The 144,179-nt window shown below is 39.8% G+C and overlaps 7 protein-coding genes across 8 annotated transcripts in view; 6 read left to right on the top strand and 1 right to left on the bottom strand.

The window, feature by feature from the left end:
• LOC310947961 (neuronal acetylcholine receptor subunit alpha-3-like) overlaps nucleotides 1-1,904 on the top strand; it is a gene marked incomplete at both ends in the record, with an annotated part of 19,311 nt that extends 17,407 nt beyond the window's left edge. The window contains 2 exons of the mRNA XM_083914950.1: nucleotides 1-344; nucleotides 1,779-1,904. The exon at nucleotides 1-344 is cut by the window's left edge and continues 676 nt beyond it. Coding sequence (XP_083771076.1) covers nucleotides 1-344; nucleotides 1,779-1,904 — 470 coding nt within the window. The remainder of the gene's footprint in view (nucleotides 345-1,778) is intronic.
• A 13,411-nt stretch (nucleotides 1,905-15,315) lies between these two features.
• Nucleotides 15,316-22,096, top strand: LOC310948519 (neuronal acetylcholine receptor subunit non-alpha-2-like; the record flags this gene model as incomplete). Its single annotated transcript, XM_083915675.1, has 6 exons — nucleotides 15,316-15,376; nucleotides 17,007-17,158; nucleotides 19,949-19,993; nucleotides 20,463-20,572; nucleotides 20,906-21,821; nucleotides 21,932-22,096. The coding sequence occupies 6 exons, from the start codon at nucleotides 15,316-15,318 to the stop codon at nucleotides 22,094-22,096; spliced, it is 1,449 nt and encodes a 482-aa protein (XP_083771801.1).
• An 8,928-nt stretch (nucleotides 22,097-31,024) lies between these two features.
• Nucleotides 31,025-69,577, top strand: LOC310948635 (neuronal acetylcholine receptor subunit alpha-7-like; the record flags this gene model as incomplete). The annotated part of the gene is made up of 9 exons (XM_083915830.1): nucleotides 31,025-31,099; nucleotides 48,080-48,219; nucleotides 54,289-54,333; nucleotides 55,825-55,934; nucleotides 64,720-64,967; nucleotides 65,698-65,892; nucleotides 66,514-66,600; nucleotides 68,734-68,843; nucleotides 68,957-69,577. Exons 1-9 carry the CDS (start codon nucleotides 31,039-31,041, stop codon nucleotides 69,575-69,577), a joined length of 1,617 nt encoding a protein of 538 aa, XP_083771956.1. The 5' UTR covers nucleotides 31,025-31,038.
• A 12,299-nt stretch (nucleotides 69,578-81,876) lies between these two features.
• On the bottom strand, nucleotides 81,877-86,351 carry LOC310948218 (uncharacterized protein). Its single transcript, XM_083915264.1, has 5 exons — nucleotides 86,106-86,351; nucleotides 85,852-86,028; nucleotides 85,403-85,502; nucleotides 83,701-83,831; nucleotides 81,877-83,493 (listed from the first exon to the last, which is right to left on the bottom strand). Exons 1-5 carry the CDS (start codon nucleotides 86,157-86,159, stop codon nucleotides 83,215-83,217), a joined length of 741 nt encoding a protein of 246 aa, XP_083771390.1. The 5' UTR covers nucleotides 86,160-86,351; the 3' UTR covers nucleotides 81,877-83,214.
• Nucleotides 86,352-86,742: 391 nt separating this feature from the next.
• Nucleotides 86,743-92,012, top strand: polr2g (RNA polymerase II subunit G). Its single transcript, XM_083915702.1, has 8 exons — nucleotides 86,743-86,858; nucleotides 87,554-87,663; nucleotides 88,631-88,790; nucleotides 90,682-90,732; nucleotides 90,822-90,887; nucleotides 91,224-91,295; nucleotides 91,433-91,466; nucleotides 91,764-92,012. The coding sequence occupies exons 1-8, from the start codon at nucleotides 86,847-86,849 to the stop codon at nucleotides 91,775-91,777; spliced, it is 519 nt and encodes a 172-aa protein (XP_083771828.1). The 5' UTR covers nucleotides 86,743-86,846; the 3' UTR covers nucleotides 91,778-92,012.
• A 188-nt stretch (nucleotides 92,013-92,200) lies between these two features.
• eef1g (eukaryotic translation elongation factor 1 gamma) lies at nucleotides 92,201-98,999 on the top strand. The gene is made up of 10 exons (XM_083914805.1): nucleotides 92,201-92,275; nucleotides 93,102-93,260; nucleotides 93,768-93,831; nucleotides 93,960-94,102; nucleotides 94,235-94,378; nucleotides 94,522-94,651; nucleotides 95,495-95,699; nucleotides 96,217-96,389; nucleotides 97,249-97,373; nucleotides 98,633-98,999. Exons 1-10 carry the CDS (start codon nucleotides 92,264-92,266, stop codon nucleotides 98,789-98,791), a joined length of 1,314 nt encoding a protein of 437 aa, XP_083770931.1. The 5' UTR covers nucleotides 92,201-92,263; the 3' UTR covers nucleotides 98,792-98,999.
• Nucleotides 99,000-111,665: 12,666 nt separating this feature from the next.
• Nucleotides 111,666-143,819, top strand: ahnak (AHNAK nucleoprotein). 2 transcript variants are annotated; one of them, XM_083915368.1, is made up of 6 exons: nucleotides 111,666-111,899; nucleotides 118,916-118,979; nucleotides 123,954-124,012; nucleotides 124,143-124,299; nucleotides 124,402-124,628; nucleotides 124,734-143,819. In XM_083915368.1, the coding sequence occupies exons 4-6, from the start codon at nucleotides 124,143-124,145 to the stop codon at nucleotides 142,962-142,964; spliced, it is 18,615 nt and encodes a 6,204-aa protein (XP_083771494.1). In that variant the 5' UTR covers nucleotides 111,666-111,899; nucleotides 118,916-118,979; nucleotides 123,954-124,012; the 3' UTR covers nucleotides 142,965-143,819. The 2 variants fall into 2 exon arrangements, with proteins under 2 accessions (XP_083771494.1, XP_083771495.1); XM_083915369.1 differs by lacking the exon at nucleotides 123,954-124,012.
• The last annotated feature ends 360 nt before the right edge of the window (nucleotides 143,820-144,179 follow it).

The following is a 144,179-nucleotide window of genomic DNA, read 5'->3' as shown; positions in this document are numbered from 1 at the left end:
GAGGAGGGGCCGCCTCAGCTGGCGGCTCCATGAACTGCGTGGAGTACGGTGAGATAAACCGTGACGTGAAGAGGGAAATGAACAGGAGGTGCCCCTACAGGGGCAAGGAGGTACCGACTCCTGTTCCTCCCCCAATGGTGCCACCTCCTCCTCCTCCCCCGCAGGCATCCCCGACTCAGGGGCCCCAGGAGTCAGAGTTGCCCAAGGTGCCGAGGCCGCTGAATGCTCCTTCACCTGTCAACGCTGTTGTTGCCTTCTCTGTCGTGTCACCGGAGATCAAGCAGGCCATAGAGAGTGTGAAGTACATCGCAGAGAACATGAGGACTCGCAACAAAGCCAAAGAGGTACAAAAGCAAGTTTCAGTTGTCTGTTTTGAAACCATAGCCTGTATAGTATCAAGATTGATAAAGTGTCTGCACTTCCTCCAGCTGTAGAAAAATGAGGCCAAAATATCCCATATACTGGTGCTGCTCTCTTGCTTATTTGGAGTCTTCACAATAGTGATCTGGTGGTGTACCAGATCTTAAACATGAAAATAAAGTTATTAATATCACCTTTTAGTATTTTCTGCCATAAAAAGCAGTCCTAAATGCAACTACAAACATTTGCATAAACATACTGTATACAAAGCAGTAAGACACACACAATCTTACAATACTCATGGGGACTTGTGACTTACAGGTTCAGGTGTCATAACCCGGCTCTTAGGCAAAAAAGGAAATAAATGCAAACAATTTAACAATAGTTGGGAAATCTAATCAAATTTATTTACAAAAGCAGTAAAATATTCGAATTGTGTGAAATGATAATCAGTAGATCAGTAGTATTTGTGAATGAATGTATGGTGTTGTGTGAGCTAAATTTAAAGATAATCAAAACAGAACAAAACAAAAAGAAGTTGTGGTGCAGAGAAGTAAAAGGAATGAGAGAAAGAATGTATGTATGTTTGAATACACCCAGTCGCACCTGTAAATACTCTGAGTCTGAGACAAAGGCACGAAAAGAGGGACAGAAATAACATCTAGGACATGGCGGAGCTAGAGGGCCATCATAGGCTTAGATGACCAACCCCCTTACCTTAAACTTAACTGGTCCTAATGTCCTAAGATAAATGATTGACCTTGGGACGAGATATAGTACGCACAATGTACACAGCCCACAAAAACAGAAACAAACACAACCACAAAGCTACACACTATGTGTGTTATGTCTGCAGCATGTGGATTTCTACCAAGCACATTAAAGGTGTAGAAACCGTTTACACGGCACTATAAAGGGAGTGTAAAGCTTCTTGTTTGTTGCAGATGGAGGGCTTTGCGTGCGCCGCCTGCACACTCTGGATGGCCCTGATATGTTTGTTGCCTCAGCTCCATCTTTTCTTAGCAAAGCTGGGATCTTTCTTTTATGCATTCAGAATAGGCTCCACTATAGGACACAATGACATTATGGCCAGTGCAGCTATGATCCTAAAATACACACTCACACACACATGCTGCACAAACTACTATAACAATAGCTAGATGCATGGTATGGGTGGTTTTCTCAGCCTCTCTTACACATAACAGGCACACGCACCCCTTATAGCCATTCAACTAGTGTTGACACTGTAACATCGAGTGATTATGATTCTACTCTTGCTAAAAAATAAATAAATCATAATTACCAATAAGCAAAGGTAGCTAGGATTATTTTGTGGATGAAAGTGCTATTACATATAAATTTGTGTGTCCTATTGTTTCTACTTACACACACACATCAAAATTTCCTCCTTTCCTCAGGTGGAGGATGACTGGAAGTACGTCGCCATGGTCATCGACAGGATCTTCCTGTGGGTTTTTGTGACAGTGTGTGTGCTGGGAACAGTGGGACTCTTCCTCCAGCCACTCATCAGCTTCTTAAAATGAGGAACTCGTCTTTGTCCTGTCTCTTTTTCCCTTTTTTGTCTACTTTTGTCTGTCTCTGTACCCCACTCAGATTACTGTGGGAATTATCCCTCCTGCAGCTCTTTCACATCAAACATTGAACCGTCTTCTTTCCCCTATTCTGACATCCCCCTCTCCTCTTTCTATCTCATGCTCTTCTCTGGGAGTCCATCATCAGCCATCACTTCCAGCTCTCATCTGTCTGTTTCCTCACGGCTTACCCAAATTTCCCTATTTCATCTTCGTCCTGCCCGCTTAATGCGCACTGCAGTGTTGCTATTCAGTCTCCTCCTCCCTACTGATTACCACATCTGCTCATCTTCTTCTTTTCTCCTATTTCCTTTTCTCCTTCCATTTGCCATGCCTTGACCTGCCACTACCTACTGCTTATCTCTTCACAGCTGCCTCCGGTCTCCCATTGTGTCCGTTCTTCTATGCATTTACATTATGTGTGTTTTTTCATGAAAATGTCCACTTAATGTAAAGTCTTATACAATATGTTTAACAATGTCAGGTAATAAGTTAAGTAATTAATACTATAATTGCTATAAAAGAACCTATGAACTTACAAATCGTGGAGAAAGAAGAAGTGAATACCTTTGTGAGTTTGCAGTAGGACTTTGTCATTGTAAGCTGATGCAATAAAGACAACACATTTTTGACAGTATGTCCCTGTATGATTTCTAAGACCTTGTCCACAGGTACACAGGCGTTTTTTAAGACATAGCTTTTACTGTAGGTCACTAAAACATACGTTTTGGAAAAAAAAAGTTGTGAACATTTTTTGCGATAGCTGTTCCTAACTGGACTTTGTACATGTTAGCACATAGATGAGGAACGTGGTATCCGAATGCGCTAGGGAGCAATCGATGTACCAATGCAGCCAGGTAGCCTTCTTCTAGTCTGGCTTATTGGATGTGACCTGACTCTTCAGACGGTTTGTCAGACAGAATCATCTGAGAAGCCATTATTGGAAACTGATTGGGAAAAGGCAGCTCTCAAAATATACCTGGCAGCTGATTAAATTAACCATCTGTCTATCAAACTCTCGCCAAAGTCAATCAGGAGAAGCGAGAAAACATATTTTCAAAGCAAAGCCTTCACTGTCGTTCTCTTCTCTCTATGAAGAAAAACTGTAGGTCAGATAAAACTGATGCTATTTTAGCATCTAAGCTAACCTCTTTAGGAGCCGCCATTGTTGTTTTGAACAGTTGCCTCACGTGTCGTTGTCAAGCTGCTCCCACCTCCCCCCTCAGCTGCAAGTAGCTCCTCGCAAGACAGTGATTGGCCGGCTCACTTTTGGTCTGAACACAAACGCATTACCTGGAGTCTGACAAGATGGATTTTCGTGGTACATATGAACGTGACTCTTCATGATCTCTGTTATCATGAAAATTAAGCTGCCGTGCAAGATAATACTGGATGTACAGTCAGGCAGTCTCCTTCCCTTCCACTATCTTTGCTTTGTATTTTGCAAGGGCACCACAGGGCACTGAATGCAAACAAGCCAGAGTGTTTTTCCCAGAGCAGTGTAGCCAGACCAACTCCAGCCATGCAAGACTAGTCTTCCGGTAATAGCTTATATTCAGGCTTCCGATTACCTTCTTTGCGTGATTGGCTCACATGACTTTAGGGTTCAGGGTTAACACCGCCTGTTGGTTTGACATGCTCTTGACAGCGTTTCAAAGTGTTCTTGCTTTTTCCTTTTGTGGAGTTCTTTTTTAAAACAGTGCTTGTGTTGATTGATTTTTTATTTTTAGAACTACCACAAAAACCTTTGTACATGTGGATTAGGCCTTAGTTAAAGACAACTACTTACAGATGCTAATAATATGTATGATGTTGTGATGTGAAGGTCATTTGATGACCGCCACTTGTTCTTTCTTTGGAATGTTTTTTTTTCTGTTGTCGGACTTCTTTGCTTTCCTGTAGATACAACTGTAAAATAATAAAGAAAAAGGTGTGCATGGCTTCTTCAAAGGATGCTGGCTGTACACACAACACACGATGTGTTTTCCACGTGTGCTCACACAAAGTATATACGCATTACACATGAATACACAACTTCACTGCAAATGTACAATGTAAAGAAACACTTTGAATAGCACAATGTAGATTAAACTTGTAAAAAAGACTTAAAAAGGCAAACTGTCTCAAGTTATTTAATCACAAAGAAGGCCCTGAACTGTGTGTGGAGGTTGTGAACTTCTCCCTGTATCTGTGAGGCTTTCCTCTGATGCTCCAGCTTCTCATCTATATTGTAGTCGCAGATATACCCTGCCTCTTATCACCCGTAACAGAATGAGAGGGTGCAGAAAGTGGATGGATGGATGTGGACATGTCAAATGCCTAGATGAAGGGCAGGAGTGCACAGGAGAGGATCTATTTTTTATCTCGCTCAATTTTGAAGCACTTTTTTGTCTAAGCATTTTTTGAAAAGTGACAAAGGATAAATATTGTTATTTTCAAACAAATAAATACAAAATTACTGAATGATGGCAGGGGGGATCATGGGGTTGAGATGCCGACCCAGAGCCACAATGTACGCAGTTCCTCTCTGGGCTCCAATGTTTGCTACTTGTTGCACATCTCTCTTTCTCATCAGTCTAATTTAAGCTGAAAATTCCCCAAATTTATAGATTAAAATAGATTTTTTGATATGTATTATTATTTTTAGTTTTTGTTAATTAATGCTTTTTGAGGAAACAGTGCAGACACACAGTCACATACTGATACGTTGGGTGAAGTGGCCAAAACTGCGTCTCCAAGGCAAAAGCACAGTGAAGCGTATTTCCTTTGAAGCGCCTCTTTTTCTCTGACTTATCCTTCTTTCCCTCTATCAAAGGTCACGGGTGAGTCTGAATGTGCCTGTCAGCACTGACACACACACACACACACCCCCACACACACACACACACACACACACACACACACACACACACACACACACACACACACACACACACACAAACACACTGAAAGTGTCCTTTCCTACAGCCAAATTGGAGTCTGACTCTGCTCTTGCATTGGTTCACCCTGTGGCTCCCAACAACCACTCACACTTAATCCTTACTGAGTACAAAATGTGTGTGTGTGTGTGTGTGTGTGTGTGTGTGTGTGTGTGTGTGTGTGTGTGTGTGTGTGTGTGTGTGTGTGTGTGTGTGTGTGTGTGTGTGTGTGTGTGTGTGTGTGTGTGTGTGTGTGTGTGTGTGTGTGTGTGTGTGTGTGTGTGTGTGTGTGTGTGTGTTGTTATGTGTGTGGAGAGAGAGAGGAAGATTAAACATGTCACCTGAGGAGTGAGAAACAGAGTGTTGGGTAGTGGCAGCATGCGTCTATATGTGCACTCAGCAGCATGGATCTTACATGTGGATTATGGGATGGAAGGATGGAGTCTAGTTATAAATATGGAGATTCAGCTGCAGCAGCCATACAATAGCAGCATGTAGTATCCCATCAGTCTCAGTCTGCTGCCTGACAGGGTCACATCAGCGCCTGGCTGTCACAGAATGAAGAGATGAGCTACTCCAGTTATATTTGGCCACTATTTGTGTGTGATACGTGCAATTTTCCTCATTGGCTCTGCACCAACTTCCTTCAACCCTTCAAACAAGCCAATGATGATATCTTTTCAACAATGGTTTATTTTGTTACACCAACACCTCATGTAAAAAGGATATTTTTGGATGCCACAATATTTTGAGAGAGACACCAATCCACAGATACTAGAAAGCTTCAGCCACTTTAATCTGAATTTGTAATGGTGTGAGTTTGCTATTTTGATCTTTCTTGAATGATTGGACTTCAAGTACTTGGTGGACCAGAGCAAAGCAGAGTACAGCAAAGCTCTGGGTGCTAAATTGAGGGATAATACATTATTAAGCCAGCCACATGGATGAATATTTTACATGATTCTTCACTGTTGACACCGACTGCTAGCATCCAGCTCCTGGATAGAAGGACAACAGAATGACGGACTTGTCATTTAATTTGCTTTTGGTGGGGTTTTTTTTGTGATCAAACTTAAAAAAAAAAATGCTAGTTCAGTTTGAACTTTGAAACATTTTGTATTAAATAGAAAAGCTTATTCTTGCCCCTCTCCCGTCATCCTTTTCCTCTCTCCGTCTCTTTCTGTCTTTCTACAGTAGTTTTGGGGACCCTGTCTACCTATAGAAGAACGGCTGCAATGATGGGACTTCTGCAGTGGACCACTGGAGCATGCTGGGAAAAGATAGGGCCGGGTGGAAGGGTGACACAGGGGCATAACACAGAAGGGTGGATGGTGAATTAGGGTAGTCTCTTGTGCCGTCAGGAGCAGAACGTTACGTGCCGGCGGCCATTCGACCGTGGATAAGTAAAAGAGACTCTCCTCTAAATAATTCAGTCCAATGAGAGACTTCTGAACACACACACACAGACACGCACACACACGGATACACATAAATGGTTGCTTCTTGAAGTAGAAATCTGCAACACACACTCACACATGCTCACAAAGAGCTGGCTTCTAATTTTACTCTCTGATGAATATTTATAGATGGACGAACAAACATTGTCTTAGAATTACGAAAGAGCATTTTGGTGGAACAACAGAAAATGCTTCTTGTCGTTTTTGAGGAGGAGGGCTGCAGGGGACATTCAATTTTCATTTTATTTCAACCCCGACTGGGATAAGCGGTTACAGATAATGAATAGATGGATAACAGGAAGGAAGAAATGCAACTTAGACCAATGCGATGTAACCTATTACAACCTTTATTATGGCAGCACCATCAAGGAAGCATGATAGAGCTGATAGAGAATTAATATATAAGACAAGGTATTTGATACAAGGGAGGAGAAATAGAAGAAGAAAGTCAGGATGGAAGGACATGCGCTTGTATTGTCACACTGTATCACTAGGTTGTGCCAATTATTTTATACTTAAACAATGAATGAGAAATAAACTACAAAAAAGGCAAAAAAAGGAAAAAAAGGAAAAAGGAAATTGTTTAAAAGTCCATTGAAATTAGTTTATGTGGCACAAAAATGTACTATATCACAATAAAAAAAATGTTTTTTTTTAGCTTTTCATGATCTCATTTAAATGTGTGACACTATCTAGAAAGAGACAGACCCCCAGGATCAAGAGAGGATCAGCAGCTTGGACAGCTACAGCAGAGGATCAGCCCTGCCTGTGTCGTTTCAGCACCTCAAAACAGCAGCTGCAGCAGAACAGCACCCTGAAATCTCATTTCACCTGTAAGTGCTGTAACACAACTTCTGCCCATCGACAACTGCACCTTTAAAGATTAAAAAAGAAGCACTAAGAACTTCTCCTGCACAGCAAGAAAGCCTCCAATTTAGACCTTCTGCTGAATCACTAGAGAGACGGACCAAAGAGAAAACCATCACTTCTCAAACCTCTACTGCCATATAATGCATTCCTCCGCTGTCGATTTATTATCTTGCAACAGTTTCACCAAACTAACATACCTAAAGATACTACTTTTATTGTCATCATACTATGTTGATTATGTGCGTCATAAGAGCAGTCAATCTTGGCCCTGATCGTGTCGCTTCATAAAACAGGCTGTTTGTATTTACATATTACTCAAAACGGCCCCATTTGGTATATTTGCCCTTGAAAGTGTATGTGTATGTGTTTGTTACCCTTGCAAAATGTGATTCTGGAGACACCTACGGTAGCGCAAACTGACACAGAGGTGACTTTGAGTATTTTGCCAGGTGTTTGTATGTCTGTCTGCCTGCAGCTAGATTTAACATTGCAACTGTAAAATATGCAGTCACAAAACAATACAAGGCTGTAGTAGAGGTCAAAATGAAGGTCGAGTTCACAGACAGGTGTGGTCCAAGCAAGGGCCCTGGAAGTAGTCTGGGTAGAAAGCGGGAAGTGGGAAAGGGGCCATTGCCCCACCACTTTAGGCCTCTGGCTTAATTTGGTGTCGCGACTGGTGTGATCCCATCGCAAGATGGTCTTTAGTGTATTATTATTTCTATAAGGATATCTCAACCGTGTATTGCTAGATTTGTTGTTGTACATTTTTTTGACAAATATTGGGGCTCTCTTCTGTCTCATCATGTGCTAGGCTTAATCTCTGGCTACAGTAAATCCAACCCGTTTTTTGCTACTTTATATACCTAATGGTGTGTCTGTGTGTGTGTGTGTGTGTGTGTGTGTGTGTGTGCGTGTGTGTGTGTGTGTGTGTGTGTGTGTGTGTGTGTGTGTGTGTGTGTGTGTGTGTGTGTGTGTGTGTGTGTGTGTGGGGTGGAGTAAAAAGTAGTTATTCCAGATTAATGTGAAAGTTGTTAGAAAGCACAAACACTTCAGAAAATTAAAGACAGTTTTGGTAATAATCCAGTGATGTCATTGTCTGCTAAACCTCGTGATTAACAACGACAACGACAACAATTGGACGTATTTTTTTCGTCAAGAACAACTATTTATATTGCATCTGTTGTAACAATTTGGTGTCATTTAAAAATCCATTCTCTCATAACTATGTGTTAGAAACCACGGTGAGGATGTAAATACTATGTGAAATCATCTGCCAAGAGCTCAGTGGAGTCAAGATCTTTCTGATGGCATCACTGAGACTTTGCGTGAATGTGACACACTGCATATGTGGCAAGAAAATATGTGCATATGAGGTGCCTCATTATCTCTCTGTCTTGCCAAGAGGCAATTGAAGGTTGCACAACATCTCTGTTTCTCTATGAGAAATTATTTCTCCTGAGAAAGCAAGCACTGTGAACTCCTCATGGGCACTGACACACAGGGAAAGACAACGAGAAACGAAACGCACACCCAGCGATCCTCTTTGTTGACACCCTAGGGTGCAAAGCCTGAGAGGCAGAGAAGGAACCACATTACTGGAGCACATATACATACAGTACATGTCTACATACAGATATACATACCCTCAGGCAGACACATTGACAAGTACACAGTATGTGCAGGCTGAGAGCAAATGCAGACAAAAATATGCAAATGCAGATTTACATTCATACATATTTGCCCAAAAACCAACACAGGTGGACAATCACACTTTGCAGATGTGCAGAGCACACGCACAAACATATACACATACACATACACATACACATGCACATACACATACACATACACATACACATACACATACACATACACATACACATACACATACACATACACATACACATACACGTACACGTACACATACACATACACATACACATACACGTACACGTACACATACACACTCATGCATATATGCACAAATACAGATGAGACATCAGGCGCATAGCTGACTTACATCTGATGACAACATCTTTGGTGTGCCAGAGTACATTCACTCGCTCCCAACTGGCTGAATTCTACTGAGACACACACACACACACACACACACACACACACACACACACACACACACACACACACACACACACACACACACACACACACACATACACACACACACACACACACACACACACACACACACACACACACACACACACACACACACACACACAGTTGATACATACATTAGAGAGCCAGAGGCGACAATTCCATTGCATAGATCAACCCTGAGAGCTGTCAGAGGTCTTGATTGCTGCCTGAAATACACGTCATGTTAATTCAATAAGTAATTAGAAATCGTTGGACCAACCAAGTAAGTCAAGCTGACATTTGCTTTTTGTCCTAACAGGGATATTCTAATTGTATCCTTCAGTTTAGGCACCACTTGTAAAAAAAAAAAAAATAAAAGCTCTTTTTTCTTTAAATTCAAGAGATTCTGTCACTTTACTTGTGAGGCTACACTTTGGTGCTTTGAGCGAAATGTTAAGGTCAAAAATTTGCTCATAGTAATTGTGTTAACATGCTGATTTTATCAGGAATCATTTTAGCATTTCATCATTTCTTTAGCCCTAAACACAAGGCACCAGTGAGGCTGATGGGAATTGAATTTGTTTTTCAAGTATTTAGTAAGAAAGTAAAGTATTGGATGAAGCAAAACTTTGACCTGATTGGGTGACGTCTTTAGACCAAACAAAAACATGCCTCAGACATTACAATTCTGAACATTCTGAACCTCTCTCGTCACAAGGTCTCTAACACAGGGTACAGATGCACAAATATGCCAATATATCATCATGAGTTAGTTATTTGCGTTAATCCTTTAAGAAGGTGAGACAGAGGAGACACTGAATTGTGTCTGACCTGACAAAACTATGATTATGGATTACAAATGTCCAAAATTCCCACAACAGTGCTAAAATAAAATGTTTGGTAATTTCAACTTTTTGTGCCTGAGGATTCCCTTGAAAACGAGATGGTGCATGACCATTGCCATTTCATAACTGAAACATACACACACACACACACACACACACACACACACACACACACACACACACACACACACACACACACACACACACACACACACACACACACACACACACATACACACACACACAGCTGTTGCACATGATTAGCGCTCCTTAGTCATTCCTACCGTACGTTATCTGAAGGAGACAGTATTGTATCATTGTCTGGCCGGCTTCAGTTTCAGTCAGTGGCCTTTTCTTCTCATCGTGTCAGTCAGACGAAGACAAAAGGAGAATCAGTAAGAAGACTGCATCAAAGTATCATGTTAGAGTTCAATAAATATTTTGTGTGAGTGTGTGTCTGCTCAGTGAGAAAAATCACTGTTGCTGCTGACCAGCAGTGACCGACATTGAACTACAATATAATATTTATATATATATATATATATATATATATAATATATATGTATATATATATATATATATATATATATATATATATATATACATATATACTGTATAATTCTATAAATATCATTTGACACTGAAAGTCACTCATTCCAGAATGCACTTGTCTCATGCTGAGTAGCTTTTTTTATAACTCATCACCCACTGTTCTCCTGTCTTTTAGTGAATTTTTGACAAAATGTACAGTGACGTTTTCCCTTTCATCTTGTCAGTATTGTTCCATCTATTTAGCTTTGCAGTTCGTTGGTACTTCATGGTGATTAAAATATCAAATAATGGAACTCTTGCATTATTGATGAAAGTTGGGATTTTTGCATCAGATCACTTAAAAGTTTAGAAAAAGTTTGCATCCTCTAAAAGCCACTTTGGCTTTCATCGATACACCAAAGCTTACAAGGTTATCAGGGTTTTCGCTGGTGTTAGCATGAGAGGGCTAATAGCATTAGCATGTGTGAGACTGCTTATTTCATGTCTTGCTTTGAAGCTCGTTTGAAATTTGATTCCCCTTGCTGTATACGCCTCCTGCCTTTATCGCCAGTTTCTTAAAATCCTTAAAATAAACAGATTAAGATTTAAACTGCAGGCCTTAGGAGACAGGGCTGTTTCCTCAAATGTATTATATATTTCTGCACCAAGTACAATTATGTAGACTTTAATTATGAGCTAAATAGCTGGCTGAGAAAACAAAAACAACACTGACATACACAAACAAAGCTCTAACATGTGGCAAAAACGTACACACACACACACACACACACACACACACACACACACACACACACACACACACACACACACACACACACACACACACACACACACACACACACACACACACACACACACACACACACCACACCACACACATACACACATGCAGAAAATGTATTCTCCTTTCACTTTCTGTCTTCTCCCTCACACACATTGACTAACATATACACACTGTGCAGCTGCCCACAGTCGTCTGGGAAGGGACCGGCAGGTTTCCAGCCCGCGAGAATTTATGCTTCCGAATGATTAGAGGACGAGACGATCTCGGAGGCAGCAGCTGCCTGCCCCACGGCTCCAAGTGGAGCAGAAAATCAGGATAATTTCGTTGTGATAATCAGCCTCCCGTTATCCCCGTCACTTCACCCCATAGAGGAGGAGGAGAGGAGAGAGTGTGTGTAACATACAGAGAGAGAATAAAATACAAAATGTGTGCTTCATGCCTGGTTAGCTTTAGAATATATTCATGTGTGTGTGTGTGTGTGCGTATGTGTGTGTGTGTGTGTGTATTTCGCTTGTTCCGTATTAATCTTACATTACTTGTGAGTGACGAACTGGGGGAAAATAGGGGACTGAGTGGCCCTCATGTGGGGAGGGTCCACAAAGATAGTACAATAAATAGCTTTGGCGGATGAAGGGTAGGGGTGTCCAGAATTTTGTGCTATGTTTCAGCTTGTGAGGAACCACACATTTCCCATATCACTCACTCTATGTCTTTACTTTCATTTCACCCAAATCATAAGAAATAGCCACGCAGAGACTTTAGTTTTGCCTTTTTCTGATCAGGTTTTCATATATCATTTGCAGAACGTTTTTTTTCAGAAACTTGTTCCCAGATACGTCACTGTAACCTCACTGTCAACATTTTTCACGGGGAACTGGAACTAGAAAGTCCCAAGGTAAACTAGTCACAGTGATCTCTGTTTTGCTCCTTGTCAGGGTTTATAATATTTCCACTGCTTTTAGCAGCACAGACTAAATTCTGCTCACCTTCACTGGGTGGGTGTGAACTTTCAGAGGTGGATTCTCAAAACAATTAAAACGGAAACAATTTGCTTGGTTAGATATTAGTTTTTAAATCGTATGGGGACAATTTAAAACTAATCAACAACTCACTCAGTGCATCAATAAAGAAGCAAACAGCTTTTTTATAGTAAAGTTACAGTGGAGTCTTGAGCAGAGAATGAAGTCACTCTCCCTCTGTGTGTGTTGTAGTTTGTAAAAAAAGATAAAAGCCTTTCTAAAAATGAATAAACCAACCGTATCTTTATTGATTGAGTGCAAAAAAAAACAAACATGATTTATAAAAATAAAAATTGAGAGCTGTTATCAGAACCCAACATTGATTTGACTTGTATTTCCTAGTTTGTACACAAAAAAACATGAAGAGATATCTGTATTCACAAATGAACCCTTTGTGACACCAGCAACATGCAAAGTAGGACATGTACAAAGCAAGCAATCAATCTTGTATATCCATTTGTGTTTTTTTAATGAGATTTGGTTAAACTACAGCATTTCAGGTGGTAAAACTGCAAAAAAGCAACATGGTAATTCTTTGTGACACGTGCATATACTGTCATGTTAAATCTGACCATATGCTTTTGGACATGATGTGCCGACGTGTGAGGCACACAAGTGGAACGGTGCAGGTTTTTAGACACGGTTCTAAACCAGTTTGCTTTGTTTGTTGTGCCTCTTTGAGCAGGTGTGTGTGTGTGTGTGTGTGTTTGCTTGTTTGCTTGTTAAAACCAATATTTTGTACAGTTATTTATTTGACAGGAATAAGCCAAGCTCATAGACACAAAACTGTAAAACACATCTATTTCTATCAACAACTTGTTTCTCGCCTCAACTAAACATTTAGAAGTCAGTTGGTAGCACGCCGCAGATTTCTTAGTTCTTCATCAAAAGTGCTGTTGTTCTCAGCTGTGATTTATCGCCATCAGTGTGTGTTTGTGAGTGGGTGACGTTCATGAGTTTATGTTGCTCTCAGTATTTTCTGTCCTTCACGTTGTTTCTTTCTTTCTATCTCTCTTTCTTTGTGTATGACCAGACCTTCTGTTCTCTCTTTCTTGTCTTTCATTTGGATCATAGCAGCAGTGTCACTCATGTTTAGCCTGTGTGGGTTTTGTGCATTAAAAGGGAACATAAAACTAGAAAGGGAAGAAAAACATGTTCAATGGGTTACATAACTGTGATGAAGCATTTGGTCACTCCACCTGCTGCACTGACAACAACACCTCACAGATAGATGCGCTCTGGTCTTTGGTGATATTCCCATTCCCACGTTTGCTCTGTGGCTGCAATATATGAATACGCAGACAGAGAAATGTATCCTGGGATAGACGATGTCATTGTGGCTGACTAAGTGTCTGACACTGGAAACTTCTGAGTGTGACCGTGTGTTCTGCTGAGCTGGTTCACAGAAACTTCTACAGAAGTGTGTACAAGGTGAATTGTGTTTTATTTTCAACTAAAATGTTTGTTCTGTTCTGTGAAACTTTGAGCTGCATTTAAATGAAACAAATGTCCCATGGCCAGCTCTGACATTAATAGTTATGCACTGGAGCAACCTGATACTTAGTGTTTAGTACTCAGTATCCATTAGGCTGCTTGAATGAAATATTCAGACATTTATATGGTATGTGTCATGGAAAAATGTCTCTGAAGAAGTGTTTTGAAATAATGCACAACTGCATGTGTATGTAAAATGCTCACGGAAGATAAACTTCACTGCGCAGGTTTAATGGGCTATTGTATTCAGATGTTGTCAGGTAGAGGAAAGTGCAGTATCGCATTGTGACACAGTGATAACATGGTGAATTAATACACATAAACCATGATATTTCCACCTTAAACCTGATACTGTAGAACACAAACATGAGTTGGAATATGATTCTTCCATTACATGCCTGTTCTGTAATCTCTAAATCACAGACTCAAGAGTAGCTGGAGGTGATCTGTAAATAACAGAAAAAAACGTATCTCCTGTCATGTAGTATCTCATAACATGATGTTAGTGTTCCTATTAGCGCTCTCCAGTGGACGAGCAGTGACAGTGACATGAGATACACTGCTGATCGCACTGCATCTGCTAATTAAACTGAGGGCTATGACTCTATGACTGGGGGGCATACAGCCCTCTACAGTGGATATAATAACGTCGTCTATAAGTCAAATGGCATCCAGCCGTTCGCATGCCACACATCCTTATGTTATGTTTATAAAAACGTAAACAATATAATGTTAAAAATGCCATTATCCGAGAGCAAGTTCCTGCAGTACTTTGGTAAAATGTACGCACATTTTAAATTATGTTACAACTTAAAGTATCCTTTCATAGTCCCGATCAGGAAACGTATTACAATGTTTTTATACACATTGGATTCTGTATTAAAAACCCATTCTGAGCAGACCCACGCTTAAGAGATTCTTTTAAAAAACAATAAAAACAACTTGGTTTATGTTTCACAGCCGCTTTTTAAACTCCAAGCTTCATCCCCACTCGGGCATCACTCAGCCCTCCCCCTTCCGTCCTCCTCCACCACCACCACCACCACCTCCTCCTCCTCCTCCAGAGAGTCGCTCCGCTGCCCGCCGCTCCGTGACGCCTCCTCCGGAGTCACAGCACACGGACACCGGGGCACACATGCGCCCTCACACCGGGTCCCTGCTCTCTGTGTAACCGCATTAGAGTGCTTGTTTCCCGCATGGTACTGCAGCACAACTGATGGGAACCTCGCCGCGTTTGTCACCTGGGTGTGTGTGTGCGGTTGTCCTCTGGAGCTGAACAGCCGATAGTAGTAACGGGAGCGCGCGGTCGGACCGGGAGGACACCATCATGAAGTTGGCGGTCCTCCTCCTCCTCCTCCTCCTCCCGCTGTCCCTCGCCGACAGACCCGGTAAGAAAACTCGGATGGGTTTTTCTAAATGAGTATAGTTGTTACGGTATTGTTTCTGTTTGGAGAGACAGACCACCTGGTGTAATATTCATGATTGTTACAGCTTCAAATCAGCTCATCAATCTGACATCGTCAATCAAAAAGCAGCCTACTGCCTTGTTGTTATTTATCTTTAAGACAATCTATTACTTTCCTCATATATCATTTCACCTATGTTCTTTTTATTTCGCAGACTACTTCTAGTTGAAGAAAAAACATTTTTTCTCAGAATAACGAATGTTAATGACAATATTGAAACAGGAATATAAAATGTAAAACTCACAAAAGTAATAGATGTCAGCTTTATTCCCATTGCACTCCGGCATCAAACTGATAATATTTTAAACAGCATCTCAGGTTAAGGGTGAAGGCCCAGTCCCTTTTTTTGTGCTGAAGTTGTGAACACAGGTGTCAGATGTCAGTGTCCGGCTCTCATCACCTCTCCCTGAGTCCTTGAAAGCACAGACAGATGTGATCCAATGGGAAAAAAATGCCCTCTAACTATGTGGTTTCATGTTTGCTTTGTGGATGTTAAATGTTTTCACCCATGAGTCCAGTCAGATGATGTCAAGCAGTTGTGAAGTCAGAGGTGAAACCAGCAGCAGGTTAAAGGTCCGCACTCCTCCTCAACCAACACACACACACACACACACACACACACAGCTCTTGCACTTGACGCCCCCTGGGTCTGACATTAAATCTGTCTCTGGTCAATATTGCTGTCTCTGTCCCTCCAGAGACATCATATTGCCTCAGGGTGACTGGCTAGTTTCTCTTTCCCATCCCTCTCCATTTGTATCACTGTGCAGAGCTGCATTATTCACTTCTCATCCTCTGTTGTAGTTCGATGTACAGTAGCTATAATACCTGCCAAAGCTGGAGGAATGAAGTTAGGATCTATGATTTGCCATGGCGATTTTCCAGCATATGGCTTTTTAATTGCTTAAGATTAGCTTTATTTGGAAGGAAAGAACTTCTTTTTATACACCCTTGTTTGCACCTTGTGTTCACTTTGTGTTGTACAAAGTTGACACCATGGAACACAAGTGAGGATTTACTAATGAGTTGAATTATCTAAATGTGTCAATGTAAATTTCCACCCAACTAGTCACAGTCTGCAAGTTTGATCATGAATCCATTTCCATTTTAGCAGGGTTACTGTCCATGGTTCTAAAACATACAGTATTTTCAAAGTTTTAACCATGTTTTCTTTGTGCAGAGGTTCTCTCAAAGACAAAGTATTCACAGCGTTTGGATGTCAAGGTGCTGCTGCCACCCTCATTGTAGTCCACTCTCAGACTGTACCTTTTTACAGAAGTAGCCGAAAACACATCCAAAGACTACCGTACTATCCATTAGCTGACGTTTTTATGTTGTTTTAAAGAAAACTACATGAAAAATGTACTCAACCATAGATAGTTATTTGTTAGTGTCTTTTGTTCACTGCTGTCCTATGACGTGATGGTAAAAGTAGAAATAGCTTTTTATGTGTGTATGAGAAATCTTCTCTTTCCTCTATTCTACTTTAATCACCTGTTATTACAAATCATGTGTTAACTTTGTAAATCCACATTCCTCCTCTTTGTTGCAGCTCAGAGTGAGTTCATATCCTTGGCGGAGATGGAGGACGCACTGCTGAAGAACCTATTCCAAGGCTACCAGCGCTGGGTCCGGCCCATTCAGCACGCCAACGACACTGTTAGGGTACGCTTCGGACTCAAGATCTCCCAGCTGGTGGACGTGGTGAGAACACACCTGCAGTCACAAGCAAATATCCGTGCACTTCTGTAAGCATTAGGAGATTTGGAGTTTGGATCCCGTTAGCGCATTTCCACAAAACCCACCAACTTAACAATTTTTTCTTTAAGATCTAATCACGATCCTATGGTACAGCAGGTTTTTCAGACTTACTAAAGAGGTCAATCCTATACAAATAAATTCAGTTTTTTAAAAACATTAATCTTCATTCCATCTATGTCATCGTGTTTTAAATATTTCTGCTCGATACACTGTACCCATGTTACAGCTTCAGTTTTTCTCTAGTTTAAAATGCCACTTTAGGAGAAATGTAGTCAGAAGTTGAGGGTTAAACCTAACATTTTATACAAACAAACACCTTATTTTGAACCTTATATTGAACCCAATCATGACTCAGATCTTAAAGAATGAGTTATTCCATAACTTTCTAATTGGCAACAAATCACAGGAGAAGACCCAAGCCAACAATGAATCGATCTCAGTGGTAAGGATGGGAATCGAGAACTGGAATCAGAACCAGAATCGTATGCCTCCGAGCTTATCGATTGCTTTTATCAACACTTTTTATTGACAGTTGCACATTGCAAAACAATGATGTCAAACTCGGGGTCTTCACTGCTGGAAACTTACAACAACAAGGAATCATGTCGAAGAGGAAGAAACAGTCCAAAGTGTGATGTTGTGATAACATTAGCTCCTCGCCGACGGATATTTTCGTTGAAAAACCTGAAAACATAGATCAATTGTATTCCTAATATCTTCTTTATCCATTTTGAAATTTAGAGTGACATGTTTTATGAAAACAGCTGACCGGACCAGGTAACTGTTTTCATAAAACGTGTCATACCCGCAAGAAAACAGCAGCTCTTAGGCAGGCTGAAGTACAGCCGAAACTGTCAGCAATGCAAAGCTAAGGGGACATCCTTACCATATAACTAATTTGTCTGACTAGAAGAAACTCTAAATTTCAAAACCTGAAAAGCTAAATAAATAAGAAATCTGTAGAAATCTCTCTTTTTATCTACTCTGTGTTCAAAGTCAGTAGTTGTGTTTATGCTAAAAACCTGTGTAAGCCTATTTATTTTGTCACACAGTAAATTGATCAGGAATCAATAATGGTATTGATATAAATAAAGTCTTCTCCCATTACTACCTACTAGCCAGTACTGTTTGTGTAGTCAAAGCCTGTAGATTTTTCATCTAGACATCCATTCTTGTCCAAAAACACATCAATGATGGTCTTTTTATGGGATTCATTGACAACAACAAAATATATAATATATAATATATTTCCAGCTTTACACTTTAAAGGAAGAGAATGAATTAACAAAAGTGGAAATAATATATATTTATATATATATATATATATATATATATATATATATAATATAATGTTATTATATATACTGTATAATATAATATATACATAATAATAAAGATAAACAAATGTTCTTTTTGAACCGATGTGGTTGGCTCTCGCTTTATACTTTTGTTTTGTGTCGAGGAAAGTCGCTGTCCGTGGTGCTGAAACCAAACAGGCCACTGGCAGCATCTCAGTGTAGAGCTTTCCGTGGTCCTGAAATAGACCTGGAACACTCTTCATATCTACAACCACACAGTCCCTGTCTCTGGAGTATTCCTTAAATATTTTAGAGGCTGGCTGTGATAGGTTGAGATGGTTTAGGTGTCCAAGAGGAGAAAACAGAGGATGCTAATGGAAGAGCCGCTCTTTTCTGCTTGAAATATTCATCCCAACCTGTTTGGATTTAACTCTTTGTCTTCAGCCTAACACATGTGCTGCACAAAGACAGTAAGTGATGAATAAAATAAAACCCCCGTATGGCTCTGCAGAGAAGAAAGATTTAGGTTGATGATCTGTTGGATTTTGGTCACCAGAGACGGCAGCTTGGCTACACTGTTTACGTTCCCTGAGTGTCTCTGGGCTGCTTCTGTACAGGGTTTGTATTAGATTATAGTTCACCTCTGCTTTATGTGATCATCAAAACATCCAACTCAGTCTGACAGCTGAGGCCTGGTCTGGATACACTGAACAGCTACATCTTTGTGGATCTCTCTACCCTTTATTTCTCTCAAGTCTTCTGCTCCCGGTCTTGCCCTTATTTTTCAAATTCACCTCCAGCGATGTGGAAATAAACCTGTGTTAACCACTCTCAGTCTCTCTATTTCTGTCTTTATCTATTTACCTCTTGCTGCATTCATATATCGCTCCAGCTTCAGGGTTCACTGCACCCACCCCCAGGTTTCATGTTTCTTTTTCTTGTTTGCTAAGGAAGTGGCAGAGACAGGTAAATTAGATTCTGTCTCATTTCATCGTAAAAGAAGGTATGATTTAGTTTACTTTCAACCAAGCTTCTCATCTAGGCACTAATCAAATATAAAATCATGATGAAAGCACCCAGATCAGAAAGTATTTGTGCAAAATAACAAGTTACATCACATACAGCCTTAAAATGTGGTAGAATGTCTTTATTTTTTCATAGTAGAGATAAACATATTTAAAGTGTTTGATATCAGAGTCATTTTCTCAGACAATTTTACTTTTTTGTATTTCTTGGGTCCATGTATCAAAGACTTGACAATAACGTTAGTGATAGGTTTCAATCATGTGTTTTGAACTTTGGTGTTTTGCAAACCCTTTTGTTTGAATTTTGATTGTGAAATGTGCCTATGACGTACACACTTGTTTGATGCTTCTGGGTTCTTTGTCCCATTTCTAAATAGTATTCTTTCGTCTCTTGTCTTTGTCTGTTTTAGGATGAGAAGAACCAGCTAATGACAACTAATGTTTGGCTGCGTCAGGTGAGGGAGACACAAGATTCAACTGAGACAAAATGGTTACAATCGATCTTGACAATGATTATCCACAGGACAATAATATGATGCAAGCTGATAATTATACTGCAATAGTTTGATAAGAAGGAGCATGATAATATTGATATGGATTAGCTAGTGTCTTTTACAAAAACACAAATACCAGTCTAAATACTGTGAATTAATATCAGCACTAGTTCTCTAATGAATGTAAATACTTTTGATTCAATGATACATGTTTGTAAAATATTTTCGAATATTAACTTGACTGGACAGAATTGGACTAAAATACATTGCTTTTTCTTTGAGATTGAGACTAATTCAAAATGGTTGCAGTTTGCAACAGGGCAATATGCGGCTGTTTTTTCCATTTGAAGCCTATGAATGCAAAAAAAAAAGGTTGTTTAGTATTGTCTATAAGTCTAACGATACTGCACCCTGTGTTTGTGTTGAGCAGGAGTGGATTGATTTCAAGCTGCGATGGAATCCAGACAAATACGGAGGAATCACTTCCATCAGAGTTCCCTCTGAAAATATTTGGCTCCCAGACATCGTCCTCTATGAGAAGTAAGACTGCTCTAACTTGCTAGGAACCAACTGACAACAACCGTCGTGTGAAACTTAAATAACTAAAACACTTTGCCCCTTGAAGAGTACAGCAAAGAAAAAAATACATATAATCTTTATACAGAATCTAATATTCAAGATGTAGCCAAGTCTAATGCTCTGTTAGCTTGAATGTAATACTGAGTTATGCTGTTATGCTCAAGAGTGCTACTTTCATTTAAAATCATACCACAAAAGATACATAAAAATTATCAAAACAACTAGAAACATATTGATATGCTGTCAATGTAATTCTGAGATTTATTTTCTAAATTTTGTTCCATGTCTCTTCAGTGCTGATGGACGGTTCGAGGGCTCCCTGATGACCAAAGCTATTGTCAAGTTCAATGGTGCCATCACCTGGACACCACCTGCTAGTTACAAATCCGCCTGCACAATGGACGTCACCTTCTTCCCCTTTGATCGCCAGAACTGCACCATGAAGTTTGGCTCTTGGACATACGATGGCAACATGGTGGACCTTGTCCTGATAGACAACCAGGTAGATCGGAAGGACTTCTTTGATAATGGGGAGTGGGAGATCCTTAGTGCCACTGGTGCCAGAGGGAACAGGAAGGATGGCATGTATTCTTACCCCTTCATCACTTACTCCTTTATTCTGAAGAGGTTGCCGTTGTTCTACACACTATTCCTCATCATTCCTTGCTTGGGTTTGTCCTTTCTGACCGTCTTGGTGTTTTACCTTCCCTCCGATGAAGGAGAGAAGCTGTCACTCTCCACCTCTGTCCTTGTGTCACTCACTGTGTTCCTCCTGGTCATAGAAGAAATCATCCCCTCCTCCTCCAAGGTGATCCCGCTCATCGGAGAGTACCTGCTATTCATCATGATCTTTGTCACTCTCTCAATCATCGTCACTGTCTTTGTCATCAACGTGCACCACCGCTCCTCAGCCACCTACCACCCCATGTCGCCGTGGGTTCGTAATCTCTTCCTTCAGAAACTGCCGCGGTTGCTCTGCATGCGTGGACACACAGACCGCTACCACTATCCGGAGCTGGCTCCCGAAAGCCCTGAGCTGAAGCCTTGCTCTGGAGGTCGGAAAGGAGGCCAGAGGCCTAACAGCGGAGCCCACACACAGACAGCCTCTGAGGGGAAGGAGGACGAGGCCTGGGCGACCATGTTGGATAAGGCCATCTACTCAGTGCGCTACATCAGCAGACATATCCGCAAAGAACACTTCATCCGTGAGGTGGGTTTAACTGGATCAAGAAAGATTGAAGTAATCATTAGAATCATTCTAAGGGCTTCATGTATATATCTGACGCTGTCATACCATCTCCCATTTCTTCTGTTTCCCAGGTGGTACAAGACTGGAAGTTTGTGGCACAGGTGTTAGATAGGATATTCCTGTGGGCTTTCCTCACCGTCTCAGTTCTGGGAACTGTCCTCATCTTCACTCCAGCTGTGTACATGTTTTTGAAAATCCCTCCTCCAACTGCAAGTGAGGATCCACCTTCAAACTAGTAGCAATAACAATACGTTTTCACTGATGATCCACCTTCAAGAATCTATGTAACATTGCAAAGGAGAACTTCGACTGGTTAAGTTTCTGTTTCTGTCATTACTTTTTATGCACATTTTAGCATATTTAAAATTATTATGATAGCATAATGTTTTCTCAATTGATGAATAAGACAATCTCAATGACAGGTGTAGCCTGTTGCTTTTCTGCCAAAGTCATAACATTTCTAATCCAACACTTAGTGGCTTTAAGTAGCACACAGTTATAAGCACAATAGATTATACACAGTGGTCATTTCAGAAAGGTACGGAACATGAAAAAGGAGCTAAGGGAGAACTTAATTCAGCGTAAAATTAAACCATTCAAAAATTCATGACAAATTTTATGACTGACTTAATTGATGTACTCACCAACTTCCTCTTTTATGTTTCTAAATGACATCGCCTTTGATTTGGTGTGTGGCTGACCATCTAAACTTCCCAATGTCAAACTATCACTTCAACTTTATGTTCATTTTACACACAACTATTAAGTTACTTAGTAGAACGATTTTGTAAAGAAAAATTAATTATTTAATCTCTCAAGATACCAACAACACCTGAACTACCTTACACATTCATTGGAGATGCAATAACTTGTTAAATGTTTGCAAAATATTTTAAGATGTTAGCATACAGTAGGGCAATACAGACATGAAGAGCTCAGATTTGTCACATTATATTTGAACAGCTTGTACTGTTTTTTAGATACTGTGTCTTCATCTCTCTCACCCTCCTCAAATACGAACTTTATTATATTTTGGTCACTGCAGTTAGGAAAATCATATTCAGTAACATATATACTGTAGCGTAATGAATAAATGAAGACTTAATGGACCTTTATTCTTTACATTATACAGTCATCATTAGTACAGTACTTGTATTGTTCAGATTGTACTTTATTCCACTAATAAAGTTGTTTTAAATACACAGTAGTTTATTTTTCATGTTTGATTACATTCAATGAAAGTTAAAGTTGTCCATTATTAGACCAAGTCCAGTTGCTTTTTGACTGAAATTGCTTTGGGGGATAATGATGACCTGGACAAATGAGAACATTCACAGGCTCCATCATTAGAATTTATTCATTCAGGATAGCCCCTTGAGATGAATCATCTCCTTTTCAAGGGGGTCCTTCCATATAAGGGTATACGTAATACAAAGTCAAAAAGAAATACAGTGAAACACAATACAGGACTTATGCATGCACACAAACACAGTCACACAGACAAGACTCTCCTAACCCCAGCTAATACCCAGACGGCCATAATTAAACGTCGTAGTCAATTCAGTGATATCTATGCTTACAAAAAAAAAAGGTTACAGAGATACAGGTTTATGACATATATATATATATATATATTAAATACAAGAAGGATATAAATGAGAAAATAAATGAAAAATGTGAATAGAAATAAATAGATTAATACATAAATGAAACTAAAGACAAAAACAAAAAATAAAAAAGGAGCAAGAACAAGGGGTTTGCAAATGAATTAGTAGTAATGCTTTGAAACGATGAAGAGAAGTAGTAGACCTAAGCTGGCATGGAAGATGCCATGCCATAATGTCATACACAACATTCAATAACAAAAACTTAAACAGTCAAGCCCTAAGAAGTCAGAGTACTAATCATATATGAAATGGATGAAGTGACAGCATCACCTAGTGGTAAACCAGAGAGATGTAGAAAACGTCCCCTTCAATGAAACAACACAGAGTATAAACACTTTTTTTCCCTCCAGGAGACTTTGTGGAATAAATTTTCCATCCTTCCTCTTATTCATTCATTGAAATCAAACCTCATTTCAATAAGCACAACATGCACAATTTGCAAAGGATGGATCGTTTAATACTAATTCCAGTGTTCTACATATTTATTTAACTATAGAAAAAACACCATTTCATTTGCTTTGATTCTAACTTTAATTGAATAAAATCTTTGATTGCATTGCTATACAAGAATAGATAAACTCATGAACACAACTATGATTAACAAATGTTCAAAATGCCTATATAAGAACTCATCATCATAGGATGTAAGTTTTGGTTTATCGCATCTATTAAAATGGACTGCAGAAGTGTAGCCTATTTATTTAATACTTTAAATAAATACAGTGAGTCTAAAAAAACAAAACAATAACTAAGTGGTAGCCAAGATAAGAGGAAATTAAAGGGATCAAAAAATAGCAGAGGTATGAGATTTACGAGCAGTGAGTTTCTTTCACAGATTTTTACCAGGAACCAGAGAGAAGAGAAAAGATTCAAGCATCAGTTAGTCCTGTCTGGACTAACAGTCAGTCGGTAAACTATTAAGTTGCAAGATTTGTCAGTCAGCACCTTTCTAAGTTAGTCATGACATCAATCTGATGTGTCAATAAAACTTCATTCAGTAGGACTTATCTGAAGTAAATTAGCTTTAGTGCACATGTCCTCAAAGCAATTTCAGTCAAAAGCAACTGGACTGGTTGTTTGTCTAGGAAGACGTTTCACCTCTCATCCAAGAGGCTTCATCAGTTCATGTACGCATCTGACCAGGCTGGGACTAACATTCACAGGCCTATTAAATCAACTATCTTCACAACAGAATTCCCAAAATACAGATACTACTACTTGTGTTGCATTATACAGTATCTTCACCCTAACTCAATAGCAACACATCGCTGAATTATTCATGTTTCACTCATCATACACAGAAAAACGTTGCATTCAAGTACATTTCATTTGTATGACATATTTGTGGTCACTGAACAATTAGAATGTGTGTTTATTCATAAAGTGTTGTGCACATCATCATTTCCTCCACTGGGTGGGGTTCTAACAACGTTAATGGTTGGTAGACAATTCCTATTTCTGCTCCAGCAAGGCCTTTAACCAGTGTGTGACACACAAGGGGAAGACATGTTTTTGTTTTTCAGAATGTTTTGGAAGCTGTCAATTGATAAAAAAAAAAAGCAGACCTGTTTAAAAATAATCTTTAGCAAAAAAGATGTGAGCATGGTAAGTTGTGGACAATACCAGGACCAGAGGTGACAAAAACTAAAGAAATAAACTAAAACTGATATGATACATTTTAACCAAAGGGGAAAACACTCAAAAAATATGCATGTGCCTGTACAATTAAGAGTTATAAAGCCTGGTTTTCGAGTCAAGTAAAGTTTGACCTCAAAAATTTCAAAGCAGGTCCCAAGAGTATTAATTTGTGTTTCTACTTTAGAAAGTGCTGCATTAAAAGCTCACTGCAGGACGCTTCCTGTGAATTTATTTGTGTAATGTAATTTTTACACTCTCGCTCAAACACACATGCAGCACACGAAAATGACCACCTACCAGCTGATAACAGTTGAGAGAAAAGTCCAACAGAACCAAACTCAATAATTTAAGCTCCAATGTATGAATCTATGCACATTTAAGTATGTGTATAAAGGTGTTGATGCATTTTAGTGCATGTCATTGTATGAATCCTTCTTTGAAGACTTTTTTGATCATCGTCCACGGTATGTGTGTTTTGTTTGTGTTTTCCAGACTCTGTGTCTCTCCTTTACCCTTGTGTGCACTGCTTCCCTTTCCACAGTAAACTCTTAAGTGTGTGTGAGAGGTCTGACCTTTCTTTGACATCTCATAACTAGAGACCATCTTGCGATGGGATCACACAGCCAGGACGCCAAATCGATGAAAAGGGTCGTAAAATGGTTGGGCAACGGCCCCATCCCTACTTCCTACCCCTGACTTTCGGCGCTCTTGATCTGACCACACCCATCTTTTGAACTTGGCCTTTATTTACAATTTTAACTACATACCTGTAGTGTTTTGAGACTGCATCTTGCAAGGTTGCAACGCTATTGCAGTGCCAATATCTGGCCGCAGATAGACAGTCATACAAGCACTTGACAAAATATGTTGTACTCAAAACGGCCTCTGTGGTAGTTCCCACTACAGTACAGGTGTCTCACCACATTTTGCCATGATGGCACACACAAACAAACAAACACACAGAGATTCACAATGTGAAAGCAATACAGGTGTCGCTGTCACGGCTGGTGATAAACTGAGTCGCTACCTCGGCAGCCTAACAGAGACAAATGGCTGACTGGCAGTGGGACAACAAATGAGGAGGTCCAAGATGCACTTCATCATGTGGGCGGATATTCACAGATGACCTAACAACAACTTAGAGGGCAGAAAGAGCTTCATATGACTTAGATATTTTCTTTTACTTGTCACATGCACATATTACTGAAAATATCCCAAATGACAAGTATGAATGCGAAATTGCAGATGCACACACATTGCCCCCCCCCCACACACACACACACACTGAAATGCAGATTCCCAAAGCATGCACAAATACACACACCTCGTTTAGCTCTGGGACCCTTGTGCTCTCTGCCACAGAAAAAGCATTGCGTCTTCGACACATCAAAGATAGCGACTCAGACAAAACTAAAACTCATCTGACCTCATTCTATCACACACACACACACACACACACACACACGCACACACACACACACACACACACACACACACACAAACACACACACACACACACACACACACACGTTTGGCAAACATTTCAAATATTTGATTTGGGAAACAGGGTGAGAAGGGAGTTTAAGAAGATATAGAATTAAAAATTTCATAAACACTTGATTTTTTTTGTCGTCGTGACTTTATCCAATTTAACTTGGTGTGGTGTTCACATACGTTCACATATAAGCAAAACAACTCATCAACCACATGTTTGCTAGGTTTGTTTTACAGTTTTTCTCAATTGCTAAAACACTAAACCCTGTTGTCTGAACCAATTTCTCTGTTGCTTGAACACACTGATTGAATCAATCACTCTTTTGGCAAAAACATGAGCACTTTTCACCTGTTTAGACACAACTTCCCAACACATTTCATTGTGATGCACGTGTGCTGCATAATGATAAGCACAGCTGGCAAAAGTCAAACACAATTAAAGCACGGTTGTCACTACTTGAACACAACAACTCAAAATTGATCACACTTGTGGCCAATTATGTGTGGGAATATATAAATCCAGTTCAGAGAGCACTGATTTGTGAGGCACTACAATGGATAGAAATCTGAGAGGAAGAGTTCGTGTGAGAGGAGGTCGAGGAGGTCGAGGAGGTCGAGGTGGTCGAGGTGGTCAAGGTGGTCAAGGTGGTCAGCGAAGACAAAGAACAGTAATATCTGATGAAATCAGAGCTACTGTGATTGACCATGTTCTTGTCCATGGTATGAGCATGAGGAAGGCCGGACAAAGAGTACAACCAAACATCGGTAGATTCACTGTGTCCACCATAATCCGAAGATTTAGAGAAGAGAACAGGTAATTATCTTTTTTGACATTATAGTACAGTATGTAAATGTTGAGAGAAAATTACAGTATGACATATTACATTATATACTGTACCACAGTATACTGTAAGTAAATATATGTTTCAGTACATCACTGTGCCAATGTTCTGTAGTATTGTAATGGAGGGTTAGTCCAACTGTCTGTAGGCCTAGTTTTCCATGTATATGTTTTGTAACTGCATGTTCTCTTTTTGTAGAATTGAAAGACCGCCACATGGGGGTGGGAGGACATGTGGCACATGTACACAAGTGGCAAATGCATAGGATTTTTGTTTGTTTTGTACAAGTGCTGCGTGTAAATGCACAAGATTTCTGTTTTTTGTCTTTGTGTACAAGTGCTAAATGGACAGGTTTTTTGTTTTTCAAACATGCATTCAGCTTCATGTCCTGAGCATTGTGTTTTCTATTTTTCTATGTAGTGTTTAGTGACTGCTCAGTAGTGTTTTTAATTTTGATTGACTTGGGGCACATTTTGACAACAAAGTTCAGTTTTGGGCACAGATTGAACTGTTTTGAGGTGAAAGTTTGGTTTTGCAAGAAGAGTCTGAGGTTTTGTGAATGTAGCTTGAAAATTGGGGTTTGTGTTCACAGTTTAGAGAAAAGGAGAGAAGCTTTAAGAAATGTGTCTTAGCAATCGAGAAAAACTGTAAGTAGCAGAAGAAGACAAGAGGGATGCAAAGGAAAACAAAGGGACAGAGTGAAGAAAGAAGCAATGGTGGCTCCACAACATTTAAGTCCATTAGCAGAACACTTCTCATTTATAAAAGATAGAGAATTAACAGCTCCCTCTGGCCTTCCAGCTCTTCTCAGTGCTTGCCTTTCTGCTATTGTTCAATCAGTGAAATGGTGCATTTAAAAAAAGCCAAAATATGATATTCAGATTCTCTCTTTGTCCTTAATAAGAGAAAGGTGGATACATTGTTGGCACAAAATCTACACTGTGGATTCAGATTCATAGGGACAGAACTTTGGATTGGAGATCCAAACCTCTGAGGTCCTCCTGAGAAGTGTTTCTGCTTTGTTGTTTTACGTGGTAATTATTAAAAAGAAAGTTGAGATGCTTCAGTCAGTCTCTATCTGAAAGAGAGATAGTCTCACCAATCTCAACAGTTTGCTGATGGTGAAATCAATCACTTTTTTTGTGTTTTTTTTTTTATCTGTGTGTGTTTTTGTGCAATGTTTCTCTGGTGTGTTACAGTGCGTATATCATATAGGAGTAATAATGAAATGCAACAAACCTATGAATGTGATTCACTGTGAAATATTAAGTTTAAGTCTCTCATGGTTAAACAAAATAAGATTCGTTTTTTTCATGTACTGATGTTTGATTTTTACATCTTTACAAGCTGTATTTTTGCATGGCCTGTAAAGGTAAGTCATGTCAAATCTTGGATTTCTTCATGTTATTTTTCTTGTTTGATTTGAGTTATCATCATGTTACTGCTGTTGACACAGAACAGTGCTGCTGGTGATTTCAGCACTATGGACAGCTCTTCACGTTATTGGTAGTTATAACAAAACGTTTAGCTTTTTATTTCACAGTCGGCTCGATATGGTTACCTCCATAAAATGAGATTTTGAAATGAAGATGTTATCAGAGGTTTCACTGAGCTCATGGTGGCTGTCGGCCCACCAACAGCACAGACAGACGTGGGATTCTGTACCAACTCACATCTAGTGGCATATATCTCCTCTGATGGAGCTCCACGAGACGTAGACATGTGGGGTATGAAAAGTAGCTGGTCTAATACCACTGGCACAGGATTACGTCTAAGATGATACGCCCCTGTTCCATTGAGAGGGAGAGAAAGGGAGCAAGGCATGGAGACCATCGCACAAATGTGCAGCGTTCCCCCTCATCACCCGGATCCTATTTCTGACTGAAATTATTTATGGACTGGAATAAATAGGTCATTTGATTGTGAACCAGGCTGGCAAAAAATGTGAGAAATACAACATAAATTCAGTTTATGACACACGTATGTATTCATAAATGATTATCTTCAGCTTTTGGAGAAAGACGGTTGAGTAGCGGTCTGTGCCTACCTCAGGGGCCAGAGTTTCAGGCCTGGTTGTGACAAATGCTGAGAAAAAACAAGTTGAGTTGTGTCTATTTTAGAGTCCCACCAATATGGGATTTTTGAGACTCATTCTGATGTTAGAAGAGAAAAAAATGACAGATTATCGATATGGCGGTCAATATAGTGAATTTTGGAGCTGGAATGGAGGAACTCCGAAGGCTGCTTTCTTGAACAAAAAACTTGAAAGAATATTAACACTCTTATGAAATTAACGCTAAGGGAATAAAGGACTGCTTGTTCAATTGCTGAACATTTAAATGAGCTTTCATATCGGAAAAGCATACACACCAATACGATGATAGACCAAAATCGCCTCTGATAAAATAAAAACTAGCCTGGCACAAAAAATCCCCCGTTGTTGTCATGGAGATATGACCTAAACATACAGACTATAATGTATTTTTGTACTAGGCCTTAAATAGGTTTAATATATGCTTTGAAAAGGGCCTATATAACATGGGAGTCAATGAGAAACTGCTCTATTATCAAACCTGCCCCTAGTGAACACTCAGCGAACTGCAATTTTTGACACTTGTGTATTGGATCAACCAGGACATTGCTGTGGTTGGGGCTTGGTAATACACTGACTGCCGATAAGTACCTCATACAACACACTTCAAAAAGCCAAACTATGCCTTTAAATACACTATCACATGAAGCAGAACGCTTCCATGTGGCACCGTGGTCACACCCTCATTAGTGATGCCATGTTAGCTAAATTAAATTAACTAAGCATCTAATAATGCACTAAATATTCATTTCAAGTGATAAATTACTATCAATAAAAGTCACAATGCAGTTTGTGACCAAGTAAACAGAGTTAGGAGAGCCTAAATGTGAGCAACACGCACACTAAGATGCGCGCACTCTCTATGTCACACGCCACCCCTGCTGCACGCTCACTTTATGTAGGTGAGCACGGTTTGGAAACGATTGATGATGTCACGAGACACAAAACAACGGACTTTATAAAGTTAGTAGAGCTTAATTAGACACAAGTGTCACCTGTTCACGTAACTATTCAACTACACATCTTAGAAAAAAGCGAATTAAACAAACATATAAACTATTTAAGTATTGAAATATCACATCAGAAGTAAGATGGGGTATATTTCATTCACTAAGGAGGTAATTAAGAAGTGCACGCAGTCTGTAGGCTACGGAAACTTTACTATTGTCATCGCTTATTATACCTGTGAATTCACAGCCGCCATATTTCTGTTGAACTCAGAGGCGCGTCCCCGTGCAGCTCCTGTGTGAGGGAATGTGTTTGCGAAGCGGCGTGAACGCGCCACTCTCAACTCGCCACACTCATTGTGGTCTGTCAGTCTTTTTTATCTCACACACTCCGTCTCCCTCCCCTTCGTCTCTCTCCAGACTCATGTTCACACCACCGCCGAGCCGGAGCTGATTCCCTGTCTCGCCGACGCTGAGAGCCCGCAGAGCGGTGCCAGGATGAAGTTTTGGGGACCATGTTCGGTTGGATTTTATATTTGCGCGTTCATGCTTTTCAAAGGTAGGTTTGGGGGGAAAGTGATGAAGTCTTAAGTTTTATTTATTTCTTTTAAGACTCTTCTTTCAGTGAGCACATTAGCGTGTTTTGGTAAAAGAAGACTATGAGAAATGGATAAACGGATAATTAGTGTTAGTCATGCAGGGGTTTAGCATGTGTTTTGGATCATCAAGGGTCAGGGTCGCAAAAGGACTAATAAGCTTTGGTTTGCCATTGTTGGACGCATTTGCTACGATTAGACAACTTGGCCTTGCACATTAGAAATTATATAATGAAAAGATTGGAGGCACATTATGTTTCTTTATTTGTTTTGCTCACATCATGGTAAACAAAGTAGTTTGCATTTCATGTTGAGATTACAGAGATGGAACTTTTAAATATTTAATTTTAAGTTATGCCGTCCACAGAATCACTATGATTTGTTTTACAGAGTTATCAAATGTTATATTGATGACTGGCTTCTGTATCTTTCATTGACAAGTTTGAATTAGATTTTAAAAAGATCAACCTTCTGCACCTCCTGTACTTTTAGTTTCACTCATGTAAAAGGAGGGTTTGTTACACTGTGAGGTATTATTAAACATTGTGCGTGTGTGTGTGCATAATGTTTGATTATTCCTGTGAAATGAGATGTGCATGTGTGGCTCTAATTCTCTTCTAAGCCCCATTCCATCATCATGAGCATTGTCATGAGCATCATCATCTGTAACATCTGGGTTGTTTACTTACCGGTTTGTGACACAGCGGCTCTGCTTTCTGCCTTCAAACCCTCTATGTATGTATGTGTGAAGGTGTCCACCATGTGCAAACATCAAACCTGCCACCTTCCACTTCCCTCACGTATCTCACATTTTCATACCGATCCAGTCAGTGGTCATCTTGCTGAGAAGGAGAGCATAGGGATGGCCTTCATGAAAACCAATCAAGGGAGAGATAAAGAGGATAGATTACACGCTAACCCATGACAGGAGGCCTCATCCTTTCATTGACTGTGTCGCTGTCTCTGTCATTGTGGGACAATGTTGTGTTCAGTTTACTGTCAAAGTTGTGAAAGCAAAGTATAGATGTTAGTTTTTCTTAGAATAATCGCAAATTTGCCAACAAGGTGAGAAGGTTTTAGTCTTGTTAGGTTAAGGGGAGACAGTACAGGTAGATAGGGCACATTTTTAACTAATAGGTATCACCATAAACCCCAGTTGATTACTTACATAAAGACAAATACTATAAATAATTCTGTGTACTACAAGTTTTCTGAAAATGTATGTTTAAATATCCAAATTAGGAATTCTCTTATATATGAGCTTATTTGCATACATTTCCAGAATTTTGAAGCCAGGTTCAAAATTCTTGTTTCATACTGTTGACATATTGTTTTTAAAAAGGGGGTTTGGATATCACTTTTTATCACTTCATATATCAGAAAATAGCAAGGTGCAATCTGTACAAAAAATGCTGTGTAGGTTATGATGAACACAAACTCTGAAGAAACATTCAGAATATAGATAGCAATGAAACTAGAAAGTTTGGTGTATGCAAGAGGTACTGAAGTGGAGATTCAAAGCTCAGAGTATTGGAAAAATATTATTTTGAGAAAACAGGCTTTTAAGATACAAATTGTTAATTCCGTACATTTTGAAGAAACAGGTGAATAGTGTAAAAATGTGAACTTATAGACGTCACCATGAAACTTTCCCAGTTCTAAAATGTTCTAATGCAAACTTTTGGTGAGTTTAAAACATAGACACAGTGTAGTAAATTAAGCAACTAAATCTATTATTATTATTATTATTATTATATTATAAGTGTATTTTGTGTATTTGTATTGTACATTTCCACTAGTCCCAAAGAAGACATGTTAAGGAAGGAAAATAGCTTGAAATCTGAAAAACAATGGAAACGATGGATATGGAAACAATATAAATAGATAGATAGATAGATAGATAGATAGATAGGTAGATAGATAGATAGATAGATAGATAGGTAGAGCTCAACTTTAATTTCACTCTAGACGGCTACAAAAAAAACATGGACACCTACAACTGTATGTTTTTTTGAGCGGTGGATGTCATGGCGAGTCACGTTTGACTGTTGGCAGGAGATCATTCTTGCCTGGGGATTGTTTGCTTTTGTGCGTGGGGATTAAAGAACCAGCTAGCCGCTTGTAGGCCTATATGTTCACATTCAAGGCACCATTGATAAGCAGCTTTAGTCTATCAAGGGAAACACAAGACAATATCCAAAAGAGGCTAGATAGGACAATTTAGTTTCCTTGAAATAGAAACATGGTTTCCTGACAACTTGGGCTCCACACAGCTGTTTGGACAGATGATGCAGTGGTCATTTTTGTTTTGTATATATACAATTATACTAAATACGAAACAGGTACAGTGAAAATACAATATATATGAATGCATTTGTCCAATGACTTTATCTTCCTAACTCTCACTGGTAAGTTGCCTGGCACAGATGCTGTAATAATATCTGCTTGATTTCATTTCTCTCTTGATGTCTCTTTCATTTATTCTCTTTCTCTCTCGCAGACTCTTCCACAGTCTGCTTGCCTCTTATATTTTCCATGGTCAGCAATACTTACTGCTTCCCCAGACTCTACACTCTTTAATCACAAAGTTTATGTTAAATTTAACCTTTTATGCCCTTGTTCAGCATTTCAGTTGTCTATATTTTAAGTGCTGCTGTTCATTCACTGACAATGCTAAAATATTGCGCCTTCTAGTTATCTCAGAAGTGTATATGGATAGATGCCCTTAATTTGCACAAAGAACAATTTCCGGATAACTAGGGGAGCTTTCTTTAAACAGCTTTTTGTTCTAGTAATATATGAAATGCATGGATAGTGTTCAACATGGTGTAGCAGTATGTATGTGGCAGCCACACACTCAGCGTTGTAACACGACGAAGGTCTTAGCTCCTGGATTAGGATTAAACATCCAGGGGTCTAAGAGCCCTGAGCCCTCGACCATAGATTATAAATCTACTGTATGAATCCATCCATCCAAAACTCCATTAACACACAACTCCATACGCTCTGATCTCTGTGCACCGTTATAGATCATCACATGTTGCTGTAAAATATGTGCTAATGGATGGGTCTCTTCAGTGGCTTTAAGAATCACACACACAGTGGTAATGAGCATGTTTACAGTTCATGCACATGGAAACCTGTGTAAGTTAAAAACATTACCAGTAGGCTGTAGAGAGTGTAGTGGGTTGAAATAGTTTATGTAAAATTAATCTTTTCAGGATCTTTTCTATGGTCTCCTTTACTGTCCCTCATCTGTATCTGTTCACTCTCCCTTCCGTCTCTTCAATGTCCCCTTCATCCCTCATCATTACGGCTTTTGTTCATTACTTCTTGGCAATGACATGCTGCCCTTCTCTTTAGGGCTGATGCTTGATGAAACATCAATGCAAATTATTTGCAATAAAGCGTCATTGAATTAAATTACTTGTAAATTTACAGTGCAATGTGTTTTTTCACAGATGATTATTACAGTTGCACAATGGGTTTATGCTATTGACAACTTTCCATCCTTTTATCAACTCCCATCATCTCTTTCCCTCTCTCCCTATCTCTTTGTCTGTTTTTAAACAGATTAGGCAATCAGCTTGCCACATGCTTAAGATGTGGGTTTAAAGCTGCTGAGCATCTGGATACTTCACTGCTGACCTCCCCTGACTCTTTCCCCTACCAAATGATTCATAGTGAAATAATGAGGCGCTGGACCACTGCCAGTGTAGAAGTTAACTTAATTTAATTGGATGCACACTTGGTTAGATTTAGAGGCTGAGTGTAAGCCACACACGTCGGTGTTAGACAGTAATTGGCTTATGGATTTGTGACGTCCCAAATAAAGTTTTCCCGGAATACCTTTGCAATGTCAGATTGCAGAGAATTGCATAGACATCTCCTCCTTCAGGAGAGGAATGTGAAAACACAACTCTAGTGACAAACTTTACAAAGTCACAATAGTCAGACATTTTAGCGGATAGAAACGGAAGAAAAACTTTTTTTTTAGTGGAGGGGGACTTTAATCCAGAAATAATGTTCAGATTGTTATCCTCCATTGACCAGTTGATTGGTTGAAGAGTAGGTTGAATTTCCGTTGATGAAGATTTTCTTTACTGTAGCCCTAGAGTCCCATTATTTTGTCACCTTGGGGTGCTTTTCTTATATAGTCAGATAGTTAAATGACAGTTGTTAAGGTCTTTGCCATACTCTAAAGGAGAGATAGATGATCTCTGTAAAGGAGGACACCTATTTACAGGTTTAAGATAGTAAGTGTTGTAATATGCATTAGATACGTACCAGGGTGCGATAGTAACAGTGAGAAATTGGCAACCAATTATTGGCCTTCAGTTGCCATCAGTGACAACCATTTTTTATGATATACAAAATAGGGACAGCAAACAGCAACATTTCTACCCCAAAATAAATACTTAAAAAACATATTTTTATATATACTTTAAATATTGCTGTTACAGTATGTGACAAAGCTGGAAAATTGGCAACCAACTTTTCAGCCAACCAAAAGTTGATGCCTGGTTGCCAACCTGGTAACCACAAAGTTAGTGTTGAGCCCTGTATACTATATTCTAGAGTGACTACCGTCTGTATCAAGCACGCTTGATTTCTGCAAGATGCATTGACACTCTGGTCAGTGTGTGATGCACCTGAGCGTTTGTATTTTATCAGCTGCTCTTTGATTAAGTAAAAAAAATCCCAATGGAATGATGACCAAATCTAAGTTAAGTTGCAGTTTTGTTCTGTTTTCTCCTGCGCCCACTCCCTGGCTTTTTAAACAGAATTTACATACACGCATGCTTTTATGTAAATAATTATTGCAAACTAACAGCATGTTGCCATTCCCTACCGGGATTTCATAACACTTGTTCTAGTTTGTGTATTTTTCCAGTTTTAAGATGTGAATTATATTCAGCAGTTGTTACTGTTTTACACTCAATTTATTATGGGAGCTTGGCTTTAATTATATCGCTCCTTCACCATGAATCGTGTATTTGCAGAGGTTCTTATTTTTCTCTTTCTATTTCTCCCATACACTCTCACACATGCCCTTATTTGCATCACAATGGCTTTAGATGTGAAGCATTTGATGTGGTGTTGACCGTCCAGACCCTCAGGGAGTGGCGATCTGTCAGGAGTTTCTTTGTGCAGCCTTATTCTTCCTCCAGGTTCACAACTCTAGTCCCTCTGTCCCAGGGCATTCTGGGATCAGACCGGATAATAGACTTGGCTCTTTATGTACATTTTTGTGAGCAAGCAGGCATTACTTGTTTAACACCATATGAAACAAGATTACTCCAAATAATGAGGGGTTTTCTCACAATAGTGTGGTTTCTATGTTAGTATTCGGACAAGTCTCAAAAGAAAGTCAAGTCAAATTAACTTATATAGCACAGTATCAAAAATCTGTCTCAGGGGGCTCAACAATCTGTACAGTGTACAACACCCTCTGTCCTTTTCTACCCTCGCTTTAGAGGGAAGTATGAAGACAGAACTTGCTGTCAGCATGTAAATGAATGTTGAGTTAAACCAAAGTGAAATAAAGTCCTTTTTTTAAAGACGTTTACTTCCATTTGTATCATCCCGACCCTTTAATCACAACAGCTCTGTAGTGTTCTCACTGTTTATTTACTTTTCATGTTACATCATCTGGAACCTCAGGGGCCACTAGAGGCCCCATGTCTAACCCTGTCTACAGAGTCTGTCTAGCAGGCAAGATTACTAGTGTTGAAAAACAGTAGCTGACGTTACACTTAAAACATGGACAGAGCATCTGCAATGTCACCTTTTAAAAGCAACAAAAATCATTGCTTCTAAGCAGCAGTTGAGGGATGGTTACAAAAGAGAAGGAATGTAGACATTATAACATAAAATCATGATCATAGTATTTTTTAAATGTTTTTTTACGGCGACAGTATCATATGGAATGACAATGATGTCATAGGCCTGTATGTGTTTTGGAAGGACTCAACCAGTGGCGTTTTCAGGAAATTTGGACTGGGGTGGTCAAGGTGGGAGTCAGAGTGGGGTGGCCATGGCAAAGTGAACCTGAACCATTTGCATGTCATATGAGTTATTAACTAATGCAGAGATGCTTCATAATTGAAAAAAAAACATGTTAGCATCCATTGTAATATTTATAGATCTGGTTGGCACAACCTAGAACAGCACTAATATGCAGTTACCATACTATTCACTCTTTTCTATTCCACTTAAACCTAACACAGTCATCGAGAAGCCTTGATTATTTTGTTAATATGTTTAATCAGTAATTATTTTCAGGATAGGCTATACATCTGATCCATTTCCAGTTGAGTAAAGCCCTGATCACTTATTACTCATAACTTATGATACTTCGATACATCATATACTTTGATACATCATATGCAGGAGTGGTATTAATGTGCAAATAATAACTTTATATCCATGGTAATAGCCAAGGTGTGTCTTTGTTGTTACAGGTGTGTCCAGGGCTCCAGACTGTGACCAAATGGTCTCATTTTGTGACCAAAATTGAGAGTGTGCGACTGAGATTTAAATCTGGTCACACATGTTATTATCAGGCTACAAGTTATAATCACAGTGTCACACCTGACAGACCCGAAGCCTCCGTATGTGTGACGAGCTGCCAGAGTGACAGCAGAAATTTTCTTAACCTTAATAGTTTTCATGTGGGCTCTATGGGAAGAAATCAACAGCGTTTAACTGATTCATTTACGTTGTTTCTCCGCCCAGCGAGTGAGGCAGCCAGCAGTAGGTGACATACAGACTGATCTGATCAGTCAATGTAGATACGGTTCATATGTTTAAAACACATACAGCAGAAGAAAACGCAGTTGTGAGTCAATCGAAATTTATTGATTAAATGGAAACGTATCTGGTCTGTGAGATGAGCGAGCGACGGTCGTCACAACGCTTCTAATCTCACTCTCTGTGGAGCAGAGAGAGCAGAGAGCAATGTTGTCAGGCGCGGGCGGGGCCCTTTTAGATGGCAAGGCCCCCCCGCAGGGTCTCGTCACACCCCTAATTCTGAATGTATGGAATACTTTTTAATGATGCACCGTCATGACAGTGATATGTTGCATCTTCAAAAGTGCACAATAAAAATGTTACACTGAATTTCAAACAGCACATTGTAATTTCTGCATCTATTATGGATTTACCGTGTGTGCCCCTAAAATTTCTGGTTGTGCCCCTAAAACTTCAGTTGGGGGCCATAGTGCTACTAGTGAAAAAAGTTAGTCTGGAGCCCTTGGCTCTTAAAAAAACTGTAATACACTGTGGTAACAGTTCTTGTTAATGATTAAACATTTAGAGAGTCACTGTTCAGAGTCAAACAGCGAGATTTCCTACGGGCCAGCAAAGTAAACATGTTGACGTGATGCTGTGAAGCCTGTCAGCATGTCCACTTCCCATGGGAGTGAGCCCCAGGAGTAGGGCTGAAGCGATACACTAATCTCACTATACAATGCACGATATTCTGCCCACGATATGATATATATCACAATATTCAGCCAACAATACAATTTGATTTGATAAGATTCGATACGATACGATACACTCAAATCATTTTCTGAAAGATTTTAAAGGGACAGTGTGATTTGGTGACATCTTGTGAGTTTTCCATTGACTGGGATTGAATTAATAAAAACTAGAATCAATTACACAATATATGGCTCTGGACAGCAGAGATGGTAACAAGTCCAAGTCAAGTCTCAAGTCTCTGAGGAGAAGTCAGAGTCAAGTCTCAAGTCTCTGAGGACATCAGCAAGTCATAATCAAGTCTCTTATGATTTTAATAAATAAGAATATAAAAATGAAGTTCAACCGTATAGTGTATTTACACAAAGTCCCAACTAATGACACCTTATAATCTAGCGTAAATAAAGAAAGTCTGCTGCTCCCATTACCTGAACTCATTACAGACACACCTGCAACTCCAGGTCCTGCTCTCATTGGAGGATTTTAAGACATTTGATAATAACTCGCAGGCAGACACGTGACACGGCTGTAGATATTCTGCTTTATATATTCATGATTATGCTTGATTCGCCAAAACGCCAGTCTAAAAATGAATCTCTCACAAACGTTGATAGTTTATGCAGCTGAGCTTAACACAGACGTTGCATTCGGCGATTCTTTTGTTTCGGCTGTGCCTGAAGTTATTAAAGCTAAACAATATGACGGATGGTAAACTGCAGCAGCAGACCGTGCTGAAGTAAGATTGAAGTTGGATATTCGGATAGACTGGGACCAGAGTGGGTCTGTTGAATATTCAACTTAAAACTAACTTCACCGCGGTCATCAGCAGCAGCAGGTGACGTGCTCTCTGTGTCATCTGTGGAGTGTGGCTCTCTGATAAAACATAACTTAACATAGATAAAAAGATTGTGAAGTCTCAAATCTTGAGTCCCCATCTCTGCTAGACAGACAGCTAGAAATGCTCTACAACGACACCAGCGGCTCACGGACCTAATAGCTCTTCTTGCAAAGCGAACGGGGGAGGAAAAGGGCTTCGAGCAGAGTGCCAGGGGGATTTGAATGGGACTTATGCTGTGTCCCAAATCCCAAAGATCAGTACACTCAATTTCCCCAGTAATTGCTGTCTCAAATCACACACTGCTGCCCCACACTTACCGGAAATGATGATCGTATTTCTTCTTCTGTTTATTTTTCAAAAAGCTTTTCCAACAACGCTTCTGACTCAGCACACTGCCAAAAATCCCTGTGATCCTCTTTTTACAATTATAAAGTAAATTGCGCTGCTGGCAATTGAGGGCGTTGAGTGCTGGCAACGGTTTGGCTGTTTTTGGAGAAATGCAGTACATGGCATTTTACCGACTTCCGACATGAACGCACTTACACCCTCAAAAAAGTCAGTTTGAAGGTGGAAGTGTGTGATTTGGGACACAGCATTAAGGTATCTATACTTGGGGCCAAACAAAATATAATATACAAAATATCGATTTATATCGCAGAATCGATAAAATCCCACAGCCCTACGCGGGAGTATAACTGTAGTTGGCTGACAGCTAAGCTAATGCTAACTGCTCTTTGGTTTCTGGTTGGGCTAACAAGCGAGTAATGTGTAGTTCATCTACTTTAACTGCTTCTACAAAATAAAGTTTTCACACACAACAGAGAAGTCAACAAAACTTAAAGAAATAAATGACCATAACTCTCAAAGGATACATGTTATCTTTTCATTGCTGTTATGACCGGAGCCCTGAGTCCTGGGGATGTCATTGACAGGTTCAAGGATGCCGGTGCCGCGGTGGAGTGCACATGTAAGCCGTTTTCAAGACATTTGCTGACCAGAGATCAGATCTTACAGCCACAGTCCTACCATTACTGTAGTAGTTGGAAATTACAAACTGGTCCTGTATCAGAAGATTAGCTGTCATAATTGATTGAGCAGTGTTGGTCCCGGCTGTGTGTTGATGAACTTCACCAACAACCTATCACATCCGGGGTGGCCACTGGGGTGACCAGTGAGATTTCAAGGCTGGCCACGGCCACCCCAAAAAGCGCCATTGGAATCACCTGATCCATATTATCGGTTAATGTAAATGCAATGTGATTCATTGTTGTTGTGAGTGAACTGTATTGTTGAGCAACATGGATCTTGGGCGGGCCATCCAGGTATTTTAACCAAAGTACATTTAAATCTCTTTGTCCGTCAGAGAACAACTCGGTCCACAATAGATTTACTAGTTGACAATCTCACTCTTACTCTTCTTAACACAAAGCTTTACATGTACAATTACACTGGTAGTGTGCACGTTGCAGTAGATCTCCCTCGAGTGTGTGCCAAAACCGAAATATCTGTGTGCTCACGGTAATGACAGTATTGCAAAATCCATGTTGCGGCAGAACGTGACACCAGTCACCATTGTACTTCTCACCCCCAAAACCACCACCCAAATTTCCTCAAAGCCCATATTAACTTTGCTTCAACTTATACATGCACTTTGCAGGGAATGAGAATTGTGGAGTTGCACTATAAGTGATCTCTTCATGGCTGTAGTATGGATTGCGTTTGCAGCTTTTTTTTTTAATAAAATGTTTTCAGTATAATCACATCAAACATATGTCATCGTAACTGCCACTGATTCATTTTCTGTCAACTAATCCTTTCAGTAGTTTCATCAGTTATGCTAAATAAGACCTGTGTCTCTATAAGAAGTTTGATGACATAATTTCTGGGTTTCCCAAAAGCAAAATAGTGCTAAACCAGTCTTACATGATAATAGATTAACTAATCTATATAAGTATTTTAGAGTACCGTGCCAGAAAGACACTAAGAATTAAGGAACAAAGCCATGATCGTTCCTCTGCAGGCTTTTATCCTAACAGCTGAACGTGTGTTTATGTGTGTGTGTGTGTGTGTGTGTGTGTGTGTGTGTGTGTGTGTGTGTGTGTGTGTGTGTGTGTGTGTGTGTGTGTGTGTGTGTGTGTGTGTGTGTGTGTGAGTGTGTATGTGTGTGTTGGACAGCAGCTCAGGCTGGATGGGTAAAGCTGAGCCTGATGTAAGAGGTGGTCATTTAGTGCTTTGCCTAAAATAGCGTGCATGCGTGATATAGACAGAAAGAGGGAGAACAGGCCCCTTAGGTCGCCTGTGTTTGGGTAGCCTATGTCTGATGAGTGTGTTGGGTAGCCTCATCTGAATGCATTGACCCACAAAAAAATATTCAGATGGGACATAATCGCCTAGCTGAATTTCTCGGTGTGTGTTAATGTGTGTGTGTGACGGGAGAGTGTAAGAGAAAGAATAATTATGTGCATTTGCACAGCATTTTCAGAGGCTCAAACAAAAACCTATAATTTTTGCTTCACAGTTCAGTTGTGGAACATCTTCTACCTGTTTATTTGGCCTCACCTGCCCCTCTACCTTTAAATATGATGCTAACTAACTGGTGACATTACTGATTGTGACCATGAGTTAATTTCCAGACTTTTGTTCATTTCCTGATAACCTTATCGGCTCTAGAATGCTTCCATTCATTGCAAATACGGACACAAATGCAGAAAAGCAGAAAACAAGTAAATTCAGGACAAGGCAGAGAAACTGAAAAGGAGGAATAGAGGTAACGTGAGAGCTAATATACAGAAAGGGGGATATCACAAGATTTGGAAAGGCTTGTAAAGGGATAAAACAACTGATAGAAGGAGGGAGGTGCAGTCAAAACGGGGAAGAATAAAAACTGTTCAATAGAATAGCAAAGGAGTAGGATATTGCAGAGATTGGACTGGCTTTTACATAAAGTAGTGAAGCAAAGAAGGTGTAAAGAATAGGGATTAGAGGTGGAAAGCTTGAGCGGGAGGAAGGATGTGGAAAAATGTGCTTCAGATTTCCCCCTTTTTCTATATAGTTTGCATTTGCATATGACATTAAAAACTGTGTTGAATCCTACCATCTCACTGCATTGTATATGTGTGGATATACACAGCTCTCTCTTTCTCTTTGAGGAACAGCTTACAACACAAAAGGATATTAAGCTGTCAATAGTTTTTCAGGGAAAGGTTCCCTTGGAATCAAACGTTATATGTGCTAAAACAAATATATTTGCAAATTCAATTTCCAAAAGTTACCTTAAAAACTTTTTGGGGAACTTTCAAATTAACCTCACTGTCTTCATCTATGTCGTGAGTTCACATTGTTTTAGACTGAAGCATACATTTAATTGGAAACAGGAGTTGTAATGATAAGTGAATACAAATACTATTAAGTGAAATGTTACCCCCAACCACTAGGTGACTGCACCTACCTATTTGTATACTTACCATATCTACAGTATGAGATCCTGTGATCAAGAGAATGAAAAAGCCACGCTTGTATCACTAGCTCAAGGGAGTAATTAAATAAAGCCATCTGTTCTAAAAGACAAGTTTCTTATTAATGTAGTAACACCACAGTAGTCTTACTCTTTATCCTCCTCATCCCTGATGGAACATTAGGCTTTGACAATCTACCTCCATCAAGGCCTGTCTTTTGCTGTTTGCTGTGTCTTGCGCCATGTTAGGTCCATTTAACTCCACTGTCACAGTTCACCGCCAAGTTGTTTTGCTTTATCCTTTTCCCTGATGGATCCATCCTGTTGTATCTTTTGGGATTCTAAAGGCATGTCCTAGCCATTCTGCAGTATGTGACCTCTACCACCATTCAGAAGCAACCATTGTGAAAAGCATCAATCTTTTTAATGTCTCTTGTTGTCACTTGCTACCCTTCTGAGACTGACAACAGCATTGGTTTAACTTTGTTGTAGTGTAGTCAGACTTTTGTTTTTAGGCTGCACTGCTAGGCTGGGATCTATAAAGCACCGTGAGCCTTCGCATACCTTGGTTTGGAAACAATAGTTTGACAGCAACTCTTAATTGGATGTCTGCTTACTTAAGGTAGCTTTTTCCAGACTTTTTCCAGTCCTTTTATTTCTATTCATTGCTGCAGCTGTCCTGACTCCATAGGAGTTGTTGTCAATATCAATTTTTCAAACCATCCCTCTGTCCTGATGGTTGTCAATTCTTAATGTGTTCCTTCTAATCCTAGTGGGCCCCATTCCAAAAACATCCACAACATTATTTCTGTCCTAAAAAATTCACATCAGAGTGACACATTCTTGGACACGTTGTCTCACGCCCACAACGCACGCAAGATATACAGATAAGATCTACATTTTTAACACGTCTCACATTTTTCATTTCCCCTAGATTCGCTTTCACAATAATCTGCAAGATAGCGCTCACGTCCAATATTCTTCTAATAAATGTTGACGTTGAAGAAACACACTCAAAAAGAAAATTGGCATGCTCTCTAAGGAGACCATGTGAATATGTGAAATTAATATTTTGTGGGGTTCTGCCGAGCTGACATAAAATGTCCCCTTGGGTGCTGAGGTCCCTGAGGTTCCCAGAAGCAGTCCGGCTCTGCTTATTAAACTGAACTAATTCTATATGCAGACATCCTGAAGCTCAAGCATGACATCAGTGTGCTTGATCAGTGAGGTTATGTTAACATGCATACATAAGTGTAGGGTTGAACACATTACCTGTTTCTACGAGACGTTTGTCTGAAGTTACATTGAGCAAAGAGGAGATGAACAAATGTAACTGAATTCTGAATGCGTGGCATATTGTGATCTTGAAATTCAAAGGTTCTTCCTGCAATCTTAGTAGTTTAGACATTATGAGTTTAACATCCTAGATAGCAAAACCGAATTCCGAAAGCTAATTTTCTGCTTTAGATGATACAATTCCCTTTCGGGAGACATGACAAGAGACAATTACATTGAAGACTATACTTACTTTGAAGTGTTTTTTTTTACATAGCCTGTAAAATTAGAAAATGAATAATAATGTCTGGTTGGGAAATATAATGTTTGAACCTAGCCATTTGAACTACGTGTATCTGCAAAATGTAATTTAATGTCACTTGTACTGGTAGCCATTTGTTGGATAAATGCTGTGATTGGTGATCAATAGAATTGCCTTTTCATTCACTCTTCACATCACTGGCTCATTCACTGCGCTCTGGGATGTTTGTATTTCTTAAAGCCAATCACTACACAATCCCATCATTCAGTCATCTTAGGCAGAACTAAGGCCCAGATGCAGCAACGGTGCCCTGGCAAAACACAGAGCTGAGATAGCGGAACGGCCCTGACATACGGCGCCATTATACCCACTTTATATCTGGTAAGCCAGACTACGAAACTACAGTATACCCAATAGTAGGCATAATGTGGAGGTCAACTCCATTGTTAGGCTTTGCATCTTGTGATTGGGGCGCTTTTCTACACTATAGCGACAACGTAAATAAATGTTATATGTATATTCAAGTAAGGAACAATGCTGCTAATGTCAAAGGTCAAACTAACAACAGTTAAGTGTCATCTAATGAAGACTAAATATAGTGATTCAGGTGAATCTCAAAAAGATCACAAAGTCAAAGGTTAAATAAGAAAAGATTAGATAAGATATTTCTTTATTAGTCTCACAAAAGGGAAATTTCCTTATTACAGCAGCAAAGCGGATGGCAAACACAGAAGAAACAATCACTAAAACTGTTTTTCTAATGTTATTCATTGGTAGTCTTTAAAAATGTTACATACTGTATATTTTTATGTATCCTATGTTCAGCCAAATTTGGTAAAACAGTCATTCATTCATGTTCTCACATTTTGTGCATCATATACATTTATTGTATTTAAACAAAAAACATCAATAACAATTATAACACTGTGCCATTACTGACCTTCAAATCTGTAACAAAATGTATGTATTTGCTTAAAAGACAACATTAGGATTAACAAACCTTTTAAGTCTTCTAGACACCTCTCGATCATGATCTATGAATAAAAGGTCAAGGATTGTGAACAGGGAGCTCAACAAAGAGGGTGCTGAACAAATGACAAATCTTCCAGTTCATTCTACCCCCCACTCTCATTCTCTCCCTCTGCTGGAGTTGATGAAGCCTCTCACTGGGTTTGGAAAATGATGTCTTCTTGGCAGCTTCTCATATCAGCTTCGTTAATGAGATGATTTTGAAAGAAAAAAAAGAAAATTCAACAACTAATGGCTGTATCCTTTCATCCCGGGTGTATGCTGCACATGTTTGTTTGCGAATTAAAGTTGGCATGGTGGTTTAGTGCATTTGATTCTTTAATTTCTCTGTGTTTTTTATGAGATGAGCAGCAACGGAGACTGAGCTTCCAATTCTTCCTCACTGACTTTATTGGCTTTGTGATGTTTATTTGGACCTCACTTCACAATTCACAGTAATAAAAGAGAAGAGAGAGACACAGGAGGGAGGTTGGCAGGATAGCAGCTGTGGATGAGGCTGAAGTTAAATTTGAGTGCACGTATGTGTGCAGATTGCATTGGTGCATAGATGGATAGATTTATGACTTTGTGGTGCTGTGTATTGATTTATTGAGTTTTTGTCATTGCAGAAGCCATCATCCATTAGAGCCCTCACCTGGCTGTCCAAACAAACATGTTTAGACAGAGAGACAGGAAAACAATACTTCTAAATGTGCCCATGTGTGTAAGTGTGCATGTGTTTGAATTTGTTTCTGCAGGAAATCCATGGATCCGTCAATCCGACATCCACATAAGGTACTGATGAAGATGGATAGACAGATGCATGGATAGAGAGAATACGGGCAGATGTATTAATCAGTGTGTGTGTCTCCTTCCAGTAGGGTAATGAAAGGGATTGTGCTGTGCTGAGCAGCTTCTTGTAGCTCCTCTGTCTCTGACCTCAGGCTCAGTCCTGCCATAACTCTGCTCATTACAGCCTTAATGGGCCAATCAACACAGTGGCAGGCCAAAGGCACAGTGTCCACTTCACACTCTCCTCTTTACAGCTGAACAGGGCTGTAGAGCTCGCTGCTGCCATTCTCTGTAATCCTCCCTCCTTATCTCTCATCCACACTACATGTCTGTATCTGTCTTTTTCTGTTTCACTTCCTTCCACTGTTTCCCAGTGTATGTGTACATAAGAGAGTTATTCTGTGCATGGGGGTGACCTCTTGAGCACATGAATGCAAACGTTTGCAGTATGTGTACATTAAAAGTGTTTTTTAACGATATGCGGATATTATACAAAACAGTATGCTGCTGGTAAGAGTGAGCTCACTTGCTGAAGTATTTGTACTCTGGGATCATACGCATGCCGCAAAGGCCGTTTTTCTAATTAGATTAATTTAGTTTTTTTCCCTACATGGAGTGTATACATGGGTAATAAATCTCTGTCTCTCTGTCTAAACCGATTAATCAGTTATGGTTTCAATACCAGACTAAAAACTACAGTAATTCTTCTGCATTGACCTCTGTGTGTATGGTGTCATTACACAGATCCAGTCACCCATAATATAACATTTTTAATGCTCTTTGCTTTGACTTTGACTGCCGCCTCCAATCATTAAAAGAGATCAATATTACATATAAATATATAAATGATTTTTCCCTGTTGCACTTAGATATGTTGTTTGCTATAGTGAGATTAGTTCCTCCAAGGTCTTTTAACAATGTGGTCAGATTGTGTTTGCGTGTCTCTGTCTCCCTCTATTTTGGGACAGCTGGACATCCTGAAATGTGCGTGTGTGTAAGGTGAGGCAGAGACAATCAATAATGGTGATGAGAGTCGGGCCAACAAACCCATCATTTTAATCACCCTGGACCTTAAGACAGCTACAACCCACAGTCCTGCCACTCTATGTGTGTGTTACCATCTATGAATGTTTATGCCGATGTCAGCACTTGTGTATATTAAAGGTATTCATTATTCATGAAAACTTGCAGCTCAACAACATACCTTCTTTTTATACATTGTTTATACCAAAAGCAAGTTTACACTGAGTGCTGTAGAAATCGGGGACATCTTGGTTCAATCTGAATAGACTGAGTAGGTAAAGAATGTGGCAGCGTGTTTGAAACTCCATCAGGTAAATTATAATCTGGCTGCAGGCAGGTGCCAGAAAAGGGAGGGTAAAAGGTTAGGAAGGCTATTAAAGCTACTTTCTGGATTAGAATTCAGCCTCAGTACACAAGAATGTCTTCCAAAATACAATTTGCAGCAAATGTAAAGGCAGAGCCAAAACACGGATAGCATTTAAAAATAAGTCTAGACCGGGAACATCATTAATCCTGCATCAGATTTATGGTTGAAATTGCAAATTAAAAGACTGAAGCCCTTGCGTCTGTAAAGAGTGACCTTCAGAAACTGAAGTGAATGGAGAGATTTATACCTTCAACTCTGAAATATGTGGTAACTGCTGTTGTTAATGTGTGACAAAGATCCTCTTACTAGTCACACAAGCTGTTACCTAAGGTCAAGAATGAAGAATAGTTTTGAACAACTTTTAGTGCAGGTGCTGCTTTACATTCATGATAATCATCAGACAAATCATGCTTCCTCTCGTTACTTTTGTTTCCTCCAGGATCCCTGCAGGGAGAACACCAGAGGAGGCTGTACAAGGAGCTGCTGGCCAACTACAACCGACTGGAGAGACCTGTTGTCAATGACTCGGCTCCCATCCTGGTGGAGCTGGGCCTCACACTGCTGCAGATCATTGACGTGGTGAGGAAGACAGTATTTACTTGGGTTCTTTATGTGTGTGTTTATGTTTCTGGCATGTTTAGTTTGGGTTTTGTTGCGATATAGAGTGTGTTGTTAAATGGAAAGCTGATACTGTATGATATACATACAGAAATACAGGGTGAAGAATCCATGGAAAAGTGAGAGAAAATGCTTGAAAAAGAAGAGCAATAATTGCACATGCTACTTCTCTGTTAACAGTGCTAATATTCAAAGGGAACATGATTTGCTTTAATGTTATTTTGAAAAGCTAACTATTTATTGTCTATAGGTTACGTGAACTATTATAATAGTGTGTTTTCTGTGAATGTCTTTTGGTCATATTTGGTGTGTATGTTTGAAGCTGTGGGTATCCGTGGAATAAGTGACACATCCAGTGGCAGGATTGTGCTTATGGAACGGTGTTAAATGTTGGTGAAAGTAATAACTTCTATTACATACAAGACCCTCTGGAGTGAGACAACAATTCTGGCCACACACACACACACACACACACACACACACACACACACAGAGAGAGATGATCTGGACAGGAAACGCAAAAGTGGCATTGCGTTCTCACTTTTTATTCCCGATTAGACGAACATCTTTGGGGGATAATCTGCGTGCATACGGTGACGCAAAAGTGTGTGAAATTCGATATAGTATGCATGCTGGGCCACTAGGTGGTACTGCGAGGCACTGCCACCGACACCCCCAAGGAGAGTGGAGCCGCTTTCAGACCATCAGTAGCCCTGCATCAAATAACGCATGGCTAGTGCCCATCGATGCAGTTCGGAGTGCCAGAGCATTGGGCTGCTGCAAAACAAAACATGCAGGGCGTTCTGGCAAAAAAAGTTTAAGCTGCTTCAAGTTTTGCTGCAAGTCAGTGTCATCCAGAAGGCACACATTCCTGATAACTTTGTAGCATGAATACTGCCGTGAAAGAATTTCCAGCATTGTAAAATCCTGTCTATGAGTATGCAGTGTTTTGGCGTCTGATGAACGCATTCATTAAACAGGACTTCCTGGATGTCTCACCATTATCTAAAACAACACTCCCACACTAACACAGTTCCTTAAGTTGTTTGAACGCTGCATTGTTTTCTGTCTGAAATGTTTTGCTCCTCAAGATTAGTTGCTGAGAGAGGTGTTACGTTGCTTATTTAACTTCCCCTTTCCTCAGTTTTCTAGACTGTAGATAAGAGGTGGCAAGCTCTTCCTAATCTGTCCTTTCCTGAACGTCTTTTGTGTCTGCCTGCGTTTTACACACCTGACATATTCCCACATATATTTGTAGGCTGCATTTATATTTGTCAGTCAGTCTGTCCACAGGGAGAAGACTCTTTAGGGAAGTGTTAGCGTTTCACATTCTCTGAGTTTCATAACAGCCAGATGTCTGCTCTCATTTGCCAGAGCAGACAATGTGTTTTCTTCCCACAGGGCCTCATAGGTGCAATTTTAGGGTTGTTTGTCCTTGTTCCTGGTGGTTGTTGTTTCGTGTGCTTCAGAGGAAGAGAATGGAAGAGTGATGCATTTTTTAATCAAATTCTCTAAACCGTCTAACACAGACAAGTCAAGTGGACAACTAACCTAAATTACAAACGATGGCTATCTGGCCATGATACTGTAAGAGGAGGATGGGGCAAAAGCTATCTGCATATGGCCTGGATGATTGGGGAAATTTCATAGGGAGTAAAATGACAGAATCGCTGACACTCTGAGCAAGGCACTGAAGCTTAGCCAGCAGTTTGGATGCTTATATAGAGTAAACAAGATCTGGAACATATAACCTTGCCAGAGGGACTAAATTTCAGTTTTAAAAAAAAGCACCTTTCAATCCACTTAAGACACCTTTCAGCCATCTCTGTATTCTTCCCCATAAGCATATATATATATATATGTGTGTGTACACTGGCAATCAAAATTAGAGAACAAGTTGTTAATACTTAATTCATTCTGAAATTCTGTTATTTTTTATTGTTCTGAATTTGATAGATATATTATATCTGTACTAGCATTTTTTAAATAACCAAGGAACTTCAACAAAAACCTTTATTTTGTGAAAAAAGCAGTGCGCAAAATTAGAGAACACTTTCAGATACCTCCCAGTTATTGGTGTTAATCTGGCACCTGGTTACAATTTACTTAGTTGTTGGACACACCCTATTTATCTGGCAGCTCTTCTGGTTACTTTGCAAGATGGCAAGCTGCTCTAATGTGACTGAAAACCTGTGACAGCGGTTGTCCAGATGAAAGCCAAAGGGATGACCCTCAAAGCCATTGCAAGAGAGATAGGGCACTCCAAGTCTGTGATTTCAAGAATATTGAAACTTTACAAGGACACAGAATAATTTAAGTCCCTCGCCCCTCAGTGTCCGGCTGTTTAAGCTTTTTTGGACTGAAAGCCCACTCTGCAGTTACCAAACCTCTCATCATCAGGAAGAATAAGAAAGCGTGACTTGCCTTTGCTGAGGAGCATGTTGTTTGTACAGAGGAGAACTGGTCCAGAGTGCACTTCAGTGATGAGAGTGCGCTCAATTTTTTTGGGTCTGATGGCAAACTTTGTTTGCTGCAGGACTGGGTTCAGACTGAACCCAAAATGTGTAAAGAGGTCATTTAAATTTGGAGGAGGAAGTGTCATGGTTTGGGGGGCCTCTTGTACAGCTACATGGCAGAGTGAATGCAAATGTTTATGTGACCCTTCTTTAGCAACATGCAAAACCTTCACTGCAATTTTCTCCAAATCAGCCTGCAATTTTCATGCAAAACCATGCCCCCTGTCACACTGCAGAACAGTTCTTTAAAGCTAAGAATATTGAAACAATGAAATGGCCAGATCAGAGTCTAGATTTAAACCCCATAGAGAATCTCCGGAAAATCCTTGGCAACAAAGTAAGAAACCCAAAACTAAGAAACCCACTACAGTTATTGAACTGTGATGTCCTGTGCGTGCAGATGTGCTGAAGTCATTCAAAGCAAAGGCTTCTACACTTCCAATTCATTTTTGAATCCTGTAACCCTAAAAAAAAACTTTTTAAATCTTCTCTTCTTACACAATGGTTACTGTCCTCTTATGTTGCTCACAGTTTCTTTTTTCACAAAATAAAGATTTTGTTGAAGTTCCTTGGTTATTTAAATAAACATGCTAGAACAGCAGTGGTATAGCCATATTGGATTGATTCAATTATGTAGCAGTAATTGATGTGCTGAGACCCAGATGTGTACTAGTACACTGTTCAGTTGTCATAGGAACCCCATGACATGTTCGGTCAACTCATTTATTCATCAGCTTTAAAGTAAACAGCCTTGACTGATTGGTTCTCCCATGTTTCTAGGTCAGGTTCCAGGTGTTTCTGAGTACATTTGTACATACAAAGACTCAGATATACACACACACATGTGTATTTAGGTGGGTGGTGCACGGATAATAAACTGACTCGATGGACGCATGTGTTTGTGTCTTTTGGGAAGATATTCATCCAAATATCACACTGATAATATGGCTTGATTTCATTGGACTAAAGGGCCGTTCAAGAAGTATATGCTTCAGTTTTTTCCATGAGTGAAATTCTTTGATTATTTTATGTTAGCATTAATTATTTCTCAACAGTCATGTTCAAGATAATAATTTCACACAGTTCCACATGCTGTCGATAGCCAGGTTACTTATAAATTTCAACAACTGTGTGGGGAATTATAATCTAAAGATCATTATCATTATCTCATAGCGGATGCGTCAGTGTAATTGGGTGAATTGATTTGCTTCAAATTGTTCGTTAGACATGTATTAAGTGCTGCGTTTAACACAGTAGACTATTTGTTGTGGTAACTGACCGCAGAAGAGGGTAGCGCAAAACCACAGTTCCTGAGTTGGACTCCAGATCTAGCAGTGATGGCCTCTAGCATGCTGTGACCCCTGGTACTGCAGTTTGCAGTGGGGACGGCGGAAGCCAGGTTAAGCTGGGGAATTTCGGAAATATTTGGACATTCGATGTAGTCCATCGGCTCAAATGTGTTGCCTCAATAGACCAGAGCTCTAGAAATCATCTGTGCATGTGATTGAGGAATGCACAGTGCATGTAGGGGGTGTGGCCGCAATACCTTGCAGTAAGCAGTGCGCTATGTGCTTGTGATTGAGGAATAACATCAATATATTGTACTTGCATAAAATGTGGTTGTTTTAGTGAAGATTATGCTTAAATATATTTTCCCCAACTATAATTAACATCCCTGTTAAGCACCAACCTTCAATTTTGTTTTCATGTTTATTCCCATTAATGGGAAAGTTTGCAATTTTGAAAATTACTGGAATTTTGCAGCCCTAGTGACATCACACATGCTACATCCTTATTTTACGCAGTTTATGGTTGAAACAAAAGACAAAAAACAAGATAAGTGTATTGAAGAAAAACATCAATAAAAGAAAAACATCAATGATAATGTTGTATTTATAGAAACAACATCTATAGATAATCTAACAGAATAATATGATATAGATGAATACTTATTGATACACAAGACTGACCTTTTGATGGGAGAATGAGTGATAATAAATCGCTAGCCATTTTAGATTAATAAAGGTGACGTCTGTGTGTATATTGAATGCATGCTCACTAATCTCATAATACTATAGGCATTCTAGCTCTCTGACCTTGAATAGGTGAGTGAAGTTAATATTTTTAGGTTATGAATAATATACGATCCACAATTCTATTTTCATAACTTCACACACGCGCACAGACACACACACACACACAGACACACACACACACACACACACACACACACACACACACACTCACACACACACACACAAACTGCTGAGGAATGTGAAATCTCTGAAGGGACACACATTTCCGATTATTACTTTCAGCTGTGACTTTTGCTCGATCATCTGGGTCAACTGCTCTCAGAAAAGACATTATGGAAGGGTTTGTCATATGTGCCCACAATTTCAACTCCAAGCTCAGAAAAGGACAAAACGAGAGGGCGATAGAGATATACATGACCAGATGTAGTGCATCGAAAAAGGAACATTTCTTTGATCCTTTTCAGCCATTCTGTCTTCAGTGCAGACATTCCTGTTCTGACTTTTCATTTGACTTTGCATTTGGAGCTGAAATCCTGAAGCTTGCAGAAATGCTAATTTCACCTTGCAATTAATGTCAGCAACATAATTTCCCAAATGCTGTAAGTACAGTTTGAAAACGTTTCTGAAGTTTTTTGAAGCTTTATTATTTTATTTTGGATGGATTATTTGTAAGCTGAAAATAATAGTAATTAAGTATTGTTAATATATTTTAATAATGATAATGTTTTAAGCAGGATATTGTCTCACTAAGATTAAACATCAATTTTACAGGAATGTCCTGGCCAAAACCAACAGCAGCATATAGAACATACAACATGAAGTCACAAATCATACACTCAGACTTAAAATTTAAAGAATAAATAAAAGTTAAAATAGTTTATATTACGATATTTAATTGCGGAGGGTTTTTGCTTTTTGGAAAATACAGTTTAGTTTAATATTTGTGATATTTTTTTATGTTTGGAATAGTGTCTTTTAATAGTTGGTGTAAAGGAAAAATGTTTTACAAATTACGATGTGATGTGGTAATATGCACACTAACTCTTCATGCAAGTTAAACAGCAATAAAAAAGTTATTTTTAAAAAATCTATTCATTTTGCATCAGTGAGTCAAGAGAAGAAACACTGAGAGCATTCATTATGTGATGTTATTTTGTCTGTAAATATATTTATTCTAGTTATTGGAGCCAGCATGGTTCTACTGTCTACTAACCTACAGTATTTTAGTTTTTAAAAAGTTTTGTAATCTGTCAGATGGCTGCACTGTAAAACTATTCAACAGTACTACACTTGGTTACATAAAACCAGCTTTTTTGAAGTTTGTTCTTCTTTGGATATGCAAAGCAACTGCACTGACTTGCTGATGACAAAGCTATTTTTCACTATATTAAATATGGATTGCCCTGGCTGTCCTCTTGTACAGAAGCAAAACTTATTCTCTCGTTTCCTCTTCTTTTTTTTCTGTTTTCTGTCACCAGGATGAGAAGAATCAAGTGTTGATGACAAATGCCTGGCTGCAGCTGGTGAGTCTAAGATTGAGAAAGTCACATTATCATCAAGTTAATGTGCTTTAATTATATTTCTTTATGACACAATTAACTTCTAAAGATACCGTGACTGTGTTTCTGAAAAGACTAGTGCCGCTACATTAAGTGCTTTATATTGAATTCTGCCCATGCACGTCCAGAGTTATAATTTCAGGAATTAATTCTTTGTACTTTGTACTCAAAATCTGAAATATTTACTGTACAGTGTTTCCTGTTAATTACCTGCTTTGGGAGGGCCATCAGAAGGACAGATGCTAGTGCTTTGGTCAGGACTAGCTTTCCTCCCATTAGCAGCAGCTAGCATTCTAGCATTCTGGTCACTGCTGTGATCTTTTTAGTTAGTTGTTTAGTTTTTAAGGGTCAACGTTTGTCCATCTTTGGTTTTAGATGGATAAATTACTCTTGCTGGCAAACTTTAAATGGCACTTACAGTAATGTAACGAGTTGGCGTCGATTTGAGTAACATCATCTTCAGTTCATCTGTCTCTGCTCTGCTCCGTGTGAGTGGAGGACTAAAGGCCTTAGAAGAGGAGAGAAACTAGTGTGACCATAAATGACAGCTAAATGCAGCAGACTCCCACTGAGTTGAAATGAAACAAGTGCACATAAATTAGGTAAATAACATGAATAAAATATTTTGTTTCTTTCAGTGGGGGCAGGGGGGCCCATTAGGGAGAGTGTTAGCTCATCCATCCAAGTATGTTTAAGGTATCTGCATTTATTTTAAGAGCTCACTCTGTTAGAAACATCATCCAGTACTGGAACACAGCCACCAGATGTTGCAGATTTTTTTTTTGTATGTATGTCTGTCTGTCTGTGCCTGTGGTTCAGTGTGTCCATGTTCAATGCTGGCATCAGCATACTCAAGAAAACATCACTTCAGGCAGTTTGGCAAGTATAAAGTGAGACCAGCAGAGGAATAGGGAAGAAGAGTGCAGCATATTTAAGTGGCAGTCGACTTGATAGTTAATGGAATTAATTCCAACTGGTGAAAAAAATCCACAGACAGTTTTATAGCCTGGAGCCAAATTAGTCTGCGGAACAGTTCAAGTGGGACACAGTTTGCTTGGCGTTCACTGTTTAGTACAGCAGAAATCCCGACTTGATGCTTTGGGAAGATGGAATGGCCTGAAACATTTTTTCAAGAAGCAGAGAGATGAACCATCTCTAGCTCCAAAGAGAGCTGTGATAGACTTGTTAGATCTTAGATCAAAATTGCTTTTTAACTATGAAAAACTTAACAGAATCATTTTAACCCTCCATTTTCATTTCCTTCTTGGCAAGATAAAGCCCTTCATATTTCTATTGAGTGCGCCAAATGCTTGTAAAAATCCATAGTCAACTAGCTATTGGACTTTACAGGTTTTTCAGAGCGTAAGAGTTATTGCACCCATTTGAAAAAAAAAAGGTAAGATCCCAAAGTATTTGGTAAAAACATCTCTCTGTCTCACTCTCACTCTCTTTCAGTACTGGACAGACATCTACCTGAGCTGGAATCCAGAAAACTACCCAGGTGTCCAGAACCTGCGATTCCCTTCAGACCAGATCTGGACTCCTGACATCCTCCTTTACAACAGGTCAGAGCTGCTTTCCCCTGCTCATCCCCTCTTTTCGCAGAGCAGCGATATTTCTTTTTAATGAATCAATTGACTATGTGAAAGCAATGTTACAATGACAGGTGTCGCTCGAAGAGGTGAATCTAAAGGGAATTATCACCGGAAACTGCAGGAGCTTTATAGTGAGTTTCCGCTCATTGTTTAGCTGTTCACCGAAAGACCCACTGATGGGTCGGTGCAAGTCAGAGGGTTAAAAGGTGACAGGTTTCCGCTGCCCCTGGTGGCAAAAAAAAAACAGTTATTGCAGATTTTAAGTGTGAAAGGTTGTGACCTTTTTTTCTTTTTTTAAATGTTCTCTTTGTTGAGTTTCATATGGTTTATTTCTTTCTCATTGTCAGACTTGATAAAGTAGGAGTTGTAATCCACCATTGTCAGTCTAACAAATAAACACACTTGTCAGGGATGACATGTTTTATAACTATTTTTATTTCAGGGTGAGTTGGACTGAAATATCAGTCTAATCCTTCTGATGTGCCGCTATTTTATTAAATTCTGTCTCTAATCTCAAAGCTATCGCAAACCAAAGCGGTATCAGGGTTACTTTAAGCCAATGTGATAAACAATCACACCCAGAACAAACACAAAAACCAATGACAGGCAACAGGATGAGACGGTTCGCTTTAAAAACGTGTAAATGCATACAATTCCTGTAACTTCCCCTGGGATGAAAATTGTTTCCAATAGCTTCTTTTCACATTCATGCATTTGCTTTAAAGAAAAATGTATTTAAATAGAATGAACAGGTTGGAAATCACTTTACACCCCTCCCAGCATCTACCATTGACAGAATATCAAATATCAGTCCTCAGATGCAGTGTAGTGGCTGATAAAGGCTGTTGATCATAATATCATGAGATGAACTTTGATAAAGAACTATTGATGTCAAAAATGCTGCAGGCCATTTTACATTACATTAAAATAAAATGGCTAACGTGACATAAGAGCTTGAGTCCTTATTTTAATAAATGAGGTCAAGTGAGCTCATTGTGTTTTTTTTTATTCGGGTCAGGCTGTATCCACTGTTCTTCACACTTCTGTGCGAGGCCTCTCCAGTCAATTAGAAATGTAGGCCAGTTGTTTTTTCTCCAGAACAACTAATTGCATTGAGTTTACATGCTTCAGTGAGAGATGGATGAAGAAATGGGAGACTTGAGGGGGAAGAAATACGAAGTCACGATTCAATCACGAAGAGGGTGACAGCGACACAGATCCAATGTGCGGAGAAGCGTGTAAAACTGAAGATTTATACAAAAAATGGGGTTAAGAGAGACAGATTTGCAGTTGGTCTTCACTGATATTACTGAGTGGACGGAGAGAAGCGCCTCAGATGTTTCTATCATGCCCATATTTTCAACTAATACACACAATCAAGAACACACAAACATGCGCACATTACAGGGAATATGAGGACAAAACACAGGTTTGGGGGTATTAACTCGAATTTTAAAAGCTCATCTGTCAGACCTGCCAGGATTACCCATCCTAATCTCCCTGCTCTCTCTGCCTTTTTCCCTCTGCCTCCTTTTCTCCCTCTCTACCTCTATCATCCATCCCGTCTTCCCATCTCTCTTCTCATCTCATTCTATTTGTGTCTCCCTCTGTCTTTCTTTCATAACTCACTGTCTCACTATAATTCACTCTATTCAATCAACTCTTTCTCTCCATATTTTTTTTTTTATCGTTCCCAGCCTTCACCAACTCCTCTGTATAAATCATCCCAGCAACCTGTCTCCGTCGGTCAAGGTGTCATCACGTTACGCCCCTCCTCTACTCACAGTCTCCTCTACTCACAGTCTACCTGTCTGTTTCTTGACTTCATTTTCTCTCCAACCTCCTATCTTCTCCTACCCTGTTCAAGGAATACCTTTAGATTTTACTAATTTGATCTGCCAAATATGCAGGAAAAATTTTGGTGAAACACTAACTAGGAATAAGAGTCTACAGCCATGCTAGCGGCTCTATATGGCTGTGCTTACTGTACTGGATGTCAGTATGCCAAATCGCTCTCAATCACATTAATGTTTTGTAGGTGCGATGTTTACTGTGTTTTAATCATCTTATTTGCATGTAAGAATACCGAAATCTGCTATTTAGCTCCAAGCCCCAGCCACAGCGACTTCCTGGTTGATCGGAAGTGGGCTGGTTTCATAATAAAGCAATTTCTCATTGACCCCCATGTTAAATAGGCCGTTTTTTATACAGCATAATTAAACCTATTTAAGGCCTGGTCCAAAAAACATTCTAGTCTGTATGTTTAGGTCATATCTCCATGACAACACTGAGGGGCTGAATTTTTTTGTACCCGGCTAGTTTTATTTTATTGTTAAGGTTTCTGAATATTAAGGGGCATGGCCTCTTTTTTATACAATCTATGTTTAGCCTTTAACGCAATGTACAGATGACACAAAAGGAAATGTCATTCATTTTGCGTGTATTTGATCATAAAGCAAAGTGTAGGTGTTGATCTGATGAGTTCAGGATCACCAAAGTCATTTTAGATCATCCTGAGGGGGGAAAGTCATGAACACCATGAATATCTGATCCAAATTTCAGGGCAATCCACTGAAAAATGGTTGAGATAAATCAGTCTGGACCAAAGTTGTGGACCAACTAAAAGACCACCATTGCATCCCTCAGGCCCTGCCGCCAGTGACCACAGCTTTCCATAACCTTAACCAAGTGATCTGAGTAAACCTTTTTTAGAAAGGCAGTATTGAAAACAAAAATGCATTCATTTTAATCTGTCATACCATGCATGTCTGCCTCAGTTTTGTCCAACTAAAGGAAAGAACGGTGCTGATGTTGCTGGTTTTCAGCCTTAGACTATTGCTTACCTCATTGAAGTCAGAATAGATTACTGGTAAAGTAAAGCTGCAGGAGGAGATTCAGTTTACAGTCGAGCCAGAGGGTTGACGTGCCCCCAGAGGAGAGATGAAAATTTACAGTTTTCAGCTATAATATGGATCGCTGATGGAAAACACACATAAACACGGCACACCTAATTACACCACACACCTCTGAGCTCTTGTCTCACTAATACACAGTAAATAGCTGTGCTCACAGTCCACCACATACACACTCATACACAGTTACAGACATTAATGACACAACACACACTCATTACACCGTGGACCATCAGTGCGCAGCCAATAACACGCTAGTCTGGCTGTGTTGAATAGCAGATGCAATCAGGCTTATTAGCATGCAGCTCAGACGAGAGCCCGCCATAAAGCCTTCCATTAATTTCTATTATTTGAATATAGTTAATGATATTTAAGGAGTGCAGAGGTCAGATGTCATCTCAATATGTATTTGTGTTCAAGAAAAAAACAAAAAACATATTGTCTGTGATGAGTCACTCAGCTAATATTATTCCAGTGTGTAATATCTCATATCTCTCTCATTGAGAGACAATGTTTCATGCATGGATAATCTACAGTACACTGTGAGTCATGGATTTACCATTCCAACCATATCCATGAATACTGCCTTGGGAAAATATTTTGTTATTCACCATATTTGCAAAGGTTTTGTACTTTGATTGACAGCTGACATCAAAGAGTTTGAATTATCCTACGTCCAATGGCTTACAGCACGGCTCAGGCTAATTAGCAGCATCTTTCAAGTTTTTTATAATTTTTTTTTTACTCAGCCCATGAAAACTGAACCTAATGATAATCAGTTGAAGATATTGGTGTATTTAATATATATAGATATATGGGATATTTAATTATTCATACGTTTATGACAAAAGGGCACACTCATGTGTCCTACACTGAGACAGAGAGTGGCTACAATGCCACTCTCTGTCTCAGCTCTCTTCACTGATGAGAACCAACTGTGATCTTTGCAGTGTGTGATCGTGTTTGTCTAAACAATATTCAGATCTAAAACCGCTATGTAAGCCGTTGACCTTATCTCTCATAAGAGGGGAGAAGTCAATGGTCTCACTTGACTGGGGATCGATGAGGAACATGAAGGACGTCCAACTCAGGTTACCCACGGACAGAACCCTGATTCTGCCAGCAGGGACAGTAGATGAACAATGCAGACACAGCACTGTGACAGGACATAAAGTTGAAAGGGGAATTAATCGAATAAATGGATAGTCAGAGGGTATTATTTTTTTAAGAAGGGTGGATGGTCGAATGAATGAACAGATGGACCGATTTGACGACTTTTTTGTGATCACTTCAATGAATTAATCTTTAGGTGCATGTTTTTATGGTTTGGAACAAGGTTTGTAAAGACCCCATAAAGAAGATGTAACAGTAAAAAATTAAGTGAATGAGGTCAAAACCAATTTCTTCTTCTTTCCTTTTTTTCTATGGAAAGAAACTTGTTAAGTGATGACATCATGATTAACAAGAGCCTGCACTGTTTGTATCTGTGTGTCCACAAAGATGTACTAAAGTGCAGATTGAGGCTATCACATGAGTTTGTTCCTATGGATATTATTCTTACTTGACAAGGTGAGCATCCAGAAGCCAAAGAGACAATGAAGTGCCTGATCTGCTTATCAACAAAAATGAAGCTACCATGATACACAAGAACATGTATGTAAAGGGATGGAAAAAGGAATCTGAAATCTCCAGCAGAGTGGACGGTCAGTACAGAGAATGAAAACACATTGCCCTCATAGCTGTGTCAGCCAGTGTCAACAACAAATGCAAAAAAAAACAAAGATGCTAACTTTACATTCTGATAAATCTGCTCGCTGTCAATTTCGGTGCACCACAGACTCCTTATCTGATTCTGGGTCTGACTGAGGTTCAAACACGTATGGCTGAATCTCCCTGATGTCTATCAATCTTGATGAGCACTGCTCTTTTATCAGTCAGCCTAGAGTGAGCATTGATGGGGTGTCGAGGCAAGGCCAGATACAAGATTTCTCAATGAGGTAGAAAGAGTAGATGTGCTCTCAGCTGCATTTTAGAGTTGTTAATCATAGCAGAGTACTTCTACATACTTCGAAACATGTGTTGAAGGGGACTCAAACCATCAATAACGAAGTTCAGTTAGAGTTAGAGTGACATATAATTATTTTATACGCTGGAGTTTTTACCAAAAAAAAGTATTTACTCTTCCAACAATGTCACACATCATTATCTCAACATAATGATACAAAGCCGTCTGTTCCCTCTTGAAGATGAACATATTTTTAAGTAATCCATTTGTCATGATGTGTATATATAAGCACTCTGCCTCTAAAGGAAGAAACCCACTGTAAATTGGAAAACTACTGTATTTCTTGCCTGCAGCTGCATTGACCAGTCAACCGCAGAGCCTTAAGGCTGTCAAACAGAATGCCTAATGTCAGGACCCCTGAGGCTGTTTAGCTTAATGCTATGTTCTTGGGATATAACATGGACGGATAGGTCTTTCCTTAATGCAGGGCGAGTAGGCACTGACCGTGTGTAGCTCTCAACTGTGCATGGAGAAAAGCTTCAGGGAAGGTGTTTGCTGTCTCCTACGGAGCAATACACATTCTTTGGCTCTGTTTTATTCTTGTGTTTTTGATTTGAAAAGTTTAGAAGAAATGTTTACTAATAACTAATGTCAAAGCTAATAGTCATTTGTAGTTCTCCTTGTTGCTCTTTCATCCTGTGCAACCAAGTTAAATCATGACTTTAAAGGTACGTAATATTGTTATTATTATTACTTGTTTTCTAAGTTTGTCATAGAGATTTTGCTTGAAAGATCTGTGAGTTAGGGGACAATTTTTTCCACCCTGCATTGCTCTCTGTGTGCCTGAGGAACACTCTTTACTTTGTGGCTTCCTCCTTTTTGTCTTGTGCGTGCATGCATGCATGCGTGCGTGCGTGTTGGGACAGCAGAAGGTGTTGAGTGAGCGAGAAAGAGAGAGAAGAAAGCATTGATGACTCATGTCCCATGGTGCAGTAACCTGTCACTGCCACTATTGTCATTGGCGGTCAGTCTCTGTTTCCGCCTTGCCCCACTCTCGTGTGTGTGTGTGTGTGTGTGTGTGTGTGTGTGTGTGTGTGTGTGTGTGTGTGTGTGTGTGTGTGTGTGTGTGTGTGTGTGTGTGTGTGTGTGTGTGTGTGTGTGTGTGTGTGCATTGTTAAATTTAAGTTGTTTTTTATCTTAACAGTAATGGATGGGAATAGAGACAATGGCTTTCAGTTTCTTTAAGCAAATTACAATAAAGTACAAATATTTTGTCTTGCATTGTTCGCTTCATCTCCCCTTTTCTGCAAATGTATAACTTGTACAGTATGTACCTCCAATACATACACACAGTCCAGGACATGCTCTGCTGGGATGTATGCAAGCGCTGATTGCAGGAAAGTGCACACCTTCAGATAAAGTAAGGCCAAGTTTGAATAATTCATTGCATAGCTCCGCCTTGGCGGACCCACACATCCCTCCCCCTGCACCCAGTGCCACAGCTGATAGCAACACACACACACACACACACACACACACACACACACACACACACACACACACACACACACACACACACACACACACACACACACACACACATACACACAGAGCAATACATTTCCACATTTAACCCCCGGAAAAGATAACTCAATCAATCTTGAGCAAAAGCAGTGACAAATGAAATGGTTTCATCTACAAATTCTATTAGGAAGCACGTCACGTTCTTTTGTCGTGGCTGAATGAGGCTCCAGGATGTTTCAGACAAACTGGCGTTATCTCTCTCACTGGGGATTTGTGTGTGTGTGTGTGTGTGTTGATTTGTGTTTGCACGTATAGGTATATTGTGTTTGCCTTTATGCTGTATTTGTATATAGAGTTCAATGTGTGCTTTCCTTCCAAATTGTGACTAGATTGTGAAGTCAAAAGGACTGTCAGCTCTACAATGAGCTTTTATATTTACTTTGGCCTGTGATCGGAAAACACAGGACCTTACTGATAAGTGTGTGTGTGTGTGTGCGTGTGTGTGCGTGTGTGTGTGTGTGTGTGTATGTGTGCGTGCGTGTGTGTGTGTGCGTGTGTGTGTGTGCATGAAAGCATGTAAACATATTATAGTAGAATACCAAAATACAAGTAACCTGAAAATGAGCATAATATGGGACCTTTAATACTTATAACTGACAGAAGAGGATGTACCCTTTTTGTCCCCATATTGTTTTTTTTTAACCAAAATGTTTAAATCCAAAATGATCTTGTAAATGTCTATCTTGTGGAGGCTTTCATTAAATTACCACCATGCACACTATCAACAATTGAGGAAAGAAATCAGTAAACTATCTTCTGAGTGAAACAGTCAAAAGAAAATATAAGACCTACTGTCTGGCTGATGAAAAATAGATAGAAAAAACTGGTTACATTACTGTAAATGGGGGCATGTAAATCCAGGTGACTATTAATGAAATAAAACTATTTTCTCTGTTAGTTAAAAGAATAACCCAAAACAAAAATGGCACAATTACAAATTTCTTTTCCTAATTTTTTCTTTCATAGTTTCTCCAGTCTGAGCTGATCTATTATTCACTTGAGCCGCCCGCTTGCTATAACAAAAGTTTGCAATACAGAGGAGGAGAGGTGATATATCCTTCCAGCCAGTTGCAACAGTGGAGAATCAATTTGTATAAACAGGAATGTGGCCATACACTTTACAGGAAAACAAAACAGAAGACACTGCCCAAGTTCAGACTTTGCCTCTAGCATTTTATTTGAAAGTTCACACTCTCAACGACACCAATGGAGCTACTCTTTAATTCTTAATTAGAGTTCAGCTGGAGTGCCAGTGCTGAAGTGGTTCCAAGGTTAGGTGCCTTGACTGTAAGTACCTGTCCCCAAAGGTAGCGTTTTTCTAATCCTTCCGACTTCAGAGAATGCAGTTGTTGTTTGTTTTATTTTATTAATGGTTTCTCTGACTTTTGGTGCTGTTTGCAAGCAAATCCATCTCAAATTTTAAATTCTTGAAACATAACTGATGTAAAACCTGCCCTCATATTATCCCAGCAGGCTGTGAGTTACAGAGCCTTGAAGGAGGCATCTGTGGTGTTTTCTCATGTCTCCGATTTGGTTCATGTTGCTGCATATTTGGCATAGCATTGGAAGTGATTATTTAATTTCACTGCACCCTGAATTTCACCTGGATTTTAACCGTGCATATGTGAGGTGCAGGACTGGAGCAGCAGGTTGCTCCACAGATGGCTGGTGGATAACATCATATCATTGCTCACTGCTGTGGCAGGTCTGGCTGAAACAGCAAATATCTGAGACCAAATTACGTTTTAGTGGCTAAAGAGACAAATTATTCCCTCAAGAGTTGGTAGAACCAGAAACAGAACGAAAAGAGAGTGAATGTTGATCTTACATTGATCAGGTAGCCAGAAACATGGCTCCAAATGAATGATGATGTTGCTCTGTAACTGTTGGATGTGTAAATAAGCAGCTGTTTGCTAACGAGTTTACCATATGTTGATATTGTAATGCTAATGAGCTTTGAACTTACAAATCTATTACTGCTCTTCAAATGAATGTGGTATCCCTCTGACTCACTGCTTTTCTTATTCCTTAATTTGTCATAACCCAATGTGCAGATTTTATTATGAGTCTTGGTCTCCTTACAACACTACAAATTAATAAAAATTGCTTGCCTGTGGTTCCCGAGCATGATGTCCAAAATGATTTAAAAATACAATAAAGAGATGTCAGCAAGATAGAGCTTGAGCTCACTGCAAGATGATGAAACATTTTGAAGGTGCATACACACACACACACATTTCTCTCTCCCCCCCAGTGCTGATGAGCGCTTTGATGCCACCTTCCACACTAATGTACTGGTGAATGCATCTGGTTACTGCCAGTACATCCCCCCTGGCATCTTGAAGAGCACCTGCTACATTGACGTGCGTTGGTTCCCCTTCGACGTCCAAAAGTGTGACTTGAAGTTTGGCTCGTGGACGCACAACGGCTGGCTGCTGGACCTCCAGATGCTGGATGTGGACACATCCAGCTACATACCCAACGGGGAGTGGGACCTTGTGGGTAAGGGAGATGCACTGTTTTGATGGCAAGTACAGCTGTCAGGATAATCTAATTGTATAATTCAATAAGTAAATTTTAACACACAACTGATTTCTCTAGTTGTCTCCTGATATTTCTCCATATGAGTCCTCCAATTATTTTAGAGGGTATACAAATAGGGCTGTTGTATTCAGTTTATGCAATAAATAGTGGGATGCTCCATCACTAGAAACCTAAAGTAAACATTTTCTATAACTTTAATATTTGACAAAGCTAAAATAGAAGCAATATTAACAAAACTGACTTGGAGGATGCTTGGCCTTGCCAATTTCCTGTGTCCAAATTATTTTTATTTCAATGATTTAACAATGGAACAGTGGATATCTTTGGAAGGCCTGGGGTGTTTCCAGCTGGGACAGAGTAACAGCAGATCCCAGTGCCTGTGCCCCCGGGGTGATGGTTAGCTGGCAATAGGTGTCAGACAGCACCAGATGGCATGCAGTAGGAATGTTTGACATGTTGGCAGGTGTGTAGCCAGGCCATATGTGAGAGCAGCACATCACATCCCAAGAGTTGGAGTTCAAGGTGAGATAGTTAAACCATCATGGTCTGAGTGGTGGATACCATCAATTATTGACTATGGACTATTCTTTTCTGTATTTTGTTCTGATTTTCTGCGTTACACACATTATAGAATGACTTAATTAGTCCAAAAAATCTACCTGACCTGTATGTGTATGTGCTCTCTTAGGTGTGCCAGCTAAGCGCAATGAGCTCTACTACGACTGTTGTAAGGAGCCTTACCCTGATGTGACATTCACGGTCACCATGCGCCGCAGGACTTTATATTACGGCCTCAACTTGCTTATCCCATGTGTGCTGATCTCTGGCTTGGCCCTGTTGGTCTTCCTGCTACCTGCAGACTCTGGAGAAAAGATTTCTCTGGGTGAGGGGGGTTAAACACACGCATTATTCACATGAAATGACTTTGCTTTGCAAAACACGGAAACACACTATGGAAGAAAGGCAGAAAGACGACGGAGATGTTTGTACAGTTTTTGAGTAAAATAAATTTAAACAACTTGTCATGTAGAATTTAACACCAAGAGCAAATAACCATAACCGTAAACCAATACATAAAAATGTTAAAGCACACTCACAAACTGTATTTGTGCATGCATATTTGTCTTTATGTATCCTAAAGCAAGCCCTGAATGCATGCAGGTTGGATCATCTTGGAAAAATTGAATTCCAAATTAAAATGCGTGCCACTAAATCCGTTTTGAAATTCTGTCGGTGCCGATTAGTTTTGATGAATAGCCATCTTTGAATGAGCAGTCAGTCAAAGTGTTTGAGGGATTTCTGGTGCTGTAACTTATCTTGGACACCTCAGAGGAGGCGCCCGCTGATAAATGGTTATAGTCACGAGAACATAACTGATTACATACATAAGTAATTACAGGATGGATTTAATACACCAGTGACCCTGATCACATCATTATGTCTATGCTCATGTTTTCTCTCTCTCCCCCTCTCACTCTGTGTCTCTCTCAATCTCTGTCTTAAGGCATCACTGTACTCCTTTCGCTAACTGTCTTCATGCTTCTGGTCGCGGAGATCATGCCTGCTACGTCTGACTCTGTTCCTCTTATCGGTGGGTTAAATTTATGTGTGTGTGTGTGTGTGTATCTTCATTTAACGTGCTTAAGAGTGCCTGAATGTAGAATCACCAGGAGGAAGTGACATTGGCATTCTTAAGAAGGAAAGTCACCGTTGCAGAGAGAGCATTTTTCCAAACAGACATTCCTTTTGAAAAGATGCAATAAATCTCACTAGCTACCTCTGATGTGTGTTTACCTGTGAGAAGCTCCTCTAAACGGAGGGGGAAAGGCTTTTCCAAACAGTCAAACTAAAGTGACTTCAATGTTGACTCAGAATGTCAACACACAGACATTACTGACCAGTCCATAGTTACAATCTTATTGCCCCTCTGTTTCTTGCACTTCAAGTAAACAACACTAATATACAACATAAATTAAAAGTTAAAGTTTATTGTTTTGCAAAGACAAAAACATAGAACATGATTAAAAAAAACAAAAGCAATAACACATAAGTCACGAAGTAGCATTCGGGGATGATAGTAGTGTGTGTGTGTGTGTGTGTGTGTGTGTGTGTGTGTGTGTGTGTGTGTGTGTGTGTGTGTGTGTGTGTGTGTGTGTGTGTGTGTGTGTGTGTGTGTGTGTGTCAATCCAGCATGTCCAAAAGGGAATAGCAGGTGGTACAGAAATTATCTTACTGATTAGATTGGCTTCCAGATGTCCACAAGTGAGAATTATTAAGTGTTTTAAATGTAAGAAATTGCCTGCCCTTTCTATACACTGTTAAAATAAGTCATAAATAAAAAACCTTTGATTTCAGTAGCCTGAGGGTATCTATACATCATTCACAGTGCCCCTGGGTGGTGTGAGGAGTAAATTGTGTGGCCAGAACTAAAGCTGTCATCACCATTAATAGGCTATGACGTGTCTGATTCTTCACTGAGGAAGGCAAGACGGAAAGGAGGACGGAAAGAGAAATAATGGATGTAAAGAGGGGAAGAGATGAGTAACATTTGGGGCTGAAGTTCTCTGTGTTTGTGCATGTGTGTGTGTGTTTACATGAGTTGTAACTGCAGTCCTATATGAAGCGTCACTTGGTCAAAGTAGAATATATTGTACAAATCAACTGTACACATTATTTATCGATGTGAGAAGTGTGTGGTCATGCTGAACATGGTCACAGCTGCATCAATACAATGATAACTGACCTCGCTGAGAAAAGCTTGATAAATGCTTCGTCAACAGAGTGATTAATCTGTGTTTTGTATTTCCCTTGACCGCAACACAAGGCCAACTGGGACACTTTTAGCAGCCTTGTTAAAAATGACTCATGCCCCTTTACAGCGCGCCCGTTGAATGTGGATGTGAGTTATTGCAGCTGCTTGAATTTGACCATGAATATATAAAGCTGGTGTTCAACACTGCTGCCAGAATCCGGCCATATGTGTTTTCTCGTCAGCCTTTAATCACCTGATAAGCATGGTGTGTTCATTTGATTTTAATTTTGTTAGACCTGTCTTATCTGTTTCAAGACCATTTGGCTTAGTTCATTTGATTCAGTTCAGTTTTTATCTGTTTTTAATTTAGTTAGTTTAATCAACAATGTGGTTTCGCAAGCGAAGGTCTCACAGTTACATTCTGAATTATTGTGCATCATCTCTTCCTCTGACGCTTCCTCCATAAAGACAAGGTGACCATAAAGAAGACAGCACACCTCTCATAAACACATCCTTTAATTCTACTTTCTCCCCACCTCTTGTTTTATCAGGGCGGGGGGGCGGGGGGGGGGGGGGGTTCAGTAAATGCTTCCCTCCTCTCTTACTGTTCCCTCCTGTGGGTAAAAACATCCCCTCAGAACCACAACTAATCTTTCTCTCTCTCTGTCTCTCTCTGTCTTTTGGTTTGTTTACCCCCATCCTCTGTGTTATCACCAGTTTTGAATAGACTTTATTTCCCCCGTTACAGTGCAAGCGAGCATCTTTTCCCCTTGGCAATATATCTTCTTGCACAAATTGATCAGAGTTGCTTTCCTTTCATGTTACAGTGTGAAATCAACCTGTTTTTTGGAATTAATTCGAACTCAATGTTTTATCTGTTTGTACATCTTTATTTAATTTGACTGTGGGGTAGGCATGATGACCTTATATGAAAAATTAAAAGTATGTCGGTGATTGTTGTGTACTCTGCAGCCCAGTACTTTGCCAGCACCATGATGATAGTGGGAATGTCTGTGGTGGTGACCGTTATTGTCCTGCAGTTTCACCATCATGACCCCCAGGGAGGCAAGATGCCCAAGTGGGTAAGTGCTTGAAACGGATTTAATCAGATAATTATCTCCATTGTTATTGATAACATTTAGCACAAATGTATTATTATGTGAGTGTGTAATTGGTTCGGGTGGTTCTGCTGAAGGTTCGGGTGGTTCTGCTGAACTGGTGTGCCTGGTTTCTCCGTATGAAACAACCTGGCGATGAGCGCAAGCGGCCTGGGTACAAGTACCGTCACACCCATCACCACTCCAGCACCAGCTCCATAGAGATGGGTACTGTACCAAGCCTTACTATGCCCCTCTCACAGACCTCCTGCCCGCCTTGCCCAACAGGCACCTCCAACGGTTCCATGAGCCTCTACTTCAGCAGTTACCACCCTGTAGAGAGCCCACACTGCCCGCCATCTAGCGACTCTGGGGTAGCACTAGGGGGGCGTGCCCATGGCTCCCTCAGTGAAGAAGCGGAGCCTCCTGGAGGAGTTGGCAGTGGTGTTGGAGGTCTGGGGATGGGAGTTGGACCTGGCATGGGAGTCAGCCTCCCACCACCAGAGATCCAGCGTATCTTGGAGGAGGTGTCGTACATAGCCCAGCGGTTCCGGGACCAGGACAAGGCTGAGGCCATCTGCAGCGAGTGGAAGTTTGCAGCGGCGGTGGTGGACCGGCTGTGCCTGGTGGCCTTCTCTCTCTTCTCTATCATTTGCACCTTCACCATCCTCATGGCAGCACCCAACTTCATAGAGGCTGTTTCCAAGGACTTCACATAGCTGGTTGCAGCAGCATGAGGGAGGGAAGGATGGATGGAAGACAGCGAAAGATTAGAGTTAAAGAAGAGATTAAGAAAGAAAGTGTATGGGGGGGGGGGACAAAATGTCTGCAGCATGTGGTCACCGGCCCAAATTCCAGGCCCCCTATTGGAAAGGAGCTGGGCCACGCAGTGTTTTATGATAAATAAATAAAAAAAATTGATGTGAAGAAAGTAAATGGAGCCTTGACGCTGTTCCATGCTGAATCAATTGAACCAATCAGTATTCATGATTGATAAATAAGTAATTACAAAGACAAATTATGTTCATTTAGAACATTACAAATTAGGAATATACACATTAATTGTCCCACTCTGTCTTGATGTCAGAGACAAATTGTTTATAACAAGAGACAAATTGTTTATATCTAGAGGAAAATAAGTGGCATGCAGACTAAACAACAAACCTCTGGAGACGAGAGGCAACAGGTTGGGAATCACTGGGACTGTAGAGGAGGGCACTGTATAGATTTTCTTTTTTATAGTGATTGAGATATGAATAAAGGGTAAATAATGTGGCAGCAAATTGTCTTAACCCTGAAAACAGTGTAAATATCATTGTTTTATCTGCACTATTTGTTTAAAAAATGCTGAATTTACTGTACAGTGGCTCATACAGCACCACAGTCAACGTCACAGCTTTTTCTCTAGTTTATTTCAATTATCTCAAATAGTTTGTCCTTTGTGTACAAATCCACACACGCACACAAACAAATGTCCTGTTCACTTCCTGGAAATAAGATAACAAAACTTTCTGATGATGTACCATCCCCATAATGGTGTTAGGTTAGTTATGAAAATTAGATGTTTCACTGTGAATTTATTGTTTTTGCTTTCAGTTTGATCAACATGAAGAAGTTGGACACAATTTGTTTGCTTTGACACAAGTCTAGAAGGATTCTCATTATCAGAGAATGCTTATTTCTGATCAGTTTTCACTTTGTCTTGCCTGTTTTATTTTAGTCAATAGAAAATGTACCATAATAATAACAGTTTAGGATAGTGTAATCATGAATTATCCAGTATATTGTATCAAAAAGCACTGTGTCGACTGGTATGTTCTGGTGTTAACCAGTAAAACAAAATGCACGAGTGTCTTTCTGAAATGCAGTCAGATACTGTATTTTGAACTGTACAGTAAATGGTTGTCTGACATTCATCATTGATTGAACAGGTCAAGTAAAAGTTGTCTAACTGCTTTAAAAAAAACAGAAATATTCATGTACCTTGTTGGACTTCTCTGTACATAAGTGGTCACCGAAGACGAAGAGCAATGTGACTTTTGACCCTCTGACGGCACAGACAATAGCTAGAGGCTCAACAGCAAGAAGAGAAGCTCATGACCTCATCCACCACTGTTTCACTGGAGAATATACTGTAGATTTTTAAAAGGCCCTATTGTCAGTAGGTTGTGTCCGTGTTTCGTAGAGGGAGCAGAGTAACTGATTCACACAACAAAGTTGTTAACGTGTTTAGTACCACCTACACCTCACTGTCGTAGCTACAGTCATCGGTCTCTTTATCTCTTTCTCTGTCATTCCAAGTGTGAGTTTTTGGCTCTCTATGTTAATAAAAGTATATTTATTCTCTGTATATTGGGCTCTGGATACATCTATGGGAACAAAATACGTAGGGAGGGGGAAACTTGAAACCAGTGGTTTGTTGCTAGTCATCTGGAAAGTTTGGCGAAGAAAGTCAAAGCCCTATACTTTTTACTTTTGCGTCTAAATGGAAATTTCAATGTGAAATGTGGCATTTATCCTATACACAAATAATAGCTGAAACCGCTTCTTAGGTTGCTACAGCTTCAGGCTTAAACAAATCAACCACATGTTTTGGTTAACTTACCGGGCAAAACACCAGTTAATAGTTTCAGTCCGCAACTCCATCCACAAGTCTTAAGTTTAATCAGAGTGTATGCTGCTTAAATGCAAGCTGCAAAAATGCAAGAAAACAGATTTTTCAGATTTCTGAAGTACAAAAATGAATCAGGATAATGCATAAGAAAATGAAAATGAGTCATTTAACGGGTTGTGAAACAGTAAAAATAATGGCACAGGAATGCCATATTTAATGTTGAGCCCCCACAAATACAGTGTCATCGCTGATTTTTAGGAAGACTAATAAGACATTAAAGTGTGTCGTGTTTTTGTAACAGAGACAAAAAAACAAGTCATATTCAAAGTTAACCCTTTTGAACAAGTCAAAACAGTCAAAGAACACGATCAGGACAATACAAAAACAGTGTTAACATTCCCTTTCTTTCATAACGTGTGTTAGTCATTGAGTCTGTAGACTTACTAAAATAAAACATTATATCTCCCAACCTATCTACCTGAAATGTGGGTTCTTTCTAATTGGAGTTCATCCATCCAAAACATCAAACAATTTGAAGTTGAGAGGCAGTCTTTGTTGCCACACAAAAAAAAAAAAAAAAATCAGAGCATATTTCTGAGACCACAGAAGGAAAACATGACCCACATCTTGCATGCTTTTTGGCATATTTCAACTCAGATTTCTTTTTTATTTCTTCTCCCATTCAATATTTTATTTCCTTTTCTTATCTCAGACCAAAGACAATTTTCTACCACTATCTAAGAAAAACAGGGCTTTACTGGAAGGAAGGGAAGAATCATCTCTCTCTTTTTTTTTTTTTTTTAACTTAAAACGTAAATTAACACAATAACCAAATTAAACATTATTTAGTGTCTGCTTGCTCAGGGTCATGTAACAACAAGGCAGTTATACAATAAGACTGAGATAGGAAGGCCGTCTTACTTGCGGAATTCATTAAACTTGGAAAATACCGAATGTAATTTCAGTTAACCAAGACTGAAAGATACCATCATAGCACAGTCAGTGCTCCTCTGTGTTGTATGTGTGTGTAATACACGGGGACAAGTGCTAAGTTATGCCTCATCCACTGTGTCAGTATTGTAATCATTTATTAAAAGGCATGGGAATAAAAATGAGTGAAACAGTCCATGACAGAGGCAGATGAAAGTACAGCAGCTCATGGGCAGATGGATATGCAGCACTTTGAACAGACTTTCTAAACAGAGATTTAGTGGAAAGTTAATAAACTATACCTGTAGCTGTATCAACCTGTACGATCAGAAATCTTTTAAAACTAGTTGGGAACTGATTGTACTGGAAACAACAGCTGTGTTATTATTGCAACAGTACAATTACATCACCAAACTGGTATGCAACTTTGAATTTGAATGCTGTGTGATGTCTAGCTTTCGTTTTAGAGAGGAGATAATATTATATCTTTAGGGAAGAAGTCAGGTAAATCGTATGGGAGAGGATGAGAAGTCAGGTAAATCATTTCAGGTGGGTGACAAAGAACCAAATAACTAAAACCAAATATGATGTGATGCTTCATTCAGATGAACAGTGTAGAAAAAAAACATTGTGGGACATAAATGTGTGGTTTAAATGGTCTGTTTCAATGAAAAGGGAGAGAGCGAGAGACTGGATGTAAGGGTATCAACCAGCCAGTAGGCCACACATAAAGAATATTACATAACTGAGGAAAAACTGAGAGTCACTGCTGCAAGGCTAGATTATAGGTGAAGGATATAAATGGTTAAAATTGTCACAAAAAGTGACCTCTGGCAGTCCATATGTTCGTGTGTGTGTGTGTGTGTGTGTGTGTGTAACATCAAACTGAGTAATTGTCAGAAGCTAGAAGGTGCTTGCCCTACAAGAATTCTCTAAATGTCTAGTTTTACCCTCAAAAAATGTTTGTCTCGATTAGGATCTTCATTAAACTACACAGTGATATACTGTACAAAAATAATTGTCTGGAGAATACCGAGAATAACATAGAGAATCTCTGGAAAAACCCTGGCAACAAAGTAATGGCTAAGAAACCGTTACTGAACTGTGGAAGAGACTGCAGGAAGAATGGACCAAGATCAAACCAGAGCAGCGTGTGAAACTAGTGATGTCCTGTGGGCACAGATGTGTTATTCAAGGCAAAGGCCTCTACACTTCCTACTCATTTTTTAATCCTATAGCCCTAAGAAAACATTGTTTAGATCTTCTCTTCTGACACAATGGTTACTGTTCTCTATTTTTTTCTAACAGTTTTTTTCAAAATAATTAGGGAGTGCTGGTCTGATTAATCAATTCTTGATTGCATTTAAGATGTAAGAACATGTACTGCGTTGATTTTGTACAACTGAAGCCAATCCGAGCATGATGGTGTTTGGGGTGAGGGAAAAGTCCTTCAGTGGTGAGAAGGTGGAAGCTCAATGAACACAAATACACAAGTAAACATCATCTGTATTCTGTTATGATTAATACTTCTAATATATTAATCTTCAGTTAATTATATAATGTATTATTTGCCAGGTTGAGATCCTGGAAGACGTAAAGGGGTAAAATGATGCAATACAAATAAATCCTGAAGGAAAATAGCTTTATTTATGCTTCTGTAAACAGATTCAAAATAAGGGTTTTCCCTTGTCTCTAGAATTTGGGAACTTTTTGCCCTTCCCCACCCTCTTCCTTATGTTTTGCATTTCTTACATTATGAAAATTAGATAGCAATCCTGGAGAAAAAACAAACCATTGGAGCAGATGCGTGTGCCCCAGTCTCATCAACACCGCCTGGTATACATAGCAAACCCCCTGAGAGGAGCCAGACTCAGTCTTCTGAGATGACAACATGTAAACAAGTATTATTGTTGTTGTTGTTGTGGTTGTGTTTGTTATTAATGTTTTATTTCAGGCCCGCGACAGGAAGCCTGATGATTTGATGATACGGTAAGTGTTAATATGGCAAAGTGTAAGACTGGGTGTCTCGATGCCTTACACACACACACACACACACACACAAGTACAAAATTGCTGCCCCCCCACTATCAGCCACACATAAACACAAACATGCTTGCACACCATCAACATAAATAAGTTCACACATGCTGTGCACTGCAGGGTCCTGAGCGGGGCCAGATTGCATGTTCAGAGAGTGTCAAACGGTCCGACTGCTGAGCTCAGCGTGCAGCTGATGTATACTTCACAGGGAATCAAAATGTTATGAACCGAAACAGACTTCCCTTTTTCCCCCAGGACTCTAATATGTGATGGTTTTTAATGCAACTACAGTAGGTGATAAACTGTAGGTAGATTATTTTAAAATCCGAACCATAAACGGGTCAAGGGAGCTAGGGCAGGTGTGGAAAGGGCGAGAAAGTAATGAAATCCATGTAAAAGGTTATGGATAGAAGCTCAATCTTATTGCCATCCAAAATGGCAAATACCTCTGCCATCTGAACTGCTGGCCCAGCATTTTTGGTTAGAGGAAAAATTAAGCTCCCGCTGTGTATTTATGTGTGTGGCAGGTGGATTGTGGGTGGATAGACCTCAGCAGCCTTATGCAATGCCTTTGTGAACAGAACACACACACAGAGACATGTCAGCCCGGCTGCAGAGTTACTGGACGTCACCCCCCGGATCCATTCATCCTCCCTTGCTCCCTCCTTACGTTTTCTCATTTCAGTCCCAATCAGTCCCACATTCACCTGGGGGGTTGCAGTTAGGACACAACCCTGCAGGTTGCTGCTGCCACCTCCTTGCCCTGCAAGTTGCACAGCCACCTGTCTGGTCCTTGGCCCCATCCAAGCAGTCTTTCACCTTCACACATTACTCTGCTCCAAACAGCTCCTTGGTTGTATTTGTTAGATGATTTTCTGCTCTAATTCTATTCTGCTTTGTTGCTTGCTTTACTTTTTGGCCATGCTGGTGGTTTGGCTCCATGGATGAACATATCTGTTGTTTTTGTCTGTTGGTTGGTTGGTCTATCGGTCCACCTCTTTGGTTCAGGATGAATTTTGTCAACATCTATTGATTGATTGATCAACTGATTGATTGACATGACATTTGGTAAAGACATTCATGTCTTTGGCAATCCCCATTCATGTCTTTGGCAATCTCCATTAACTTTTAATCTAGAGAAATCATGAGGCTGACCTTTGTGGTTTTGAGGGATTGCCATTTTGGTATAGACGTTCAAGTCCGAGACTGTGAATAGAGAGCGAATGAACAGAACGAGTGCAGGATTAAATGAGGTAGTCAGGGGATGTAATTATATAGTTACAAAGTCGGTGTAGGTTGGAGGTTTTGAAGGATGGATGGTGCAAACAAAACATGAGACTTTGTGGGTTTATTTTAACTAAGACCATGATGGTTCTTTCTCATACTTTGTCATTTAACTTGGAGGACTTGTGGTGCTGACCTCCTTTTATGCGCTCCCTCTGCTTCAGGCTGCCTGGCTGTTCCTGAACCCTGATTGGCTGATTGAAAGATCCTGGCCCAAGCTGCACAATGTTGGCCTAATGAGTCTTCAGCAGCAGTATCCTGGTGTTTTGGTTTCGTTTGATTCATTGCATAATATTCTTTATGTAGTTTTCATTTCATTTAATCTTATTTTGCTTGGGAAGACTGGGACTGGCATTACTGTTTTTGTGGTTTTGTTGTAAGTTTAGTTCCTCAGTTAGGCAGTTCAGCGTCCTTGTCAGACGGCCCATTGTGTGGCTGGCCAGAGCACCTGTTATCCTTATTTTCAGCAGCCCATCTGATCCTTTTTGTTGTTTTGGTCCAGGTTAGTTTTTGTTAGGGAACAAATCTTTTTTGCGTTTGAACTTGGTTTTGTCTTATGTTTTTGGCCTTTGTGGCATTTGGACTTGGTGGTTGTAAATTTTCGTGTAGCACTAATATCAGGTCAAAATATAAGTTTGTGCAATATCTAAGTTGATGACCAAATAAATGAAAAACTCAGCTGATCATTGTTTCATGTTAATTAGAAAATGTTGCATACTAACATAAGATGGTGAACATGGTAAACAATTTACCTGCTAAACTTCAGCATGTTAGCATTGTCCTTGCTAACATACTAGCAGCTGGAGGCTGTAAGTCACTTAGGCACAGCTGTGCTTTGATTTCAGTGCTGCTTTGATTTCAGTGCTTTGGAAAGCAAAGTGTTATAAAAGTGGCAGCAGCTGCTGCTGCAGTCCTATCACGGTGAACTCTGTCAGAACAAAATGTGTGCCTTATATCTGCGGTGATCAGAACTGCTTCCCCTCTGCAGCCTTTACCCCTAATTTAAAGAGACGACCAATGTGAAATCCCCTTAAGTCGTTATCTTTTCTCTTATAAGTTTGGTTTCCTTTTTTGTCTATTTATCTTTTGTCTATCTGATAGGCTTGTGTTCTCTCAAACTATGTTCTTTATTGCGTTCTATTTCTGTGTTTTTGATGTGTTATTCAATTTTAGTAATTCATTAAGGCATTATTTAAACAACTATGTCATGACACTTTCATTACTGTAATAAGCTGTGATTCATTTCAGCGGGTGGGAAAAATGGGAGAGCCTGAATGCTAATGTGATGCATCACCAAATGAGAGAGTAGCAACCAGTCCTGTCATCCATCAGTCTCATCTCCTCTCACTTTGGTTGTCCTGACAGAACAATGCCCTACTGCTGGCCGGAACCAAAACATGAGTTTTATATGTGAGATGTGTAAATCCCCCCAGAAAAGATATGGCATAAATGAGTCAAATGGTATTCATATTCATGGCACACAGAGACTAATGAGCAAAGCATTTAAAAATAGGTACTCTGGAATCTGCCGAGTGATTTTGCCTAGTTTCAAGGACAACAAGATAAAGAGCATTACAATGTAGATTTAAGAATAATCTGAAACCTAAACACTATGAAAACAGAAGAAAAAAACGCTGTGTTAAAGCCTTTGAACCGTAAACTGGGAATTATGCCAAAACCAAATGCATCACAGTGATTAAACAATCTTCCATCTAATATTGAAGCCATTAGTTCCAGTGTGCTCATGGAGCTCAGAGGACAGGCTGCAGGTCACACTTTAGATGGCTGCCTTTGTTTTTCATTATGAAATTAAATATCCTAAAAAAATGAATTCAAAAAGCATCATACAGCACCTGTAAGCACACGGACAGCGATAAACGTGGAAAGCACAAATACCTACTAGGATGCACAAACAAACAAAAACAGTAAAAGCTTGAATCTCTCTGAGATGATGCATGGCTCATAATCCGCAGGCATGAAGTAATCTGAGCAAATGGGCGTTTGGATTATCAGTCTGGAACAGTCTAATCTGAAACACTTCTCAAACTGGTTGACTGAAAGGTCATGAAAGAGCTTCAGCCATGTGGACATGCAGTGTATCAGTATTTGCCAGTGTCGTCAGGATGATCAGTAGCAGAGCATCACTGAGCTTTGAGGGCCAACTAGCACAGTAGATATCTGTGGTGTAGAAGGGGTTCTATAGCTCTGCTGCAACAGTCTAAGTGAACTTGGTGTTTAACTTGGGCATTAGTCTTGCTACTTTTATCATGCCCAGAGTGTTTTCACAGAAAGGGTCCTATGTTCACTGGTCTGTTATTTTTTCCACAATCAGTGCCGAATTCCACGAAAAGTAGGCCTATGTAGACCCTAGCACTACCCCCTAACCCTGACCCTAACAGAAACCTCTAACCCTAACAAAATGCTGAATTAAATCAGCAAAGGCATAGGCTTATGCGACCCTTTTCGGGAAAAACATAGGACACTTGGAACATAGGGATGCCCCAGGTGGTGTAGAGAGAAACCTACTCAGTGCCATAGTATTGTTGATTTAGGTTTTAGAAATCACATTGGCATCATGTCATTGCTAAGGCCACACCCCCTTCTGATGTCAATGAAATCTGACGTGTGTTGGATCATAATTTTGACAAGTTTGTGCGCATTTATACCTTGTTAAACAAACATTTGTTTTATGGGCATGGTTGATCGCCGTCATGTCCGCTCTGTCTTCCTCCATTTAAGTGAATGACTTTAGCCTAACGCAACAGCCTCCCACTCAAGCTAGCTATCCATCAGTATTATCTGTCCCCAGCATCATTAAGCTATTTACCACACTGACAGTGAATACTCACGTATCTTATTAGCCTCATATCTCAGTGTGAAAGTGTCTCAGCGTCTATGCGAACGTGTGGTTAAAAAGCATCCTCCTGCCTGTGTCACAGCTGTGTGACTGACTGCATGTTCTGATGTAGCGTCTGTTGGGATTAGACTTCCAGTAAAGGGTCAAGTAGCTACTCTGTTACACATGAAATCTCATCAAATCAAACGAATGCAAATGACCCCAGCTGCAAATGCTCACATATCATGCTTATTCAATCCACACACACACAAACACACACACACACACATACACTTTACTGGAGTATGTGAATGACTGGGCACACACATTAACAGAGCACTGTGCATATGCAGACTTGCACACATGCATGTTAATGCACACTCTTAACAGGAACTGACATGTTCTTAACACAGAAGATAATGGCCTCATCCTTGTGTCTGTCCATTTGCTAATGTCCCATATGTGCTCGCTTGGTTAGAGTTCAGCCCTTATGCCCGCCTGCATTCTCTTCAATGAGTCACAGAGGGCGAGTGCATGCCTGTGTGTAAATAGAGCATCTCAGTTAAAGGAAAATAGAATTCCTGATAACAATCAGTTTGTAACCATCACTACATTTTATTTCCCCTGTTATCTTTTAATCAAGTGCAATGGGCTTATTTCATTCTTTGTCGAGCCAGATTTCATTTCCCAGAATCAACTTTCAACAGATCCAGTGGGCATGTAACTTTCGCTTAAATCATGATTTCATAATTTAAACATTAAATGTTCATTATATAACTGTATGTAGGTGGCCAAAATTATGGTAGTATCCTTATTGCAAAACACATTTCCTGACTGCTGATGCTACTGTGGTAGGGGAGATTGAAATGTCTGCTGTTTTTTCTATTGGTATGTAACTGTTTAACACTGGGTCATAATGGCAACTTAAGAAAGAGACACTTATTCATACCATGTTTACTATTCATTTGTTATCAGTTGTATCTGCACTGGAAATACAGGTATAGCAAGACAAGACGTCACGTCATCTGTGTTTGACGAGGCGTTACCCAAAAGAACAACCTACAATGTTGTCTCATTTACCTGATTCAAGGTCTGTTGTCTCAAACAATAGCATTTTTATTGGAAAAAAACATGTTATTGCCAAACACCAGCTATTTATATTCTCTTTTTTTTATTGAAATGGCTTCTGTACTGCTAGACCTGGGATTCAAACTGTGAAAGTTGTTGCTTCCGATCTTGATACTTCATTCCTGCTTATGCAATGTCAGTAGTTTCACACCTTGTAACCTCACATCCAGTCAGATAAGGTGTGAGTTTGATGTTACAGTTAACGGGTTGAAATAGTAAATTGTGCACTGATCACAAGCACAGTCTGAAGAGTTTGGCCACCACAAAAAAAAGAAGCTGAACATACAATTTAGGGCAGAGCATCCCTCAATATTTTTCCCACTTTAACTGCCCACTCTGGAAGAGTTGTCTAAAAACTCTCTGAACACCCAGCGGAGGCATAAAAGATGAGAGCCCCCCCCCCCCCCCCCAACCCCTCCTTCTTCTCTCCCTCCTCGAACTATGTGGGTTGAGTCTTTCTGCAGAAAGTCCGGAGGCTGTGTGCAGACACAAAGAGATGGCACAATTTAACAACTTCATGTAGCAAAACATCAAGTTTACTTGGCATTTAATTTATTAATGGAGTGTCCGCAGAGTGGATACAGTAGATGACCAAACAATGTTACCATAGCACATAACCAATTGTCACAATGTGTATTTGTGCAAATTTAATTTTTCAGAGCACTTTAGAGGTTTACCATTTGAGATAGGAAGTGTTCTTTGGTGTATTCATAACTATCTGTATTCCAAATCTCCTCAGAAATTGCTGTATGTTCCCAGATCACACTCTGAGAACCGCCGTGAGGGCTGCTCAGATGAAGGATGTCTTAAATATGTTGCTACTGCTTTTTACTTTACAGTACTATCCACCCACATGGAAGTTAAGCTTTATAAATGATATCTACTTCACCGGTGATCTTTTTTTTCACTTGGCCCACAACCTCACCAATCCTCTTACAGCTCTTATACAGCTCTTTCCTCCTGCTCTCTTTTAAACATGCGTGTTTCATGACTTGTTTTATCTGCCTAAGGAGAATAAAGATACAACTCAGAGCCTCCCCAGACTCTCCTTCCAGTTTGCAACAGGGATAAAATCGTATTGATTTATCTATGAATGTACCAACACGCTACAATAAGAAACGGGCGAATGCCTCCACCTGAAGGCCATTAACTTTGTTTTCATGTGATCTGTCCATTTATATTCTGTTCTTGGCACGAATGAGTTACAAGATGAGTGACAACAAGGCAGCTGCAGACCATAAATCAGCTTTCTCTGGAGTCGGCTGCCTCCTTTTAATAGGAGCCATTGGGGTCAGGGTTGGTGCCTAATGAGAAGCTGTACATGAGCACATCCTGAAACATATGACACTTAATCAGGGCGATAAGGACAGGACAAGAGAAGTCCTGGGAGGAAACTATAAGTGAAATTACCTTTACTAAAGTCAATAGATTGATTTAAGTACTGATAACATAATTTTTCATTCTTTGGACTGAGCCATCATTCGTCAGAGCTATGTTCACAGTCAAACATATTTCCTCAAGTGTGAATATCTCCTTGTTATCAAAGTGAAAGAGGTTGTTTTCAAGTGCATTACGCGAAAATAGACAATTTGCATATGCGTTCTCATAGCAACCCAATGTTTGTGACTCTAACAGCACTCACACATGCACACAAGGTAAATCTTCTGGTGATGCCTGGAGCCATGTTTGACTTGTAACACTGTAGATAATAGACAGCACAGGGACTTCAGTATTAAAAGTAGGTTGCCAGAAAATAATTTTTCAGAAATGATGTTGTGTACAGGAATTAGAAGAAGAACAGTGATTCAAAACATCCCCAGTGAAAGCAACTAGAAAATTAAAGCTAAGATTTGTCATTGTGTGATCCTAATCCTGATTTAGTACTCATTGGAGAAAAATATATAGTGTTTGCTAATGTCTCATGTGCACCTCTTATGACCTACAACATTGCATTAATCCTTCTAGAAGTGTGCATTTAAGGGATTCCAATATGTGCGTGGATGCTGCGCTCTCTGGTGGTAATACACAGTACTTCACCAAGATTATGTGATTTCTTCATTCTGTCCCACAACTGACTGTCCTGCCAGCAGTGAACTGTGTGTGCTTTATTACAAATTAATAGAAAATAAATCCAAAAAAAGCTAAGTGGTAAAGACAGAAAAATAAGGCTCTCTCAAATCTTACATTTGTCAAGAAAAATAGTTTATTTACCAGATAAAGGAAAGGCTTAGGGAAGAACAAAACAAAAAAAAACCTTAGAATACAAGCTTGCTCTGAACAATGCCAGTAATGTATCTAATCTCTTCCTGCTGGTCACAGTAACAAGGCACTGAGCAACACATCATAACAGAGAGCACATTCAACTGTTGAACAAGGGGGAAAAAAGAGCTGGCTGAGATTCTGAGTTTCATGTGATCATTATCTCCGCCAAGAAGGTTATGTTTTTGGCTCAGTTTGTCTGTCAGAGCTGTTGCGCTGATCTGAATCACGGGGCGATACACAAATTATTGGTTTTGTTAACATTGCGACAGTGCAGTGTTGCTACATTCATGTGGCCGCTGAATAATTGGAAAATCAAGCTCCTGACTTAGAAAATTCACACTGCATTCACTGTGACAGGGCACGCCTTACTGGAGGTCTGTGCTCTCAGAGTGCCCTTCTTGTTCCTTCTTCGAGACACACACATGGAAGTTAAAAGACAACTATGAAAGTGTGTCATTAACTTTAATGTGATGGACAACTGCAAAAAAGGTATATACACTTTCCCCACCTTATGACAAGTGTCCATGGAACAACCAGAGCCACCTAAGTTCAAAATACAAAAAAGTAAAGCGGAAATATTGACTACAGTTAGATCTTCAAATTATATAGACTATAGGGCAAAACCATGTTTGCCCCGTCAACACACACACACACACACACATACACACACACACACACACACACACAGGAAAGTACACATCAAACAATGTTTAAATGCAAACATACCTTTTTCCATGCAAATTGGGATGTATATGTGTTTACATGGCTGGAAAACAAAATAAGAAAACAGTAGAAAGCAGCATGGAGGCTATAATAATTTGAAACGATGTCCAATGTAAGGTGGAAGGCAGATGGAATTTGAGGCTGAGATGAAAAAAAGGAGTAGCAGAAGTACCGAGGGAGCATAGCATTGCGCTGGAAAAGGGGCAAAAATGAGCGTGCACCCCGGTTGTCAGGTTTTTCATCAGAGTCATTTGTCCCTAACCTTTCCGACGTAAGACAGAAGAAGAGTTTAGGGAGCTTTTTAAAAAGTCCTCAATTTGTGGAGCCACGTTCAAGCTGGAGGGCACAAACCCTTTGGATCCAGTGGGAGACTTTTGATATATTTGAAGCATACTTAAATATCAATGATGTCAGGTATTTGGCGTCTTTACCATGTGAGAGCTAGTTATTCTCCATTCCTACCCCTCAGTCAAGCAACTGTAGAACCTAAATTATGATCTCGGGACAAACTGATCAATCTGATAAACTTGTCAGTAACACTACTCCCCTTTGCCTTTGCTCTTGTCCCTTGGTAAGCGGCCCATGTTATAAAATTCTATGTTTGGCCTCATGTCAGTGAGGTGGGCGAGCCGGTTGGACATGGCAAAGAAAGAAGTGATGGCAGCAATGTCCCAGGCATCCTCACGATCAAAGCCAACTTCCTCCAAAGACTGGAAGTGCTGCTCTGTAATGGTGTCGGAGCGACACACAGCCAGAGCAAAGTCCAACATTGCGCGCTCTCGAGGTGACAGCTCTGCATTCTCATAGTTAACAACAACCTGTGTGAAAGTACGGAGGGAACTGATTAAACAAAGTGGGAAATATATGGGATTTAATATGGAACTCGAACTTTGAATCACAAAAATTGAGTTTTGCTCTGATTGATTGATTGATTAATACAACTTAACTTATGTGACAACTACAGTAATTGTATACTATAATAAGCAATCTAGAGTCAAGCAGTAAATATCCATAAAACATTATACCTGATCAGAAAGAGTGGGTTTCTTGGAGTAGATGCGGTGCAATGCACTGTGGGATACAACGCAGTAAAGACACTTGTTGTGGATACTGGTAGCCACTACAATCAACTCACGATCTGCCTTGGTCAGTCCGCCTGGAAGATATTAGATACCAAATGAAAGTGAAATCATGAAAAAAAAAAAAAAAAAAAAAAGGAAAAACACACATTCACAAAACAACAATAACATAGAAAGTAGGCTACATAGAATCAGAGCTGGCTGGCTGATTTTAGTTAACAAAGTTACAGATAATTTAATAAACTGTCTCTTGGAACAGGTCCATTATAGTTATGAAGTGGCCACAATAACAAAAACACCTGCACAATATCTCAATCAAAAGAAGTTTATAATGTTTTACCTATAACATTTCACCTCACAAAAGAGAAACAGGACAAAGTGCAATTGGGCTTTTAAACCCAATGAAATAAAAGGCATAACACCAAGAAAATGTTAATAGATAATGTGTTCTGCAGATCTCTTGATGACTACTAAGGTTTTTATTATGGTACTCTTACTATGACGAGGAGATCTAACTCCACCTGCCAACTGTGCAAGTGTTGCCAACTCAGTGTCTCTGTTACAACATTTTTAAGACCTGATTGGCAACTTTAAAACAGAGCCAATCGACACATCAAGTTTCATTATGAGAAAACATTATGTGCCGTCGTTTTTTGAAATGGAGTCACTTAATACTTTCTCCTCCCTGCCTGTTATGGTGGCTGTCTGGGACACATTCAGACGACAATGCAGCAGCCAGACTGAAAAATGATACGACTCTCACTTTCTTATAATGGCAACACCAAAAATGTTAAACGTGTGCAGAGCCAAAGTTACCTGAAAGCTACAGATTCAATGAGATACAAGATACAGTCCGCATCACTAAATCTGCATGTCTGATAACTTTTCCACAAGGGGTGCAAAAAAAAAACTCTGTATCAGATGGGTGTGGCGTCTTCTCCGCATAAATTGTCTATTGTGTTTCTTTAACCTGATATTTACCCGTCGGTAACAAACCTTATTTATCACACCTTCGACTACACTACCTGTCCCTGTCGATCATCAGCTGACAGATTTTATATCACATCTGCCTCCTCGTGTACATGCAGCGCTCCAAAACGGGGTTTTCCATACACCTGCTGACACTAAAATGCAACACACAACCAGCAAAGTCAAATAGACTGCAGCCTAGGTATGGCTGAACAATATATAGTTGTTGTTTTTTATTTATTGTTATTGCAATGTCAACTTGTGCAATAAACATGTTGCAAAATACTCACTAAATTGACTTAGCTGAAAGAGAGTAGTAGTAGACAAAACTGAACTTTAAAATGGAACAATCACTCTTATTTAAGTGGCTCTTTTGTGTTCAGTTCACGTTTACCATGTTCAATCTCCTTCATTTTCTCCATCATATTTTAGCAATACACTAAAGCGTCAGAAATACAGAACTGACTACACACACTAATATCTATTTATTGCAAGTAATATTATCACAATATTCAACAACGTTATTGCTCATATTTCCCTCATATTGTGCAGTCTTCCTTGAGATCTCCATCTGTCGGGCCGATGCATAGTTAGAAGAGAATGTTTATAGTGTTTCACCGCCCCTGATTATTACAACTTGCACTTAACTGCCACACACAGAGAAACATACAACACACACCTGTGTTTTTGTTCATTAGTTCATTGTAGTAAGCGAAGAAGGCTCTGAACTCTGCTGGTCTGTGCGAGAGGACTTTGAAGACATTGGGCAAAAAGCCTCCCTGTTAAGAAACAAGAAGTTTAGCAGGAAGCTTGTGACAAATGTTAATGGCAATTATAATGTGCATTCAACACACACACACACACACACACACACACACACACACACACACACACACACACACACACACACACACACACACACACACACACACACACACACACACAGTTGACTAGTTTGTTTATGTATCACTTTTATGTTTTACTTTTTTGTAATAGTTTGAACTGCTTTCATGAGTTGTGCTATTATTTTTTGCATCTGTAACATTGTAAATGTCCCCACTGTGGGACTAATAAAAGATTATCTTATCTCATCTGAAATACTTTAAATATTTTTTTTTTACTGTTTACCTTTGATTCAACTTCTTCCATAAGCTCTACTATATCATAAGGCAGGTCTTTCTTGTACGGAACTGGATATCGACTGATGTTCTCCGGTGGCGGATCGCTTGAGAAATATCTGATCCCCGTCACCTTTGTCGCCGCCACCGCCTTCCCCCGAGGCCCGCACCAGGACCGGAGAGCCGCCTGGGCGGAGGACAGTGGGAGTCACACAGACACTAGCAAAGCAGAGTAATCGGCAGCAAAAGTTTTCGACAACTTACCAGCTGCGTAAACACAGAGGGACGAAAGAACTTCGAGGCGAGCTTATTCGCCATGTTCTCCCTGGCTGAGTAAGTGACAACTGAAAACACAGCTCAGCTCGAAGAGTTGATTACGGATGTCACACGGGAGGTGTCGACGCTGCTCATGTAGTAAAAGAAAAAACGGAAACACTACTTATTAGTAGTACTTATGATTCTTTCTCACCATGTATCTCTTGTCATGACATTAAAACGACAATATTTTGCTACGTTGATATGTAAACTATGAGCCAACGGTTAACGGTCCAATCAAACAGCCCGTATTGAGTCACGCCTGCTGTTTGTCCCCGCCCTCTCGCATCACTCCTCCTCGTCGCCAGGGGTCAGTGTGGACAGGAATGACAGTGTTTCTATGGTTACCACGGGACGTTTATTATGCCTGTATTTTATGCAGTTTACTACCAACAAGCCCCACGGATCAAAAGTTTGATTTAACTATGCGATGAAAAATGCCACCCTCATATTTATATTCCCTAGACCGTATCATGAAAGTGGACCGTAGCGTGCCGTGCGCTCCCTGCGAGACGTAACCCAGGGCAACAAAAGCTCCCTTGACCCCCACCCCCCGTGCCCCGGAAATGACTTGGCCTATGGGCTATACGAATTAGCGACAGCTTTTTTCATTCATTAAGTCAGAGACCTATTGGATAATTCATCAAAACAAGAAAAGTAATCGAGCACGAACTGACCATCTCAGCAATAATGTTTTACCATGTAAGTGTGCGTGTAACCGTCCGTGTGTAAGCCGGCTGGTAGCAGCGTGTGGGGGTTTTGTTTATCAAAGTGTGGGTAGCGTGATCGGTTAGCAAAGCTAATGTAGCTGAACAAAACTTAACTGGAACCGCATTGGTTAGCGTTGTTGTTCTGTAGCCACGCAGAAATATCAACAGATTTCCTATTTGCACCCACAGTATCACATTCATATTAACTTAAAACAGTGACAATATCACATTTATTACAATTTGCAACCCACATTAAGATTAGATTGATCCCACACCGAGGAAACCCACATGTTACAGCAGCTCGAGGGGAAAATGTGACAGAATTTAACTAGACAAATACGATGCAATAAAATAGAATACGATGTAGCTGTATACATACAATGTGATTACATTTATACAGTAAAATAAAATAGAAAACAAGCTATAAACACCCTTCACATGTGTTGTATTGTACTGTATATGTATGTATGTATGAATTGCACAGGAAGGATTAATATTGCACCTTAATGTAATACATGGAGTGTAGCATTTCGCATGGATGAATACAAAACATATGTGATAAATGACACATAACTGCACAAGATGTATGTATAGCCACACATGGTGTGTAGCATTGCACATACAGTATGAATTCCACAGAGAAGAATGAAAGCACTGTCTTATAATGCATGTTTTTTGTGTTCTCAGATTTCTTTGGAGCATGAAATTTTACTCCACCCGAGGTACTTTGGCCCTAACCTCCTCAACACTGTGAAGCAGAAGCTGTTCACAGAAGTGGAGGGTACCTGTACTGGCAAGTGAGTGGCTACAATATTAATTATGGGAAATTACATACAAATAACGGTTTGTTCTGTGCTTCTTAGTGAAATTTTACAGAACCTGTAATTTGACTGTAGAGTTAACCTCTCATTTCAGAGACATGTTGCATATGTTAGATTGGAACAGATGTTACTAAAGTGCAGAGGCTGTTAGGGGGAAATGGGCATTTCCTTTCCCTCCATAGAGGATAGTCTAAATAGAAATAAAAGTATTCTGGTATGAATTGCGTAAGGATTGTCTGTGCTATTTGACCTTATATACATAATGATTTTAAATACATTAGTTTAACTAAATATAAAAAAATATATACTTAATACACAGCAAATCAGCCAGCAGGTGATTGCCGTCATAATTCTTTTGAATTCCGTTAAAATTCTGCAGATCTTCATTCTCGACCACCGCTGAACACTGTAAAAGAAAAAAAAATGTAAATGAATAAAAAAATCTGCAGATTCTGTTTGGGTCTGGTCATAAATAAGGATTAAGAAGGATTTCTTTTGTATTAGTTTGCATTTTGTTGTTAGGATACTACTACACATTAAACCTTTTTAAAAGAGCAGTGTGTAGGATTTCATTGTGGTGAGGCTGCAGATTGCAACCAACTGAATACTCCTCCTACCGCTCTTCCCAAGCAGGTTGAGAATGTATGGTGGCTTTCAGGTAATGTTAAAATCATGGAAGGCCCTCTCTAGAGCCAGTGTTTGGTTTGTCGGTTTGGGGCTACTGTAGAAACATGGCAGGCCCGATACATAGATATATGTGGCTCATTCAAACATAACGGAAATGCAACAATTCTTAATTTCAGGTGATCATTCATTATTTTGAATATTGTCTTATTGCCAATAGATCCATCTAAATCCTACACACTGGTCCTTTTAAGTCATTTTGTGAACTTTGAAACTATGAGTTTTCACTTCAAAAAGAAAAACCTCCTCTCTCCCTCAGGTATGGTTTTGTCATTGCAGTCACCACCATTGACAACATCGGGGCAGGTGTAATCCAGCCAGGGAGAGGGTTTGTCCTCTACCCAGTCAAGTACAAGGCCATTGTGTTCCGCCCGTTTAAAGGGGAGGTGGTTGATGCTGTGGTCACTCAGGTTAACAAGGTGAGGGACAACCCAGTGCAGGTTTGCTGGCCACTGTGCAGAATTTTACGATGGAACATTAATATTTTGGATGACTTTGAATCTGACATTGATACAATAATAAATCCTCTTGACACTGCACTGCATGCTGACATTTTCTAATGTCCAAAACGTGCCGATTTACTTCTGAAAACCATCTAATCTCATCTCATAAAACATACAAATGACTTGTATTCATTCTTTTTTAGAGGAATCGTTCTAAAGTTTCTTTCTTGGTTTTAATCAATTTTGCGATAATATTTCGAGGATAACGACAGAAATGTCTAATTGGAGTAACCGTCAATACTTTGTACCAAAATATGTTACTTGCTTGAAAAGGCTGAATTTCTTAATGATTTATCCTATAAACTACTTTGGCATAACCCTACATTAGAGGTTATTATAATCATATGAAATACAATTAAACATGTTTTTTTTATATTTATTTATTTGGGGAACCTGTCAGTCAAGCAAATTTCCTGAAATGTCAAGTGGTGAAACCAACATTCAAGGTGCCATTTTGATAAAATCAGCAAGCAATGCCTGTGAAATGATGTAGCCGGTTACACCATTGGACATTTTTATCCTTCTAAAAGCCTCTAATTTTTTGGCAAATTTTCTCAAATATCAGTTTATGATTCCAGATAAAGATGTAATATGAGCCCACTTAGTATTTAGAACTATTTTTTAGGTGATTATTGTTTGTATTTCTTAAAAGTTGAGGTAATGTATCCACAACGTTATGATCTAAGTGGGGTAAGTCTATGATAAAATCATTATGTGGCAAGGCCTTGGTGTTTTTTGGTTAGCTTTAATGCAAATTTGTACATAATTTCTTTGCGATTATAAGCAATTTTTTATGTCACATAATTTCAAAATTGTTGAATAAAATGGCCAACAGTGACCCCTACTGTTGAACATGAACAGCATTTTTAAAACACCTAAAACTTTTCAAGGATAGTATAAAATGTTACTTAAATACTACAATTTCTGTTTAAAGATTATCGAATTTAAGCTTTTTCTCTTTTAAAATCATATGATTGAGCCACTTTTCTCTCAATAAATGCCACTTTCTTGCAAAGAAAAAGTGGCTAATCACAGAGAATGAGTCAAATGAGTTTTACCTACTAATGAATGGTCACGTTAATGAAATTATTTATCCTGTGTTTTTCCTACATTGAAATCAAATTAAAAGTTCAGTGAACTGTCTTGACTGCAGTGTTTGATTTCAGTGTCACTATCAAAAAGATTTTGGCCTGTAGAAGCAACAACATAGGTCAGGTGATTTTGTCAAACGGGGTACCCCATATTTTTCTTAAAAATCATAATCATGTGCAGGTAAATCAATGATTGATAAAACATCATACTCTACTCCAGTGTAATAACACATTTTATATTAGTTATTATTAGTAGGAGTACATTCACATAAAATGGTGTGGATGAAATGTTAAATATTTCTAATTCTTTTGTGGTTACACCACTTGACATTTTAGGTCCATTTGGTCCTACTTTTTGTAAAAAATGATGCTAATTAAATTGCAAATGTAACAAAATTAAAATTTACAGAAAATATACATTTTAACAAAACAAGTATAGTTTTTTTAAGTTTTTCAAATATTTTCCAATTTCTAATGTTGCAAACCCCTTTTCATCATTGACCCATTTTCCAATTAATCGCGTTAAGTAAATCAAGATGCTTTGTGATATAAATCATATTATTTATAGATCATTGTACAATACAATCTTTTAAGTCTAGTGACTGTAAATTTGTAATGAAGAATAGTTTGTTTCTGTAGTGATTGAAAATCAATAACTGATAATAGACATTTTTCTTTTTTGCCTAAACTAAATGATATTTTTCTCTTTTTTGCAGGTTGGATTGTTCACAGAAATTGGTCCCATGTCTTGCTTCATCTCTCGCCATGTGAGCCATCTTAACTTCTATAGTTATTGACCGACTTTGATACTTCAACTTTTATTCACTCCATCTCACCAAAAACTTTGTTTTTACAGTCCATTCCCTCAGAAATGGAGTTTGACCCTAATTCCAACCCTCCTTGTTATAAAACAGTTGACGAGGTAAGAATCCTTATTATTTCTTGTTACCAGCCAGAAGTTTTTAAAAAATCACATTATTACACAAATGTTTCTAATGAAATAAATGTTCACCAGATTATTTTTTTTTCGCTTTGTCTTTGACAACTTTTTATATTTAATGAGCAAAAAAATAAAGTAATTGTATTAACACTGGTGTTAGTAAAGGTATTTTTCTAGAAACATAAGAAAGCAAGAGTGAAACAAAGGTTTAATTTCATAAATTCTGTATCCAAACTGGTGCCGATTACTGTTCTGCTCCTGTCAGTTTACTGTTGCCGAGTCTTGCCTTTAGGGATGTTTTCGTCTTTTCTTTTTAAGGACATTGTAATCCAGCAAGATGATGAGATCCGGCTAAAGATTGTGGGAACAAGAGTGGACAAGAATGACATTGTAAGTGTTTTCTTTATTATTTAAAAATTTGTACATTTCGTCTTATGGTATGAAACAGCTCAGATGTTACACAGTCGTTTATAGAAGTGGTGCACTTTATATTGTAAGTTAAAATCAAGATTTTCTTTGTTTTTCAGTTTGCCATTGGCTCTCTCATGGATGATTATCTGGGTGAGTATGACACAGAATATTGTCATACAGGTGGTAGATCCGCTCATTAAATGGGCATGGACTGATAAAAGGCCTTACAAATATTCGAATTAATATTCAAAATCCAATTATTCTACACAATTAGGAAAATGTTATTTAATATTTTGACAAAACAGTTTTATTAATGCTTCATTTTGGTTGCTGTGTTGCATTGGAACAATTTTGGCTGTGTATGACTTGACTTATACAGATGTTTATAATTATAGCTCTCTGTTTTATCATCCATTGTTAAACTTACCCTCTGTGCCTTATTTCCAGGTCTTGTGAGCTGATTCAACCAAGAGGCAGTACATTTCACATGGGACATTTTATGTAGTAGCCTTGTTATTTCTTTGTTAAAAAATATTTTTCTACACTGATTGATATGGTATGGTGACATAGCATACAATACAGAAGCAGCACATCGTATTAATCTGTTTTGTTTTTTTCATGTGGGATTCACAATTTCTACTTCAGCTATGTTTTGTTTTTTTGTACATGGACTGTAATAAAGTATTTTATGTGTTATCTCTTTGTATTCTGATTTAAATGTCATAGTTTGTTAATATATTTATCCGAGCATTGATATTTCTTTGTTCAAACGTGTGCAAAGAGACTTGATGTACAGCTGCATCCGTGTGTGATGTGGCAGCAAGCATCACCATGTCCATTTATAACATGAGGCAGAACGTGAACGCGGAAATCTCAAGGGCGCGCACGACGTGGGGCCGTAAATACGTCAGTGGGAACGCTCGCTCTCTCTTTCTCTCGTCCTGAAGATGGCGGCAGGGGTGAGTAAGATGGAAAGATGGCTAGTTTTTGAGGTTTTCCACATACTACCGGCACAATCCGCTAAAAATCAGGGCCATCTGCACCCGTACTGGGCACCTATGCATGTGAATAACGCTTTCTGTCTGTAAGGTAGAGGTTATTGTGGGTATTGACGAAGGATTTCATTCAGTGTTCATACAAATTTAAGGTTAGCTTTTGCTATCCTGACGTTGCATAGTCAGTGAATGACGCCCCTTTGGCTAGCCCAGGCTTGTGCCACGTTAACGTGGCTTTTCCACGGTGTAAAACTTAGTCACATTTAGTGTTTTTCATCAAACGTTGGTGCGTATGCCCTATTTTTAGTCTAAATGCCAACCTGTCCTTTACTTTATTGAAAGCCGACGGTATTCGAACAAAGACAAGGGATATGTTACCGGTAAAGACGGCTAGCATCAGTTAGCATGTAAAGCAAGCTAAAAGCCACGTGAATATAGCTACATTTTGAGCTTCCTTGTAGTTGGTGCAGCTGGCCTCGATAGGTGGCAGTTTTACCAAAGTATTTACACTCTAGCTTCAACCTGCCCTCATTCAAAATGGTCGAGGATCTAGATTGATACAGCGCCATCAATGTATATCAAGAACACTACCAGACCAATCTCACCAAGACTGGATTCATGGCTATATTTACCATAGTCCTCTTATATTTCATATTATTTTAATATAACTGCTTAAAACGATCATGATTTAGTAACTTTCTAACCAGCAAGCTAAAATGATACATGTATGGTTAAATTTCACCAATGTCTGCTTTGATTAATTGTAATGCTGTCTTCCCTTGCTTTTCAGACTCTGTACACGTACCCAGAGAACTGGCGGGCCTTCAAGGCCCAGATTGCAGCCCAGTACAGTGGGGCTCGCCTCAAAGTTGCCAGCAGCTCCCCTGCCTTCACCTTCGGGCAGACGAACCGTACTCCAGCCTTCCTCAACAACTTCCCTCTGGGCAAGGTTAGTGCAGTGTTGCTCGGCTTTCAGGCTGCTTTGTGCCGTATTAGTTAAGTTTTCAATCTCTCTCTGGATCATTTTACAACTTGATAATATACCACAATATAGGAGGTTTGCTGGGAATTTAGTAGTCGGTATGAAATAACCACTTGGGAAAGCCTATTTTTGTATATTTCTGTGACTTTAATTCCTAGCAAATTAAAAATGTGTATTTTCTTAACTCCAAATTTTGCACATGACTTTTTTTTTTTAATTTAGTTGGCTTCTATCAATTTAGATGACATAATTGTGTATCACAATATCAGATATCATTGCGTTGCCATTCCATTGAAAGACAAGAAAAGATCATTGCCAGCCCAATATGATCAATGAATGTAGCGTTGTAATTTGTGGTGTTTAAGCCCATTAACCAATATTGAAATTTCATGTCTCAACATGCACTTGACTGCTTAACGCTCTGGATAAAAACATGCTACATGTGTTTAGTTATTTTTGAATTGTCATTTGTAGGTACCTGCCTACCAGGGAGATGACGGTTTCTGTCTGTTTGAGAGTAATGCCATTGCTCACTTCCGTAAGTCTCACATTTATGGATCATGTGGTTAACTTAATGTTGTACGCACTATAGACTGATGTGACGTTAGGACTCCATGAAGTTTTTGTTATGGATTTTCTTAAACAGCTAATGCCTTTTAACCACAGTGAGCAATGAGGCCCTGCGTGGTGCCAACCCCCAGGCTGCAGCCCAGGTGCTGCAGTGGGTGAGCTTCGCTGACTCAGAGATCATCCCTCCAGCCAGCGCATGGGTCTTCCCCACTCTGGGAATCATGCAGTTCAACAAACAGGTTTGCAGCATTTTCTAGTCCAGCTTAAGACTTTATCAGTTGGCCATTGTATGACATGTTACTGTTGTTGAGACCTGGCACTGGAACCATGTAGTATATATTTGTTGTGTAATCCTGCATCTGTCTGTCCAGGCCACAGAGCAGGCTAAGGAGGACATCAAGAGAGCCTTTACGCTGCTGAACCAACACCTGAACACCCGTACCTTCCTGGTGGGAGAAAGGGTCAGCCTAGCTGACATCACTGTAGCCTGCTCCATGCTCTGGCTCTACAAACAGGTTTGACATGCACACACAGCACAGACATTACACATTTACACACCTTTCATTGACTTTTCTTAGAGCAACACTTGATCTCTGTAATGCTATATTTAAGTCTAGGTGCTCTACAGAAAGCCTTAATGCTTCTTTGTCCCCTGTAGGTCCTTGAGCCTTCTTTCCGTCAGCCTTACCCCAATGTGACCCGCTGGTTCACCACCTGTGTCAACCAGCCCCAGTTCAAGGCTGTCCTTGGAGAGGTCAAGCTGTGTGAAAAGATGGCCCAGTTTGATGGTGAGTCATCAGCGATGAGCTCAGGAGGCAGACATAAGCATTAGACTGGCTGCTGGAGCATACTGTATAATTTAAAGGATATAATTAGAAGGGCCCTTGACGTTAATAACATTCTTTTTCTTTTAGCAGCTGTGATTTTTAAAGAGACATTTAATGAAAAATAGGATATCTGTACATCTTAGCTTACTTATTTTACATTTATCTGGGTCTTCAGCATACACAATCATTAAAAACTGTTTACACTCACTTTTTGAAAGGCTATATTGTGTTTAGGTTCTTCTATTTAGGAGGATTTTTAAGATTTGTTACATGTGTAGAAGATGAATTCTGGCTAAAGGATTACACTAAATTAACTAATGCCATTTGACAAACTTTGGGGTTACAAAGCTAGTATGTTATTGTTGCAATAATTAAAATTAAATACTGAACACTTTCAAATCACAGAAACCTCATGTCAATGGCATGTGATTTTTCAAAGTTCATTTCCAAAAACCTAGCCAGAAAGGTTCCCTCTCTTTGGGGAAACCAAGTCCCCCTGTCATTGGGCAAGGCAGTGTCCAATCATGGCACCAAGTCTTAATCTGACAGGGGAAGATGAACTCGGCCATATATTCATCCCAGCCATCTCAGTTTCGGTGAGGAAAAGGCTGTTTCATAATATGGGCACAAACCTCATTTAGTAATCTCTGTTGAAGTGACTTATAGGCTGGTTTATACCATGGACACAGTAAAGAGAGACTGAACTTATTAAAATGTTACTCAACAAAATGAAACTACTCAAGTTTAAAACTAATTGCAATATTTAACCTAAAACACGTTTTCAATGTTTTGTTCTTTCTCCAGCCAAGAAGTTTACTGAAATGCAGCCCAAGAAAGAGACTCCTCCTAAGAAAGAGAAGGCTGGAAAAGAGGCAGCCAAGCCCCAGGAGAAGAAAGAAAAGAAAAAGGAAGAGAAAAAGCCTGCCCCAGAAGAGGATATGGATGACTGTGATGCTGCATTGGCTGCAGAGCCCAAAACCAAGGACCCCTTTGCACACCTGGCAAAGAGGTAGAAATATATTTGATTTCCTTGGCTTAACTTTTGTTAAGCATTTCCATATTTTTTAGCTAATGTTTTTAATTCATCAGCAGTAGCAAAGAACAACAATAGATCGCTTGCAGTGCAAGATTTGTAGTCTGCATATGGGGTCAGCATATCACACCCCTGTCATTGGGCAAGGCGGTGTCCAATCATGGCACCAAGTCTTAATCTGACAGGGGAAGAAAAAATAGACCATATATTCATCCCAGCCATCTCAGTTTCAGTGAGGAAAAGGCTGTTTCATAATATGGGCACAAACCACATTCAACCTCAAGATCTACAGTTAGGTTGTCTATATTTTATTTACAAATTACACACAAAAAGCTGTGCTGGGTTAATAAATAAACCATAGTTAAACCAAATATGTAATATGTCTAGATATATCCTTTTGACACTGGCTAAATTTCCACACCAGGTTTCTCTCACTTACTCACTCTAACACACCAGATATACAGCACATGACCTGCTCTTTTTTCTTTTTCAGTGCATTTGTCATGGACGAGTTCAAGAGAAAGTATTCCAATGAGGACACCCTGACAGTAGCCATTCCCCACTTTTGGGAACACTTTGATCATGAGGGCTACTCAATCTGGTACAGTCAGTACAAATACCCAGAAGAGCTTACACTTACCTTCAAGAGCTGCAACCTTATCACAGGTGAGACTCAGCCGCTGCCACTACACCCAACACCTTAAATCTAAAGTGAATGACTATCTCCTATAGTATTGCATTCATTTTGTGAAGGCAAATTTATTGTTTGTTCTTAATTGAGTCATCTGAAACAATATGGCTGCCCGGTGGTTGGAAGGACTCCATAAATTCTTTTGAGTTTGGTTTTGGTCTGTCATGTATCAGACTTGTATTGTCTTTGGATCATGGGAGCCAACCTGAACACAGGAAACTCTCACAACCCAGGAAACCCTGTTATCTGTGTGCATCATGTTTGTGCATTTTTAAAATTATTATATACAGAACGGGAATCAATCCTTACGTAAAAGTTGCATGTTTGTAGTTTTATTTCTAATAATGGATTGCAAGTTGGGCTTGTGGCATTATTAAAAAATTACCTGGAGGCCTCATGTGTAGATTTAGTGAGAAACTTGTCCTGAGTTGTTTTTGTCCATATCTATGTAGCACATCTTTTCTGTGTTGACTGAGCTGATAATGCTCAGAACTCATAATGAAGAATAAGTTAAACAGGGTTTGGTCACTTCTCAAGCCAGTTCTCGTTTTGGGAATGATTGCATCTTAAAGCCGTACCTTGGGAAACCCTCCTTTGGGGTCAACATATCCCACCCCTGTCAATGGGCAAGGCAGTGTCCAATCATGGCACCAGGTCTTAATCTGACAGGGGAAGAAAAAATAGACCATATATTCATCCCAGCCATCTCAGTTTCAGTGAGTAAAAGGCTGTTTCATAATATGGGCACAAACCACATTCAACCTCAAGATCTACAGTTGCTTAAGTTTGTTGATTGATTTTTAAAAGCCTCAAACCACTCCGTGTTCTTCACAGGTATGTTCCAGCGCCTTGACAAACTCAGAAAGAATGCCTTTGCCAGTGTTATCTTGTTTGGTACAAACAACGACAGCAACATCTCTGGCATCTGGATCTTCAGGGGCCAGGACCTGGCTTTCCCTGTAAGTACTGAAAAGGCTGAACACACTTTACAAAAGATGATTTGGGCAGTCATTTATGTAAATTCACTGGTTGAATCCCAATCTCCACACTCAGACTTTGTGTTCCCCAATGTCAAATTGACGAGAGCTTGAGGGCTCTCGAGCAGGAATTTTGAGCTGTTTATGAACACTTCTACATAAGTCTGCATTCCTGCACACTTGCCTGATCTAACGGTCTGCATTTCATATGGTTGTGACATTAAACCCAAGGTTACCCGGGAAGCAAAGAACAAAAAATAGTAAACAAGAAGGAATGGCACTTGGCTTTTCAGCCTGGCATATTAAATTTACACAAACATTAAGGGATGGTTCAGACAATCAATTCTGTCCTTTAGTTTCATGTTTAGTTTTGATATCGGGAAGCAATGTGGCACGGACAAGGAGGTGACGTAGTGTTAAAATCGAGTAATCCCTCTCACCTCTGGTAGAATACAGAGATTTCTTAATCCCATGCAAATTGCCAGTTTGTTACAAACCTGAGGTAAGACTACTTTACCCCATGTCCCATCCTCAAAGTAATCCTTTCCGACTAAGGCTTTAAACATTCAAATCTTCCTTGCATGTAAAGAAGGTAAAAATAGAAAAATGAAATGTGATTGACACCTTACATACAAAATTTTACAGGTTTACAGTTATGTCTGTGATAGTTTAGGGTGGAGATTGAGATTGGGCCACTGAAATATTGACTGCAGTGCAACATTAAACGGGTGTTTGCTGACTGGCAAATGTTTGATTGGATGATGGCCTCATCCTAGTTAGTGGACAGTCCCCTGTCATTGGGCAAGGCGGTGTCTAATTGTGGCACAAAGTCTTAATCTGACTGGGGAAGAAAAACTAAGGCCATATTCATCCCAGTCATCTCTGTTTCAGTGAGTAATAGGCTGGTTCATGCTATGGGCACAAACGATATTCAGGATCTAAAAGTAAAGGTTGCAAGTGTTCACTTCTGTTTGGGCTTTCGTGCTAACTAAGTTCAACTGACTTGACTAAATTAGACTGCAGCTCTGAACTGGCATAGATTGCGTGAGACGAAGTTCAAGTAATGAGTCTTATCTCTAAATATTTTATAACTTATATTGTTAAAGCATAGGCCTGTCATGGTCTGCATTTCAACCCTGCACACCATATGACAGTCCAAGTATTCTCTTCCGACTAATGTCAAATCAGTTGCAGTGGTAATTCACTTACTGAAAATAACGTTTTGTTTATTTCCCTCCTAGCTGTCTCCAGACTGGCAGATTGACTACGAATCATATGAATGGCGTAAGCTGGATTCAAAAAGTGAGGAGTGCAAGACCATGGTAAAAGAGTACTTTGCCTGGGAGGGAGACTTCAAGCACGTGGGTAAAGCCTTCAACCAGGGCAAGGTCTTCAAGTGAGAGGACACTGGGACAGTCTGAACGAAAGCACTCTGCCCTCCTACTTTTCAACACTTAAAACCTACTGACTTTCAGCCACCACGTGCTTACTTTACTGCAAGATTGACTTGGAATGACAGTGTTTTGTGAATTGTCTCAGTGGCCCCAAACTTGTTTTTTTTTGGTTGATCTGCAAAATAAAGCATTTTTCACAATGCCATTTATGGGATTTGATGTCTGTGGTATGACTTTAGTTTGTCATATTTTTATATTAAACTCCAGTCGAGTAGGAATGGAAACTGCTACAGTTATGTTTATTCAGCACTCTTGACATCTGTGGTGTAACACTGCTCACTCATGAGCACACCCAATGGCTGTGTTGGGTGTGGTTGATGTATCAGTGAAACTGTTCAACCAGAAGAGGTCATTGAAACAAAGCTTTTCAGCTTGGTGTCAAGTTACAGGTAACCTTACTTACTCACTATAGAAGAAAAAAAAAGTGTGTTTACTTATGCTGTGAAGGTGGATACATTTAATGTGCATTGTGATGGGAAACATTTTAATGTAGAATACTTAAATTAGTCCAAAGAGAAGCAGCTATTCATCAGTTATGTCATATATATTTATATATATATAAATATATATATATATATATATATATATTTAATGTTATATATATGTTCAGCTGGTGGAGCAGTTCTCCAGCAGAGGGCAGGCAGAGACCAGTTCTTTGAAAGCTGTTGAATTGGCAGCATTCAGCAAAAATTGACAGGGCTGAGCTCTGTGGTTTGCTCAAGCTGAGACAAGAATGTGTTTTGATGTTTGGTGCTTCCCCAAGGAGAGGAAACATGAACCAAATCTTTATTAGAAACATCCACATGGGCGGCCCTTTAAAATGTAACCTACAAGGCCAAGGGTCATTAACGTAAAACTTAACTTTCTCGTTTTAAGTTTTCGCTAAGTAAACTTTGTTATATAGGGGACGGTAGTAACAGCACCACTTTCACCAAAAAGTGATGTAAGATCAGTTTTATGTATGATCACTTCCTCTCTAATCTTGCGTGTGGAGATTTAACAACAAAAATGCAGGGTTTCAGGTATGAATTTAAAATCTGAGGTATTTGATCCATGGCACCACCATGCTACTACAGCTGGCTGAACAATGGCTGACACACCTTAAAACATGTTCCAATCAATCCCTAATGACAAGGGATTGGAAATATGATACAATGCCGGTATCTATTCTGTCATCGGTCCGATTCTTTATCGATTATTTTTCTGTTTTCAAAGAAAATATCTGCTAAGCCCGTCTGCATGGTACTAATCTTAGAACACTATGTTTTGGACCCTTTCTCTCTCTCCTCCATGACTTTGTGCTACAAGTTTCTGGCAGCATAGATGCACGAGCCTGACATTGTTTTTGTGATGCAGAACTGTCAGAAAAACATTGACATTAATAAAGTGAATTGAATAGCTTCGAAGCATAATATTCCGGTTTCAATACCAATTTATTGATTCTCAACTGGAATTGTTTCTGGAATCCCGGTCCCCTCCTAATGACATGCATGAGAGAGAGGGATGGACATATAAATGTGTCTCAGAATAAAGTTCTTTAAAGTAAGTTTTAATCAATTACTGAATTCTGTTAAGCTAAAAGCTAAAACATTTAACTGAAATCCACTTACAGGTTGATTTTATGAATAAATGTGCCCTGGAAAATAATGTAAGTAGACAATGTTGTGATGCCATTCTGATCTTTAAGTGAATCTCACATTATAAATACACAAACATACATACAGTACATGTACAGAATATATTTGAGCAATACTAAACAAGCAGATATAAAAATGTGTTGTATGGTTCGACCACACCCCACTAAAATGCAGAAATGGCATGTTCCAGTGCCTACTTCTGCAAGTTGGTATCGTTCAAGAAAAAAAGATTTTTCATTAAGAGGAATTGACCATTTTTATAGTTTACCATTATCTGATGAGACGACATCTTTTCACATCAGACTGAATGCCTACAATTAATTTATTTCATATTGATCGAGGAAAATGTTTTTGAAGCTTCATATTTTTTTTTGGTCTGGTAGAGTTAATGTCAGACTGTGAAGATGAATCACTTGCTTTTAATCGGGCACACCCAACCGTATCAAAGTTTGTATCGCACTTTTGATCGTTCGCTGTTGACTGTTCCCACACCTGCAGCATGGCTTATCCTTTCACTTCTGCAATAACTGATGTCTTTGTTTGGCGCTTCATTGTTTGTTGTAGCTACAGGTAAACTAGGACACATAGAACCGCCCATAATAATGAATTGAGTTTATTTATATTCATAACAAGAATTCACATCATCTTTGAATGTCAGTCCTGAGATGTTCAGTAATGCGTTTATCACAACCAACCCCAGTTTAATCACTATGTTAAAATCTAAAGTTAAGAAGATCATGGGTGGGTCCATTATGCTCTGACACACACACACACACACACACACACACACACTAGCATGAGTGATGCACAAGAAAGAAAATCTCCTGGAATGAGTCAAATTTGTCATATTTTCCAACCTACTGAGAGTGATTCAAGTTCATTTTGGTGCAACCATCTTGCACCATAGTGTTGAATCAGGGAGGCCATTTTAGTTTGTTCTGTGGTCTCATGGAAATCAGAAAATGGAAATGTTCCCACAACAGCGAAGCGCCCAAGTCCTTGAACGCATGACTCACCCATCCTGTGGATCGTGGTGGAAGAGGGCTGTAACTTGAGCAAATAACTTCAGCTTCACCCACAGCATCACAGCAGTTACAGCACCGCTGATGGCTAACCCTTTGATTGCTGAAGGAGTGGTTTTATGAAAGCCTTTTCATCAAACAGTCAAATGTGAAATTATTGTGAGGAAAAGAAAGACAGTTTTAAACTTTTCCAGGCAAGTTTCCTACACAATGGCTGCAATATTAGGTCCATAAAATATTCATGTCCTTATTTGTTTTGAGTAACTTCAGAGTTAAAAAGCTAAACCAAAGCCAGCCACAAGAACAATAAGCAGTTTTATGCCAACAGCAACAATTTCTCTTTCAGCCCTGCCAGCCTTCCTCCTCCCCTGGTCTTTATTTCTCTCTTGGCCACACACTCACTACTTCGTTTTCCTTCCTCTCTCCTTGCTCTCTGGACATTTTTCTATGTCCTTGCACGAGGTGGTGGTGGTGGTGGGGGGGATTTCTTAAAAGTACTTTCAGCAGTGAGGAGCGCGGGTGAGGGAGGAACACAGATACAGGCTGTATTGTTTCGCCACATAAGGTCCCTGTGTGGCTGTCAGCCCCCTGTAAGGGCTTTAGGCATGGCATGCATGTGCTGAGCATCTGGTGGTGCAAGACACACATCTGGAAAAGAGTGAGGCGGCCAGTGGGGGGGCTTGGAACAGTGAGGTGAAGAGCTAACACTAGGGAGTCCGGGGAAATCCAACAATGTTTTCTCTGAAGAACCTCAATACATTGCATTGCAATAGTTTTCCCTATGGGTAAACAAAAAAAAGTTGTAGTTAAATAAACATTTCTTCCCCTTTTTACACATGTTTACAGACCTGCTACAGTGTCTGGGCTTAATGGCAGATACAAGAGTATGCAAGTCGACGGTCGTAGTAGCGTCTGTCTGTAGGCAGACACAAACAACACGTAGCCACCACACATACACAGTTCCACCCTCAGAGGTTTATGGAGTTTTCCTTAGACTGGGGTTGGGCTTGCAATCCCACTGACACACACACACACACACACACACACACACAAGGGAATGGGGGCAGGAAAATGAATCCTTAGTCAGCACTTGAGGGTTTTTTCACCTTAAGCGTCCCCTCTTTAAATTTGATGTACAGTGAATTCTAGTAAAGGCAAATGAGGACACATTCACAAATGCATGTAAAACTGAGGAATCATGTAAGGCATGCAAACTTTCAATGTTGGTAGAAATGCATAGGCTATCTACACACTTTAGGCAAGAAAAGTGACCATCGGATCTTAAAAAACTTGGTTCCGGAGTGAGGGGCGCTACTTCTCATTGGTGCACTTAAAGGGGCGTGAGCTCCACATTTCTCCATGGCTCTTAAAAACGCAGCCTGGTAATTTAGTACTGGAATGGAATGAGGGAGGTCAAAGGTGAGTCTTCTGAAGGGAAATAGCTCAAGAAGACAGGAGAGACTATCACATTATACAGCAACCAAGCAGGCTCTGCTGCATAGCAGTGCAAGTAACATCCATGCGAGACAGCATTATTTAGAAAAGAGATTATTTATGAGTTATTTCTCTGTGAGTTTGCGTTGCCTTGCAACAGAAATTGCCAGTGTGAGAGTGGAGCGGAAAGTGCGTGACATGAGGGAAGAGAGAGGGAGGTACAGCAGAGGGAAAACAGACAGCCCCTGCACTTTTGGATATGAAACCCCATAGTTGCCTTTGGCTCATATTACCAGAATCTGGAGGTGGGGCATAGGGAGTGATGTTGTCAAACTAAAGCAAAACTAGAATACACATTACTATGACTACTAAGTGTCAAAATATTTATCACTGTCATGGAAAAATATGAAATATAATACTAATTGATTCCTTTGCATAAGTCTACCAGTTGATGGATTTCTTACCAATTATATTTAGCATTGTGTATTAAGAAATACTAACTTCAAAAGTTAGTAAGAATAGTTTCGCAAGCACTTTGTTGTTTGGGAGTGTATTGAATCTTCAAATTTCACATTGGCCCCAGGCTATCCATTATCTTCCCATGAAACAGCAATTGTCCCTTGTTGTGAATAGGTACTTTGCAGGTATAAGACGTGAAATAAGTACAGTTTAGAGTAACTTACATTGCAATTCTTGTAATGTTCGGTTAAGAAAGAGACAGTTTAGTCCTGGAAGAGTTTTCTCAACAGACAGTTACCCCAACTCTGCATGTGAACGGATAGATTGCAGTTTCATGTATTGACTTGTTGGTGGCTTATGCTTCCCATGCCTACCCAAAGCTTGGAGTGTTGTAACATTTACAGCTATGACTGGAATGTGCAGCCTAGGAAGGTATCTGCTTCTGTGGGAGCGTACCAGTGTTGTGCTAAAGGGAGGATAAACTCTTGCGAAACTCCTCGTCATCTCCTTGGATCAATGATTCAAAACGGTCAACAATGAGTGTTTGTCACACACTGTATAGAAAACTGATCACACAGTGGACTTATCACATGCAAACACTGCAACAAGACCTATCTGTGTCTCCGCGAATGTGTGAAATCAGGGCTGATATGTTGAAACAATTGTGCATCAGTAATACAACTAAAGCTAGGCTCTCATTGACTCAATTACTCTGACTGCACAATGTGACAGCAGTGGCAAGACCTGACATGTATATAGGTGTTCCCAGAATCAGCCTGTTTAGGTGAGTCTAGTGTGAAGACATGAAAAGACCATTCAGGCTGAACAGGAAGGAGGAGATCATCTCATTTAAAATACAATTACAAACAAAAAAGAGCAAAGTTCCTAACAATGTTACAAACTGCTTTGTGGCATGTGATATTTATCCATACACACACACAGGGCATTACTATGGAAACACCCCTGCAAGTACCTGCCCCCTTGCTTATTATGTTGCTATAGCAGCCATCCCAGAATAGTCTTTTTTTCTCTCTCTCTCCATCCCTCCCTCGTGTTTGTGACTCACAACTTGCAGTGGAAACCACAATTCAATCTGTCTCTCATTCCCCTTTTTCCCCTTTACATTCTTCTCTGTACCAAAGGAACAACTCGCCTTTCTGAATCATCAGTGTGTGTTTGTGCATCTGTGAGGGAGCGCGTGCTGTGGGGAATTCCGAAATGATTACAAATGATAAGTTACTATGGTGATGGAAAGAATCAGGCAGAGTGACCTGTGTGTTGCAAGATAGTTTATCTTGAGTACTGCACACTGTCATTATCTGACCGTGAATTCTTTGTAGCTGCAATCTCTCCATGGATAGACTCTGCTCTCAGTTGTTACTTATGGTCCACTTTGTTTTGAGAAGTCCCAGCTTGGTGTCCGCTTACTCACAGGGCTCCAGGCGCAGGGTAGCACACAATCACATGTACAGTAATACGTTGCATGCGATGCAGCAGATGATGCATGGGGTTATTGAGTTAAGGGAAAACTTTTTGAGAACCATCTCTCTAGTTTTGTTTTAGTTTTCATAGTTGAACTAATTTGCCTGGAAGATTAAACAAATCCAATTATCTGTGTTATCTAGTTAAATTAAATCGGATTTAAAAAAAGGATGCAGCCGTTCTTTAACTTTCACAGCACTGTTGACAGGAATTTTCAAATTCTTAGTTTGAGAGCGAAATAAAAAAATGGAAGTAGAAGCCAGTGATGCTTACCATTTAGTTCAAATGTATTTGGAAATAGTTTCCTGCAAAATGAAATGAAAGAAAGTAAACCTAGGCAGTACAAGTGCTCCTTTCTGCATTATATTACTGTATATTATATCATAGGATGATTATTACTGCTGCATAAACATATACACAGAGTGTATGAATGTTAAGTACTTAATATGCTCTTAGGTAGTGTTATCCTATAATCATATATATCATTCAGTACCAATAACCTTCTCTCCATAGTAATGTCTATTATGGAAAGATATGCAGTGCGGTTTATCAGGTTTAAATAAATCCAGTATAAGAAGCTCTGTTTATTTGCCTGGAACATTATTAAACTACTTCCTAATACACTTTACTGAACACATACTGTAACAACGTGGACATTCAGGTTATTCATTCATTTCAACAGCAATTGTATTCCATTACATTTCATTATGACATTTCTAATTACAGTTAGTTCTGAGCTAGTAATGTTATGAACAGAGGTGTTCCAGCATTAGATGATATACAGTATTACGGATACTTAAGTCAAACCTCCCGGTGGGCTTGCTGAATACTGAAAGCTGAATAGTGTCCAAAGAGCATGAAAAGATGGAGCGATGTAACTTTATCGTCTGATCAAGCTCGCAACTCGTAGGAATCGGCTGTGATGATATTCAGTATATTCTCATGTGATATTGCATAATTGTACATTTGAGGGAATTCAACAACAATATGTGGTCAATTATTTGATTTGATCAATCTTAGCAATGCGGACAACAAAAAGATTGTTTCAAACATTCAATGGTTGTGTGTTAGCCAGTGTGTTTATGTGAATCATGCACAAACAAGAAACACAGGTTGTGATTTCAATGTGTCTACCTGCTTAAGGAAAGGACATGAAGCCAAGTGCTATTGAAATAAACAGTAACAAGACCAAGAGTAAACAGCAGTAGGAATATAGGATAGGTCACTATTTAATGTTGCAGCCTTTTTGACTCTTAGCACATTCAGTTATGAAGAACACAAGATGAATCTGTAGTTTCCTTTGACCTTCTTCAAAGCTGACAATGAGTTCCTCTTTGACAGTTTTTATCTTCCTGTGTCTTCAGCAGTTACAATCTTGACAATGTTGCATTGTATTAAAACAATCTAATGAAGTTAGTATTCAAAGAACTCTCTATCTGTCTGCACACAATATGGTTTGTGTAGAGAGTGCCTGCTTTTTACAGTGATCTTGACTAAAACAATGACTTCTTAAGTGACCATAAATGCAGCAAACAAGATACATTTTTAAACAAAGCAGACCCTTTGAATAGATTACTGTTGATGCAAATAAGTATTTTGTTTGTGAACACTGCCCATTAAAGTTTTAGTTCTTATGCTATCATTTTAGAACATTGAGAAATTGTGAGACACGCAATTACAAAATTATTGCAGTTATTGGTTACACCTTACGGTACTTACAAAGTTTAGTCACCTGTTAGTAAACAGAAAGAAAGAAGAGAAAACAAGACGAAATGAGCAGCAAACATTGAGTTACATTCTCAAATGTGTTTTTGAATAAAACCCTTCTATTGTGTCTCATGTACTGACTCATACAAACAGGCCATGTGCCAAGAACACTGCATGCATTGTCTGAATTTAGGAAAGAATTTTAGTTGATAATTGGGACATTTTTCAAGTAAAATACAAGGGTCTTCTCTCTTTTGACTCAATCTTAACCTTTATCAGCTATTTTTTTTAAATGACCTTACATTCCTTTGGGTTAAAAACTCTATTTAAATGTGCTCAAATAATCCCTTGTCTGATTAAACCTGTGTTACACAATCAAATGCACCACTCCCAAACATCTGACTCTTATACAAATAATGAGTAGTTGCTAAAGGAACTCAACTCAAATATAATTTAAATAATCATTATCGTGTCATTTAAAAAAAAAATCTTATCACAAGTTGCCGTTATGCTCAGGCCATGTGACTTCCCTTATCCTGTGGGAGACATTAATCATACACACGCAGTTGCACATACACAACCAACCATACGCAGGAAAACACACACACACACACACACACTCACAAAATCATCCATCCCCTAATCCTATGATTTTCCTCTCCCCTACTGTCTGAGCTGCCCTGTTTTCATTGTAGTCATGAGCCGTGAGTCATCGAGCATTTGAGCCAAGCTATTTGCGCTGGTTCACACTGGCTGACACACCTATGACTAGGAAACACACCCATTCCAGCATATCCTTGTATTCAACCAGAAGGACCTGCAACAAAGCGGTGACAGTCAGAAGGGATTCAGTTGTAAAAACATGCACTGCATGTGCAAAATATTCAGGCCGTCTCCCTTTTAGTTGTTTAGTTTTATCTATGTTGCACAATCCACATTTTAGTCATCTCAAAGCCTCATTCTCCAACTTTTCTACTTATCGTCATTTGCTTATCCTGATCTTCAACTGCTGTTGTGGATTGATTCAGATTTAAGACAGGCAAATCAATAAGTAATCAAGGTATTTATCTGGAGTTGCCTTATCAACGTAGGAATGAGCTTTTAGGCAACAGTGAAAGTGTTGCACTGTCATTCAGAGGAGTAAAGAACATGCAGAGTCACCAGTGTTTACTGTGGACTTGTTATGTGACCTTAAAACTCACACCCTGCAGAAAAGTTGTTGAGCAGCACACAGTTCGGACAGACCTGTCACTGTTTACATGTTCACATATTAGCAGATGTCTGTCACAAACCACCATTAGCTCTGAACTGAATCTGCTTTCTTCAAAGGCAACAACAGCCACACCTCAGTGGCAAAAAGTCAAACATGTGTGGAGCTGAGCAAACAAATGCAGTAGCAGGACACTTTGTGTGAAGAAGATAATGATCCGTCTCACCGATTAAGACGCACCTGCTTATTTGCAGAATAGGTTTCCATAACCTCTTGAGCCCTATAGCAATATGTTTTCAGTTAGGAACATTTTACTGTCCTTTAGCATTGTTTATTTAATTAAACACTGTTGCAACTCAAAGAGTAGTGAAGTAGTAACGTGCTGCCACAAGTCATACAGAGTTGTTTAGTATCTCTGCTTATCTTGCACATAGTTGGGATTACTTCTTCACTTTTATCTCAGCATGCACGCAATTGTAGTCAAATACGCACACATGCACGCACACAGCGGGACTTCTTTTTGCGGGGTAACTACACCCTGTTTTTAAGAGAAAGCCAAATCAGAGCCGTCTTAGCTCATGGTTTTATAATGTGATAATATTAAAATATGTGTGTGTGTGTGTGTGTGTGTGTGTGTGCATATATGAATGTGTTTGTGTGTGCCACTCCCTGTTTGATCCATGCAAAGCTACGCAGTTTCTTTCACTGTGTTTGTTCAACTTCTTTGTGTGTATGCTATTTTACCATACATTACGTGACAATCATTTTGCTCACGGTTTTATCCAAAGCAACTTACAATTTTACTGAGGATGAGTGGGACATGTGATCAAGGAGGTTATTTCAAGGACACTAACCATTCCTGAAAAAGATAAACACGCACACACATGGCATCCCATTTGCAAAATTGGATGCACACATAAAGCCTCTCCTAAATCCGTCATTTCCAACAAGTTGCGAGGGGGTACATGGAAAGCTTATAGAGTAAAATAGAAATTACGGTTTATATAGTGAGTCAGCTAGGCAACAAGCTAACAAGCTAGGCTAAGAAGCTACCTAGACTACTTTGCTGGAAAGGGGGGTTCGGTTGCTGAGGGTAACGTTACTTAGTGGATATACAATTTACAATGCAGGCAGTGCAAATCACAGCATCATGGGTCAATGCAGGCTGGAGGCCAGCAGAAGTGCTGGGTCTAACCTGAGTTGAGGCACTCTGGTATCCGGAGTCCAACACTGGTGATTAACTTGAGCTGCTACAGCAGCTAACTGCAGGCCTCCCCGGTCAGTTACCACCACAAATAGAATCTCATTAGTGCAACACTGCACATAATACATGCCAAATGAACAATTTCAAGCAAATCACTTCATCTGATCTTTACACATCCGCAACACATCCGCAATGAGACAATGATAATAATCTTTAATTCCCCACACGCTTTTGCAAACAGTGCACATATTAATGGGTTTGAAACTGATAGAAATGTATGTGTAAGGTTGCTATCTACAGCACTGTGTGAGATTATTATCCTGCATATTACTGTTGAGAAGTAAAAATGCTAACATAAATAAAATTTACTAACTCAGAATTTCTCACTAAAAAACTCAAGGACAAACTTCTTGAACGGTCCTTTAATCCAGTTAAATTCACAGCAAGCCATGGTATTAGTCCCTATACTTGGCTGAATAAAAGGCACCAAAAGTACAGTGAGTCTTTTTAGTATTCATCCACCAACACCACAAACATGGCCAACAACTGAGGTGTTGTGACGGTCACAAAGCATAAAGACAGCTAGCAGCTGACGTTAGCCTCCTGTGCCCTGTAGCCACCTGTAGCATGAACATTTCTGCTGTAGAGTTGGATATTTTAACATGGGGCTCTAGAGGGATTTACTCTGTTTTGGAGTCAACTGTAAGCAGCCATGAAGTGCATTTTTTTGGTATTTTTGTCAGATCTGGAGCAAGGGAGCAGAGAGCTTTAAAAAAAGTATCTAAAGTAATGGACAACTTTTGTAAGTCACTGATGTCAGGGGACTGATCCATTATTTGTATAGGGGACAGGATTTAAAACAAACATTTTAGTTAAACATATGATTATATTAGCCACAACAATTTGGTGGTAATTGCAATTTAATTTTTTTGATATTTATTGAAAATGGAAGACATGCAAAATATTTGCCAGCTACTACTTAGACAACCCATTTAAGACAAAAACGAACTGTTTTGCATTATAATGCAAATACACCTTGATCTATTAATTGGTGGCTTCAAATTGCATTTTGTGGATTCCTTTAATTTAAAATCTTTAAATTACTTTCCAAAAATATTGTTGCAGTTGCATTTTCATCAATAAGCCAGTAGGTCTCATGTACTGAGCTAATATGACTTGTAATCCGAGGCTAAATTTGTATGAGGAACCACCCAATATGACACAAAGGCCCACTAAAGTGAAACAGATGCACCGATTTCACCTTATCATATCAGTGTATAACTCTTGTGGGATCATGTGCAATGTTTTCAAAAACAAAAGTCACAAAGTGAGGGAAAAACATTTTAAAATTATGGAGGTGATCAACGGTGCCATGTTTGTTTTGGCCGGCCTCGCATTTGCGCTTGTAGAGACAAAGTCTGCGTCTGTGCAAACTAAAATGTGTGCATCAACGGTAGCCTTGTGAGAGAGCAAAACTGAAACATCATTCAGTATGCCATGACTTTAATTTATTCTTAAAATAATAGAACGACAGGCTGTAAGAGGAACAGTACTCATGACTAATGTTTCTCTATAAAAAGTTTCTCACGTGACACTGGTTTACAAAATTGTGCAGGGATGAGAGTGTGGTCTCCATGCTGTCAATGACTGAGATTATGTTACCTATTTTCTACTCATGATATAGCAACATAACTAACTATGCTTTCATAACCTTTACATTTTAAAATCCAAAAAAGAAACATAAAGCATGCAGCTGTTCCAATTCAGTAAGAGTTAGTTCAGTGAGAGTATTGTTCAAAAAAAAACTTTGGAAAACCCTGTCTTGTAAATACACACTGCCTTTTGAATGTAAGTAAAGGACTCACTCCTTAGTCATTTTTGTTAATGATAACTTTCGTGTTAGTGTGTGTGCGTTTGTGTGCAGTAGTTTAAATGCTGTAATAACATGTTTATGTCATTGTCCATCATACCCACAGTGTGGTGTGTTGCTCTGTGCACTTCACTCTTACTTCAAAATGGGAAACAAAACTGCTGAAAAACAATTTTAAACCGTTTTATTTTGTTTAAGTAGATTCATTATAGAATGACAAGAAAATACAACGGGTTTTGACTTCTGCGCTGATCACTGAGCATTTATGCAAGGCAGTTACAGGCTGCGTCTTGTGCATGGGTGTCAGTTGGTAATAGTGAAGTGCGTCACATGCCTTGATTTAGCTTATAACAGTCAAAATCTATTTTCTAGTTCTTTATTAATGTTGGAAGCAAAGATGAAGCAATATCCAAAGCCATGCCTTGGTTGAATAATATATGACTTAAACAACATATTCTCTTTCACTGCTAGTTGCTTAGTTTTATATTTTAAATCCCTTTCACAAATGCAGTTTCACTGACTGAAAGTAAAAGTTTTCTGATAAATGTAAGTACTTGTGGACATTTAATGTAGCTATTTTATAGTAAATCAACATTTATTTCCATTTTTTTAAGCTATACTTTTCCTGGTGCATGTCATCGGAGCCCTGTATGTGAAGCAGTGGGTGGCCCCATGGCTGCTGAGAACCACTCCCTCACACTGGTCCCCTCCCCTGCATTCCCTCTGCTGCAAACCAGGAGCCCTACCCAGCTCCCTGTCCAACCACTCTGCTCAGCCCAGAGAAGCAGCCACACAGAAAAAAAAAGTTTAAATCAACTTAGTGCAGAGGAGGGAGGGAGAGAGGGGGGAAGAAAACGCCCTGGAAACTTGGATGATCAAGAAATAGGGAAAGACTGACAGAAGCCTAACAGACTGCAAAGTTGTGACTTGAAGAAGAGCTGTTCTTGGGCTGGGGAGAAGGGGACAAGACAAGTTTTCAAGGATGCTCAAGCTGGTGTGAGGCTTCGTGGGCGCTGAGACTGCGCACAGGTAAAGATGTACTTTTTTTCTTGCCTCATATTGAAGTTAATGCTTTAAAAAAATAGTTTGTGAAGTTTGTTGCCAGTTGTGCTTTGCTTTATACTTAATTGTGCTAAAAAATGGCTTATCACAAAGTATAAAGTTTAAAGAAGTAAGTTGCAAAATTCAGCATTCCTGTAATATTCCAATAGGGACTTGTGTGCATATCAGTAGTAAGAATACAGTGAATTTATTTATTCTATTTATTTATTTATTATATGGGTTTATCTTCTGTGGTATCCTATGGTTTTTACCTAAAGGGAGGTTTTGCTATGGATACATTTTGTATGAAGAGAAAATGTGTATTAATGATAGTGACCTTGTGTGCATATATCCTAAGTTTTAAAAAATGATTTAAGATAGTGAAAGACAGGAGAAGTGGGTGTGTACCCACTGCCACCACATGAATGCAGAGGACTTGACTGGAGTTGCGCACTACTTTTTCTTTTAACTGCACACAAAGGTTGTTATCCAAGGAGCATATGTGCAGAACCCATTGTTTAAGAGAGGAAGAATAAATGGTATCTTTATATGATTTTAGTTATGAAATAAGAAGTACCCAAATAACTTGTCTTGTTTAATGATTTGCCTATTGTGCAACGTGGACGTCCTTTAAATAGGTCTTCACGCTATGTCTAGTCTTTCGGATAGTACACTTTTTTTTTACAGCACTGCAATATCTCTAACCTAACAAAAGCTGAGTGGATGAAGCAGCGTAAAGATAAAAGAGTTGGATTGTTTGTGCTAATGTTTATTGTTTAGGTGTTTCCCTTATCTACCCAACGCCCTTTGCTGAGACTGAAGTTTAAAAGTTAAAGCTTATTCTCTATGAAAGCCTGCAGCAACAAGCTTGGGTGTGGATTCCTCTCTTTCACCTCCCTCCACCCCCACCTTTTTCCCCCCTCCCTCCCTTATTGCTTCGCTGTCTCCTCACAGAGGCACACCCTTTATTGCCAAATAAGTAATAAGAAAAAAAAACATACATATGCTGTAGACTTGTCGCAGTGGGTCCCTCACATCCAAATAGCCTTTATTGCATGTTTGGGGGGTTCATGCAAAAGTAAAAGTACTGATTATAACTTTTTCTTATGCCTATCCACTGTGTTGTAGGATGTTGTATAATTATCAGTCATATGGAACAATGGAAATCTCATTTAATGAGCCTTCCTTCTTCTTTTGTGGAATAATAACATGTTTGGAGATTCTTGATATGATATGTATCTGTTTTTAAAGGCGTACTTCCTTTCCTGCTAGTATTACATGAGAAAAAGTTGGTGACTTTCACTGCTGCTTTGTACTGACACGTGTTTGTATCTTATGACTTACTTTTAAAAATGGACAGAGAGAGATTTCTGTGTCTTTATTTTACCTTGGGCTCCCGGCCAGGGTGTGCAGCGGAGGAAAGGGAGGGAGGGAGGGAGGAAGACAGGGAAAGAGAGTGAGGGAGTGAGTTTGTGAGGGGGGAAGGGCGGGGTGGGGGCGAAGAGGGGAGTAATGGAATGTAGTGGTTTGGAAAGACAAGCTAATTGAAACCAGGTTTGAGGCAAAGAGGAAGGAGCTCAGACTTCGCACTTTTGGAAAAAGAGAGAAAACGGACTTCATCTCCTCAGAAAGTTGAGAGATGTTTGTTTTTCTCCTGAACTTGCGTACATATTTAAAGCATGAACGGCACCTTTCCAGGGGTGGATCAAACTAGGATCAATACATATCGTCTTGCCTTAATTTGATATGTTGTATTTGTTCAAGTTGTTGAAAAAGTTGAAGAAAAAGCAGACCAGATGTAATTCTTTGTTGAATCTCAGCTGAAGTAAAATTTCTCGGTGTGGAGTTGCATCTACTGCTCCCTCCTGCCACACCCAAAAATAATTTCAGTGTTAGGGAGAGCTTTTCTTTGCTCCGCTCTGCACAGTCTTTTCCACAATGCGCACTTAACTCATGCTGAGTGTCTCACAGTTGTAATAGTCTCAAATTGCTCTTGTCAAGGTGATTGACTGTGACAGACCGCTTGAAGAGCCAAATGGTGACACAGGGCTTAAAGGTCTACGGCAGTAGGTTGGCGTTAAAGTCACAATACGTTTACTGTCCACATTTCAAAAATTCCTGTTTTACTTGATGATTATATGGCACAAAGTACTGTATCAAATGAAGGTGAAAAGTTTTGCTGCAAGTTCGGGCTTATACAAACAGAATAAATGGACACTTATATTTACAGCGCTGAAACTTGAAAAGTGGTTTCTGACTGCCTGCAGCTAAAACGCTTGTCGGTTAACAAGGCCTCATCTTGGCCTAGGGCGGATACTGTTTGTCTAAATACTTGCTCTGTCTACCAGTGCAGCAGCACAGAGGCTACATTATGTTGTCACCTGGAGCAGTGTAAGACATTTGGGATTTCAAAAACCCCACTACCATCATCATGGCCTACCTTGGTGGTGCACAGCGGCAGTCAAGCGGATTTGGTTGCACTCACCACCCTGTGACAAACAGCACCTTTACTAGCCTTAAGAAAAAGACACACCTCATGACTATTTGTCGTCTTAGCTTGATCATGTTAAGCTATTTTTCACAGAAGCACTGCATATTCCTGTCCTGCTGATTGGCAGTACAGGCGAGAGGAGTGGTGATACTTAGTTGTGCCAGTTTGAAACGGAAAGAAACTGGTCTCTAGCACACTTCCTCTGCCATTTCCTCATAAGTTTGTTGAGTGGGGGGCAAAAAAAGGGAGGTGGATGTTAGTGAATAAGCTAAAGGAAGGGAGGGTGATTCCTTTTTACTTTATTTAATTTTTTAGATTCGCAACTGTTCCAGTGGGGGACGTTTTCATCCAGCTGCAAATAAGCAACTAACTGTAGTGTGTGAGTTTAGTAAGTCTTTCTAGGCAGTCCATCCAGCAGCCGCTCCCTTCTCATCCATCCAGTGCTGGTTTGGAATGTTTCAGCATGTCCTCAGTTTACTCTGTGGAGCACCTATCATTAGCATTGCTTTCCATGTTGTTGAGAAATAGGGATTTGAGAAGTATGGTAAGACAGTCGCACATCATACCTCTGTAGGTCACACCCATACACATGCATGCAATACAGACTTGTTGTAGCTTCAAGTTTGGCAGGGCTGCTGCAATCATGGGATTTAGAAAGGATGTGGATCATTTTTTCAGGCCTCTTCTCTGTCAGACATCAGCTAAACGGATCCATCCAAAAACATTCTTCTTCAGTCTTACATGACTGTTACCTTACTGTACAGTCTACCTGCCTCACACCTGACCTACACCCCAACCTAACCACAAATGCAGTTATGTTGCCCTGCGCAAGGAACGACACGTAGCATCTGTTACAAAAACTCTATTTGGAATGAAGCAGCCAAAATGTCAGCCCAACAGGGGTTGGAATGTAAATTAAGAAGTATATTTGGCTTTGTTTAGGTTTTCTTTATCTGCCACAAGATACTCAAGAATAGTACCAATCAAAATCCAGCCCTCTCTCTTGCTTTAAACAACTCCGCACTACTTTGGTGTGGTCCATATACTAAGTATGAATACATACTGTATCCTAAAGCTGTGCCTATGCTTCAGGCTCTAAAGCTTAGAAAGTCTTATGTCTATATTTACATTCTGCTGCCATGGCTGCTATGGCTGCCATCTAGGCCTCCTCTTAACCTTCTTGTCTCCTGCTCCATGAATGGACTTGCATTTGTTCTTGTTCAAACAGCAGCTGTGGAAGACAAACTAAATTGAGTAGAAGTTATACGATATGGATTATATAAGGTTGCTATGGATGTCTGTAGACCTCACGTAATGTCTTTTTTATGAGTCAAAATTGTGTAAACTTAACTCTCCCCCTTCTTTCTTTCTAGTGTTACTAGTAATACCACTTCAAAATGTGCATCCTCAACTCAGTTATTTAGCAGCTCTGCTCGTCATAATCCTACTTTTTACCTTGTTAGTTGCTCAATGTTCTTGGCTTTGAAGCTGCCTGTATTCACTAGCCCAGGATCAGTCACTCATTTCAAAACTGCAGCTACAGCGATAATGTTTCATTTTTGCAAGAAATGCAACATAAGTTATAATGAGGACAAGGATATTTTTTATTTTCATTCCAGGAGATGTATACATGAAAGGGAATGAAATGCTAATCTCATGCCCTGGTACAGGTGATAAGCACACAATTAATGTAAAAAAAAAATAAAAAAAAAAGTAATGATAGGAGCCCTGATTTATCTGTTACTTATCGTCTCATAGTATAGGGCGTTTCTTTCAACATGAGGCTTAAAATATAATCTTTACAAAAATCAAGACGCAGTTGACTCAACACAACCCCTGTACTTGTTTGTGATCTTGTAAAAGCAAGAGAAGAGAATTTTAAGAGTTTTCTTCAGTTTTTCCATTTTGTGTGCAACTCCTGCCAGAGTCACAATAGTTTAATCAGCAGCAGGGTTGAAAGTTGGCGTCAGTGGGCAGGCTTTGGTCTTATGCAGGACTTGTGGTTTGGTTTAGGACTATGTGGGCTATGGAGTGCAGAAAAGAGCCATTTTTTTGATGTGCATTCCTTTAAAATGTGTCACACATGCATGTCCTATCTGCGTTTTTGAGGGAAGGGTGGGCCTAAGCTGGGTCCTGTTTTGCCTCTTTTTGTATTTGTTCTACTTGCTGCGTCAAACTACAATTAAGAGAGAGGAACAGAGAGTCTATTCTGTTTTGATCGCACAATTTGATCACTGCCTATCTCTCTCGTTCCCTCTCTAGACTGAAGCCTTTTTATTTGTCTTTATCAAATCTCGTCACTCACCAGCACCACTGGGCCTGATTCACTTAGGATTGAGTTTTAATCACTGTCACACTGTCGTTTTCTGTTCACCAAATTCATTGGATTTGGCAATCAACCTGATGGATTGACTACAGCTACTTTGATCAGTTACCAATGAGCTGTGACCTACTTAAGCACAAACTTTGACAGGCAAACAGTGCAGGTGTGTACCTTCAAGGCATAGAAGAAGACACAAGGCCTTGGGTAAGGTGAAAAGGGGGTGAGGCATAGAGTGAGAGTTTGTTGCATCTATCTGGTGCGAAGGGGGAGCCAACTAAAAATGATGATGACGATGATGGTGACATGGATGATGAAAATGGGATCTGCTCAGCCAATCCGCTGTTGCTTCTCTGCTTCTCAACGTTCTTTTGAGAGCAAGTATTTCAGCTTCACCTTTAAATGTGCATATCTGACTGAGTGTGGTGTTCTTGTTTATTTGAGCAGAACCTGGGGGGGTGGGGGGGCGTTTAGGCAGGGTGCAGGGTGGGCGGCATAGAATGAGGCCGAAGTCAGAGAGAAACAGGACATTTCTGTGGAGTTAGTCACTGTGGGGAGAGGCTGGGCTCCCTTCCAGCTGGCCTGACGGCTCTATCAAGGAATGTGTGTGACTGGAGGCCTGGGTGGGGCTGTGCACTGAGCTGCTCCCTCTGCAAGCACAGAGGCAAAGCGACGTGATCTGCCTCATGGACTGTGGCATGGTATTTCTGCTCTTCTACACGGCATGTGTTTTTATTTGCTTTCCCTCGCTGTTGACCACACTTCATCTACTGTGCGTGTCTCTGTGTGTGTTTCTGTGTGTGGCCTTGCCAAGGTGTTGATAACAGAAGTTGGGGCGACATATTTCTTGTCTTTTTTAGTCATGTAATTGGAAGCATCGCAAATCACATTCAACAAATCTCACAAAATACATTATAAGCATCTCTTTTACAGTCAGAGATCTCACATAGCCCTTATCTAATTTTGTTTTCAGCACCAGTGATCCAGGCTAATCTACCTTTGTCATTCAGTCAGCCCTTTACATGAATGACTCCCAACATGGCCGTCTGATTAATACCTCTCTGTAACAAGAGTATGGGCTGTAGAGTGTACACAGCTGCTGTGGTGCAAGTCACCCTACACAAACATAATGACAACGACATACTGGCTGGCATTCATCCCAGCTATAGCTATCTATTTAAGTATGGAACCTCTTCAAAAAACTAATCAACAACAACAGATTATTTGGCAAATCTTTGAGATAACTTTTACGTGCTTTGCACCAATGTTGCTTTTTTTAAAGGGCATTTTTCCCTCACTTTCTCTCTATTGCATTTAGCTTTTAAAACAAATTCAGGAAATAGTTTCAGAGTCGCACAATCACAGTCATTTGGCATACTTTTCACAAAGTAATGAGCAATTTAGTTTATTGGACATGGGGGACGTTAATGATGGGGTTGGAGAGCTTGTCTCAGAAGAGAAAGAATTTTTCAGAGGGACATGTTCCCACTGGTGGATGCCTGTCTGTACGCACATCAAGTCTGGTTCTGTTTGTACTGAGATTGACAAAGAGAAGGCTTTGTTTCTAAATACGCCGGTGGGTTGAAGCAATAATCCTCATAAGTCTGGTAACATTTTGGGCTAGTCACAGCGGGTAAAAGTAAGATTGACTTGGTATGCAAGACAAAACTTGAAATCGAAATCATAAATACAGCTGCAACATTATTTAATCGCTATATTGGCTTATATGGCTGCACAGTTCTGCTGTTACACTACAGTGGTTTTAAACGTTACACCTAGGCAATGCAGTCTTGTCTCAGTCACCATTCAAGCAAATAAACTACAGCAGATAGATACACAAGCATCTTAAATTTCCATCTGAAGGCTCAGTGTGGTTTTGGGATGGTCCATTATTTACAATTAAATGATCCAAGGAAATCATTATTCTGACCACAGTATTTGTGGCTTTGTATGCCATGTTGGGACATATGTCTTAACACAGCAGTGCCTTGTATGTGAGGAATATTTTCGTTATCTGTCAAGAATGCGTCTGAAATGTGGTGTGTTGTTGCGTAAGAGAGCAGCATGATGAATTCAGGTTAGACGCCTTTTGTATCACACATGAACGGTAGAAGTGCTGGACGTATTGTTATTCAAGTAATTTTAAACCATATTATTCAAATCCCAATTCTGTTTTCGTTCTCCTGTCAACAGAAGCCAAGAATACAAGAACCACAGCATTGGACGGAAAGCCTTGGCCTTGCTTGAGCAATCCAAGGTAAGTTTCATTAGACATAACTCAAGAGATCCACAACTGGTTAAGTAGAGGAAAGGTAACTACGTTTCCTATCACGCATTACTCCACTCCAAGGCTATCTAGTCAGTGTCACCTTAGAGCAGTGTTCTGTTATGCTGCCAGACGCCAAACCCCGGCTGGAATATTTGTTGCAAAGCCTCCTTTGAACCTGGAAGGTCATGCCACTGCCATTCAGCTGTGAAAGCCCGCCTTGTGGAAACCTGACACTTGGCTACTTCTGCTCCCTCTGCCTCCTCTTTGCAACCCTGCTTCCTCCCCCAGACACCACCTGTTCCGCTCGAACCCCTTTCCCCTTCTTATGAAACAAACCCTGTCAAAAGCCTGCAAAGCTCATACCATTCTAACTGTTTGTAGTTAGCAGCTGTGGCAAAGCTATTCCTTTGGATTGGAGGGAAAGCTGGCAGAAGAAGTTACAGTACCCAAACCCAAACCCTCTATGGTTTAATTCAATGCATGTTGCAAAGATCTAATTTTCTTTGATCTTCAAAAATGGTTTTGATGAAATCATTAATCAAATTTAAGGGCATGTGAAAGGGAAAGAATAGAGGGCTGGTTGATTCTCATGTTTCCTCATTCAGTCAGTCACAGGGTGCCCGTTTGTCTTATGATTGCAAAAACAGAGGCTTACTTATTTAGCATCTGTTTACAACACAATTCATATCTAATCATATGATCTTTGTCAAATTAATTGTCCATCTGTGCTCTATTTCGAAAATAGGTTATGCTATGGTATATTCTAAGCTTGTCTCAATAAAGGGATTCTCACAAGACTGATAAAGAAAAAAGACAGAGAGTGAAGTCTGTAAATATTAAGGACGCCCTCTGCACAGCTCAGTCCTGTTTTTTTCATTCCTACTTGACTGTTTTCTCCACCATCTGACTGTTAATTCTAACATTTCCCAGAGCACCTTTTCTCTCTTTTTTCTGACTCAGTATCTCGCTCACTTTCGTTTTTATTTATATTTATTATTTCCTTTTTGCCCTTGATTTGACAGAGGACAGCAGAGAAATGGGGATGACAAGGCTGGAATTTAACCCAGGATGCTGCTCTTATGTGGCATGCGTTGTAACCACTTTGCTACCAAGGCACTCCCTTACTTTCATTTTTTTTGCCATTTCCTCTTCTCTCAGTGTACCACCCTCCCTCCAAGTTCCTTCCCTTCTATATTGCTGCGATCCTCAACTCCTCCCTGCAGGTTAATGCCAGAAATATGTCAAAGCTGTGAAGACAAGGACAGCTCAAAAGTAAAGCTCACTTTCAATCACAGAGGGCCTCAGAGTGACGGTAAAATGTTGACAAATGAAAAGAAGTTTAAATATGAAAGGTAATTTTATATCAAAATAGATAGATGGAGAGAGAGAAATAACAATAGCTGAGTCCCGAGGTTATTGCTGTGACTGAGAGAGGAAAATAGTTTTCTCTCACCTGCTCTTGGAGAATTTTTTGTGAACACATAGATGTTGCCCTCCGTTTTTTTCTTTAAAAAAAAATGTGCCCCCCCCAAATGAAGCTAAATAGTTCTTTGTAATGTCAGCAAGCCCTGCAAAGCATGTGGAAGAGAAAAAAGTAAGGAAACCAAGATAATGTGAAAAGTGTCTGTTTTCAATGACTAAATGAAGAAGGAGGACTGGATGTGTAAAATGAGCCGCAGTGTAACCAAAAGGGAAAACACTAATTATTTTGGTTGACTTCAGTCTAAATACTCTCAGGCTGGGATCAGAAGGGTCTGGTTAAGATGCTAACTGGCAATGTCAGTTGACTTAAGTGGAATTTTATCTACATAAGTTAAGTAATTAAAGATGGGTCTTTGGCAATGTAAAAGGCCTTTATGTCCCCACCATACTCACACACATCACATTTCAGCTGTGTTTGATACATATAATGTTCCCAATAATGTATCTTAATGGATTCATGTTAATAACTTTAGACAAATTAACACTAAGAGAGACAATACGAGAGAGAGAGAGAGAGAAAGATATAAATATATATATATATATATATATATACAGAGAGAGAGAGAGAGAGGATGGAGAAGATCAGACTGTAGGTACATGCAAGAAGTCTGGGTCATATTTGGCAGAAACACCACCCACTAACTCTGGTATTATCACTCTCAATGGCCCTGGCTCTTGTTATTCAGTCCTGAGAGTGTGCAAAAACGCTATTTTCGTGAGCAGGCTTAATACTACCTTTAAGCATTGCATGTATTTTCCAGTATTCCTAATCACGCAGGACCAGTCTTATTTATTAAATTGCGCTAATTGGCATAGTGCATGCTGTGTGCCCTTGGACAGGGTCCAGCAAACAAGGGAGACCAGTTTCCAAACCACTTGGCATTCCAAATGGTGTGTTTATTAATGCTTTTGAACACACCCTAACTTTCACAAAAAAATCTGCTGTGGTAGAGATACAATACTATCAGGAGACAAACAGGTCTCCATGTCTCTCTCTCTCTCTCTCTCTCTCTCTCTCTCTCTCTCTCTCTCTCTCTCTCTCACACACACACACACACACACACACACACACACACACACACACACACACACACACACACACACACTGCACAGCACACTGTTTAATGTCCCAGTGAACTAGCCAAAACATTAGCATTATCTTCCTGTAACCTTCTCATTTATTTAAAATACTGTATACTGGCACCATGGAGAGAATGCCAGATGGCAGTTGACCGACTGATACTTATTATCAGCAATTTGAAACAGCTGTTTTTTTTTTTCTTCCTCAGGTTCATTTTTATTCCTAGCAGCTTGCTATCTTGCAGAACAGTTATTAAAGCTTCAGTGAATGTGGAAGGCATTTATGGCTTACTGGTGAATTCATGTATTTGAACTGGTGCAAAATAGTATGGGAAAAATGTTTTGTTAATATACATATAATTAGGCTTTTTCTCAGTCATAGCTTTCCTAAAAAGAGAAAGACTTTATTCACGTGGATGTCAATTAAATGATCACCTACTTATGTGTTCTCAACAATCCAACTACATGACTTACTTAGGTATACTTATCACTGAGCAAAAATAGAGCCAAGACGAGCCAAGTGGAATAAATTACAAAAACAAAGCAAGACACTTGCATACCAAGTGGAAAAAGGCACAATTGCCCCCCCCCCCCCCCCCCCCCCACGTATGAATTGCATGCTCTGAACAATTATGGTGCAGTGTGATAAAACTATAAAAAAAACACATGCAACCAGTCACCACTATGACTCAAATGCTGTTTGTATCCTATTTTGTGCCATCCTGTGGATCGGCATTTACCATTTTTTTGGGCTGATTACTGGCAAATAGACAATTTGCTGAAACCCACTGAATGGCTGAACAGTTTGGTGTGATGCACCCGGCAGTAAACAGAATGATTCTCTCATTGAAATGTATATGGTAATACAGATTTGTAAGTGCCTCATGGTGCAAACTCAAAAAGAGTTCACAACTAGCAAATATTGACTGGTTGCTGGTTTAATCAAGTGGAATGATTTAGAATTGGATGAAAAAACAGCCGTCGAATTACCTTGTCCTTTTTTAAATGGAACTATTTAGACCAACAATCTGTGAGAAAAATGTTGCGTCACTTGCACAATATTCCTTGCCAAATGAATGCAATATAAAACATGCAAACCATTGCTGGCTAGATTTACATGGATCATGCAGCTTTGTGTAATTGAAGGTGTGGGTTGTGGAAAGTTTGGTAATAATAAAACTATCTCTTCCAAAGAACAGAGTGGGTAGGACTAGTCAACATGCTTGAAGAGACCACGATGTAAAGAAACATAATGTTTTATGACTGTTGCAAATGTGCTTACTGCGATGCACATGAAGATAGACAGTTATAGAAAAGCTAAGCGTGTCTGTAAATTGGCTTGATATGAGCTGATAGAAATATGGTAAATTGTTACATCAAGGTTTGCCTATTGAAAGGGATTCTGTGATATGACCAGCAATATCTTGTAAGTACCCAGTAAGTAACACAATATGCTTTTGCTTTGCTACACCCTGGATGTGATCAACTTTGTGATGCAGAGGTAGTCACAAATATTTAATTGAATTTAATTGAATTTGAATGTATTTCAATTATGTCAAAAGAAAAACAAATACAAAATTGTAAAAAATTGAATTAGTTCACAAAATAAGAATAAGTTAAAAAAAAAAAGAAAGCACATTACAACATGAATTCAATGAAGCAACATTGACATGTCTGAAAAGTAGGAAGTATGAAAAAGTATAAACGTAAAAGAGTAGGAAGAAGTATATACTTAAAGGAGTAGGATAACAACAAATATCAACCTTGTTTGAAAATGATACATTACTATTATCAATGAACAGAATAACATGTTTTATGTGCATTGTAAGTATGAGCCTATACTAATGTCTACTTTAGTTACTAATGTTTTTTTCACTTTTGTGGATGTGCATGTGTGTTAAAGAGATAAAATGCATGCACCAGCGCACTGCTTTATGTGTCACTGTGCATTTCTGTCTGTGTGAGTGTTTTCATAAAGAAAGGCAGCTTTAACAGTGTTGTTCTCTCTATTGATATTGTAGTTGGTGGGTAGGCGCAACATTAGGCGCCTTTCCTCAGGGCAGGGTGTGGTCTGAGTCCAACAAATTTCCAATTTCCAAAACACAGAACGCCTCAGAGGAGGGGGGGGGGGGTGTGTTCAAGGCTGTGTTGTCATAAGGTTTATACCACCATCTAGTGTTCACCATTGGGTCCTACATGTCAGACCTAGGTCTACTTGTGGTTAGTTATTGTAAATATAGGATTTATCTAAAGCTTGAAAAATTATTTTTTGCCTGGAATAATGTACTTTTTACTTTATTTACTTTATTGTTTAACTTTGTAAAAGTACTTCTATATAAAGTGATGCATTGTTTGTCATCATTTTATCTTAAGGACTATTATTACCTTTTCTTTATGCAGGAAAAACAAGAAAGAGTTTCCAACACACCAGGGCTTAAATAGAGTAAAGCAAAAACAAGGTATTTATAAAGTCAAAGTCTTTCTATATGTCATCTATATACCTTGTTGAAAAAGCATATATTGTAAGGTTTTGCTGACTACATTGTATTTTTTACTCTAAAATCCATTATTTGCATGGTTATGTTTAAGATGGCTGAAGAGGAGGAAACCCGAGAGGTGCTGTTTCCAGATTGGGAGGGTCCAGACAAAACTGGCTTAACCATTGAACAGACAAGTGGAGGAGAGATCTTTGTTAAAGAGGTGAAAGGAGAGTCACCTGCAGCACGGTCTGGAAAAGTATATGAAGGTATCAAATTCATCAAATTATTAAGATTTGTCTCCCCTACATGCTGACTAGTATTCTAGTTTTCTTGACATACTTTTTGTTGCTGTCTCTACAAATTCATAGGTGACCAGATTGTAGGTGCCACTGTCTACTTTGATAACATGAGCTCAGAGGAAACAGCTGAGCTGCTGAAGACATTGAACCGCCACAAGGTTGGACTGAAACTACAAAACAAAGGAGACAAATCCCCTTGCTGCTCCCCCTTGAGCACACCATGTCGTTCACCAATCGGCACCCTGACATGGGAAGGGAAAACACGGTTTGGAGGTTCCAGTCCAGACATCATCCTTGTAAGTTTTTGTAAAAATAATAGGATCACTGATTTGTTTGTGGGGATGCTACTGAACATTGTTTTTCTTTAAATTTCTATGTTGTATTTCGTCTTCTATCAACAGAGTGGGGAGGATGAGGACTATAAGAGAATATACACAAAAAAGATTAAACCAAGGCTGAAGTCTGAAGACCTTGCAGAGGGAGTAGATGTTCGCACAGAGCGGCATAGCAGCACAAGCAGCGATGGTAGCACAATTACTACCATCACCCGCCGCATTACCACCTACACCGTGGATATGCCGGGTGGCATAAGTGAGCAACATGAACTTTCAAGCCCAGAGTTCAAGGGACTAAGGCACGAATCTGGAGATGGCTCTCCTCGTATCAGAATCTCACATGGCAGCCCTTCAGGTAAAGTGGGAGCAGAAGAGGGAGTTTTTGAGTCAAGCAATGTTTCTTACACTGGGCCTCAAGTTAGCTCCACAGAGGCACGCTGGGGCAGTGGGGGAGTTCAGACCACAACAACTACAAGAGAGGTAGAGGGTCTCAGATTTAAAGGGCCTAACTTTGGGGTAACAGGGGGTAAAGGCCAGAAAGGCGTTGGGATCTCAATTGGTAGTGGAGAGCTAGGTGATGGAAGCATTCAGGTGTCAAGAACAAGTACGACATTAAGAGACGGCACAAACACTGGTAGTAAGCATGACACAATAGGAGGGTTGGGAGGTACAGACATAACTTCAACTGATGAGAATGGTGGGTCAATTAGTCTGTCTTTACCAGGAAAAGGCATGCAGATTTTGACTTCATCTATCGATAAAACACAAGACGGAAGTGCTGACACCAGTTTAGGGGAGTTGCCAAAGGTAAAGGTATCGGAAATAGCCATCAGTCACCCACAGGCAAAGGGATCAGGCAGTATCGATATTCCGAATGTCAGAGTTGGTGAAGGTTCCATAGGTATTGCTACTGAATTGAGAGGTGGCAGGATAGAAGGATCAGTAGGCAATGTTACCTCATATTCCTCAGGGCCAGGCAAGATTTCAATGACAGGTATGGATGAACACCTTACAGGTTCAAATGTGAAAGGTGAGGTTGATGTGAAGGTTAAAGTTCCATCTTTATCCGGACAAGATACAGATGTGAACCTGAGGGGTTCCAAGGTAAAGGGAAATATTGATGTCACAGTGCCAAAGACAGAGGGAGAAATAAAGGCACTCAAAACAGACGTTAAAGGTCAAGCTATAATTATTGAGGGGAAAGAAGGAGATTTTAAAACACCTCAAATAAAGATACACTCATTTGGAGCCAGGGAGCCAAAAGTTGATGTGAAAGCTCCTGAGGTTGACATTAAAGCATCAAAATTCGATAGTGGGGACTCTGATGTAAAAAACAAAGGAGTGAAAATCAAGATGCCATCCTTTAACTTGTCAGCCCAAGAGACAGAAGGAGATATAAAAACACCTGAAGTTGATGTTAAAGGTCCAGATGTCAGTATTGAAGGGCCAAAAGGAAGATTTGAAATGCCTAAAATCAAATTACCATCATTTGACATCAAAGCTCCAAAACCAGAAGGTCCAGATGTTGATATAAACCTTCCAAAAGCAAACATTAATGTGAAAGCACCTGAAGTTGACATCAAAGGCCCGGAGGTTGACCTTGGGCGGCCAAAAGGGAGATTTGAAATGCCTAATATCACAATGCCATCGTTGAACATTAAAGGTCCAAAACTGGAGGCTGCTGATGCAGATATAAACCTTCCCAAATCTAATATTGAAGTGAAAGTCCCTTGTGTTGACATAAATGCTCCTGAGATCGACATTGAAGGCCCTGATGCAAAAATGAAAGGAACCAAAGTTAAGATACCAACGGTAAAAGGACCAACGACGGCAGATTTTGACATCAAACTCAAAGGTCCTAAACTCAAGGGAGCTGTAGATGTATCAGTTCCAAAGATTGAAGGAGATATAAAAGCTCCTGAGATGGATATTGAAGGACCACATATTGACATAGGAGGCAACAAAACTGGATTGAAAATGCCAAAATTCAAAATTCCATCATTTGGCTTGAAAACTCCACAACTAGAAGGTCCAGATGTTGATATGGACCTTCCAAAAGCAAAGGTTGATATGAAAGCACCGGAAGTTGACATCAAAGGCCCGGAGGTTGACCTTGAGGGGCCAAAGGGGGGATTTGAAATGCCTGATATCAAAAGGCCATCATTGAACATTAAAGGTCCAAAACTGGAGGCTCCTGATGTAGATATAAACATTCCTAAAGCTAATATTGATGTGAAAGCACCTAGTGTTGACCTAATTGCTCCTAAGATCAACATAGAAGGCCCTGATGCAAAAATGAAAGGACCCAAAGTCAAGATACCAACTGTAAAAGGACCAACAATGCCAGATTTTGACATCAAACTCAAAAGTCCTAAACTCGAGGGAGATGTGGACGTTTCACTTCCAAAGATTGAAAGAGATATGAAAGCCCCCGAGATGGATATTGAAGGACCACATATTGAAATAGGAGGCAACAAAACTGGATTGAAAATGCCTAAATTCAAAATTCCATCATTTGGTTTGAATGCTCCAAAACTAGAAGGTCCAGATGTTGATATAAACCTTCCAAAAGCTAACATTGAAGTGAAAGGACCTAGTGTTGACCTAAATGCTCCTGAGATCGACATTGAAGGCCCTGATGCAAAAATGAAAGGACCCAAAGTCAAGATACCAACTGTAAAAGGACCAACAATGCCAGATTTTGACATCAAACTAAAAGGTCCTAAACTCGAGGGAGATGTGGACGTTTCACTTCCAAAGATTGAAGGAGATATGAAAGCTCCTGAGATGGATATTGAAGGACCACATATTGAAATAGGAGGCAACAAAACTGGATTGAAAATGCCTAAATTCAAAATTCCATCATTTGGTTTGAATGCTCCAAAACTAGAAGGTCCAGATGTTGATATAAACCTTCCAAAAGCAAACATTGATGTAAAAGCACCTGAAGTTGACATCAAAGGCCCAGAGGTTGACCTTGGGGGGCCAAAAGGGAGATTTGAAATGCCTAATATCACAATGCCATCGTTGAACATTAAAGGTCCAAAACTGGAGGCTCCTGATGTAGATATAAATATTCCTAAAGCTAACATTGAAGTGAAAGCATCTAGTGTGGACCTAAATGCTCCTGAGATCGACATTGAAGGCCCTGATGCAAAAATGAAAGGACCCAAAGTTAAGATGCCAACCATAAAAGGACCAACATTGCCAGATTTTGACATCAAACTCAAAGGGCCTAAACTCAAGGGAGATGTGGACCTTTCTGTTCCAAAGATTGAAGGAGATATAAAACCTCCTGAGATGGATATAGGAGCACCACGTATTGACACAGAAGGCAGCAAAGCTGGATTGAAATTGCCTAAATTTAAAATACCATCATTTGGCTTGAAGTCTCCAAAACTAGAAGGTCCAGGTGTTGATCTAAACCTTCCAAAAGCAAACATTGATGTGAAAACACCTGAAGTTGATATCAAAGGCCCAGAGGTTGACCTTGAAGGGCCAAAAGGGAGATTTGAAATGCCTAATATCACAATGCCATCGTTGAACATTAAAGGTCCAAAACTGGAGGCTCCTGATGTAGATATACACCTTCCTAAAGCTAACATTGAAGTGAAAGGACCTAGTGTTGACCTAAATGCTCCTGAGATCGACATTGAAGGCCCTGATGCAAAAATGAAAGGACCCAAAGTTAAGATACCAACGGTAAAAGGACCAACGATGCCAGATTTTGACATCAAACTCAAAGGTCCTAAACTCAAGGGAGATGTGGACGTTTCACTTCCAAAGATTGAAGGAGATATGAAAGCTCCTGAGATGGATATTGAAGGACCACATATTGACATAGAAGGCAACAAAGCGGGATTGAAAATGCCTAAATTCAAAATTCCATCATTTGGCTTGAATGCTCCAAAACTAGAAGGTCCAGATGTTGATATGAACCTTCCAAAAGCAAAGGTTGATGTGAAAGCAGCTGAAGTTGACATCAAAGGCCCAGAGGTTGACCTTGAAGGGACAAAGGGGAGATTTGAAATGCCTAATATCAAAATGCCATCGTTGAACTTTAAAGGTCCAAAACTGAAGGCTCCTGATGTAGATATAAACCTTCCTAAAGCTAACATTGAAGTGAAAGCACCTGGTGTTGACCTGCTTGCTCCTGAGATTGACATTGAAGGCCCTGATGCAAAAATTAAAGGACCCAAAGTTAAGGTACCGACCATAAAAGGACCAACAATGCCAGATTTTGACATCAAACTCAAAGGTCCTAAACTCAAGGGAGATGTAGATGTTTCAGTTACAAAGATTGAAGGAGATATAAAAGCTCCTGAGATGGATATTGAAGGACCACATATTGACATAGGAGTCAACAAAACTGGATTGAAAATGCCTAAATTCAAAATTCCATCATTTGGCTTGAAAACTCCACAACTAGAAGGTCCAGATGTTGATATAAACCTTCCAAAGGCAAATATTGATGTGAAAGCACATGAAGTTGACATCAAAGGCCCGGAGGTTGACCTTGAAGGGCCAAAGGGGAGATTTGAAATGCCTAATATCACAATACCATCGTTGAACATTAAAGGTCCAAAACTGGAGGCTCCTGATGTAGATATACAGTTTCCCAAAGCTAACATTGATGTGAAAGCATCTGGTGTTGACATAAATGCTCCTAAGATTGACATTGAAGGCCCTGATGCAAAAATGAAAGGACCCAAAGTTAAGATACCAACCGTAAAAGGACCAACAATGCCAGATTTTGACATCAAACTCAAAGGGCCTAAACTCGAGGGAGATGTGGATGTTTCACTTCCAAAGATTGAAGGAGATATAGATGCAAAGGGTGGATTTGAAGTGACGAAAATCAAAATGCCATCAATATCAGGACCCAAGATGCCAAATGTGGACATTAGTCTCGAAGGACCCAAAATAAAAGGCAATGTGACAACTCCAAAGGTTGTGGGAGGCACAAAAACACTTGAGATCAAAGGTCCCAACATTGACATTGAAACTCCAAAGGGACAACTTAGTGGGCCAAAGATGGAGTTACCAAAAATATCTGGACCAAAAATATCATTGCCAGATGCTGACATCAATCTGAAGGGACAAAGGTTGAAGGGTGACTTTAAAGGAGAATCTCAACTGCCTAAAGGTGAAATCGAAGGACCGGATGTAACAGTTGACGTTCCAGAAATTGGAACAAAGAAGACTAAATTTAAAATGCCAAAGTTTGGATTCAAGAGCCCAAAGGTAAAGGCCCCAGGAACGGATATGAAAATGGTAAAAGGAGATGCAAGCATCAAAGGGAAAACTGGGAGCTCTGAGAGAATTGATCTTGACCTGGGATTGACTGGTCAAAAAACTAAAGGATCGAAATTCAAGATGCCGAAATTTGGTTTCAAAGGTCCAAAGATTGATATGCCAGAAATGGATATGAATCTCCCCAAAGCTGGCACTGACATACAATGTCCAGATGTTGACATTGAAGGACCACATGTTAAAATTGAAGGTCCAGATGGCAAAACTAAAGGAACAAAACTCAAAATGCCAACATTCTCAGGACCAAAACTCAACATGCCAGATGTGGATTTAAATCTCAACGGTTCCAAAACTGAAGGCAAAGTGGATATGTCAGTACCAAAAATACAGGGAGACATAAAAACACCTGAAGTTGACATCAAAGGCCCAGAGGTAGATATTGAAGGGACAAGAGGTGGATTTGAAATGCCTAAAATCAAAATGCCATCATTTGGAATAAAAGGTCAAAAAATGGAGGGTCCAGATGTTGATATAAACCTCCCCAAGGCAAACGTCGACGTAAATGTACCTGACATTGATATTAAAGGGCCAGAAGTTGATATTGAAGGCCCTGATGCAAAATTCAAAGGACCCAAAATCAAGCTGCCCCAATTATCAGGACCCAAACTGCCAGAATGGAATATGAATCTGAGTGGGCCCAAAGTAAAGGGAGATGTTGATGTTTCAGTTCCAACAATAGAGGGTGACATAAAAGCTCCCAAGGTCAATATTGAAGGTCCAGATGTTGCCATGGAGGGACCTAAAGGAGGATTTAAAATGCCCAAATTTTCAATGCCATCCTTTGGGGGTAAAGGTCCGTCTGTTGAAGGGCCAGAAATTGATGCCAGCCTCCCAAAAGCAGAAATTGACATTAAAGCTCCTGAGTTGGATATCAAAGGACCAGATTTTGATATTGAGAGTCCAAGTGGTAAACTGACAGGACCCAAATTCCACCTTCCACACATTTCTGGACCAAAACTTTCCATGCCCGACGTGGATTTCAATCTGAAAGGTCCCAAAATGAAAGGGGATGTGGACATGTCAGTGCCCAAAATAAAGGGAAACATAAAAACACCTGAAGTTGACATCAAAGGCCCAGAGGTTGATATTGAAGGGACAAGGGGTGGATTTGAAATGCCTAAAATCAAAATGCCATCGTTTGGATTCAAAGGTCCAAATGTTGAGTGTCCAGAAGTTGACATGAACCTGCCTGAAGCAAACATTGATGTAAATGTACCTGACATTGATCTTAAAGGCCCAGAAGTTGATATTGAAGGCCCTGATGCAAAACTCAAAGGACCCAAAATCAAACTGCCATCATTTTCAGGACCCAAACTGCCGGAATGGAATATGAACCTGAGTGGGCCCAAAGTAAAGGGAGATGTCGATGTTTCAGTTCCAACAATAGAGGGCGACATAAAAGCTCCCAAGTTCGATATTGAAGGACCAGATGTTGCCATGGAGGGACCTAAAGGAGGATTTAAAATGCCCAAATTTTCAATGCCATCCTTTGGGGGAAAAGGTCCAACAGTTGAAGGGCCAGAAATTGATGCCAGCCTCCCAAAAGCAGACATTAATATTAAAGCTCCTGAGTTGGATATGAAAGGACCAGATTTTGATATTGAGAGTCCGAGTGGTAAACTGACAGGACCCAAATTCCACCTTCCACACATTTCAGGACCAAAACTTTCCATGCCCGATGTGGATTTCAATCTGAAAGGTCCCAAAATGAAAGGGGATGTGGACATGTCATTGCCTAAAATAAAGGGAAACATAAAAACACCTGAAGTTGACATCAAAGGCCCAGAGGTTGATATTGAAGGGACAAGAGGTGGATTTGAAATGCCTAAAATCAAAATGCCATCTTTTGGCTTCAAAGGTCCAAAAGTGGAGTGTCCAGATGTTGATATAAACCTTCCCAAGGCAAACATCAACGTAAATGCACCTGACATTGATCTTAAAGGGCCAGACGTTGATATTGAAGGTCCTGATGCAAAACTCAAAGGACCCAAAATCAAACTGCCATCATTTTCAGGACCCAAACTGCCAGAATGGAATATGAATCTGAGTGGGCCCAAAGTAAAGGGAGATGTCGATGTTTCAGTTCCAACAATAGAGGGCGACATAAAAGCTCCCAAGGTCAATATTGAAGGACCAGATGTTTCCATGGAGGGACCTAAAGGAGGATTTAAAATGCCCAAATTTTCAATGCCATCCTTTGGGGGAAAAGGTCCAACTGTTGAAGGGCCAGAAATTGATGCCAGCCTCCCAAAAGCAGACATTGATATTAAAGCTCCTGAGTTGGATATCAAAGGACCAGATTTTGATATTGAGAGTCCAAGTGGTAAGCTGACAGGACCCAAATTCCACCTTCCACACATTTCAGGACCAAAACTTTCCATGCCAGACGTGGATTTCAATCTGAAAGGTCCCAAAATGAAAGGGGATGTGGACATGTCAGTTCCTAAAATAAAGGGAAACATAAAAACACCTGAAGTTGACATCAAAGGTCCAGAGGTGGATATTGAAGGGACAAGAGGTGGATTTGAAATGCCTAAAATCAAAATGCCATCTTTTGGCTTCAAAGGTCCAAAAGTGGAGTGTCCAGATGTTGATATAAACCTCCCCAAGGCAAATGTTGATGTAAATGTACCTGACATTGATCTTAAAGGGCCAGACGTTGATATTGAAGGCCCTGATGCAAAACTCAAAGGACCCAAAATCAAACTGCCATCATTTTCAGGACCCAAACTGCCAGAATGGAATATGAATCTGAGTGGGCCCAAAGTAAAGGGAGATGTCGATGTTTCAGTCCCAACAATAGAGGGCGACATAAAAGCTCCCAAGGTCAATATTGAAGGTCCAGATGTTGCCATGGAGGGACCTAAAGGAGGATTTAAAATGCCCAAATTTTCAATGCCATCCTTTGGGGGAAAAGGTCCAACAGTTGAAGGGCCAGAAATTGATGCCAGCCTCCCAAAAGCGGACATTAACATTAAAGCTCCTGAGTTGGATATCAAAGGACCAGATTTTGATATTGAGAGTCCAAGTGGTAAACTGACAGGACCCAAATTCCACCTTCCACACATTTCAGGACCAAAACTTTCCATGCCCGATGTGGATTTCAACCTGAAAGGTCCCAAAATGAAAGGGGATGTGGACATGTCAGTGCCTAAAATGAAGGGAAACATAAAAACACCTGAAGTTGACATCAAAGGTCCAGAGGTTGATATTGAAGGGACAAGAGGTGGATTTGAAATGCCTAAAATCAAAATGCCATCTTTTGGCTTCAAAGGTCCAAAAGTGGAGTGTCCAGATGTTGATATAAACCTTCCCAAGGCAAATGTTGATGTAAATGTACCTGACATTGATCTTAAAGGGCCAGACGTTGATATTGAAGGCCCTGATGCAAAACTCAAAGGACCCAAAGTCAAACTGCCATCATTTTCAGGACCCAAACTGCCAGAATGGAATATGAATCTGAGTGGGCCCAAAGTAAAGGGAGATGTCGATGTTTCAGTCCCAACAATAGAGGGCGACATAAAAGCTCCCAAGGTCAATATTGAAGGTCCAGATGTTGCCATGGAGGGACCTAAAGGAGGATTTAAAATGCCCAAATTTTCAATGCCATCCTTTGGGGGAAAAGGTCCAACAGTTGAAGGGCCAGAAATTGATGCCAGCCTCCCAAAAGCTGACATTAACATTAAAGCTCCTGAGTTGGATATCAAAGGACCAGATTTTGATATTGAGAGTCCAAGTGGTAAACTGACAGGACCCAAATTCCACCTTCCACACATTTCAGGACCAAAACTTTCCATGCCCGATGTGGATTTCAACCTGAAAGGTCCCAAAATGAAAGGGGATGTGGACATGTCAGTGCCTAAAATTAAGGGAAACATAAAAACACCTGAAGTTGACATCAAAGGTCCAGAGGTTGATATTGAAGGGACAAGAGGTGGATTTGAAATGCCTAAAATCAAAATGCCATCTTTTGGCTTCAAAGGTCCAAAAGTGGAGTGTCCAGATGTTGATATAAACCTTCCCAAGGCAAACGTCAACGTCAATGTACCTGACATTGATCTTAAAGGGCCAGAAGTTGATATTGAAGGCCCTGATGCAAAACTCAAAGGACCCAAAATCAAACTGCCATCATTTTCAGGACCCAAACTTCCAGAATGGAATATGAATCTGAGTGGGCCCAAAGTAAAGGGAGATGTCGATGTTTCAGTTCCAACAATAGAGGGTGACATTAAAGCTCCCAAGGTCAATATTGAAGGTCCAGATGTTGCCATGGAGGGACCAAAAGGAGGATTTAAAATGCCCAAATTTTCAATGCCATCCTTTGGGGGTAAAGGTCCAACAGTTGAAGGGCCAGAAATTGATGCCAGCCTCCCAAAAGCTGACATTAACATTAAAGCTCCTGAGTTTGATATCAAAGGACCAGATTTTGATATTGAGAGTCCAAGTGGTAAACTGACAGGACCCAAATTCCACCTTCCACACATTTCAGGACCAAAACTTTCCATGCCTGATGTGGATTTCAATCTGAAAGGTCCCAAGATGAAAGGGGGTGTGGACATGTCAGCACCCAAAATAAAGGGAAACATAAAAACACCTGAAGTTGACATCAAAGGTCCAGAGGTTGATATTGAAGGGACAAGAGGTGGATTTGAAATGCCTAAAATCAAAATGCCATCTTTTGGCTTCAAAGGTCCAAAAGTGGAGTGTCCAGATGTTGATATAAACCTTCCCAAAGCAAACGTCGACGTAAATGTACCTGACATTGATCTTAAAGGGCCAGAAGTTGATATTGAAGGCCCTGATGCAAAACTCAAAGGACCCAAAATCAAACTGCCATCATTTTCAGGACCCAAACTGCCAGAATGGAATATGAATCTGAGTGGGCCCAAAGTAAAGGGAGATGTCGATGTTTCAGTTCCAACAATAGAGGGTGACATTAAAGCTCCCAAGGTCAATATTGAAGGTCCAGATGTTGCCATGGAGGGACCTAAAGGAGGATTTAAAATGCCCAAATTTTCAATGCCATCCTTTGGGGGAAAAGGTCCAACAGTTGAAGGGCCAGAAATTGATGCCAGCCTCCCAAAAGCTGACATTAACATTAAAGCTCCTGAGTTGGATATCAAAGGCCCAGATTTTGATATTGAGAGTCCAAGCGGTAAACTGACAGGACCCAAATTCCACCTTCCACACATTTCAGGACCAAAACTTTCCATGCCCGACGTGGATTTCAACCTGAAAGGTCCCAAAATGAAAGGGGATGTGGACATGTCAGTGCCTAAAATGAAGGGAAACATAAAAACACCTGAAGTTGACATCAAAGGTCCAGAGGTTGATATTGAAGGGACAAGAGGTGGATTTGAAATGCCTAAAATCAAAATGCCATCTTTTGGCTTCAAAGGTCCAAAAGTGGAGTGTCCAGATGTTGATATAAACCTTCCTAAGGCAAACGTCAACGTAAATGTACCTGACATTGATCTTAAAGGGCCAGACGTTGATATTGAAGGCCCTGATGCAAAACTGAAAGGACCCAAAATCAAACTGCCATCATTTTCAGGACCCAAACTGCCAGAATGGAATATGAATCTGAGTGGGCCCAAAGTAAAGGGAGATGTCGATGTTTCAGTTCCAACAATAGAGGGCGACATAAAAGCTCCCAAGGTCAATATTGAAGGACCAGATGTTTCCATGGAGGGACCTAAAGGAGGATTTAAAATGCCCAAATTTTCAATGCCATCCTTTGGGGGAAAAGGTCCAACAGTTGAAGGGCCAGAAATTGATGCCAGCCTCCCAAAAGCTGACATTAACATTAAAGCTCCTGAGTTGGATATCAAAGGCCCAGATTTTGATATTGAGAGTCCAAGCGGTAAACTGACAGGACCCAAATTCCACCTTCCACACATTTCAGGACCAAAACTTTCCATGCCCGACGTGGATTTCAATCTGAAAGGTCCCAAAATTAAAGGGGATGTGGACATGTCAGTGCCTAAAATTAAGGGAAACATAAAAACACCTGAAGTTGACATCAAAGGTCCAGAGGTTGATATTGAAGGGACAAGAGGTGGATTTGAAATGCCTAAAATCAAAATGCCATCTTTTGGCTTCAAAGGTCCAAAAGTGGAGTGTCCAGATGTTGATATAAACCTTCCCAAGGCAAACGTCAACGTCAATGTACCTGACATTGATCTTAAAGGGCCAGAAGTTGATATTGAAGGCCCTGATGCAAAACTCAAAGGACCCAAAATCAAACTGCCATCATTTTCAGGACCCAAACTGCCAGAATGGAATATGAATCTGAGTGGGCCCAAAGTAAAGGGAGATGTTGATGTTTCAGTTCCAACAATAGAGGGTGACATAAAAGCTCCCAAGGTCAATATTGAAGGTCCAGATGTTGCCATGGAGGGACCTAAAGGAGGATTTAAAATGCCCAAATTTTCAATGCCATCCTTTGGGGGAAAAGGTCCAACAGTTGAAGGGCCAGAAATTGATGCCAGCCTCCCAAAAGCTGACATTAACATTAAAGCTCCTGAGTTGGATATCAAAGGACCAGATTTTGATATTGAGAGTCCAAGTGGTAAACTGACAGGACCCAAATTCCACCTTCCACACATTTCAGGACCAAAACTTTCCATGCCCGATGTGGATTTCAACCTGAAAGGTCCCAAAATGAAAGGGGATGTGGACATGTCAGTGCCTAAAATAAAGGGAAACATAAAAACACCTGAAGTTGACATCAAAGGTCCAGAGGTTGATATTGAAGGGACAAGAGGTGGATTTGAAATGCCTAAAATCAAAATGCCATCTTTTGGCTTCAAAGGTCCAAAAGTGGAGTGTCCAGATGTTGATATAAACCTTCCCAAGGCAAACGTCGACGTAAATGTACCTGACATTGATCTTAAAGGGCCAGAAGTTGATATTGAAGGCCCTGATGCAAAACTCAAAGGACCCAAAATCAAACTGCCATCATTTTCAGGACCCAAACTTCCAGAATGGAATATGAATCTGAGTGGGCCCAAAGTAAAGGGAGATGTCGATGTTTCAGTTCCAACAATAGAGGGTGACATTAAAGCTCCCAAGGTCAATATTGAAGGTCCAGATATTGCCATGGAGGGACCTAAAGGAGGATTTAAAATGCCCAAATTTTCAATGCCATCCTTTGGGGGAAAAGGTCCAACAGTTGAAGGGCCAGAAATTGATGCCAGCCTCCCAAAAGCTGACATTAACATTAAAGCTCCTGAGTTGGATATCAAAGGACCAGATTTTGATATTGAGAGTCCAAGCGGTAAACTGACAGGACCCAAATTCCACCTTCCACACATTTCAGGACCAAAACTTTCCATGCCCGACGTGGATTTCAACCTGAAAGGTCCCAAAATGAAAGGGGATGTGGACATGTCAGTGCCTAAAATGAAGGGAAACATAAAAACACCTGAAGTTGACATCAAAGGTCCAGAGGTTGATATTGAAGGGACAAGAGGTGGATTTGAAATGCCTAAAATCAAAATGCCATCTTTTGGCTTCAAAGGTCCAAAAGTGGAGTGTCCAGATGTTGATATAAACCTTCCTAAGGCAAACGTCAACGTAAATGTACCTGACATTGATCTTAAAGGGCCAGACGTTGATATTGAAGGCCCTGATGCAAAACTGAAAGGACCCAAAATCAAACTGCCATCATTTTCAGGACCCAAACTGCCAGAATGGAATATGAATCTGAGTGGGCCCAAAGTAAAGGGAGATGTCGATGTTTCAGTTCCAACAATAGAGGGCGACATAAAAGCTCCCAAGGTCAATATTGAAGGACCAGATGTTTCCATGGAGGGACCTAAAGGAGGATTTAAAATGCCCAAATTTTCAATGCCATCCTTTGGGGGAAAAGGTCCAACAGTTGAAGGGCCAGAAATTGATGCCAGCCTCCCAAAAGCTGACATTAACATTAAAGCTCCTGAGTTGGATATCAAAGGCCCAGATTTTGATATTGAGAGTCCAAGCGGTAAACTGACAGGACCCAAATTCCACCTTCCACACATTTCAGGACCAAAACTTTCCATGCCCGACGTGGATTTCAATCTGAAAGGTCCCAAAATTAAAGGGGATGTGGACATGTCAGTGCCTAAAATTAAGGGAAACATAAAAACACCTGACGTTGACATCAAAGGTCCAGAGGTTGATATTGAAGGGACAAGAGGTGGATTTGAAATGCCTAAAATCAAAATGCCATCTTTTGGCTTCAAAGGTCCAAAAGTGGAGTGTCCAGATGTTGATATAAACCTTCCCAAGGCAAACGTCAATGTCAATGTACCTGACATTGATCTTAAAGGGCCAGAAGTTGATATTGAAGGCCCTGATGCAAAACTCAAAGGACCCAAAATCAAACTGCCATCATTTTCAGGACCCAAACTTCCAGAATGGAATATGAATCTGAGTGGGCCCAAAGTAAAGGGAGATGTTGATGTTTCAGTTCCAACAATAGAGGGTGACATAAAAGCTCCCAAGGTCAATATTGAAGGTCCAGATGTTGCCATGGAGGGACCTAAAGGAGGATTTAAAATGCCCAAATTTTCAATGCCATCCTTTGGGGGAAAAGGTCCAACAGTTGAAGGGCCAGAAATTGATGCCAGCCTCCCAAAAGCTGACATTAACATTAAAGCTCCTGAGTTGGATATCAAAGGACCAGATTTTGATATTGAGAGTCCAAGTGGTAAACTGACAGGACCCAAATTCCACCTTCCACACATTTCAGGACCAAAACTTTCCATGCCCGATGTGGATTTCAACCTGAAAGGTCCCAAAATGAAAGGGGATGTGGACATGTCAGTGCCTAAAATAAAGGGAAACATAAAAACACCTGAAGTGGACATCAAAGGTCCAGAGGTTGATATTGAAGGGACAAGAGGTGGATTTGAAATGCCTAAAATCAAAATGCCATCTTTTGGCTTCAAAGGTCCAAAAGTGGAGTGTCCAGATGTTGATATAAACCTTCCCAAGGCAAACGTCGACGTAAATGTACCTGACATTGATCTTAAAGGGCCAGAAGTTGATATTGAAGGCCCTGATGCAAAACTCAAAGGACCCAAAATCAAACTGCCATCATTTTCAGGACCCAAACTGCCAGAATGGAATATGAATCTGAGTGGGCCCAAAGTAAAGGGAGATGTCGATGTTTCAGTTCCAACAATAGAGGGTGACATTAAAGCTCCCAAGGTCAATATTGAAGGTCCAGATGTTGCCATGGAGGGACCTAAAGGAGGATTTAAAATGCCCAAATTCAAAATGCCATCCTTTGGGGGTAAAGGTCCTTCTGTTGAAGGGCCAGAAATTGATGCTAGGCTCCCAAAAGCGGACATTGATATTAAAGGTCCTGAGTTGGATATCAAAGGACCAGATTTTGATGTTAAGAGTCCAAGTGGTAAACTGACAGGACCCAAATTCCACCTTCCACACATTTCAGGTCCAAAACTTTCCATGCCTGATGTGGATTTCAATCTGAAAGGTCCCAAAATGAAAGGGGATGTGGACATGTCAGTTCCTAAAATAAAGGGAAACATAAAAACACCTGAAGTTGACATCAAAGGTCCAGAGGTTGATATTGAAGGGACAAGAGGTGGATTTGAAATGCCTAAAATCAAATTGCCATCTTTTGGCTTCAAAGGTCCAAAAGTTGAGGGTCCAGATGTTGATATAAACCTTCCCAAGGCAAACGTCGACGTAAATGTACCTGACATTGATCTTAAAGGGCCAGAAGTTGATTTTGAAGGTCCTGATGCAAAACTCAAAGGACCCAAAATCAAACTGCCATCATTTTCAGGACCCAAACTGCCAGAATGGAATATGAATCTGAGTGGGCCCAAAGTAAAGGGAGATGTCGATGTTTCAGTTCCAACAATAGAGGGCAACATAAAAGCTCCCAAGGTCAATATTGAAGGACCAGATGTTGCCATGGAGGGACCTAAAGGAGGATTTAAAATGCCCAAATTCAAAATGCCATCCTTTGGGGGGAAAGGTCCGTCTGTTGAAGGGCCAGAAATTGATGCCAGTCTCCCAAAAGCGGACATTGATATTAAAGGTCCTGAGTTGGATATCAAAGGACCAGATTTTGATATTGAGAGTCCGAGTGGTAAAATGACAGGACCCAAATTCCACCTTCCACACATTTCAGGACCAAAACTTTCCATGCCAGATGTGGATTTAAATCTGAAAGGTCCCAAAATGAAAGGCGATGTGGACATGTCAGTGCCCAAAATAAAGGGAAACATAAAAACACCTGAAATTGACATCAGAGGTCCAGAGGTTGATATTGAAGGGACAAGAGGTGGATTTGAAATGCCTAAAATCAAAATGCCATCATTTGGCTTCAAAGGTCCAAAAGTTGAGTGTCCAGATGTTGACATAAACCTTCCAAAGGCAAATGTCGACGTAAATGTACCTGACATTGATCTTAAAGGGCCAGAGGTTGATTTTGAAGGCCCTGATGCAAAACTCAAAGGACCCAAAATCAAACTGCCATCATTTTCAGGACCCAAACTTCCAGAATTGAATATGAGTTTGGGTGGGCCCACAGTAAAGGGAGATGTCGATGTTTCAGTTCCTAAAATTGAGGGTGACATAAAAGCTCCCAAGGTCAACATTGAAGGACCAGATGTTTCCATGGAGGGACCTAAAGGAGGATTTAAAATGCCCAAATTTTCAATGCCATCCTTTGGGGGGAAAGGTCCAACTGTTGAAGGGCCAGAAATTGATTTTAGCCTCCCAAAAGCAGACATTGATATTAAAGCCCCTGAGTTGGATATCGAAAGACCAGATTTTGATATTGAGAGTCCAAGTGGTAAACTGACAGGACCCAAATTCCACCTTCCACACATTTCAGGACCAAAACTTTCCATGCCAGATGTGGATTTCAATCTGAAAGGTCCAAAAATGAAAGGCGATGTGGACATGTCAGTACCCAAAATTAAGGGAAACATAAAAACACCTGAAGTTGACATCAAAGGTCCAGAGGTTGATATTGAAGGGACAAGAGGTGGATTTGAAATGCCTAAAATCAAAATGCCATCATTTGGTTTCAAAAGTCCAACATTGGAGGGTCCAGATGTTGATATAAACCTCCCCCAAGCAAAAGTTGACGTGGAAGTACCTGAAGCTGAATTTAAAGGACCAAAATTCACAATGCCCGATCTGGACCTGAAAGGTCCTTCACTTAAAGGTGATGTTGATTTATCACTTCCAAAGATCGAGGGAGAAATAAAAGCACCCGATGTTGACTTCAAACGTCCAGAGGTCCATTTGGGAGGCTCTAAGGGCGGTTTTGAAATGCCTAAAATTACAATGCCATCATTTAACATCAAAGGTCCAAAAGTTGTTGGTTCAGATGTCGATATAGACCTTCCCAAAGGAAACATTGACGTTGAAGCGCCCGATGTTGATATAAAGCTAAAAGGGCCTAAAGTCAAAGGAAAGATGGATGCATCCATGCCCAGATTGGAAGCAGATATCAAAGGTCCAAATTCTAACATTGCAGTACCCACTATCACTATGGAAGGTGTGTCTATGGATACTGCAAAGACAGGTGTTACATTTCCAAAGTTTAAAGGTCCTAAATTTGGAATGAAATCCCCAGAAGTAGAGGCAAAGTCACCCACATTCAGTGTGGGAACAAAAGGTTCTAAAACAGAAGTTAATCTTCCAGCTACTGAAGCAAGTCTTGATGCCCCTGATATTGGTATCAATGTAAAGGGGAAAAGGGGGAAATTCAAACTTCCTAAAGTGAAAGGAAAGGCAAAGAAACATAATGTTGAAATAGAAACACCTGCGGTAGACCTGGATGTAGACACACACAATGTTCATGCCAAAGGAACAAAGGTAAAGAAGCCTCTTTTTGGTAAGCTTAATTTTCCTGATGTGGAATTAGATATCAAGTCACCAAAACTGAAAGGGGATGGATCTTTATCTGATGAATTTAAATCACCTGACATAGAATTTCCCCCTGCTAGCTTAAACCCTGCTATTGGATATTCTGGTAGTGGCAGTCCAAATGTTCATTTGGGAGGGACAGATGTGATATTAAAGACTCATAAAATGCCAAATGTGAACTTGTCCACTCCTGATACTGATGCAAATCTTAACAGACAAGGAGATGTGTCAATGTCTGCCGGTTTTAAAGGACCTAAAATAAATGTGAAAGGTCATGCAGAGATAGATGCAAGTGCTTCGGGGGGCAGAGCAAGTGGTGGCCTTCATTACCCTGAAGGTACTTTAACATTTCCCAAAATCAAAGTACCAAAATTTGGTATTACTTTGCCTCAGTTGGAAGGCCAGGGAGGTGAAGGAATTGTTGAATCAGCTAGTGGAGGCATAAACATACAGTCTCCATTTGTTAGTTGCCAAGTCAGTTCACAAAATATTGAGGTTCCTAGCCCAGAACTGAGGCACAGGGAAGGCAAAGTAAAGGTAAAGATGCCAAAATTGTTTGGCAACACAAAAGCAAAGGGAAGTAGTGCTGGTGACCTCCGGGGACCAGGGATTGAATTGAGTACAAGTGGAAAAGGCGGTAAGACACATACAGGGGAGCTGATGGGTGGAAAATTGGAAGTAGGGGGTGATCCAGGGCTCAGTGTGTCAACTAAAGGCAAGTCAGCCTCACTGGATCTATTTAAGAAATCAAGGCATCGGTCGTCTTCTCTGAGTGATGAGGGGGGGCTTGCAGTTAGTTCTCCTTCAGGTCATTTAGAAGCTGAGGGTGGTGACATGTCCTTAGAGCTAGGAGGAAGCAAGGTCAAAGGAAAGAAAGGCAAGTTGAAGTTTGGCACCTTCGGAGGTTTTGGTTCAAAGTCAAAGGGCTCATATGAAGTTTCACTTGGTGAGGAGGGGGAAGCAGGTGTCTCTCTACCCTCTAAAAAATCTAGATTGTCTTCATCTTCCAGCAGCGACAGTGGTTCAAGAGGTGGTTTCAGGTTCCCAAGACTTGAACTATCAGTTTCACCAAAAAAATGATTAATTATGAGGTCAATTAAACTCTCTCACACCCAAATGCAATCTCCTAATATAACAAATTATATAGATCTTTAAAACCTAAGGGGACAGTCATCTCAATATTGTTAACTGAGTGATTCTTTTCTGAGTAATTTCAGTAATTAGACAGTAGTGCATGAGATTGTTTAAAATCCCTTGAAACTGTAAATAAGATTAACTGGTATTGTAATAATAAATATGCTTTTTTGTACATAGTCCAGATTTATTGAATATATGTAATCTCACCAAATTTTCACATTAGTTTACTACAGGGCCTGTAATTTTGTTCTATTTCATTCTATTAAATGAATGTGATTAATGAACGGGTGTGGTATATTTGTATCCAGGGGTCTATTGCACAAAACAGATCATTACAATAGTTATTTTGAAGGAAAATGTTGTTTATACATCCAGATACAAATATAAACAGTTGCCATTTTTTCTTTATGAAATTACTTTATTTTCAAGCTTTGATATTATATAATCAGTGCAGACAAATATTTAGGCAACATAGAGCTGGGCCTTTGTAACACACTCTAAATAGTAATGGTGATGTAAATACCATAATTGCAAAGACAATCACTGTTTGAAACTACCAACTCTCTGAAGTGCTGTCAGTACTTTTCTGTTAATTTTCTTTTAGGAAACTTGTGTTTCTTACCAAAAATATACATTGTTTCATTTGTTTTAAACATGTTTTACTTCTTAATCCTGTCATTGTCATTCTTAACTGTTTTATGATTCTCTGTATTTTATTTTAAGTCACACTCTTTGTACACACACCTTATGATAATGTAAAATGTCACAAATAAACAGTCACTTTGATTGCAAACTAAATCTGTGTTGATTTGCAGAGTTTCATAGTTTTTTTTTTATCAGATATGATGGAGATAGAGCATGATTCTTTTGCTCTATTATTTTGTGTGCATAATAAACTAAATAAAATGATATATAGAATGTATAATACTTGTTAAATCAGTATTTTCCAGTGCCTTAATAATGTGATATGATATGGTCAATGCTTGATTGTGTTTGTCTATATTGTCTACATTACAGTATTATTCAGTTTCAAGTTTAATATCCATCATCCATCAATTAATCCCAGCTTGATATATCATTAGTATTTCTGAGACTTGATACTGCGTGTCACCACCGATGAAGAAAAATAAAAAGCTGACACTGGATACAGGGATACAT

This window comes from Echiichthys vipera, assembly GCF_963691815.1.
Source record: "Echiichthys vipera genome assembly, chromosome: 6".
Classification (NCBI taxonomy): Eukaryota; Metazoa; Chordata; class Actinopteri; order Perciformes; family Trachinidae; genus Echiichthys; species Echiichthys vipera.
This window is presented reverse-complemented; position numbering and strand designations above follow the sequence as displayed.

Excerpts from the sequence above, each read along its gene's own strand:
- ahnak (XM_083915369.1), top strand. The coding sequence starts at position 124,143 with ATGGCTGAAGAGGAGGAAACCCGAGAGGTGCTGTTTCCAGATTGGGAG. Across the intron at positions 124,300-124,401 it reads GTCTGGAAAAGTATATGAAG|GTGACCAGATTGTAGGTGCC; the intron begins GTATCAAATTCA and ends ACAAATTCATAG. Across the intron at positions 124,629-124,733 it reads CCAGTCCAGACATCATCCTT|AGTGGGGAGGATGAGGACTA; the intron begins GTAAGTTTTTGT and ends TTCTATCAACAG.
- eef1g (XM_083914805.1), top strand. Across the intron at positions 94,103-94,234 it reads TCATGCAGTTCAACAAACAG|GCCACAGAGCAGGCTAAGGA; the intron begins GTTTGCAGCATT and ends CTGTCTGTCCAG. Across the intron at positions 94,379-94,521 it reads TGCTCTGGCTCTACAAACAG|GTCCTTGAGCCTTCTTTCCG; the intron begins GTTTGACATGCA and ends TGTCCCCTGTAG.
- polr2g (XM_083915702.1), top strand. Across the intron at positions 90,733-90,821 it reads CTTGCTTCATCTCTCGCCAT|TCCATTCCCTCAGAAATGGA; the intron begins GTGAGCCATCTT and ends TTGTTTTTACAG. Across the intron at positions 91,296-91,432 it reads GAGTGGACAAGAATGACATT|TTTGCCATTGGCTCTCTCAT; the intron begins GTAAGTGTTTTC and ends TTTGTTTTTCAG.
- LOC310948218 (XM_083915264.1), bottom strand. The coding sequence starts at position 86,159 with ATGGCGAATAAGCTCGCCTCGAAGTTCTTTCGTCCCTCTGTGTTTACG. Across the intron at positions 86,029-86,105 it reads CCTCTGTGTTTACGCAGCTG|GCGGCTCTCCGGTCCTGGTG; the intron begins GTAAGTTGTCGA and ends TCCTCCGCCCAG. Across the intron at positions 85,503-85,851 it reads TGGAAGAAGTTGAATCAAAG|GGAGGCTTTTTGCCCAATGT; the intron begins GTAAACAGTAAA and ends GTTTCTTAACAG.